The sequence below is a fragment of the Sorex araneus genome, chromosome 4 (assembly GCF_027595985.1).
Source record: "Sorex araneus isolate mSorAra2 chromosome 4, mSorAra2.pri, whole genome shotgun sequence".
NCBI lineage: Eukaryota > Metazoa > Chordata > Mammalia > Eulipotyphla > Soricidae > Sorex > Sorex araneus.
Window position 1 is genome coordinate 181,329,775 of NC_073305.1, and position 144,179 is coordinate 181,473,953.

The following is a 144,179-nucleotide window of genomic DNA, read 5'->3' on the forward strand; positions in this document are numbered from 1 at the left end:
TTTACTGTAACATTCAAGATACAGAACAGAACTTTTCCTAGAGAAATGTTTTTTTTTTTTTAAGTCATCCATGTTTGGGGCATCTGCAATTCATTGGTTGAACTATAAGAACTGTTTGGTTTGGTTTGGTTTTCTCTTTTGAAGGCCTTTAAAGTGGCAAAAGTCATAAATTCACCTTATAGTTCTTTCCAACAGAGGCAAACACACCAACTCAAGCAGGGAAAAGACAAAGAATTCATCATCAATTTGTTTCCCACCATGCCACCCCAACCCTGTGACACAAATACACGATCTCAACCCGTGGACATTCACAAAAGGATTGAACTCACAACCTTCCCTCTAGAAAAAACACGTACAGCTGCGGTGTCTGGATCAGCAAGGCCTCTGCTGCTCTGATGCTCAGAGCCCAACAGACAGCACTGACCAGAGCCAGAGGGACCAGAGGGGCCTGACCCAGGCACAATCCCGTCACCCAGAAGAAAGCCCAGCTCAGTGACCACTGCCCAGTGCCCTTTGCCTCTCATTTCTCTATCCCCACTTCTCCTTAGACCTAGTCACAGGAACAGATCTTCAAGGATAGTCCTTTGCGCTTCTATGCAATCTGTAATCTGTATTCTATACAATCTATAATTTGTATTGTTGTAAGAGCGTGCTTTCAAGCGAACCACTATATTATATGATCTACCATTAATTTTTATCAATATATGAAACACACGCAAAAAAAAAAAAAACTGGGAGGTACAACTCCCCGAAAGATTCAGAGGCAATCAATCATTCAGCAACCAAGGTGAAAAACAGTGGTTTTGTTATTGAAGCAAGCTGGGGATTAGAGAAGACAGGCTGATGGTAACTCAAGCCAATGTTAAACTCAACCCCTGCTCAGCGTGTTGCATCCTCGACAGACTTCTGTTTTCAGAAAGACTCGGTGGAAAGTTCTGAATAACAGACACCAGTGAAACCTGCCTGCCTGAAGTGAGAGCACAGAGCAGCCTTCAGACAGTGCCAATGGCTGCAGTCAATTATGGACAAAAGAATGAGCAATTCCCTGTGAACACACTCCACCTTGAGAAGCGGAGGTTACAATGGCATCAAGATTATCACTAGAATTTTCCACCGAGTCAACGTCGATTAAGTGCCCCGTGTTCGTCTTTTCTAAGGGCTTCATGAGCATTATCTCCTTTAATCTCCATAAGCCTAGGAAGTAGTCTATTATTATCCCCGTTTCCAAGATAACTTCGGGGTGCCAGAGATAAATAACTTGCTTGAAGTCTGAGAGCTTGTAAGTGGCAACACGGGACAGGATTATCTGACTTCCAAAGCCAAGCTCTAACTTCTCAATGCAAAGTTGTGGAGGTCAGAGGCATCTAAATCGGCCCTCATTCTCGATATCCATAGGGAGGAAGCCTCAGAATGACAGCAAGCGTACATGAATAAGAGAACCAGATGCCCACAAATTAGAAGAGCACTTTATTTCAGATATATTATTATGTTAAATATTTCTGAAGTTTTCCTGTGTCTTCACGTTAATTAAAATGTTCAGACTAAGAGATGTCAAAATAACAGTGAAGCAATATTCAGTCAGCATCGCCTCAGCAATGAAGCGGGAAACTCCTTTGAATGGATCCTCAGCATTAAGAAAAATGATACTTTCCTGATGTTCCTCTCCTTTGATGCATCCCTTCGTAAGCACACAGGGATGAACCATTCCCTGGGACGGGGGAGAGAAAATAGAGGATGACCCTGTTGTGGGACCCCTGAAATGGAGAGCAATGTCGCCTCCTCTGTCAAAGGCCTTTGAGATTTTTATTTGGGGGTGACACCTGACTGTGCTCAGGAATCCCTTCTGGCAGGACGGGGCACCAATAGGTGGGGCCAGCGGCCAAGTGCAGGTCAGCTTCATGCAATGCAAGCGCCTTTCCCACTGGACTATCTCTTGAGCCCTGAGGTTTATTTCTTCATGTTCTCTACAACTTGAGGGTCACAAATTTTCCAGCAAACAAGTGGCATGATGAAAGAGTGCATGTGTAATATTCAGCTGTAACTGTGACTTAAACACTCAAGTTGTCTGATTTTCTTCGGAGCCACAGCCTGATGTTCACAGGGATCCGGGGAAGAATGGAAGTCCCTGCTCTCCTGTGGTAGATACTGGCCTTAATCCCCAGGTCTCCGGCAAACTGGCACACAGGAATAGTTGATCGTATAGGATGCACTTCTTAAACACTGCTACCGAACTTTCACATATGCCCTGATTACGAGAAGAGTCTAAGTTCTGAATAACTAGATACCATGTACACTTCTAGGAAAGGGAACTAGAACAGATGCCCTGAAGATTCTTGAGTTGACAGCCTCTTAGATGAGTGACATTATTTTGATTATGAGCAAAACATCTCTAAATCATTGATTCAGAGACCAGCAGCAAACACTGTACACACACACACACACACACACACACACACACACACACACACACACACGGTTTCCAGGGTTTGGGATAGACCTCAACCCCTAAAATGAGAACAAAATGAGACCTTCTAACCTCTCTTAACTTTGATTACTGCTCTCTTTCACTCAACTTCACACTGACCAAAACAGCACACTTGTAGCAATAATTCAGGTCAGTAATAATTTAAACTCCACAAATCAAAGTTTAACAGTTGAGAAATTTTCAATCATAAGGTAATGAGATACGGTCCACAGAGCTGTGAGCGCTGGGGGCTGGAGGGAAGGGCTTGGGGCGGCAGTGGAGGGGTCTTCACACTGCGATAAGTCTGGTACGGCAGTGCTAAACATACAAAACACTAATATCGGGACGACTGTTGAAATAAAAACAGAAAAATTCTAGGGTACACTGCATAACAAGGTGACTTTTTTTCTAAATCCATATTCTGTGGGCTATAAAACGGATTTTTAAAAATACCATTCAGCATCACATGTGGCTGTGGTTCTGCTAGTGTGGACACATCATGAAAGCAAAGCCTTCCAAATATGTAGAGAAGCACCCACAAGTCAGTCTTATGTACTTCTAAAGTTTTTATTAAAAAAATATTTTAGTCACCCTCCAAGTATGAATTTAAGAAAAAAATAGAGCAGCTCCCAAAAATGAATAATTTCAAGTGTTACTGGCCAAGCTAAGAATGGCCTATCCCAAACCAGATCATTCTTTTGCAAGTTGCCCACCCTCTGTATCCTCATCAAGGGTACAGCGAGAAGTACTCTCGAAGTACTCATGTCCAAAGGAAGTGATGCTGGGACCATCGCTCAGGGTGGGAACCACATTCCTTTAAGATTATTCACAAATACAGAAGGTGGAAATGTCCAAATTAGGTCTCTTAGCACTATCATTTTTGTGCTCATGGTTGCAAAAAGGACAAAAAAATAACCAAAACAAAATATTTGCTGATACAATTCAAATGTCAAGCTCTGTGGAAGGATGAAAATAATTGTGTAAATACTTCTTAGGGTTTTCTGAAGGCTAACAAAATGAAGCTTGGGAAAAGGCATGGGCTTTGGGCCAGGCCAAACAATTAGTTTTCAAGGCAGTCAACACAGAAACAAAAGCATCTTCACTAAAATAGGTTTCAAACTTCAAGCTTAGAGGGAAAGAACTAAGAGAAAAGCAAAGGCAGAAAATGAACAAGCACACAGCAAACACTACCAGTGGATGCTACAGGACCTTGCTTTGAAATTACCAGTTCTCAGGGAAATGGTACCGCCCCCTAGAGGCATTTTAAGAAACTTCTGGGCAGGGCATTTGAGGGTTGGAGGTCATCTACCCTCAACTATGATGTAACAGGTAACAGGTAACAGGTACTGTGTTAACAGGTGGAGGCTCACTGTGTGATGTAACAGGTGGGGCTGGAGTGCTGGACAAGCCTCTCGTTTGACCCCTCACAAAACAGAGCTGTTTTCCATCAACAAAACTTTCAAGTGTCCACAAATATTCATGGAGTGGAAACCCCGTTTAGAAAGGTCTGAAGCTGTAATGTTCTTACATATGCATCTAAATACATGGGTAATTCTTTGCCCTGGTTTAATAAGATGAAAGGACATGTTAAGAATGAAACTCTGGGCTGGGGCAATAATAAAGCAGGTAGGGCACTTGCCTTGCACGCAGCCAACCGAGGTTTGATCTCAAGCATTCTTTATGGTACCCCAAATCCCACCAGGGGTCTTCAGACCAGTGGGTGTGACTCAAAAACAGAATCAAGAAGAATGCAATTCTTTGTATTGAGGAAAGTCTCCCAGCAGAGGATTAAGAGACACACTGTCAAGCTTTAAGCTTAATTCCAGTTCAGCCTTTATCAGCTGTGTCCCCCCTGGATAACTCCCTCAGATATAATAGGGCACCTACCTCATAAAGCTGTTATAAATTTAAGTCAGTACCAGGCATTGAGTCAGCATATAATGTGCATAGTGTATCTTTTATAGTCTTATATTTGGTCTAGAACTTTATCCCAAATGATCCTATTTTTAAAAAATCATTTTTCTGACATTAATCCCATTCCCCGTTGAGTTGCCAAGATAAGGTTGTATTTACCTGCACTGGTTTTTGCCAGCGTGTATGCTAATTTTGCCTGCTTTCATCGCATCTTGGAAAATAATCATGGTAGAGAATTTACACGGTAAGATTATTACTCCATTATGAAAGATCACATATTATTTGTATTTCACTTACAACACTAAATGGATGTGTATGTCGAGCTGGTTGCATTACCTTGTCATTTGGAAGTAGTATGTGGGTGCAATACTTTGAAATATGAAGTTTCATCATCTATGACTTACAACTGATGATGGCAGCAATGTGACCAATACTTACAGTAACAAGAGATGGGTATTGAATTGGGTCTGGTAAGGCTCAAAAAAAAAAAAAATCACCGTTTTAAAGTCCCCTGTCCAATAGTGTCATTAGCTAACACGTGGTTAAATTTGGGTTATCAATGAAGTTTAATTTCTCAGGAATCAGTGTCAAATGACTGATATCAGTAGAGATAGATGCAAGTATGTTTTAGCAGCAATCTCTCTCTCTCCAATACAGCCCAGCAGGAAACCATCAATAATGAGGCAGTGGAGGTTGACTGAAGGTCAGGGAAGCAAAGTCCCTCCAGAAACACTCAAGCCCCCTTGAGGCCTTCAGGAAGAGTCGAGAAAACACGTGCCTGGTTCCATCACTGGGCACTGCCAACCCTTAAGCCTGACTTCTTTTGAGTCGTGTCAAGGATGTTCATCCGACTCAGCTAAGACGTCCACGGCTAACTCAGTCCTCACCGAATACCAGCAAGGAGTCCTTCCCCAAACCCAGAGAGGGGAGCCAAGCTGTTACCCAGTGCTGGGCACAAAGCCAGCTAGAACAAACGGGCAAAGACTGGCTCCCCTGCTTGTCTATGACTTAGAACTGATGACAGCAGTGACGTTACCAGTACTTATGATGAAAAAAAAATCTCTGGGGCTGGAGAGATAGCACAGCGGATAGGGCGTTTGCCTTGCACGCGGCCAACCCGGGTTCGATTCCCAGCATCCCATATGGTCCCCTGAGCACCGCCAGAAGTAATTCCTGAGTGCAAAGCCAGGAGTAACCCCTGAGCATTGCTGGGTGTGACCCAAAAAAAAAAAATCTCTGAGTCACCAGGCCTCTCCCTTTCCCACCCACAGCACTTGACCTTGTACTAGACAATGAATCCCCCAATTTCACACACCACGATCTTTCATACCTTCTGTTGGCCCAATTCCACTTCCTGTGAAACTTCCAATTTCACTGCTCCTAAGGTGGACCTGAAACCCACCTGGCCAGATGCAACCCGGGGGGCTGGTATCCAAAGTGCCAATGTTCGCTAACCCCGGGAATCTCTAGTTCTTTGGATTTCAGATGGTTTAGCCGAGTGAGTAGTGCCAGGAAGGTGTGTGGAGTATGCTAGCCTGCTGAAGAGAGGAGATCAGCTTCATGGGAAGACACCGCAGAAAACTTCCCAGATGTCATTTTTCTTTGCATGCCCCCTGCTATCATGCCATAAAATCCCCAAATGCGCAAGAGGGTTTGTTTCATCTTTTAACCCTACCAGTGAATGGGAACATTCTCTCTCATTCACAAAACAGAGACAGTTCGACTACATGTGACTAAGAGTAAGAAAAATATACAACTATATTTAAAACACTTAAATTAACAAGATAGCACTTTTCCATTCTAACAAAATATCATACATTCTGTTTAAACAAGAGTTAATACCAGAGACACTTTTTCAAGATATCCGACGCTAAGTTGAAAATGGGCGACCGTGAGACATTTCAAGACAGTTCTAATTAGCAAACTGTGTACAGTTTTGGTAACTGTGAAAGAGAGGACTGCTCCTCTCTTTCCTAAAAGATGGACATTAAACAGATCGCAATGCAAACTGCATGTATCACTCAGAACTGTAAGTATTGTTGCTTCATTTTCCTAAATGAGACTTTGGCAGCCAGCAAATCTTAGAGCTTCTTTTTTCTTTAAAAGACAATAATGTAAAACAACAAGACCCCAGCTCCCCCCCCCACCTCCCCCCGCTGTCACCACTCACTTGTCCTAGTGTGGGTGGGTCCTCTAAATGTGTTTGCAAGGTCTGTATGGCTGACCTATCCAGAGTCTGGCAGGAAAGGGGAATTCACCAAGTGTAATGAGCTACACTTAAAACGTCTGTTTTGAATGAGCATCCGATACTCCGGCACGTACTCCCTCCACTCAAAGCCACTACACTTACAAACTCGGTCTCTGCAGCTGGAAGAAACGCCAAACAAGGCCGATTTCCCTGGGTTCTTTTTGCAGGTGAAGAAGTCGGAACAGAAACCAACCCTTCTAAGACACCAGGCCACTCATCTTTGTCCCACTCCCAGTGCAAACAATGCCCCCCCCCCAATTCTTCAGTTGACCGGCCAGGATCCACTGCACAGAATGGTGTGTCTGGGTCCTGCTGAAGAAAAGGCAAGCTCCATCCGTCCGTCCGTCCATCCATCCATCCATCCATCTCCTTCCGTCTCCACAAGCCAGCATTCCTAGATGCGCGGATTTGGTCCCATCCGAGGACATCAAAATCCCAAGAAGGGCAACAGATTGTTTTCCCAACAAGAGAGAGAGGGAAATGGGGGGAGGGGGCAAGGAATCGCACAAGGTCACTACGTAATACTGCGGCTGCAAATCAGAACCGGTGGCCAGCTGCGGACGCAAGGCACGGGTGGCAGGCGCCAGGAGGGCGCCGTTCAGTGAGTCAAGAGTTTCAGGCGGGTCAACCAGCTGACCAGCAGGGACGGTTCTGTGGAGGAGGCCTTGGCCCCCGGGGCGCCGGGCTTCTTTTTGGTCCCCTCCTCCTGGAAGGGCATAGTGGCACTGCTGTGCAGATCCGAGTTGATGTAGCACCGGCTGCCGCGGATGTAGTCTGCGCCGCGCACCAGCTGCCGCTCGCCCGCCGGCCTGGAGAAGCGGTAATGCGGGGAGACGCTCTCCTCGATGATGGGGGGGATCCGCTCGTTGCTGAAGTACCGGCAGAGGGCGTCCTCCCCTGTGACGGACAGAGCCCAAGTCAGAATCCGCACCCCCGCCCCACCCCTGCAGGGACCTCGAGGTGGTCCAGAGGGGGAGGTGCTTGTCTTGCACTCCGCTCAGTGCGGCACATCCGGTTCCATCCCCCGTCCCGTCCCCCAGCGAGGCCCTCCGAGACACCCAAGAGTGATCCCTAAGCACAGAACCCAGGATCGAGTCCTGAGCACCCCAAAACCAAACCAGAACTACCCCCGTGTTACGGGGACCTGGCTGGAGCTGGAGGATCCCGGGATAGGTGAGTGGGAAGGACAGACCCGAAGAGCACAGAATGACAATGGGAGGTACCGAAGATAGGCGACACGTGGGCTCTAGCCAAGGTGGCGAGGATGGAGGTAGATGGAAGAGGAGCAGGAAGCCCCACAGGGCCCAGCGCCAGGAGCCATGCGTGGGCTCAGAGAGGCCTGGAGGGTCTAAACCACGAGATCCAACATGGCTGCAAGCACTGGACCTGAGCCTCAAAGCTTCAATGTAAAAATGAGCTTGTCACGAAGCCAGGTGCCAGGTGGGGAGAGGGAACCGGGGGCTGCGGGTGGGAAGAGGAAATATTCTATGCCTCAGACCCTCTGGCAAACAACCTGGGAAATGACTGTCGAATACACTAAATGCATATATATATATATATATATATATATATATATATATACATATATATATATTTACCACTGCACAGTTCCCAGGTCTATCGCCCTCACTGCCCCCTTTCACGATGGGGCTCACCCCACTGGGTGTTGGAAGTGCAGAACTGCAGGCGCTCCCGTCCCCCTGGCTGCACCCACCCCTGGGGGCTCACACGGGTCCGAGGCTTCCACTATTCCTCTTTACTGGGGCACGGTGCATTGTTCTACTGGAATCAGAAACAAAGGGAGGAGACCAGAGAATTCTGTCACTCTGTCCATATCCGGCCTTGCACAGTGCCTGCCCCTAGGGATACTGGGTTCAAAAGCAGTGGATCCAAGGCCGGAGCACCCTCGAGGAGTGCTGAGAAAATGGGGAGCCTCTGGCTGTCAGTCTGAATGGAGCGCAGGCACGATGGCCTTTAATAGAGGGGATTCAATGATTTCACATTCTGCAGTATTTAGGGGTTCTGAACCTGGAAGAGGGACCCCACAGGATGGAAGAGGGCGTGTAGGAAACTGAACAGAAGATGAAATGTTGGGCTTTGGGTCAACATGTAGCATTCATCAGTTCCAGAACTTAAAAACCACTAACCACTCCGTGACACACTTTAAGAGAATTGTATTCTCTGCTCTGGGAGTTGTCTCCCGATGAAGTTATTCTTTTCCTTCCAAGGGGCCACTATGCAGAAATCTCTCTAACATGATCCCATGGAGCCCGGCAGGCTGGAGTGCATGCTCTGTGTGCAGGGGGCCCGGCTCAACCCCCCACATCACATGTGAGCAGTCCTGAGCACTTCCAGGAGTGACCCTTGAGCAATAAACTGTGGACGCAGCTCCCTGAGCACTGGCAGGCGTGGCTCCCAAATCAAATCAAATGATGATACAAGAACAATGTGGAAGGTGGGAGGCTGGAGCAATAGCACAGCAGGTAGGACGTTTGCCTTGCACGCGGCCAACCCGGGTTCGATTCCCAGCATCCCATATGGTCCCCCGAGCACCGCCAGGAGTAATTCCTGAGTGCAGAGCCAGGAGTAACCCCTGAGCATTGCCGGGTGTGACCCCCCCAAAAAAGAGAAAGAAACAAAAAGAAAAATGTGGAAGGTGTGAGTAAGGGGTCAGGTATTTTTCCCAGTTCCATTTTCGCACTCCCTACCCCCTTCTCTCGAGAGGAAAAGAAAAGCCCCCACGAGGGCTCAAGGACGGCCATGCGTGTGGAGACACCTGGAAAGACAAACAAGGCACAGGCCTGCCACCTGCTGACTGCTCCTCAGACTGCCACACGGCCACCAAAGGACCCTCCGGACCTTCGACGGGGGTCGCCCACCTGTTCAGGCGAAGCGAGGGTGAGCAGCTTTGCCAAGTCCCAGGAATGGGGGACCCAGTCACCTAGGGAGCTGCACCTCCCCGATTTTGTTTTGTTTTCCTTTTCCTATTTCAGACCCTAGGCACTTGAACTTTTCACCTGTTCTTAATTTCTGCACGACAAGAGCTACGTTCCAGCACCCTGTCAGCATGAAGAATCAAAGCCCCCTGTCCCCTCAGTGAGGGTATTCATAAAACATGTCACTCAACACTAGCACAGTGAGCAGGAATTTTGATTACAGGGGGAATCACATGCAAATTTCGTCTAAGGGGGTGGAGGAGTTGAGGGGTGGAAATCCATGTCTGTCCGTTAAAAACCCAAATACTTCAATAATAATAGTGGTAGAATTGATGACACGATTATTTAACGAGTAATAGACTTCTTAAGTATAATAAAAAAATCAGACCAGCGGGTTTAAGTTCAGCAGGTGAGTGCTTGAATTCAATGTGGCTGACCCGGGTTCGATCCCTGGCACCACATCTGATCCCCCTGTCCTGTCATAGAGCACAGAGCCAGGCTGAGCATCATATGGTATGACCTCAACATTTAAAAAATAGTAAAACATAAGATTTAGGCCACAAGTGGTGACAGCTGGTCAAAGCTCAAAATGCTAATTATGAGATCGACAAGCACCGATGGGATAGAATTTCACTTTTCTAGATACAAGCAGTCTTGAAAATCTTCCGGTGAGAAGCTGGGAATGAGAATGAAGAAATACTCCATACAAACTAGTGTTGGTTTGGAGTCCTGGGCGGAATTTGGAGCCCCCCCAGGAGTGTTCAGGAGGATGCCGATTTCTCCCAGCAATTCCCACCAGCTGGGCTGGCAGTTCAGTGTCAGGGTGTGAGGCACCTGCCCAAGGCGGGAGTCTACACAGCTTTCAAGGCACCTAGAGAAACACCACCAGCAGGATGACTGGCTCTTAGGATTCTCTCTGGTGCTTCCGAGTTCAGTGGCACTTACCTTTCCTCCCGTGGCCTCGAGGTTTGGCAAAAGGGTCAACGATCCCCATCCAGCTGCCATCGGCCGGCATGGACAGAGGCCGGGGTTTGCCTTCGGGAGGAAAAGAGGGGACAAGCCAGTGAGATGGGGGCAGAGAGACGCCAGCCCCGTCTCCGGGCTGAGCCCCGCCCCTCTTCTAAGACTCACTGCAGCAGAGGCAAGAGTAAGCCCGCAAGCATGTAAAGGATGCTGAAGCCGCGAAGGCAGAGCCAGGCCGGGGTCTGACATTCCGAGTTCAAGCCAACCCAGCCCTGAAGTTAAAACCGTAACATGATCTCACCCCGCCGGGCTCCGGAGCCAAGCGGCGTAAGGACTGGACAAGGCTCCGCTTGAGAGAGATGAATAAAGGCCTCATACTTAGAATTTCATTGAGGTTTATGTTTTCCTCAGATTACCCTGCAAGTCTGCCAAGTTCAGCCAAGGGCTCCAAATAAGGAAGGGGGCGGGGCAGGCCCAGAGCCACCCAGGCAGACTCACCGTAGGAGGGTTTTTTCTCTCTCATTTTTGCGGGCGGAATATTGGTCTCCACCGAATACCCAGGCAGCTGGTCGGAGTCGGCGATGGTGAATCTCCGTCTCCGGCTTTCTTGGTCCAGGAAGGAATTCGGGGACTCGGACCCCTTCCGGCCAGGCAACAGCTGTTTCGACTTACTGACTCCTCCATAAACAAAACTCCCGTTCTCGTCCCTGGAAGATGACGCGGAAGAGTGAGTGGCTGGCGGAGATGCTCTGCCATCAGCCAGGAAGAACATGCAGGAGACAGTGCAGCGGGGCTACTCCTGAGCTGAGTGCTCAGGGGACTAGCAGTGTTGGGGATTGAACCCGGGGCTCGATCCCCGGCACCTCAGACGGTGCCCCGAGACCCAGCAGGAATGATCCCTGAGTATGGAGACAGGAGTGAGCCCTGAGCACGGCCAGGTGTGGCTCAAAAACAAAAAGAAAGAAATAGTTCAGCTTTGGGGCCGGAGTAGTAGTACAGCAGGTAGGTGCTTGCCTTGCATGCGGTTGGCCCAGACTGAACCCGGGCACCACATGGTCCCCTGAGCCTGCCAGGAATGATCCCTGAGTGCAGAGTAAGCCCTGAGCACTGCTTGCTGTGGCACCAATAAATAAAAAAAATAATAAATAAAAGTTTTTTTTCCTTTCCACTGGAGAAACAAGCATTCCTTTATCAGTGCCCGTGACCCCTGAATTACACACGGATCGCCTTCCTTTCTCATGGGGTGGGAGTAGGGACAGGTGACTCTAAAGGGATGGAAAACGGCACTTAGTGGGTCCTACGGTCCCACGAGCACCGCCAGGAGTAATTCCTGAGTGCAGAACCAGGAGTAACGGCTGCGCATCACTGGCTGTGGCTCCCCACCCCCACAAAAAGACCACCCGGCTGACAGTACAGGGTTAAGGTGCTTGCCTGGCGTGAGGCTAACGCCAGTTCTATCACCAGCACGGCCTGGCTACTGAGCGCAGAGCTGGGCACAGCCCCTAAGCACTACCCAGGACAACTCAAACCTCCACTGTCCTCCTGAAAAAACAGACTGGAAACCATGATCCTATGAAAGAAAGTACATGGAATTTTCAAGCGTCTAAATGGTATTAAAATACCATTGAAAAAAAAAATAAGTAGCTTCCTGTATTCCTGGGCTATAAATGAAGCTCCTATTTGCTGCGGAGCTCACGAGTGAAGGTGGAGTCTAGCAAAGCGCCTTTCCCGTGCCAAGACACAGAAGAGACAGCACTTGGAGAGTGATGGATTAGCTGGATTGGAGAGGCACCTCCAAAACCACACAAGGGCCCTGAGTGTAGTGTAACCTACAGAGAGAGCTTGTTTCCTGAACCAACAGAAACCAGCCTGAGTGGGATCACGGATTCCAACTTAATTCCATCCAAGACTTCAGCTTGTAATAAAATAAAACAAACTTTTGTGGAGTCCAAGTTACCGGCTGCAGTGCTGCATTCAGTACATCGAGTGGGTGGTCATTCGGAAAACTAGTCGGGGGTGGGGGGGCGAGGAGAGGTAGGATGATGGTTAGGGTGCTTGCTTTGTACACGGTCAACCCAGGTTCGATCCCTGGCACCCCACACGGTGCCCCCAAGACCCACCAGGAGTGATCCCTGAGCACAGGGCCAGGAGTTAGCCCTGAGCATCACCAGGTGTGCACACCCCCATCCCCACAAAAACCTAGTAGGTAAATCAGATGAGTTCAGACCATCTTCAGCCCTGCCTTGCCCAAGTGGTATTTGCAGTGAGCCTGTGCAGAGCCAGACCCCACCGACTGTCTCCTCCTCGGACTTCAGAGCCAGCCCCCCACCCCCAGAGCCTGCAGCCTCAGTGCTACGGGACCAGCTGCACTTTCCACTCTCAGAACGGGTTCTTCAGTAATGGTGTGTGCATGTGACACACACATATGTATGTGGCATGTGCATGGGTGTGTTTATGTCCATCATGTATTATTGTGTGATGGGTCTGGTACGCATATGTTTATGTGGATAGGTGTGGGAAGTGCTTGTATGCATGTGTCTCCTGTGTGATAAGTATATGCATGGAATGGGTGGGTGTGTAGAGCATGTGTACATGATGTATGGTGTATGTTGTATGTATGTGTGATGTGTGCTGTATTTAAGTGGCATGTATGTGTGATGCATGCGTGCATGTGTATGATGTGTTTGTGGGTGATGGATGCATGCATGTGTGTGCATGTGTACGTGTGTGTGTGTGTGTGTGTGGGTGATGGGTGCATGCATGTGTGTGCATGTGTGTACGTGTGTGTGTGTGTGTGTGTGTGCATGCGTGTGTATCCCCAACCAAGTAGAGTCAAGGCTTCAAAGCCCAGGTTTCTTTTCTTCCTCTTTCCTTGTCTGTTTCCTGCTCGTGCTGCCTTGCACTGGGCCCCACACAGAGACACTCGATACGGGCGTTCCTCCTGCCATCTGCCCAGTGGGCCCGAGTGCTGCGCCCTCCGTGTAGAGAAGTGCCAACTGCCTATGGCTTTGAACAGCGTCCAGATCCCGGGGCAGATGGTTCTGGTCTCCGAACACGGGAAAGACTCTGCCTGCTATGGAAACTGCCCTGCCTACTGCAAAACGCTCCCTGCGAACCAAGAGGGAGAAGAGGGAGAGTTCTTTGTTCCAGGGGAGGACGCACAATAGGCCCACAGAGCTTCAATAGGACTCAGCTGAAAACACAGAGCGCCAATAAAGTGAAAAACGAACGTAAGCTCGGCCCAAACTTGGCCTCATGAAACAGGATAGCACCAGGGCGTGCTCCTCGGCTTACTCTCCGACAGCTGAGTGAGACATCACCCAGCCTCGGTTTATGGCAGAGAGCGACCAAGCCCAGAGCTCAGCAAACACTCTGAATCAATGAACCCGATCCTGAGTTTCACCGAAGTCCGTGACAGCTGTGCGGCTATAAATAGGCCTGCATTTCCCTGTCTAGAGCAGCCCTTCCTTATGCAATGTTTAAGGCCCTCCTGATTACACCCGGTAACAGCTAAGACAACCATTCAGAACACAATCATCAGGCATTTACAACAGACACACCCACACACATAAAACATGTGCCCAAGTAGGGACAGTCCACACCCACCTACACACGTCTCAGCAAACACAGCTCTCAGCCAAAGCAAGCTGCAATCTCACGAAAGTTATTCGCCACCTTCCCCCCTAGAGAAGAATCTAGTCTCAGCGACCCCCAAGCAGCTCCTTCTAAAGCCGGGGAGGAACCAGGAGGCGCTTTCCAGAGCACATCGGCTTCCGTCCAGGAGACCTGGACATCCCCTTCTCCAGGGGACCTGGCCCTTGCCGCCCCCTCCCCTGAAAGACCACCCCTTTCTCCTTGCAGCTGTGCCGACCTACACATGTCCTCGTGCGAAATAGCAACGCCAATTAGCCTCAGGGACAGAGTCCAGGTGAGTGCCAAGCTCACTCCACATTACAAATGACCCTGTCTCGGATGAGAACTCGCGAGCTCTCCCCCCTCGGCTAGTTCCCCATCCCCAGATACCCCGAGAGCACCAAGCCTGGATGGCTCATCACCCACTTTGCAGAAGAAAAGAGATCTCTCAGCACCCGCTGGACATCTGTCTTCCTCGTCACGAAAGGGGGTAGGGAGGGCTTCCAAGCAATGCTCAGGTCCGGGGGCGCACAGCAATTCTCAGCCAGCTGGGCCGGGGGTGGGGTGCTTGCTTGGACCCTGCGGTGCTGGGGAGACCTGGGCCACCTGGGCAGGGCTGCGGCATGCAGAGCTGCACCTGGCGATGCTCACTGGGCCAGGTGGTACAAAGAATGGACCCGGGGCTGGGCACAGGCTAGGCCTGCACCCCGACTATTAGGCCGTCCCCCAGTCCTACGGAAATCTACCTTCTTTAAGCAAATGAACAGAAAGGGCCCGTATGTTGTACTCAAGGCTGCGATGCCCCACTTCCTGCCCATGACCCAGGGCCTCCTGCAGGGGAACAGTGACATGAACAATGAGGACTGTCAACCATGGTCTCCACCCGGGCCAGTACTTCCCATGACTGATTTATGTTACAACTGGAAGTGGAAGCCTTCCCCTCTCACTGTTCCCCACCACCCCATTTCAGCTGCCAGGACCCCAAGTTTTAATGCAGGTTTGTTTTCATAAATTAAAAACTCATCGAGGGCGGCAGGGAGAAGAGAAAAAAAAATGGGGGTCCCTGGGGGGGTTCTCCTGAGCTGTGTGCTCAGGGGACTAGCAGTGTTGGGGATCGAACCCAGGGCTCCCCGGGGCCAAGCACACACACACGAGCACTTGGAGCCATCTCCCTGGAAGTTCAGTCACTTTCCCTCTCCAAGTCCTTCCTACACTCTGCCCCCATCCTACATCCCCCCCCCAACCCAGGACCTCCACCCGGGACGCACACCCCCTGAGGCCAGGCGTGGACGTACCGGGGCGAGTAGGGGATGGCGGGCGGCGGCGGGATGTAGAGGTCCAGGATGGCGGGCTTCTCCTTCTTCAGCGAGGCGTCCATGGTGCTCTCCGGGGACTGAGGGGCCTTGGGCGGAGGCGAGGTCTGCGGCAGGAGGGAGGACAGAGGGGCAGAGGGAGAGTCACCATCATCCGTGCCTCGAATCAACCAATGACTCCCAGGGAGCCTCAGGACACAGCGAGAAGGACGCGACTGCACAGCACCACGGGGGGGGGGGGCAGGGGGGTGCTAGCCTGGTGCAGACCACTCGCCCGCCCTGCCTCTACCTCCTCTTCTGAAAGCAGAGCTGATGGGGACCTCTGGCACAGGATGGGGGAGTCAGGGCAGGCTCGTGCCAATCACTAACCCCGTCACTAAAAGCAGGACACAGACTCCAGACTCGGATGGACTCTGAGGAACTTGGCTACGGCCCCAATTCAGTTGTGTCCCCCCCAGGCCTCATGACTCAGCATTTCCCCAAGGGGGGGATAGATAGATAGATAGATAGATAGATAGATAGATAGATAGATAGATAGATAGATAAGCAGAGTACAGTGAAACAGTGATAGAATCTCGGTCTCCCTCTGAATCCTGGCCTCTAGCTCTGCCCTCCTGCCCACTGCAGGAGATGTGAAGACCTCAGAGGTCCTGTCCAACCTCCTTTTCTCGGCCAGGGGTGCGGGCCTCCCCCGGGCCCCAATGTCCTTGGGAGAAGCCCCAGACTTGGCTTCCTGCCCCCCTGTCCAACTTCCAGGAAAGCAGCCTCCGGAGGGACCCGGCCTTCCCCTTCTTTCTGGAGGGGGCCTCCAGCCACTCCTACTCTTGGGGGCTGCTGGTTCGGTCTTCCTGTGACCTCAGACACAGTTCTTGTGGCTCCTGCTCTCGGAGCCGTATTTGGGGGGGGGGGGGAGAGCACACCAATGATGTCTACACTGCTGGCTCTACTCTCTCAGGCTCACTCACTCCCGGGAGGTTTCGGGGGACAGTAAGGGACGCCAGTGGGGAGGCTGTGCGCACAGCCAGCACCCACCACTCTCCTCTGGCCCGAGTGTCACTCAGCAGGGGTGTCACCAACAGCGGTGTCACCAGCAGCCCTTCTCTTCCGAGTCCCACACAGTGGCTGGGCCCCACCCTGGGCTAGCTGAGGGGGGGGCAGAGGTGTCCGGGAACTCTGAGGTCTAGCGCCTTGCTCATGTGGGGCCATCATTCAAAAGAGGCCGGAGGCCCCATGTGGGCAGGCCGCCTCCCTCGGCCCCAATAAATGGGCCGCGTCACTCATGTCCAGCAGCACAGTCCCCAGGCCCCGGACGCTGAGCACTCACATACACCGTCAGCTCTGCTGAGCACAAAGCCATGAGCAGGCTCAGGGGAGGCCTACAGTGGACCACAGGGGGCAGGAGTAGGGCCCCGCCCCTCCAAAGCAGAGCCAATGGCCCGTGTCCGCCCCCAAGAGTCCTCTCAAACCCGGACACTGGCTGCCGCCTCCGATCCAGCCACCCCCTGGCAAGGCCGGCACCCTTCGGGCATACCCAGGAGCCCCTCTTTGCTGATGACGGCCCCCAGCCCCAGCCCAGGACGGGGGCGCCCCGGGACGAGGCACCCTGGAGAGTGGGACGCAGAACCAAGCCTGGTCCTCCTCCTGCCTTTGGGACACACCCGCCCAGGACTCCCAAGCTGGAGTCCAGACCCCAGAGTGCTCCAGAAGTGCATCGTTTGGGGGGCGAGGGGGGGTGCACACAGTCAGCCATGGGGGTTACTCCCGCCAGGCTCAGGGGGTGACCCTAGCGGGCACTGGGGATCAAGTCTAGATCAGCCTCATGCAAGGCAAGTGCCCGCCCCGCTGCACCCTGGGTCTAGCCCAGAAAAGCGCCTTTAAGGAGATGATGTAGGAAACGGGGCGTCTCGGACCCGAACCCGATCTGCAGGTGCACGCGGCACCAGAGCTGGGCGGGGCGTGAACTGCCCAGAGCAAGGGCCCGGTAAGGACGCGGGAGAGGGGGCGAGGCGGGAAGGAGCCGCAGCGCCTTCACCCCTGCGCGGGAAGGGAGGAGCCCGGCTGTTGCCTCACTCCGCGGGGCTTGTTGGAGCCAGCGCCAGCTCGCAGACCAGGGCCAGGCCCCCAGGACCCGGGCCAGCCGCCCCCACAGCCCTGGCTTTCTCCCCTGCCCGCCGCCCCCGGACGCTGAGCTCATCCCCGGGACGGCCCCGTGCCAGCCCAGGGTAGGCTGTGTCGGCTTCGAGGGTTCAGCCTGTGCCCTCCTCCGAGAGCCGTCCTGGGGGCAGCCGCCTCCCCCCTGCAGGCTCCAGGGTCACCGCCCGGGAGCACGTCCTCAGAGCCTCTGGCAGAAACTCAGCCGGTTCCGGCCACCACCTTCCTGGCGTGGCGGTGAAGGGCCCCCGAGGGGTCCTCTCTGCCTCTCACCCTGACAGGCTCGCCCGCCCGCGGCCCAGTGAGCCCACGGGGACAGGCACCTCCCACTCCCTCTCGCTCCCCCTACCTCCCCTACTTCTCTGACCCCCTCAGCTTCTCCTTTCTCTCCATCCCCCTCTTAGCCCCCTGCTTCCCCATCCCCCATCACCTCCTCCTGCCTCCCCATCCCCCATCACCTCCTGCCTCCCCATCCCCCATCACTTCCTTCTGTCTCTCCATCCCCCATCACCTCCTCCTGCCTCTCCATCCCCCATCACCTCCTCCTGCCTCCCCATCCCCCATCACCTCCTGCCTCCCCATCCCCCATCACTTCCTTCTGTCTCTCCATCCCCCATCACCTCCCCCTGCCTCTCCATCCCCCATCACCTTCTGCCTCTCCATCCCCCATCACCTCCTCCTGTCTCTCCATCCCCCACACCTCCTCCTGCCCCATCACCTCCTGCCTCCCCATCCCCCATCACCTCCTCTTGTCTCTCCATCCCCCATCACCTCCTCCTGCCTCTCCATCCCCCATCACTTCCTGCCTCCCCATCCCCCATCACCTCCTCCTGCCTCTCCATCCCCCATCACCTCCTCCTGTCTCTCCATCCTCCATCACCTCCCCCTGCCTCCCCATCCCCCATCACCTCCTCCTGCCTCCCCATCCCCCATCACCTCCTCTTGTCTCTCCATCCCCCATCACCTCCTCCTGCCTTTCCATCCCCCATCACCTCCTCCCGCCTCCCCATCCCCCATCACCTCCTCCTGCCTCCCAATCCCCCATCACCTCCTCCTGTCTCTACATCTCCCCATAATACCCCTGCCTCTCCATCCCTCATCACCTCCCCCTGCCTCTCCGTCCCTCTGAGCACCCTGTTTCCAGAGGCCCCCTCTTGTCCTGCAGCCCGGTAGCTGGCCGAGCTGACATGCCCCGTGAGCACGGGCTGACCACCCCGCAGTGAGTCAGCAGCACCTGCTGAGAGCCCTCCCACGTGGACAGAGGCGACGCCTGTGGGGCGCACGGCCAGCAGAAGGGCCGGAGCGCCGGCCACACTGTTCCCGTGTCCACCCGCCCCAGTCACAGCCCATTCTTCGCTCCAGCCTCCACATCCTGTTGTTGACATGTAACATGTCCCGCACAGGACGCCTACGGGCACGGTGCCAGGGACACGGGCGGCTTCATGGTCCTCTGCTCCACAGTAGGACGGCGGGCACAGAGCCCCACCCAGAGGGCACTGCCACTCGCTCTACAAAGGGGTCACTTGCCGTGCATGTGGCTGACCTGGGTTCGAGCCTCAGCATCCCATACGGTCTCCCCTGAACCCCCCCAGGAGGGATCCCTGACTGTAGGGCCAGGAGTGAGCCCTGAGGACCACCTGGTGTAGGCCCAAACAGAAACAAGACACTGCTTCTCCTGGTGGTCTCAGAAGCACACAGGACACAAGGAGACAGAGCAGGTGCCAGCACGGGACCCCGAGAGGAGCCAATCAGGGGGCGCAGTGTTTAGAGAGAACCGAAATAACGGCCCTCGGGACACTGGCCTACTCGCTCAGCAGCTCTACAGAAGGCCTGTCTGGGCGGGGTCAAGGCTGTCGTCCCCGCACCCACACCCCTGCTCCCCTACACCAGGAGGCCCCTCTAGAGGTGGCCTCTCCTGGCCTTCGAGAGCCCGTGGGGTCTCTCTAAGGCCGTCGCCTCCCTGGAAGCGAGCAGGGAGTGGGGCCAGAGACTCTGTCTGCAGGGCTGACAGCACAGGCCCAAACCATGGCCACGAGAGGCTGAGGACAGCAATGGGCCACCCCTGGGTACCGGGGGGCGGGGGTGGGGCAGGCCCCTCCAACGCTCCAAGCAAGCCTAGATCCACTTGCTCATCCAAGTCAGATAACAGGGCCGTGATGCACACAGCAGCGGCCCCGAGACCCAGCCGAGTGAGGCAGCCAAGCAGACGCAGGGCGGGTGGGGGTGACCCGGGCCAGACCGGGCCAGCCGGGTTACCTGCACAAGGGGCGGCCGCCACCGCAGGTTTTTCAGGGGAGCAGGGGTGAAGTTGAAGGAGCCTGTGGGGCGTTTCTTGAGCAGGAGCACCACTCCCGTGGGGTCCTCTCGCAGTTTCCTCACCAGGTTCTTCAGCTGCCAGCCCACCTGGGAAGACAAGGGGGCGAGGGGGTGTGGGGGTCAGGGGCACGGAAGAAGAGGCCCGGCCAAGGGGGCAAATGTCCCCCATTCACTGTGACCCAGAGGCAGGTCACACGACGTTCATCTCAGCGGGCCTGAAGATGATGGATACACACTGCGGATTTGGTACCTCTAGGGGGGCACGCACAGGGCGCAGGGACCCCTGGGTGCAACCCCTAGCACCAGCCAGTCTCACACACACACACACACACACACACACACACACACACACAAATCCCCAAAGTTCAAGTAAAAGGGCTTTGGATTTAGTTCAGAGTCCTTGAGGACAGGACCAGAAGGATTCGTGGTGTGGTTGAAGCCTGCCTCAAGTGCCAGGGAGACGGCAATTGGGATAGAGAAGGGACCACTGTGACAAAGAGAGTGGGAAATGATCACTCTGGATAGGAGCTGTGTGCTGAAAGTAGGTAAAGGAACAAACATGATAACCTCTCAGCATCTATGTTGTAAGCCATAATGCCCAGAAAGGGCAGAGTTGAAAGAGGGGTGGACCAGGAAAGAGGGAGAGAGAAAGAGAGAAAGAGGGAAGAAGAAGAAAGAGGGAAGAAGGAAGAAGGAGGAAGGAGGAGGTAGGAGGAGGTAGGAGGAGGAGGAGGGAGGAGGAGGGAGGAGGAGGAGGAGGATAGGGAGAGGCGGAGGGAGAGGGAGAGAGAGAAGAAAGAGAGGGAAAGAGAGAAAGAGGAGGAAAGGAAGAGAAAGAGAAAGAGGAGGAGAGGGAGAGAGAAGAGAGAAAGAGAGAGGGAGATAGAAAAAGAGAGGAGAGGGAGAGAGAGAAAGAAAGAGAGGAGAGGGAGAGAGAAAGAGAAGGAGGAGAGGGAGAGAGGAGAGAGAAGAGAGAGGGAAAAGAGAGGAGAGGGAGAAGAGGAAAAAGAGGAAGAGAGAAAGAGAAAGAGGAGAGGGAGATAAGAGAGAGGAACAGAGAGAAGGAGGAGAGAAGGAGAGGGAGAGAGAGGGAAAGAGAGAAAGAGAGAGAAGGAGGAGAGAAGGAGAGGGAGAGAGAAGGAGAGAGAGCGAGAAGGAAAGTGCCTGCCACAAAGCCAGGCTGGGGGCTGGGGTGGCGGGAGGAAGACGGGTGGTCACTGGCGGTGGGAAGTGGACACTGGTACAGGGATGGGGTTGGGTCACTGTGTGAGTGAAACCTGACCACGAACAGCTTTGTAACTAAGTGTTTCACGGTGACTCGATTACAAAAGTAAAAATTATTTTTGAAATTATGAAGAAATGAAAGTTCTAGAGGGGCACTGAAATGTGAGTGTCAAGACTCAACTCACCACGGTCTGCCGGTTGACCTGGATGACCTCGTCCCCCGCGTGGATCTTCTGAGACCGGTCTGCAGGAGACTGTGAGAAACGGAGAGATGCCTGTGATGAAAGCCCTGTTCCACCTCCCCTCCCTAACTGCAGTGCAGGACTGATGCAAATGTAATTTTCTCAAGGAATTGGGGGCTGCAGAGACAGCAGAGCACATAGGACACTTGCCTTGCACGCAACCAACCCAGATTCAACCCCCAGAATCTCACACGGTCTCCTGAGCACTGCCAGGAGTGATTCCTGAGTGCAGAGCCAGGAGTGACCCCTGAGCAGCGCTGGGTAAGAATCAAAACCAAACACACGAAAAAAGAAAACAAAATACTAATGAGCACATGACAGAGCGTGGAGAACCAGACAGGACCGTGGCCCACTAGTGCGCTAAGGCCCAGTCGTCTGTTACAGAAAATCAGAGCAGCTGCTTCCAGGGCACCGACCAGGCTCAGGGATGCTCCTCTCGGAGTGGATGAAATCCAGAGATCCATTTAAAAAAAATGTTTTACCTGCGGCCAGGTAAAATGTCGTACAGCAGGTAGGGCACTTGCCTCATACACAACCCACCCCAGGTTATCCCCAGCACCACTTATGGTCCCCTGAGCATCGCCAGGGGCCATCCCTGAACAGAGAGCCAGGTGTACGTACCAAACACCTCCAGAGGTGGCCAAAACACAACAGAATCCTCACCTAGAATTGATCTCGTAAACATTGGCCAACCCTTTAACGTGGAAGGTCATCACCGTTTACTTGGAATGACTGAACACCCCATTCACTCAGCCTTGTTCTACATGTTATCAGGGAGTTCTCTAAAGAGAGGGAAGAGGGCGGGAGGAGGGAGGGAGGGAGGGAAGGAGGGAAGGAGGGAAGGAGGGAAGGGCAGAGAGAGAGGGGGGAGGGAGAGGGAGAGGGAGAGAACAGATGTAGGCTGGAGGGGATGGCAGGAGAGAAACTGCGGACGTTGGTGGTGGGAAATGTACACTGGTGAAGGGATGGGTGATGGAATATTATATGACTGAAACCCGATCATGAACAACTTTGTAACTGGGTATCTCACTATGACTCCGTAAAAAACAAATTTTAAAAAGAAAATGTGTTTCTTTAGGTAAAAATGAACTTGAATGTTTTCCAATGTCAGGCTGAATTCTAACCAAATTCCTGTTGTGCATCCAAACAAAACCTGGACTTTGCTCGCCACAAATAACAATCTGCCCCAGCCTGCGACACTCGGGCCTAGGGCCCCGCCTGTGTGGGCAGGCGCCTCATCCCTTGGCCAGAGATTCTGGTCATGGGATTCTTATCACTAAATCAAGCCAGAATTCTTCATGTTCAAGATTCTCAGATTCCCAGAGGCAAAAGAAAAGAAAAATCTTTGATTTCAAGTTAAAATCAAATGTTATCCAGGTCAGGGTATTTTATATGGCAGCTCACATAACTGATTCTCTTTTTAATTCTATCTATCCTGGAGCGATAGCACAGCGGGTAGGACATTTGCCTTGCACACAGCCGACGTGGGTTCGATTCCTCCATCCCTCTCAGAGAGCCCAGCAAGCTACCCGCCCGCACGGCAGAGCCTGGCAAGCTACCCGTGGCATATTCGATATGCCAAAAACAGTAACAACAATTCTCACAATGGAGACGTTACTGGTCCCCGCTCGAGCAAACAGATGAGCAACGGGATGACAGTGATACATTGATCTATCCTGTGGCCAGAGCAGCAGTACCGCGAGGAGGTCATTTGCCTTGCACATGGCTGATATGGGTTCGATCCCCAGCATCACATATGGCCCTGGAGCACTGCCAGGAGTAATTTCTGAGTGCAGAGCCAGGAGTAACCCCTGAGTATTGCTGGGTGTAACCAAAAAGCCAAAAAAAAAAAAAGAGGAAAGAGAAAAAGAGAGCAAACACATTGGGCTGAAGGCGCTTTTTCCACGGTGTATGCCAACGCAGAGGAGAGGAAACTGTGATCTTTCATTTTCAAAACATTCAACCAGCTGCCCTTGCCACAGTACAGCCTCTCGACACCCGACAGTGGGGCACGGGATAGCATGGGGGTTCTGCAGGAAGATGACTGTCTGCAATACTTTTCTCTTGCAGATCTTGAAAAGCATGTGTATTTGTACACACACACACACACACACACACAGGTTGCATCTGACATGGCGATAAGGTACCAATCCAGACCAGGTAGTCATCCTGGGCTAGAGATTTATTTAAAGTGAATTTCAGTAATCAAAGATGCCCCCTCCCCCCACCTACAACCAGGTCCAGCGTCTTTGGATAGAGACATGCCAGCTTCATCAAAAGCCCTGTGTCCTGACCTGACTTCCCTCCTGGAGGATCCTCATGCATTCACTTCTCAAATGTGCCAGCGAGTGATTAAGAGTTATGCTTGGCAGAACACAGGTAAGACAGAGCCTGACACCAAACTAATTCACCCCAGGCCAGAACCTCTTCCCTTGTCTCTCTCCTCTGTGACCTGGATGGCTGAAAAGTGATGCTTGTTCTCATGGGCTGGAGAAAGGTGAGGACCGGGAGAAGAATGAACCCAGTCTTCAGAGGTGAACTGAATCTCACTCTATCTCGGGGCTGGGCAGAGGAGAATGATGGGTCCCTGTCCAGACGCCTTGTCAAGGTCTCCAACAACATCAGGCCGAGAATCACGAGCAACTCTTAGTCTGACCTTGGAATAATCCAGGCTTCCCAAGCAATCGCCCCCGAAAATGAAATCCTGGGGAAGCGTGGAGACAACCCGCATGAGGATGCAAGGGGGGGAGTTGACCACTGCCCCCAACCCTGGGATTCTGAAGACACAGGGACCTGAAATGATGGCTGGACAGTTGTCCTGAAGGCTTAACTATTCAACGTTCCCTGTATCACTGTCACTGTAGCACTGTTATCCCGCTGCTCATCGATTTGCTCAAGCGGGCATCAGTAGCATCTCCATTTTAAGACTTGTTATTACTGATTTTGGTGTATCGAATATGGCACGGGTAGCTTGCCAGGCTCTCCGAGAGGCGTGGAGGAATCGAACCTGGGTTGGCTGTGTGCAAGGCAAATGCCCTACCTGCTGTGCTATCGCTCCAAACTTTCAAATTATTCAGATTCAGCTCCACAGACCTGGGCTCTTCTTTTTTTTGGAAGTAAAACAGATTTTATTTAGAGGGTTTTGAAGGTGTGAAGGGCAGGGTGGGGGAGAGAGAGAGAAAGAGAAAGAGAGAGAGTAACGGACTCAAGAGAGAACATGGGCTTCTCCAAGGGTGGAGAGACCCCTTACATACATCCCAGCATCAGATAGGAAAGCAGGAAAGTCCACATCTCAAGAGGGGAGATGCAGGCGACACGTGTGCTCAGGCACCACATGTGCTCAGCCATGTGGGCGCAAGCAGCACACGGGTTCAGGCAGTATACGCGCCAGACGTGGGCTCTTAACCTCACTTCTTAAACCTCATCCACAAGACCGAAAACGCTTATGGGCGCATTCCATGTAATCAACGAACCAGAGTTGAACTACTGAAAGAATGAGTGACATTTTCTGGTGAATCACTCAGTGGAATGACAAAGTTTCCCTTTTTCAAATGGGAAACAAGATGAAAACCTCCGGATGAGGGTTCAAAGACCAACCATGAACAACTACATCTCTCACTGGATCCAGGAGCCTGGTAAGAACCAGAGGGAGTTTTCCAGAACAGCTGACATTTTGCTGGACTGAAACACAGCTTCATTTATACTCTTCTTCAACGCATAGCCTTAAGGCAAATAGAAGGGAAAGGGACACTGACAAGAAGAAACTGGTCTGTTTTTTGGTAGTAATATTATAACGATCTTTTACCCAGGATTAAAATGGTTTTAGGAAGACCAGAGTCTGGAACAAGAAAGGCTTAGTATAAAACACCACAATCACCGAACTGCTTGCTGCAAACCTCAACCTTTTATAAACTGAAGCCATCCTTTCCAATCTAGCCAGTTCCAAACAAGGCACTGCGTAGAACCTGAGCAAAATCTTTGCCTGGTCGTCCTGAAAAATGCAAAGCTTCTGAGAGAGAGAAGCAGTGAACATGTCTTTCTTTTGTACCATTCCCAGCCTAAAAGCAGAACTTCCGGGGCTATTCTTACCCACCAGGTGCCACAGAAGGAAGAGGCCGAGTGGTTCTCAGTGAGTTCTCACTGTAGCTCAACAAAGAAAGCTTCCGGACACTATTATCTTCAACTCATCCATCTGCTGGACATTCACAAGTTATGATTCACTGATTGACTTGCCATCTTTTTTTCCTGATTATAAAAATCAAGTGTGGGGCGGGAGGGCTGATGCAAGCTTTGCTCCCAAGACTCTTGCTGGCTCTGATCTCTGGCCCCACAAGCTTCCCTGAATATTACCAAGAGTGACCCCAAACACAGAACTGCTTCTGATTGGGGCTGGAGCGATAGCACAGCGGGTAGGATGTTTGCCTTGCACGCAGCCGACCCGGGTTTGATTCCCAGCATCCCATATGGTCCCCCAAGCACCGCCAGGAGTAATTCCTGAGTGCATGAGCCAGGAGTGACCCCAGTGCATCTCGCCAAGTGTGACCCAAAAAGCAAAAAAAAAAAAAAAAAAAAACTATTTCTGATTCTGTTATAGCCCCCACCGACTCCAGAGTACAGGTGTGTCCCCAAACAACAACAAATCGAATGTGTCACAAACACTCATCAAAGATCATGACATTTCAACGAAGGACCTAGCAGCTGGCACACAAAATTCAACACACATTTCCACCTAACAGTCAGTAAAGGAGTTAGCAAATTTCTTCTATTTTTAGGAATTATTTCCTCCTGTCTTGGCTGATTAAATAGCAGATGCATTCCACAGATGCCGGTTTCTTTTACATAGATCCTGGGAAGCTAGTCAAATGCTTTTAGCCTCGTATCAGTGCTGATCAAAAACTAGCTATACCGTGGGTTGCAAGAAGAAAAGGTTCAACCAACGTGGGTTGCAAGAAAAAAATGTTCAACCAAGGTGGGTTGCAAGAAGAAAAGGTTCAACCAACGTTCTACATTTTTTACAAATCTGAAACATCTAAGGGCTTAAGGAAGAATGATATTATGTTGCAGGATTTACAGAGGAAGAGAGATGTGTACACAATCATAGCACAATTTTGCTTTTTCTTTTCAAAAGATGGAGGGGAGTAGAAAGAGTACTAAATTTCAATACAGTGACAAAGACTAGGAAATAAAGCTCTCCAAAAAGAACTGTGACATGCAAAATTCCACCACAGTTATTTTGGCAGCACATTTAAAAACAAACAAATAAACAAAAACCTACTGGGGCTGGAGAGGTAGGACAGAGGTGGAGGCACTTGCCTTGCAAGTGACCAACCTGGATCCAACCCCCGGCACCATCTAAGGTCCCCTGGGAATTGCCAGATATGACCCCAAAACAAAACCATTATTTTACACATATGGCTTCCTAGTCCAGATTTTGTACCCAGTGATTCTCGGCAACAAAGAGATCATTGTCCTTATATTTATGGATTGACACTTACAGGGAGTGAAAGGAATAATTAGCACAAGAGTGAGGGCAAAAGCTGGGGACAAGGGTGGAGGGAGAAACGGAGCAAGATAAATGAACACAAGCAATAAAAGGCAATTTAAATAATAAATTGACAGCAGCTGGCCATAAGCAGTAAGCTAGCAACAGCAGTAAACACTGGCACCTGCCCTCACCGATAACCAGGCAGCCTGCACGCAGACATGTCAGTGACAAGGACAGGGCGCCAGTGTCAACCTGGTTTAGGTCAATGTTGGTGCAACTCTTTTAAAGTTTCTCCCATGAACACTTACATTTTCTGTGGTTCCAGTGATCACGTGCAATCCATCATACGTAGATTTGATGTACATGCCCTGGAGAGAATCACACACACATTAATGTGGCACTTCAAAACTCAACGGGAAAAAGGAGCAGGGGCGACTCAAACTTACAAATCACGAAAGGCAGGCCCTCTAGAACAACAATCATTTTCAAGGGTCCTGAGGTACGGTGGTACCACATTCAAAAAGCAATGAAGGGAAAGGAAACCAACCAAGATGGAAGAGAAAGAAATCAGAAATGAGTTCTCTGGCTATTTCGCTCTGTTGGTCCTTAAAACACCACCCACATGCCTTGACCCTTGACCACTGTTGCGTCTCATCTGTCTCTTCTCCCCTCTGCCCATGTCTTTCCTTCTCTTCTCCATAATCTGGAACCAAGGGTGATCTAGCATCCCCCCTTTAAACCATTGTATTTCCTCATTCAGTCACTAAGCCACTGAATTGTTCACCTTAGAAAGAAAGAAAGAAAGAAAGAAAGAAAGAAAGAAAGAAAGAAAGAAAGAAAGAAAGAAAGAAAGAAAGAGAGAGAGAGAGGGAGAGAGAGAAAGAAAGAAAGAAAGAAAGAAAGAAAGAAAGAAAGAAAGAAAGAAAGAAAGAAAGAAAGAAAGAAAGAAAGAAAGAAAGAAAGAAAGAAAGAAAGAAAGAAAGAAAGGAGAAATGGTATCTCTTTGATCTGATGATGTATGTGCCAGATGCATGGCTTGCCTCTGGGCACACAGAATGAATGTAGTATCTCCAACATGCCCCGGGCTGTCCCCTCTCTTTGTCCACTCACACACTCACACCCCCCATCAGTTAAGCCTGAGCTCAGTGTCACAGTGGCAGGTGACCTGGAGGCCTGCCCCCAGGCCCCCACCACCAGGAGTGAGGAGCCAAGAGGATTAAGGATCAAATCACAGGACCCCTCAACAGAAACAGTTCCATCCTCGGAAGGGACAGCATCAAGATAAAGCCACTTCTCGGAGGGGGATGTCCTCTCTCCAAGACTCGTCCCCGATTCCGCGCATCATTCTCAAAAGCCTTTCATGACATGGGGGGGGAAAAAAAACATAAAGAAACAGGCAGGGCCAAAGGAAAAATAGTGGCTCGCCTTGCCCTCTCTGCAGTGGCCACATAACACCGACCCTCCCGGCACACGATCCTCCAGGCCCTGGCCGAGCCCTGTCTCTTACGCAAATCAGTAGATGTCACAGTGCTCCGGGGAGAAGCCTCAGCAGACGCACCTTTACGGCCTCCCCTTTCCAGCCCTGGTCACTGGCAAGCTTACTCCTGTGCCCTCCTCTTCCAGGGCATTTGCTGGTGCCAGGCCACCATCTGAAAGGCCAGTTTCATTTCTGCCCACTCCGGGTATTTCTCCCCTTCCATGCTGGGCAGTGAACACACCTGCCACACTTCCCCATCTAACGAGTATTATAACTAGCGTCATCGGGCACTGACCGGAGAGGAGCCAGTCTGACGCCTACCTCCACTGCCCAGTAAATGTGCGGGCCTTTGACTGACTCTTGTAATCGGATCTGACGGCTCCACAGACACTCACCTGTCACGTACACCTGCATCTCTCTGCCTCTGTCTCCCCCCCGCAACAGGAGCTGCGTCCCCCAGCCACCACAGCTGCCTCTCGTGGGGCTGTCACCTCATCTAACACTGTCCCCCACTGGTGAGGCAGAGTATCCTATTAGTCACCCCAGACAGGTAAGGAAATGAAGAGTGAAAAGGTGAGGTCCCCGGGGAGTGGAGTCCCAGGGCTTTTGGGTCTCCCGGTTTCTGGGCTTCACAGGTACCACCTCTACCTCCTACTGGAATGATTGTAGCGCCGGCCTGGATGTGTCCAGGACCAGCCGTGGAGTCGCAGCAGAAGTCGGCCAGGCCATTGAGTGCTGCCCGTTAGGACAGAGCTCACCCCTGCCTGACTCATGAAACGGTTCTAAACTTGTGGGAGGAATTGTCGCCTGGCCCCTAGCGCCCTCTCACGCTGCTCCCAGGGGCCAATGGAGACTTCCAGAACAGATGTTCTACTATACCGAGGGATCGTCCTTGCTTTGAGCAAAAGCTCTATGACCTGCTTTCTCCTTGCCTTGCTAAGGCCGAAAAATCACATTCAAAGACAAGTCCTTTGAACTACAGAAGTAGTTTGTTTTCACAGTCTGAAGACACGAAGCATATCCACAGAGAGCAAGTGCCTAACTTTCTAGAAGACGGTCTGAGTGGGCCATCCTAAGCGGGAGTCTCAGGAAAGACACAGGAACTGATTTTATGAATGAACGCCGGAAGGAGGGACGGCAGCTTATAACTCTTGAATGGAGCAAGGGGAGCCGGAGTTCTTACCAGGCCCTCCCCGGGCTTAATGTTGGGTAGATGCACCTCCTGCAGACACGCGCACTGGCTCATAACAGGATCGGTGGTTGAACGGATTGTTTTGTCACAAATGCTATTTAAAACCTTGACCTGGAGGGACAAAGAGGCAGGAATGGTTCAATCATTAACCACGCTGACCTCAAGCTGACTTTCAAAGAAATGCACTTCACCTCTCATCTTTAGCTCGGTGCCGCCATTACTCTGATAATATTGCTCAATGAACGCGGGGCATCTGGACCCCGTGTTTACCCTCTGTGGGAACGGGGCTCCTATTTCAGCGCTGCTTGAAGCAGGGCAGCTTTTCTATTAACTCTGTCGGGATCACTGCCGAGTACGGGGCCAGACTTGGATAAAAGTCCTTTCAGCAATTAGAATCATTCATTGCTAGGTCCCCACGTGGCACCTAAGTGATCCCTCCCCTGCTCGGCACCAAGATACACTTGGGGGAAAAAACATTTTCTTTTGCTCAACTGGAGAAACAAAACAAGAGTTAAGGCACTTGCCTCGCATGTGACCAACTCTGGTTGGATTCTCAGCGTCACATATGGCCCCCTGAGCCCTACCAGGAGTGGTCCCTGGGCCAGAGTCGGAGGTAGGCCCTGGGCACAGACAGGTGTGGCCCCAAACAAAAACTGCAGTTTTTTTTCTTTTTTTAATAACTATTACTTTAGAGCAATTTTTTTAGGTTTATGGAAAAGTCAACAGAATGTGAAAAATTCCTATAAACTGCCTCCCCCACCCTAGTGTCCAGTAGTTATCACTGTCACTGTCATCCCGTTGCTCATCGATTTGCTCAAGTGGGCACCAGTAATGTCTCCATTGTGAGACTTGTTGTTACTGTTTTTGGCATATCGAATATGCCACAGGGAGCTTGCCAGGCTCTGCTGTGTGAGCGGAATATTCTTGGTAGCTTGCCAGGCTCTCCGAGAGGGACAGAGGAATTGAACCCAGGTTGGCCGTGTGCAAGGCAAACGTCCTACCCGCTGTGCTACTTCTCCAGCACTGTAGTTATCATACACTTAAAAAACAAGATACAGTATCTTAAATCATACAGTGTACCTCTTGCAACTTAGAAACTTATTGAGATAGTAGTATTAATAGAATCTGGAGCTTATCGAGCTCATTGTTTTGTGGTCTCCAGTTCTATGAGTTTTGACAAATGCACAAGGTCACCTACCCACGAGTACTGTATGATATCCGAAAACTGTTCTTTCAGGGATCACACTGAGTTCAGTAAAATTCCCTAACCAATACTTCCACCACCCTAAAAATCTTCGGTGTTCTTCCTGTTCCTCTCTCTTTCTATCCCAACTACAAATCTTTGGAAACCACTCGGCCATTTTCACTTTCTCTCTGGCTTTATCCTGTCCAGACGATCAAAGAGAATTACACACCAAGCAGCTTCTCACACTGCCTTCTCCCTCAGAGCTATATGCCTTTAAGGTTCTTCCATATCTGTTTGTGGCTTGAGAACACAATTCTTTGCTGTGCCGAATAATATCCCATTACCTGGAGAGGCGAAGGAGGACCTTTGAGTTGTTCCAAATTTTTGGCCATTGTCAATAAGGCTGCTGTAATATTCTGAGCAAGTGATTTTGTGGAGACAAGTTTTCCATTTACTTGTATAAAGACTGTGGAGTCCAACTGCTACTTAGTCCCGTCTTATGGTAGGGTCAATTGTGCTGAGTTTAGTAAGATACAGCCCGTGGCGTCATCCCAGCGGCCGGGTCTATTTTGCCTGTGTGGGTTTCATTATTCTACATTCTCACTAGCATTGAGCAGCTCTGCATTGTAGATTGCAGATTCTAGCTGGTGTGTCACAATAGCTCGTCACTGTGTGACTTTGCAGCTCCCTAGGGAAATAAGATACTGAACATCTTTTCAAAAAAATTCTCTGTCAGCTGTGACTCTTCCTTGGTGCAATGTCTCTTCAGCTCTTTGGCCGACTTTAGAATTGGCTGATTTGTTTTCTCATCATTGAGTTCTAAAGAGTTTGGGGACATATATGTAAGATGAGGGATTTGGGGGCAAGTCCCTTCTCTGAGAGGTGTTTGGAAAATTTGCGGCCAGTCTGTGCCTTGTGTCTTTCACTCTCAAACAGTGTGTCTCATGAAGTATTATTATTTCCCTTTGTATGGAGTCTACCTAGCTGGTTTGTCGGTATAAATCTTTCCTCATGTCTGAAACCTCATTGCCAAGCTTAAGGTCAGCAAGATTTTCTCCTGTTAGCTTCTAATTTTAGAGAACTGCACTTAAAATGTCAGTCTCTGATCTCTTTAATGATGGTTCACATTCTCTAAACACCAAAGTCTGAAAAGGTAAAATATTGGAGACAGGAGCCGGAGAAATAGTACAGCGGGTAGAACGTTTGCCCTGGCACATGGCAGATACAGGTTCAATCCCCGACACACAAATGGCCCCCTAAGCACTGCCAGGAGGAAAGCCTGAGTGGGCAGAGCCAGGACTAAGCCCTGAGTACCACTGAGCCACTGAGTGTGGCCCAAAAACAAAAACAAAAACAAAAAAAAATACTGGAGACAAGTAAAGATCCTGTTAAGTGGTCTGCATGCAGAAATCACCACTAGATATACGTGGTTATTCACCCCATTCACATCCATCGACCTTCCCAAATTAAACCACCAACAAAATCAGGAAATTCCAGAGTGATATTGTTTTCCAAGGGGGAGAATCCAAGTTCTGACACTTTTTACATGCCTCCGATTTGTTTAGCCTCCCTATTTATGGCACATACATATTTATAGTTGTTTCATCACCGAACTCAACATGAGGAGGAGGAAGGCCTTATCAAAAGAGCTCAGACTGGCTTGTGTCAAAAGGAGGAAGTGATAACAAATAGTGACAAAACGCTCTTTAAACAGCCCCAGCCCTCCCTCCCCCTCATCGGGGTTCTGCTCAAAAGAAGTTTTCAAATCAAAATGATCCTAACGTGAAACTTGCAGATCAGTTTAACCCTGACAAAGAAACTGTGATTCAAGTACCCCGGTGCCAATGAAGTGTCCCAGCGGTGGGACTCAAACCAAAACACAGCGCCCCCACCTCGTTTTATAAACCTAAGAAAGCGCAGGAACGTCACCATAGTTGGTCTTGTTGCTAAGGGACTATAATTCTTCTCTTTCCATCTCACTGAAGAGACTCGGATCCCAGACATCAACATTTCAAAATATCTCCCGAAGAAATTGGTCCCACTGTGCAATGACCGTGGCTCATCGGATGCCCGGGGCCTCTTGGAAAAGCACTGAACAACTTTCAAAATGGATACTTACCACAGTTAAAACTTTATCCTCCATCTCTGCTACAGGGCAATCCTAAAGCAAAAAAGAGGGGGGAAAAAAAGGGAAGAAGGCAAATGAAAATGAAATGTAAGAGCAAACACCTCGGCGAGCACGGGCTGAGCCGTGTGGTCCCTGCCGTGCTCCATGTCCACTCTGTCCACTCCATGTGGAAGAGAGATGACGAAGAGGAGCTAACACTAAGAGAACAGGCCCTTCCTCTCCTGACCCAAGGAGCCTGTCGTGCCCAGACCCCACCAACCTGAAAACCCACAGAAATCCGTGAACTGAAATCTACCCACAATCCTGACTGTGCAGAGGGCAGCTGACCACAATGCCAGCCACCTGCCTATCGTTCCCCAAAGGTGACCCCCAGCACAGCCACCCGCCTCCACCCCAGCCCCCAGTAAGCCAAGACTCCTTAGCTCTGGGCCTCCTGGAAGAATAGTTTTTCAAATAAGGGCTTGAGTAAACTCCACCACCAACGTTTATTTTAGGCACCACCGCGATTAAATCAGATATTCCAATCCTTAAGAGATGAAAAAAAAAAAAGGTTCCACAAAACATTCATTAACATGCTGCCAAAAAAGTGGTCTTGAGGTATGCTATTGATGGCATTTGAACAAAGGGCTGGAATTCAGCGCATTGTTTCCTCAGCTTCAGAACAAAACATTCGGAACATCTGAGCCGGGTGGACTGTAAGACTCACCATTGTTCGTCCCACCGTTGCCAGAGTGAAAGCGCCAACATGAAGCTCTCACCACCCACCTTCCAGCCCCCGCCCCAGGCCCAGTTTAGTCCACGCTCCGAGGACATCAGCTGTACTCGCCAGTGTCTGTTCCACGCCCTTTGGGGTAACCCCGGCTGCACTGTCTTGCGGAAAATGTGAACTAGTCCGTGCATGAGAAAGACATTCGTCAACTCTGCTGCAGAGTCACGGAGTTTCACTTCAATCAGAAAGTTATTTCTGGGGTCAGAGAGGCAGCTCAGAGGACTGGAACACATCACCTGTGTGCTACCGGCCCAGGTTAGATGCCCGACAGCACCACGTGGTCCCCCCTGAGCACCGCCAAGAGCAGCCCCCACCCCAGGCTCTCTACCAAGAACAGCCTCTGTGCAATGCTGGCTGTGACCCCAAGACAACGTCTCCCAAAAAGAATTAAGCCACTTTTCACTACTGCTAGGATTTCTGAGGTGGAAATAGCTACCAAATTCCACCTTATATGACCTGAAACTCAGATTTGGGATATCTGCTTCTGGAAAAAAAAAAAAGCTCATTTTAACTAGACTTTTAAAAAAGTGAGAAATAGTAAGAGCTATTCTACTGCTCCCCAAGTTTTTCTCCTCTCGAGAAAAGAGTTGAGTGAGAAAACACTAGCAAAAACGACATTTGGAGATTCCATTTGCCATGTGTGGGTCTGATAGAAATGCAAATTACAAGGACGACTTCCATGGCAAGCAATGGTGGCTCAGAACTGTGCTCAAACTCCCCCAACGCATGCCCAGACCAAACCATCAGCTCCCAAGATGCTGATGCATCCTCAGGAACTCGCCGACCGAAGATCACAAGGACACAGCAAACGTGAGGGTTGGAGAGATAGTCCAGTCAGTCGACACTTGCCTCACACACAGTCGACCCCGGTTAGATCCCTGGCAGGGCATCCGATCCCCCAGCACCTCTAGGAGTTGGTCCTTGAGATACAGATCCAGGAGTAAGCCCTGAGCCCTCCCCTCTCCAATTCTGTTCAATAAAAAAAAATAATAATGAACTTGAATCTCAGAAAAAGAGAATCCTGCTGTGGTCAGGGGCTGAATCAGTCGCACTGATGCTGTTTCACGGAAGGTCCCCTCGTAGCAAGCAGGTTGTCCTTCCCCAGAGAAACCTGCTGCCCACAGAGGCGCTGACTCTCTCCAGACAGCCCAGGCTTCCAGGCAGATGTGGGGCCTCCTGGTACCCTTGTCTGATGCCCTGTCATGGACCCAAGCAACCACCGGATCCCCGGCGCCTAACAGAGCAGGAGCCAGTGGGCCAGAAACGCTCTTCCATCTCGTGGAACTGTCCGGGTCGGCGTGTGAAAGGGCTCCTTTGCTACCTTCCACGCCAGGAATGTGGGTTCCCACACCTGTTCCTACGGGAGGAAACAGCTGCAGTGACTTCATCTTGTTTGGCATGAAGGCAGTGGAGGGAGGAAAAGTGTTGGAACCAACTCTGGCCCTCGTGAGCCGCCCTGTCATATCCCTGTCACTTGGGTCTGTAGACAGACACGGGGCCGGACCCCTGAGCAGAGAGCCAGCCACCTGGCCAGCTCCCCGGCGTCCCCTCCGCCTGCTACTCTCCCCTGCCCTCTCTCCTCACAAGTCAAGTGGCCCCCGGACATTTCTGAGCCCGCACATGGCTCTGAGAGCAGGAATGACTCCATCCCTGCAAACAGGAATGACAGAAGAAAAAAGAAAGGAAAAAAATATACCCAGAGGACAGCTGAGAGTTCAATGTGACAACACAGGTCAAGGGTGTCGCATTCACCTGGAGACGGCCAGCACTTGCAGATCCCCTGGTGGTGCCTTCCTGCTGTGGGGTGGGCTTCCTCGAGGAGCTATAGTTCCCCCCGTTTCCCGATTCTTACAGTCTGGGCCTCACACCTGCCACTGTCGTTGCACGGCTCGCCACTGTGACAAGAGCTCTAAGGGAGGAGAGGTGGGAGATCACAGCCCCCCTCCCTGCTGCCTGCTTGCTTGCATCTAAAATGAAGCCTGGAAAAGGCTGAGCAGTCTCATTGCTGACTGGCTGTGGGACTATGGGGAGGGGTGCTCAAAAGTAGCCTGTGCAATCTCATACAGGGCGCCCCAGAGGGGGGCGGGTGAGCCCTCCACTTGCTTCTGGACACCTCACTGTCACTGTCACTGTCATCCCATTGCTCATCGATTGGTTCGAGCAGGCACCAGTAATGCCTCTCATTGAGAGACTTTTTGTTACTGTTTTTGGCATATCCAATACGCCACGGGTAGCTTGCCAGGCTCTGCCACATGCGCTCGATACTCTCGGTAGCTTGCCGGGCTCTCCGAGAGGGGCAAAGGAATCGAACACGGGTTGGCCGAGTGAAAGGCAAAAGCCCAACTGCTGTGCTATCGCTCCAGCCACTGGACACCTAAGTAAGACTTTTTCATCAAGACCCTGAATGAATGGTTTGAGGCTCTTCATGTTCCTGGAGCGAGCAGACACCATTGGGCTACACTTGCACATGACAAAGATAAATGGAGATGTTACTGGCGCCCACTCGGACAAATGGACGAACAATGGTATGACAAGTGATACATGTGATTTAAAAATTTAGACTTCCTGGAGCCACAGCTCATACTCTACACTACTGGTGTACTAGGAGGAGCACAGCCCACCGCTGGGATGTGAAGTAGAAGGCCCTCAATCTCGATTAAAAAAATATTAGCACACAACGCTCAACCTGCACCAACCTGTTAGTGATCTCTTAGGCAAGGGCTTAATGGCTCCAGGGTGAGATACAACAATCTTCACACACCTTCTAAGGAAACCTTTTATGCTCATTTGTAGAGAATTATTCATTACTCAACAAGCCACACAAAATAAGTTATTTAGGGTCTGCTGTTGGGGCAGACGTGGGTGGTGGTTAGGAAAATTCGAAATAATGGTGATGAGAAGGCATAATGGTGATGGGATTGGTGTTGGGATAGTGAATGTAATAAATTATTGTGAACAGCTTTATAAAAATAATTTCTAAAACAATAGCATCCTGTGATATCCAAACAGGAAAAAAATAAGCTACAACTCTGCAGGTCAGAAAGATAGCAGGGGGGGTCAAGACACTTGCCTCTGGGGCTAGAGCAACAGTCCAGTGAGTAGGGTGTTTGCCTTGCACGTAGCCGACCTGGGTTCAATTCCCAGCATCCCATATGGTCCCATGAGCACTGCCAGGAGTAATTCCTGAGTGCAAAGCCAGGAGTAACCCCTGTGCATCGCCCGCCAGGTGTGACCCAAAAAGCAAAAAAAAAAAAAAAAACACTTGCCTCACATGTGACTGACCCAGTTCAATCCCCTACAACACATAGGGTTCCCCAAGCAGAGAGACACCTGCCACAAAGACAGAAGGAAGCGCCAAGCACCAGATGGGAAGGCCTCTCCCCAAAACCCGAAAATATAAAACAAAAATATAGACCCGAGAAATTATACAGGGACTAAGGCTTTGCATGCCCTATCTTAGCCAGTCCTGGTTGGAACCCTCAGCATTACAAATGGTCCCCTGAGCACACCAGGGGTCACTCCTGAGCAGAGTGAGGAACAGCCCCAGGAGTGGGGATGGCCTAATCCAAGCCCCTCCCCTCTTCACTCTTGCCCCTGCAAAAAAAGGGCTGCAACAACAATGCATCTCTTAAACTGGGAAACTCATCACACGTTACCCTTATAGGGAAGGATGCAGACCAAGTGCCAAGGAAGAGGGAGAACGGACCCATGTGGAGAGGGAGAAATAGGGCAGGCAGAGGCCCCCCTTACAGTCGTGAAGGCCAGAGTCTCAGCAAAAACGCTGGAGAGAAAGACAGAAATTTTACTGCTTCAATTCCCCAGTGGAATAGGGAGAAATGGAAAAGCCAGATGTCTCTCCAAAGACGAGACAGATCTGCCAAGGCGTTGTGAGGCAACCATGCTTCACGCAGCTGTCGGAGGGAGATGCCTCCTGGCGCCCTTCTGCCATCACACACACCCCACTCTTCACCCAGGTCTGCTTCCTGTCTGGGTGAGCACCAACCCGCCAGCGGCCCAGGGCTCCCCCACCACCAGACAGACGCGTGTTCACTGGAAGCAAGCCGCGTGCCCGATCGGAACCCATGAAAGGAAAGCCCCGTGGCAATTATGTTCCATCCAGTGTAACCTTTAAAAGTACAGAGAGACCCACGTCCCCCAAAATCTTGGAAGCTACGGCAGCCATGGCCACCTGCCGCCACATCAGCTCACCCACGGAGGGCCCTTGGTCCTGCTGCCGGGGGGACGAGCGACAGGAGAGATCAACTATTCCACCAGACAGCAGAGTAGAGAGTCAAGAACGGGAGCTGCCCCACGCACGGGGAGACAATGCAGGAATAAGCTGCGGGATCTGGGGGGCTTTTTGTCTCTGCCCCATAACCCAGAGCACCCTCGCCAGTAGACCCGAGGGCAACACGGAAGAAAAAGATGATTAAGCAGGAGTCAGGGGGAGGCTGAGATTTCATGACTCCAGAATTTCCATTGACAAAGTAGACAGCACAGGGGTTCAGGCGCAGGCATGGCACACGCCATCCCCGTCTGTCCCCCACATCCCATAGGTCCCCCTTAAGACCTGAGAACTGCCGGGTGCGAGCCCCCGCCAAAAAAAAAATCAATAAAATTAAAAACAAAAACAAAAACGAATCAATGTGTGATGATCATTTGGAATAAAGTCCAATACGATTCACTCAATTATTTTCAAACATAAGGCCTTCACCTGTGACGTCAAGCTCACGGGGGGGTCCCTGCTCACAGAAACCTGAGGGGTGACCTAAAGCCCTTGATCTGCCCGGACACGATGGGGAGGGCGGCCAGGAAGGGGCTGCAGACCTTCAGGCGAATCCTCTGAACAAAGAGGCAAAGGCCCACGCGGGGGCAGCCCCAGGCGCTGCCCGGCTCTACCCACCTTCTGGACCGTGGTGGTCAGGTCCAGGCACAGCTGGATGATCTTGTTCTTCGTCACGGAGAAATCAGTGACCCCGGTGAAGGGAGTCCTAGGGAAAGACAAAAATGCTTTCAGAAAGAACCGTGGGGCAGAGCGAGGAGCCTGTGCTCACTCCCCCACTCCCCCGCTGCCGGGTCCCCAGCTTGGCAATCCCACAAGCTCCTCCACTGTCACTGTCACTGTCACTCCGCTGATCATCGATTTGCTCAAGCGGGCACCAGTAACATCTCCATTGTGAGACTTGTTACTGTTTTTGGCTCTTGCCAGGCTCTGCTGTGCGGGCAGGATACTCTCAGTAGCTTGCCGGGCTCTCCAAGAGGGGCGGAGGAACCGAACCCAGGTCGGCCGCATGCAAGGCAAACGCCCAACCACTGTGCTATTGCTCCATCCTGAGCTTCTCGGCCTTTTGGCTAAGATCAAGTGTAGTGTCAAGCTCCTCCAGGTGGCCTGTTAAATCACCACCACTTCCTCTTAGCTCCCACTCAGAAGAAGACTCAGACCAGGGGCAGGGAAAAACGGAATGGGGCAGCAGGCAGTTTCCTGGATGGGTACGGCACGTTCTGGGCCCACCCGGCACCATCCAAAGGGGCGCCCAAGGGGGCTGGAGCGATAGCACAGCGGGTAGGGCATTTGCCTTGCATCGCAGCATCCCACATGGTCCCCTGAGCACCGCCAGGAGTAATTCCTGAGTGCAGAGTCAGGAGGAACCCCTGTGCATAGCCAGGTGTGACCCAAAAAGCAAAAAAAAACAAAGGGGCACCCAAATAGACCACAGCTCGGGGATGAGAAGGGCGCCCCACGGGGTGAGAAGGGGCCCCCACCGGTCCAGGGTCCTGCCTTGAGGCTGCGCCCTTTCCCAGGAAGCCAAGCGTGCCCAGAACTTACCGGTCCAGCCACGCCAGCAAGGCCTTGGCCGCGCCAATGAGCTCGACCACGGAAGTGAGGAACTCGTTGGGGGGCTTGTGGGAGGTGCCCCCATCGTACGCGGGGCTTTTGCGCCGGCTACTTATGTAATTCTGCAAGTTGTGGGAAGAGGCTCGAAGCTTGAGGACCAAGTTCTTCATATTATCAGTCTCAAGGCCATAGTTCTGTGGGGGAACAATATCAAAGGGTCAAAAGTCAAAGCTCACCAATACAGCCCTTACCGGCCTGTGACTGAAACGCTCACAGAGTGACCTGAAGGACGCCTCTTGCAGCCACAAAGCCCTCCATGATTTACCCACAGTGTTCACTGCTACTACCTGCCAACGCTCTCTCGGCCGCTCCCGCAGCCTGCTCCTGGCCGAGTACTCTGTTTCTCTTTCTGAAACATTTCTCCCCACAGTCTGGGCAGGGACAGCTCGTTCTGATTCCTCACTTCCCGGCCTCCATGTCTCCCTCCCCTTGGAAGCTTCCAGAACTGTCAACTGTGGGTTCTCTATGGGGCCCTAGTGACATTTAAAGCCCATCAAGTTGGCGGGAGGGACACTGGGAACACTGGTGGTGGAGACTGGGCACTGGTGGAGGGATGGGTACTCGAACACCGTTTCACTGAAACGTCATCACAAAAGTTTATAAATCTGGACTGTCTCTCACGGTGATTCATTAAAATTTTTTAAAACTTAATCTTTTTAAAACGCTCATCATGGGGGGCTGGAGCAATAGCACAGCGGGTAGGGTGTTTGCCTTGCACGCGGCTGACCTGGGTTTGAATCCCAGCATCCCATATGGTCCCTTGAGCACCGCCAGGGATAATTCCTGAGCGCATGAGCCAGGAATGACTCCTGTGCATTGCCAGATGTAACCCAAAAAGAAAAAAAGAAAAAAAAAGTTCATCATGGGTCAGAGTAGGGGAATACAGAACGTCTGACAGCAACAGAAGCAACGAGCAGGAGAACTTAGTAGGACATTTGCCTCTTGGGGGCAAGAAGACGTGACGTGTATGACAGGCTGAGGAAGGAACCACAGTGACGATGGCACAGGGAAGTCCAGAAGGGGAATGGGCACTGAAAGGAGGTCACGTGACACACAGGAGACCCGATGAGTAACAGTGTTACAAACCACAGTGCCTAAAAGGCAAAAGGAAACGGAGCTTCAAAAAGGTGGGGGGAAATAGGGACACTGGTGCAGGGAAGTGGACACTGGTGGAGGGAAGTGGACACTGGTGGGGGGCTAGTGTCAGGGCAATGTATACCTGCAACTCAATCATGAGTCACTGTGGAACTTGGTCATTCACAACGATTCAAACTTAAAATTATGGGGTGGGTGTGGCAGGAGGGACACTGGGACACTGGTGGTGGAGGATGGAGGGGTGGGTGCTCGATCATTGTACGACTGAAATTTAATCACGGAAGTTTGTAAGTCTGTAACTGTATCTCACGGTGATTCGTTAAAAAATAAAAATAGGGGGCTGGAGAGATAGCGGGTAGGGCGTTTGCCTTGCATGCGGCCGACCCGGGTTCGATTCCCAGCATCCCATATGGGCCCCTGAGCACCACCAGGGGTAATTCCTGAGTGCAGAGCCAGGAGTAACCCCTGTGCATTGCTGGGTGTGACCCAAAAAAGCCAAAAATAAATAAATAAATAAATAAAAATAAAAATTTAAATTAAATTAAAATTAAATTAAAAATCACTGTCACTGTCATTCCATTGCTCATGGATTTGCTCGAGCGGGCACCAGTAACATCTCCATTGTGAGACTTGTTGCTACTGTTTTCTGGCATATCGAATACACCACGGGTAGGTTGCCAGGCTCTGCCATGGGAGCAAGATACTCTCGATAGCCTGCTGGGCTCTCTGAGAGGGGTGGAGGAATCAAACCCAGGTTGGCCTCGATAGCCTAGCGGCTAGGGCGTTTGTCTTACACGTGACTGAAATTAAAAGTAAATAAATCAAACCCATAGCTTGTTTGGGTAGGGGAAAAATTCCTATTCCTTGCAGGATGTTTCTCTGGCTTCTACTCGGTAGGCATCATACCACGTTCCCACTCCTGAGTTGTTACAGCTGAAAATGTGCCCGGACTTTGCCAAATGCCTGCCCGCAGCTGCCCGCACCGCTTACCACCAGCTTGTCCACGTTTCTCCTTCACTGGGGTGCGTGGCTGGTGAGAGCGGGCAGGGAGTGTGGGCCTGACACCAGCCCAGCTCAGCCGGTCAGTGACACAAGAAACCCGGCTGACACAGAACAGAGCAAGGCTGACTGCATGGCCTTCCCCGAAATGAGTTTCTCCCTATTGGGGTTTGGTTCTGGGTTCCTTCTAGACAATGGTGAGTGTAACTGTCGCTTTAATAAAATCAACTCCAAGTAGCAGTGAAGAACCCCAAACAACCTTTCTTTTTTTTTTTAACTTTATTTATATTTTCCGATTTTTCCCTTCCGCTTTATGTAAACACTGCGGTTTACCAAGTTTTTCATGATGTTTCATTACAGGCATTCAATAGTCCAACACCCATTCTGCCCCCGTGACACCTTCCCGCCACCAACTGTCTCCAGTTTTCCCATCCTCCCCTCAAACCTGCCCCCGTAGCAGGCCCTCAATAACTGATTTAATATTGCTTTATATCAGCAATTTGCTAAGAGAATGGTCCAAAAATGTTTCCTTAGAAGAAAGTTGGTGAAGATCATGGTAGCTCACCTTGAAGCCTTTAAGTCTTTGCCTAAGAGATCACTAAGATGCTGTTACAGGTGAAACCGGCTGTGTTTCTACTTTGTGCGTGGAGACTGGTTTGCATTTCACCAATCTAGAGTGTGGCTGCTGGTTTACAGCAGTGTGAGTGCAGACAGCCTTTCGGATAAACAGCAAATCTTGGGGCCAGGGGAAATGCTCCAAGGGCTGGAGTGCAGGTTTTGCAGGCCGGAGCACCAGGCTCCATCCCCCGTACCCCATGTTCTGCAACCCCCACAGGGAGTGAGCCCCAAAAACCAAGTCAGGTACAGCGAAACAAAACAAAATAACCAATCTCAGGAAACAACATGCAAGTGTTTTGGGGAAGGACTGGAGGCGTTTGTATATTCAGTTGCATGTACACACTCCAAGTCAATGTATTACTATTTTTCAACATGAAGATACTGGGAGAGGAGGTGTATTTTCCCATGTCAGCACACGGTGAGAATACACACCACTGAAAACTCAGGAATGGCGGCACTGACAACAGCTCTCTGCCAACAGCTCCTGGAAACAGTCTGTGCAGGCAGAAACGACACCTCCTCAGTTGACAGAGGACAATCAGACAAGAATCAAGACATCCTCGGAGTGGGAGAGGCTTCTGATGTGGTATACCCCCCAGCCCCCACCCCTTCACTAACAACAGCCTGAGAAAGGGAAAAGTGCTAAGGAGAGAGAGACAGAGACAGAGACAGAGAGAGACAGAGATAGAGAGACAGAGAGAGAAAGAGATAGAGAGACAGAGAGAGGAGGAAAGTGCCTGCCATAGAGCCATAGGGGCAGACAGGGGAGGGGGGTGGCGGGAGGGAACCTGGGCTTGTTGGTGGTGGGAAATGGACAAGGGTGGGGAGGGGTGTTGGATCCCGGGATGACTGAAACCAGATCAAGAACAGCTTTGTAACTGTGTATCTCACGGTGCCGCCATACAAAAGAGATTTAACTAATTAAAAACAGAAACATGCTAAGAAGACAGAACAGATGGCACCAGCGCTGACCACTGACGCTAGCACAACTCACCAGCCTGGCCACTGGCCCGCGTCCATCCTGACCTGCTGCGCCCTCGCAAGTACCAGACTGGCTCTTCCCCTGGCCGGCTTCCTCAGAGGGAAGTTTTGTTCTCTCTGAGTCCCCCACCACCCCCAAGCCCCAGCTCTAGCCTCTGGTGCTCCTGCCAGACCACAAAAACAGCTATAAAGACATAGACACAATGTACATATATTTAAACGTCTTTACAGCTTAACAGCCAGCCGCAAGTCGGTGGGAGTTTTATACTTTTAGCAAGATGGACGGTAAAAGCAACAATAAGGAAAGACTTAACACTAATGGAAACAATGCTGGCTTCAACTGGGTTTTATGCGAACCTTCAATTTATGCAGCTCCTTTGTAAAATAACTTTTTAACAACTTGCAGGCTCCAGGAGTTCAGCACAAATATTTTATAAAACCCTCCCCAGCTCCATTACCTAAAATCTGCCTTGCACAAGTTTAATAATAAAATAATCATGATAAAAATGAGCAGCTTGGATTAACAAGTATATGCCTTGAATTCTTTAGATTTTTTTTTTATTATTTGCTGGAAGCTAAGATAGGACATTTCCTTCAGTTGAGAAGACAAAATAAAGAGCTAGATTTTCAGCCCAGCTTTTTTAGTTTAGAGAATTAAAGACCCTCCCAATAAATCGATCAAGAGTCATGTGACACCACTTGTTTGGAAGAATTGGGGACTGTGATTAAAGAGAAATGTGCCCTCATTCAGTCAATTATCCAGTCTGCCAACTTCCATTAACAATCGTGAACTCAACCCAGGCGAGCCAGCTCTCCACAGTGGATTCCGCCATAAATCACCCCGAACTTTATTATGGCGTACAGCATTCACTTCTGGAACTCAAAGAAGATTAAATGCATGTTAGGGTTGCAAGATGTTTCAAACCTCGATTGTTTACAACCCTAGACCTTCCAGTCTTGAAATAAGTGGGGAAGGTGCCTGTGGTTTAATTTGTTTCCATCACCACTCAATTTGCTCTGCTTCTTCATTTTTCCCCCCTCAAAAACAAATCACAAAACTGGAAGGACTGGGCGGGTGAGCTACAACCGAGCATAATTCTTAAGAGGAGGAAAGAATGAACAAAGTTAGCAAGGAAAATGCTTTTCCCTTCACTCCTCTCCACAGTAAGGAAAGGACAAGAAGCTGATTATATTAGCTCCAAAGAGCCTCCCCTGCAGAAACATAATCAGGGAAGGGTTATTGACTTAAGTGCCTCCCAGGAAAGACAGAAAATGAGTAATTTCTAGGCAAGATTTGATTATTTTCACTAGCCTTTGCCCTAAAATGTGTCTCTGAGAAATTCTTTTAAGATAAAGTATCTGCAAGATACAAGCTGAGAAGTTAAAGTTGAGTTTCCAACAATCAACACAAGTACCAAAAAAAAAAAAAGACACAGAGACATGAGAGAGGAAAAGACGATTCTTACTCTGCTATCTTAGACTAGCATTCTTCAGCTTTTTCATGATTGAGGTACCTGTCATGAAAATGGGTTCATGGACTGACTGGGGGTTACAACCTCACGTGATTTCCAAGCTTTCCCAATCTGTGCACCAACACCTGTCTTCGGGCCAGTGGTTGAAGACCACTGCCTTAAATTACACATGGTTTCATTAGAAACAAATCACACACAGCTTGTTCTCTACTTCTCTCATTTCTATAGCTCTGTTCCTCATTCAACATGCATGACCAAGGAGTGTCCAGGACAACCAATCAAAGCCATCCTACTGACTGGGATTCATTCAGCTACAACCTCTTGGTGATCCATCAGTTTTCCTGAAAGGCATTTAATATATTTAAAAAAAAATCGGGGCCAGAGAGGTAGTCCAGCAGATAAGGCATTTGCCTTGCACATGGCCAAGCCAGGTTCAGTGCCCAGCAGCCCAGAGGGTCCCTCAAACACACCAGGAGTGATCCCTGAGTGCAGAGGCAGGAGTAAGGCCTGAGCGTCACCAGGCATGGCCCCAAAACCAAACCAAACCAAAAAAGATCAAGGAAAAGATCAACTTCTAGCCAAGACTCCTCTTCCTACATGATCTTCCCCACCCACCTCCAGTGAAAGGATGCCACTTGTTAAAGAGTCACCATAGATGGTACCTGATGAAGCACAAATTATGTCTGGGCAGAGGGCCCTCACAAGCACTTGAGTGCGGTGGTCTCACTAAACATATGAACATATTCAATGTGGCACACTCTCTCAGGCTGTTTCTGCTCTGAAATGAAATGAGGCCCTGTTTGCCTGGGCGAATGAAATGGTTTCTAACTATCCGTGGGTGCTCTCAGTCAAACCAAACCACTGTGAGTCCATATAACCCTGCAATCTGAGTTCTCTGTCCATACTACCCAACTAGGGTGGCCAGCAGCCACTAGCCGTATGCAATAAACCGAGCCCGATTTCCTACTTGAAATAACCACACATGGCTAGCAGCTCTTTTCATTAGAGGGAGGAAAATTAGGGCTCATGGGGTTGGAGTGATACTATGGCCACTGAAGGCCTTGCCAGTGGCTGCCCCAGGTCTGATCCCTGGAAGTTCAGGTGGTCCCCCATGCTCCACCAGGACTGACCCCTAAAAACTAAAACTGTGAGCACACCACTATGACCCCCCAAAAATGAGGTTCATATTCTCAGATATAATCATTGTATCACTGTCATCCCGTTGTTCATCGATTTACTTGAGTGGGCGCCAGTAACGTCTCCATTCGTCCCAGCCCTGAGATTTTAGCAGCCTCTCCTTAACGTGTCTTTCCCAATGATTGGAGGCTCTTTTCAGGATCAGGGGAAGAGACCTGTTATTGTTACTGTATCTGACATATTGAATACACCATAGGGAGCTTGCCAGGCTCTTCCATGCAGGCAGGATACTCTTGGTAGTTTGCTGGGCTCTCTGAGAGGCGCGCGTGCGTGCGCGCGCACACACACACACACACGTCCCTTTATGATGATGTGAGGAACATGTTCACTCATGCGTGAGGCTCGCCCTGAGCCTGTGGAAAGCAGCCTAGAGCGTGGTGGCGGTTGGGTAGTGGAGGTCGGCTGCCAGGGCTGGGTCCCTTGGGGCAGGGAGGGCTCTCACCCACCTCGCTCTGGGGCGCCCTGAGTGAAAACAGCCTGGCACAGAGTGGCATGGTTATGGATATAATATTGATTCTTTAGAACACAAGTCCTTTTCAGCCACCCAAATGGCCACGTTCAAGTGTTCACAGAGGAAGTGTCTCTCTCAGCCTGGATCCATGATATGTGGCTCATCTATCCATGTTCTGGGGATCATGGCCAACCACTTTTCCCAATTTTCGGTTCCTATCCATTCTACTTGCCCATGTTCTTTGAGAAACTTATTCATGGTTTTTCTTCTCTTCCTCCTCCTGCCTTCAAATTCTGTACTCTTCCTGCTGACCATAAAATAAACGTCCAACAAAACCTGAAGTTTACATTAAAAGGTCTTTTATAACACCAAGGCCAAATGCAAATAGCTTTTAACTGCCCTTGGGTCATTCAAGGCAAAAATCTGTTGCCTATTGATAAACAAAAAAAGATCTCACTGGTATCAATGAATAGATTATGTCATTAATAAAGGTGTGGCAAGACTATTTAAAAGGGAAATTCCACCAAAACTAAAGATACTTTATAAAAGTCTTGAATGCCCTTCCCAGCCCAGAAATGGCACCTGCGTCTGCTAGGCAACCCGTGACCCCGGAAAGTGCATTCACATGACCCTGGAAAGTGCATTCACATGACCCTGGATAGTGCATTCACATGACCCTGGAAAGAGCATTCACCAGCACAGAGCAAATGCAAAAGGAGTCTGGGGTCAGAATCTGTCTACCAAGGAAATTAGAAGGAAATTGTAGGAGATAAAACCCAGCCGTGGGTTCTGGCAGTGGTCCAGCTTTGTTCACTGCAGTCAAGTACTGCAGGAGGGACGGGGGGTGCAAAGAGAGGCAGCTGGACCTCTCCTCCCCATCCCTCACTCAGACTGCTGATTTCTAAACAGTTTACCTGACCTCCGAAGGAGCACAGAAAAGTGAGGCATGTCAAACAGAAACAGGAAAATCCAAAACTAAGCAGAGGGGGTCTCAGAAAGCAGAATCAGAGCAAACTCCAACACACGGGGCAATCCGGGACAGAACCAATGTGTGTGTGTTGGGACATGGGCACATCAGGGAAGTGTCGCCGCCAGACCCTGCAGGAGAGAGGCCTGGACATTCCTGCCTGCACCCAAACACCGAGAGCCCGCCTCTCAGCCCCAGCGTCTCCCGGATGGCAGCTCATTCATCAACCACCAGGAAGTTCACTGTCACTTGCCCAAACAAGAGCAGCACCTCTCCGAGCGGAAGACAGGCTCTGTCCGTTTTAAGGATACGCACAATGCGGCAAGTGTTATATAATCAACCAAAGGCCGCCCCGTAATGGCAAAATGAGCAGGAACACATTCTTTCCCACCATTCTCCCTGCTGTAACTGTATATACCCTCTGGCCCGGCTTCCCAGCATTACTAACCCAGCGTGAATGCTGGGGAGTTGATCCAAACCCTGACAGTTAACTGCATGCATCCTCTGCATAGCACTGGGATGAATGACCTGGCACCCACCCTCTGCCCACCAGTAGTTTGTCAAGTGCCCCAGGCAGCTGGTGGAGCGCCCTCCCCGCCAACAGGTGCTACCCATGCCATCACACGCGCTGGGCAAGAGGCAGGATTTAACTCCCATGCAAGCCAAAGCTCGATCACCTGCAAGAAGGATCTAAGCTCACATTCTTTCCCAGCTCACGTTTCACAGCTGGACTATGTCAGCGTGAACATCAGTTATTCCCATTTCACTGTGAAGCCCAAATGCTCTGCTAATAGTTAACAAGAGCAGATTCGTAAGTCAGAACCCACTTCTCATATGTCCGTTTCGAAGACGGCATTTTCTTTCACAACTGTCTTTTCATTCTTCATAGTAAGAAAGAAAATAATATATATGTGTGTGTGTGTATATATATATATATTATATACATATATATATATATATATATTCCTTCTAGGAAAGGCAAGCTGTGTAAACAGTAAGATAGTAAATATCGGCTCTTTTGAGGATTCCAATTGACACAAGTTTTCAGCTCCATCGCTATAGCCTAAGGGCAGCCTCAGAGGCTAACAAGAACAAGCATGCACGGCCCACGCGCCAATAAAACTTTATTTACAAAACTAGACAGTGGGCAGATTTAATGCCCAGGCCGTACTTTGATAACTCTTAGTTGGTGACTTTTTTTCTTCCCTTCTCAGCTTATCTTGAGTTCAGCCTTCCCTCTAGGGCCTCATGAAGGAAATGAAGATAAGGTAAACCCCAAGCCAGGACTTTAGAGAACAGGGCTCCCAATAAATATGCCCTTTTCCTGAACTAACCAGTGCACAGAGAAGGTCGACAGCCTCCAGCACAAGCTCCTGGTGTCCGATGCGGGTGACGCCCAGCTCCTCCAGGTCCTGATGGGAAATCTGTAGCAGCTGCTCGCCATTGATCTTCTCGCGTTCAAACTTGTGGACATACTGCTGCAGGCAATCATCCAACCCTACCAAGAAAGCACAAAGGTCCACGATTGTCACTGCGTCACCTTCACTCAAAAACACAGTTCCCAAGTACATCGATTTGTCTGTTTCATGAGTATCCCAGCTGATGGATACCTTTCAGGGATGGCCTCGTCTTAGCATCTCAGATCTTAAGTTTACAATTAATGACTCCTCCTGGACCAGCCCTGTTGTATGATAGTGACCTTCCTGCTCTCTTTCACTTCTTTACTCTGACCCCCAGTCCAAAAGGACTTGAAATGTGAGTTGTCCATCCCAACAGAGGTTTGTTCACTAAGCATCACTTCCTGTGAGATGCCATCCTTCTCCTTATCCTAGTAAGCCAGGTGTGTTTGCCAATAAAGATGCCACCAAGGTTGACCAGGAGAGTAGGATAGTCTATCCACTGACCAGTTACCTGCATAACTCCAACAGAACCAATGGAAATCTTCCCTGATTCTTGATATACGAACAAAGGTAACAGGCTACACCTTCCTTTCCAGCTGGAAGGCACACAGTCACACCTTAGGGATGCAGGTGGTCATTTATTTGATCTGTTTGCTGACAATAAATATTCAGATAATATCCTTCAGACCCTTGGACCTCCCCGAGGATTTGTCACTAAAATTGAGCTGACTCTCATTTTTTTAACTTAATCGTGCTTATGTTGAGCTCCTGAGTCAAATGAAAAGTTCTGATGAATATTGGAAACAATGAAGGCACCAGCAGTAGTACCAGAGAACGGGGATATCACACAGGTTATGTTGAATTGACGGAAATGTTTCCAGGTCCAATATCACTGTCAGCAATATTGAATCCTGGCGTTCTGGTATTGTGATTCAATGAAGTAAGCTAAATAAAGCTTTGACATCTTTATTCCTGGCAGAGAAGTCGCTGGTCAACTTGACTTGATGGCTTTATGATATTAAAAGCTTACCCTCAATCAATAGATCTACTTAAGCCTCACAATAAAAAACCAAGTTAATACTTTAAAAGAGTTCACTGATATCACTTCAGTCCCACCACAATGAAAATTTCATTTAACTAAAATGAAGTATGTAAAAGGTAAGTCCAGTTCCTAACACTGAGATTCTATCTCCCTCTCCCTTCTCTCTCTTCCCCTCCCCCCTTCCTCCTCTCTCTCTCTCTCTCTCTCTCTCTCTCTCTCTCTCTCTCTCTCTCTCTCTCTCTCTCTCTCTCTCTCTTTTGTGGGCACTCAGGATGAGAAAAAATGGCCCAAGAGCACTCCATTCTTTTATCAATAATAAATTCTGTGGTTCTTATGTGTGACATTCTGGGTTAAGCAACATCTCAGCAGACAAATTCCCCCCTGGTTCTCTCCTGAAAAGTCGTCTGAAGGAAAACAGCATCCCGAGGCTTATCTGGAACTCTCAAATACTATGGAGAAGCAGTAAGAAAAAAAAAAAATTACCACGATCGCCAACTAGAAGCAACACTGCCCCAAAGTGACATGTCTGGCAGAGAAGCTCCGTCACACGGAGCTGGATTAGGGCCCTGATGGCCCAACTCCACTTTGAGAGCCACAAGGGGCCCGTGTGCAGGTGAGTGGGGCAAGCGGGGGAGGTCACACAAGTCCACAGTATTGACATCACCTGGGCTGTAGGGACAGCGTCTCAGTACCGGCCACCCACAGAGACGCCATCTGCAGCCCGCAGCGTGACATGTGACAAGAGTCCAATAGGAACATCAAGTCACAACTCCAGGTGCATGTAATGGATGGAGAAATTAAGCTCACGGAAGACACACCAGCTGTCCCCAACAAAGCGAGTGAGGGGGCCAAGGAAAGTTTCTATTTTGTTTGCTCTGTTTCTGGGCCACATCCAGTGATGCTCAGGACGTACTCCTGGCTCTGTGCTCGGGTATCACTCCTGGTGACGCTCGACACACCACATGTGATCCCGGAGATAAAACTGAGGACAACCACATACAAGACAAGCGCCTTAACCCCTGTTCTACCTCTCTGGCCCATTTTCTTCAGTAAGATAGAGAAGAGCACAAACCCAAACAAGATCTGCTGGACAGAAGCCCTGTTCCACAGGAGTTGGGAAAATAGAAGTTTGGAAATAGTTAGAAGTCATCTCAAATCATACTGAGTTCACAGAACCAGGAGGGTGCAAGCAAGAGTAATCATGGGGATCTTTAGCCTAAATCACTTAACCATTTCTAAGCCAAATCCCCATCCAAGCCCGGCCTTTTCTTTCCTTCCGGAACCCTCTTCCCTTTCCTATTTTGAAGCTTGCACGGGGGTTATCTTTGCTTTAATCTGCCATGAAAGTTGAGGATAGCTACTCTACGTAATTAAACCTTGTGATGGCGGAACTGTATGTCGCCAAGATTCCTTTGTGGAAGTCATCAACCCCAGGAACTCAGCATGTGACTGTATTTGGAGATTACAACACTCAAGGGGTGATTAGATTAAAATGTTGAGGTCATAGGCACGAACCCTAATGCCACAGGCCTGTGTCCTTCTAAGAAGACACACAGAGGAAGGAAGCTGAGAAGAGAGGGAAAAGAAGGCCATGTCAGAAAGAGGGGCCCACCGAGAAACCCACCCAGTTGACCTGAACCCCAAATAAGGAGCTGGACTCAGCAGGACTGAAGCTCAGGTTGACGCTACCAGGCAAACTCATTGCTAAATTTCAGGCAAAAAGCAGATACTTCATTTTCATGGCCCAAACAGAAGAGTCCACAGGCCTGAACAATGATAGCACAAGGGGGATATCTGCCATGCACAGGGTCACTCTGGGGTCAAGCCCCTGTGTCCCAATAGTCTCCTGAGCACTGCCAGGAGTGATCCCTGAATGTAGAGCCAGGAGTAACCCCTGAGCATCACTGGATGTGTCCCAAACACACACACGCAAAAAAAGGAGTTCACTAAAATTAAAGACTATGACACTCTTGATTGCCTAAATTAAGAAATTAATAAAATTAATTTCTAAAATAATTTACAATTTAAAATAAGTATTTAAAATAAGTTATTTAAATAATAATTTAAAATAAAATAAATTACTAAATTAAGAAAAGCCTGTTTAGTTCTAGCTTGCTAAGGGATTTTATACTTTTCCAATAATGAGTTAATATTTCATTTCTATTGAATGTGCTATGTTTATTCAGGTGATTTTGCTCCATCTATAGAGATTGTTTATTGTAAGCCATTACTTATTAATGCAGAGGCTTAAGCACTATCTATAATAGGTTCTAACATAAAGGCAATGTTCCTCCTTTTAGGATTAAAATACACTTTATACCTTTACAGGCCTACAGTTATTTTCCCTTAAGTTTTTTTTTAAACTCTTCTCTCCTCACTATTACTAAATTGTACACCGACAAGATTTATCTACTTCATGTTAACCTTGAAATGTATTAGCATACAATTATTCATACTATTTTTAATTTCTATACATTCTAAAAGAGAAAGATATACATATCATTTTCGAAAAATAAGTTTCTTGATCAACTTCTCATTAACTCACAATGCAGAATTTCAGGACTTTGGCTTTATTCATCTATGTGTGTGTGTGTGTGTGTGTGTGTGTGTGTGTGTGTGTGTTACCACCTCCACAATAATTTTTTTTAACAAAGCTCTACAAAAATAAAAGTTATAATTAACTATGTACAATAGGGTCTCATTAGCCTTCATCCTCCCTGGACAAAAAGTAGACACTGAGATGAGGCCAGATTTCTCTTCTCCTTAGCTGGGGGACGTGCTGCTGAACAAACAGGTTCAGGAGCTGCTCCAGAATGTCACAACTATCGTGGCCGCCGGGAGAAGGAAGAGGAGGGAGACATGGTGAGAGCGCCAGGGAGGATGGTGGTCACAAGTGATCGGGGAGTGAGACTCTGAAGGCACAGAACCTTCCCCAGAAATGGGACCAGCCCCCCCTTGAGGATCCCGAGAAAGCGCTAACCTCCAATCATGCAGAGATCCTGAGATACAGGGAAATGATCAAGTCGCTACCCACCAAAGAGCACGACCCAGAGTGGCCTCACCCTCTCCACTCAGGGACTCCAGACACTCGAAATGCTTGTTTTCAAACAGCAATGTCCTTGGGCCTCAGCGAGAGTACAGCAGGTACGAGCCAACCCAGGTTCGATCCCCGGCACCCCACAGTGCTCCCTGAGCCTGCCTGGAGAGATCCCTAAATGCAGAGCCAGCAGTAAGCCCTGAGCATGGCCGAGAGTGGCCCAAGAAACTAAATAAACAGCAATGTCCTCAAGTTTTATTATTCGAATACAACATGGCCTATCGTTTCATTATCATAGTGTTCGGGATACAAGTAAACATCAACAGCCACCTTAAACTCTCACACCATACTAAAAAGGAAAAGAAAAATCCCCAATTTCAAGCAAACTGGTTTGGGAACTTGCCATAAATGCTACACAAAACCTATTTGTCCACCGTAGCCATTCACCACGTCCTTGCCTCAGGGAACTTATAGAAAGCCCAACTGGACAGTGGGAAAGACAGAATTAAATAAAATTAGATTAGGCATAGCCCACTGACACAAATTAAATTAAACACATAATTCCATGGGAAAGAATCATGGAGGCAAAGACAGAGCAGCACCAGAGACTGAAAGCTTCCGGAAGGGGCACAATTCAGCCCTCCTCCACTGGGTCCCAGTCTGGCCACAAATCTTTCAAAGATATTCCTGGGGGCTGGAGCGATAGCACAGCAGGTAGGGCATTTGCCCTGCACGCAACCGACTCGGGTTTGGTTCCCAGCATCCCATACGGTCCCTCGAGCACCGCCACGGGTAATTCCTGAGTGCAGAGCCAGGAATAACCCAGGAGCATTGCTGGGTATGACCCAAAAAGAAAAAAAAAAAAACAAAAAACGATATTCCTTCAAAGAGATTCCATGCAAGGCAGGAAGGAGGAAGGAAGAAAGCATCTCTCACTCCAGATGAGAACTAGTCAGAGCTTGAGACCCGTGAAATCCCACATGGTGAGAGCTGGGAGCAAAAGCAGGACACTCAGCTCCTCGCTGTAAAAGACAGAACATTACTGCAATGGCCACTGCTACTACCACTAACACATCCACCACCTACTACTACCACTACAACCACCACCACCGCCACATTCACCACCCTTCTACCACCACTGCTACTGTCATCGCCACATTCACCACCACAATTACCACGAGGACATTCACCAGTGCTACTGTTACCACGACCTCATTCACCACCTACCACGACTACCACCATGATCACGTTTATCACCACCCCTACGACTCCCATCACCACATTCACACACATCCACTACGACCATCAGCATGACTATCACGACCACGTTCACCACCACCGCTGGTACTGCCACGATCACACGAACCACCTCGACTTATTACCATCACCACTACCACCACCACGAACGCCATCATGTCCACCATCATCACCGGTACTTCTACTCCTCACTGGCCTGCAATGAAAACTCAATAACTTAGAATATAATGGACCATCATCTATTTCTTATTCTACAAAATTCATTAAAAAAATTTTAAGTGAGATGTATTCATATCGGGTTCTCCATATTTAGAATAAAAGTTGCAAGAGAGACACAGAAACAGCCCCATCTTAGGTCGCCCCCTGGAATGGAGGCACTGGGAAGAAAACACAATGTGAAGATGCTCCTGGAATACGGGCCCCCAGGAAGAGTTCTGCCAGCTGGAAGTTTCCCATCCTCACTGCTCCACCCAAATACGGTGATTTACATCAAATGTAAATGCCATGCAAGCTGACGCCTATTTCATTCCCAGCACAGTGCCAGAGTTCCACATTTGCGAGAGAAATAAATACATGAAGACAAAGGACTTCACAGAGATGTTGACATCACACCACTGCCTGAATCACCTGATTTTATTTTTCCATGCAAGCCAGGAAACAAAGCTAACTCCTGATTATGGGTATCAGTTCTACATATTGGCTATCACTTTCTATGTTTTGAGATTGAATGAGGCCATTACTACATGATGAGAAATACAAAATAAAGCCCCCAAAGAAAACTCCAACACTTAACCAAACTTTGTTTATTGAGTTTATTCTTACCATTTCATTTCTCCAAAGTGAGGAAAAGATCATATGTGTGTGTCTGTTTACATACATATACATATACGTGTGTGTGTGTGTGTGTGTGTGTGTGTGGTAACAAGTTAGAGCAAAGGCTCCAGTGCAAGAATTTAGAGCTAGCCCTTGTTTGCTTTTGCAAAACTAAAGTTAGATTATGAATTAGAATAGACTGATGAACCAGGGGTTAAAAACCTTTGGACAGGCTCCCCCCCTCTTCTGGCAGGTGAGAACAGAGGCCTCAGAATAGAACAGAAAATTCACAAAGCTCTGCCTATCAGCTCAAGCTGGCAAAGCTCTAATCCAGAGTGCTCTAATCGACAGCATTACACACGGAGTCCTTTTGATCACAAAGGCATGTTTTAGCCGAAGGGTTTTGTTTTCTTTTGTGTTTTTTTTTTAGGAAGTGTTTTGACTCAGGAATGGGTTTAGCTGGAGCATGTAGAGTCACATCTCATTCAGGACTTTTAAGGGCCACAAATCACAGACAGTGCAAACCGTGATTTGAGTTGGCAGCATTCTTGGACTATTAAAAAAAAATCAATGACAGATCACTCAAATCCAATTTAATTCTAATTAGCCCAGATTTACGGATTAGACAAAGCATCTCCTCTTGACAGACCACCACGAGAAAGATAAGGGCTGAGGAAGAAGTCATTCTCTGATTATTTATCTGAACCAGAGGACCACAGGCCAGGCTTTGGCTGGTGCACTTGGAGTTAACTGTAATATTCCCAGAATCCCCAGCACTTGTTCAAGCCTCCAACAGCCAAGACCTGTCATCCAAGCTCCGAAGCCTCCTCAACCCTCTGACGCTCCAGATCCAACAGATTATAACTTCTTCCAAACATGACACCTTGCTGAAAATCAACTTGAAATGGAAGCTCGCTGTGTTCTGGCGTCTGTATAACAAAAATCACTCGGGGAGCCGAAAGCCTCCAGAACCCAACTGCCGCCCTGCTCATGGCCGCTCTCCACAAGCTTGGACCGAGCCTCATCCATGAGTGAACCTTCTCCTGGACCACTCGGCCACATTCGCAGTCGCACAACACTCCATGAAACACACCCTACCCATACTCCGCACCACATGGGATGGGATTCAAAGTAGGAGGCAACCAACCTTAGAGGGAAGGAGTATTGTGTTGTATTAGTTGTATTAAATTATTAGTTGCAAACTATTGTATTAGTTCAGTTCTGCTTTGGGGCAGGGACTGGGGTCCAGATGGAAATACCGAAAATACGGTGGTGGGAAGGTGCAATGATGGTGGGATTGGTGTTTGAATATTAAATGTGATCAAATGCTGTGAACTACTTTATAAAATAAAAAAAAATTTTAAAGGGAAGGAAAAATAAAAGAAATGTACACCAGAAAAAAAAATGTACACCAAAAAAGCAAACAAAAAAACACAGGGTGGAAAGTGGGCTTCTGAGCCCACCAAGATTCAGGTCACAAAAGGACCCCAATTGCTCGTCAGTGAAACAAGTCACCCAAGCAGGTCTCCTCAGCAAGCTTCCCTGTCAGCTGGCTTGGCTGAGGTCTGCGGGCCCACCTTTCAAACCTCGCTGATGAAACTGGTTTGCTCAGCAATCTGAATTAGCCAACGACACCACAACTTGAAGCCAGAGAGTACTGATGAGCTGTAGCCGTATCCTTCTGAAGGACTGAGAAATTCTTCGGCCGTCCAGGAAATCTGTCCTGGTTGGACAGACCCTTGACTGACTGACCTCTCCAACTGAGTGGAAACTGCATCCAGGACTAAGAGATAGCACAGAGGCTAAGTACTGTGGTCTGGCACGTGGTCAACTCAGATTCCATCCACCGCACCACAGATGGTCCCCAAAAAACAGGGCCAGGAGAGGCCCCTCGTGAGCACCACCAGGTGTGGCCCCCAAATAAATACTTTAAATTAAAAAATCTGATTTTATGCAGCGTCTGTGGGCAAGGGGAGACAGAGAGATCCTCAGGGACTACATCTCGGGGCAGCCTGAGACAACAGTCAAAACCCACCTTCGCTTACGCTGAGGGGATGGAAGGAAGTGCCTCCCTCTGACACGGACAGACCGATCTCCTCAAAATCCCATCCTCTTTTTCTCCTGTCAGGGCACCCTCCCGCTACTCCAGGGGAGAAAACAGCCACAGAATTCACCAACTGCCCCCCCAGGTCTCAAGAGAACAAGAACTAGCGTGAAAAGCAACATGAACTGCAGCGAAGATAATACAGCACAAACTAAAATGGTAACATGTTGCCCCTTGGGAATGGGGCGATCAGGAGCAGGAGTGAAAGGACAGTTGGTAAGACACTTGCCCTGGACGTAGCCGGCCTGAGTTCACTCTTGGAGAAGCTCAGAGAACCAAATATGGTGCTGAAGACACGAAACCTGGGCCAGCTTCACGCAAGGCGAACACTATGCCCACTATGCTAGCTCTCCAGCCTTCTATGTGTGAAGCTTTACAGGAAATGAAACAAACTTAGAGCACATCTTGTCTCTCAGGCTGCTTTCTGGCCACCAGGATGAACAGGGTCAGTACCTGGTCCTCTGCAGAGCAAGTCTGCCAACTCTAGGTGTAACTAGCACTGGTCCCGAAAGGAAGTGAATCTGATTTGTAATTTGTGGAGGAATCACTTTATAGCGTATCATTACATTTAGGAGCAGAGAAATTGTTCACCCACCCTCTTCCCACAAAAGTCCAGACGATATTCTAGGAGTTCCTTCAAAACGTTTTTTCCCGTTTATTTCCTTTGGGTTTGTTCTTATGAGGCATGACTTATGTACACTAACACCCACCTCTTTTCAATGCAGAAAGGCGCGAATTTTGACAAATACCTAGTCATGTTAGGTATTTGTCAAAATTCATGTTGGGGCTGGAGTGATAGCACAGCGGGTAGGGCGTTTGCCTTGCACACGGCTGACCTAGGTTCGATTCCTCTGCCCCTCTCAGAGAGCCCGGCAAGCTACCGAGAGTATCCTGCCCATATGGCAGAGCCTGGCAAGCTACCCGTGACATATTCAATATGCCAAAAACAGCAACAACAAGTCTCACAATGGAGACGTTACTGGTGCCCACTCGAGCAAATCCATGAGCAACGGGATGACAGTGCTACAGTGCTTCCTAGTCATGTTAACATAACCTTCTAGCATTCTACAGAATTCTAGCATTCCATAGAATTCTGGCGTTCTAGCATTCTAGATATCTATCACTGCCGAAGTGGCCCTTTATGGTATCACCTCCACCCCACGCCTCTGAGCATCTACCTTTGTTTCTTCCCCCCTCAGAGGTGCTCAGGGCCCAGGGGACCAACCTGGATATTCTTTATTTGATGAGGCCACATCCAGCAATGCTCAGGAGTTACTCCTGACTCCGCACTCAGGAACTGCCCCAGTGGTGCACAGGGGACGATATGGGAAGCCTCGGAATGAAACATGTCGGCGGCATGCAAGGCAAGTGCCCTCCCCGCTGTACTATGGCTCCTGTCCCGCCTCCTGGATCATCTTGGCAAGGCGCTGAAGACATAGGGACGCTTGGGGAGGAAACCCAAGACACGGGGCACTGTCTCCCCAGCCCCACCCATCTGCTCTGTAATGAAGGGAGCCTGCTTTTTGGGGGGAAGTGCAGAGCTCCCACGTGTTGGGAAGGGGGGAACATGTCACAAATGATCCTAAGCCAACTGCACCCAGAGTTCAATGCCAAGGCCGAGGGATGCCGTGCTGTGTGGGCCCTGGGGTGTCTGTCGATGACCCAGCCTACCCCTGTGGCACGTGCACCTCCAGCTCCGCAGCTGGCAAAGCCCAGGGGACTACCTGGTGGAGGCATGGAACCAGGCTGGGTGTCTGCAAGGCATGAGCGCTAACCACTGTTCTTTCTCCCCAGTCTCTTCTGATATCTTATTGTGGTTCGAGTCCCGGTTCCTGCCAAGTGCTGGCCCACTTCCTGCTGCTGCCTGAGCAACTCCTGTGTAGAATGACAGACTCCCAGGAGGACACTTGGAGCTCTGAGTTTCGCAATCACCAGCCCGCTAGGCCTCGATGGTCCCATCTTGTCGGAGGAAAGGGTCACCCTGCTGAACCCGATGTGTGAAAGCCGAGTGAGGAGCGCTCTCCCAGTCTGAAGGGCCGTCTCTCTATTACGTCTGAGCCCGGATTTACAGCCGCCGCGTCTGAAAGAGGGAATTAAGCCCAGCCCAGAAACTGACCTCCCAGAGCTAAAAATTAATCTGCCGCGGCATGATCTGGGCCCGGAGAACGACTCCGTGTGGTTTTCTGCCCTCGGACGGCTGTGACCCCGAGAAGCCCAGGGCTGAGGCAGCGGTGGCTCTTGCCTTCCAATTAATGATTAAGTAACTGTGTGCTTGAATGAGGTCCAAGCACATCAAAGATCCAGCAGCAAGAAACCCAGGAGTCCAATTAAGAACCAGCCAGCCTCTTGCACAATATTTAGAGAAAGGAAGCCACCGGCGTGGAGGAGGAGGAGGGACACACTCGCTTCTTCAGCAGACAGAATCCGAACGCAGAAGACAAGAGACCCCAAGGAAGACACCTCCAATGAGACAGAACACCCCTCAGTGTCCACATCTCGCAGGAAGCAATGGGAGAGTAAGCAGACGGCAGCAGGCATTCTGTTTCCAAAGGGGGACAGTTCTCCAGTTAGGGGTCCGCTGCCCTCCGAGATCCAAGTCACTGGGAAGATGTCAGCAAGAGACTAACACCTCTGGGCCTTAGTATTTCAAGAAAAGTGAAAAAGAGCAAACAGGTCCATGCCAGAAAAATGGAAGGAGCATTTGAGGTCTAGGAGTCCACTGACCCCAACACCAGTGGGGGCTGGCCTCCTGGAACATCCTGAAGTAGTCAGTAACATGCAGCTGAGGAACTTAGCCAAGAAACAGGCTTTTGTGTTTTAGGTCCCACCATCCAACCCACCCCACCCCCGAAAAAGATGCAGCACAACCGTCTGCACTGGGGGAAGATCCCATTCGAAAATAGACTGGACACAACAGCAAGGAGAGAAGTGAATATGAACAGGAAGTTTCTCTTCCCTGACAAACTCATTCTGTTCACTAAATCACTAAAAATTTAAAAAAAAAAAAATACTTGGTCCAATTGACCAGAGAGGATCACACACATGACAGGGGCAAAAGAGACAGCACAGCAGGTAGGGTGCTTGCCTAACACACAGCCAACCCAGGTTCGACCCCCGGCATCCCATACACTCCCCTGAGCACCCCTGGGAGTTACCCTAAGTGCAGAGCCAGAAGGAAGCCCCTGAGTACCCCCGGGTGTGACCCAAAGAGCTAAAGCCAACGGAAAAAAAGCAATGACCATCCTGCACCTTCGGCCCTGGGTACTTCCCCCTTGGCCCTGCCCATCTGGGACATGAAAACTAGCCCTCAGGACAGGAGACAAATGCAAGGATGGCTTGGAGGTCAGAGGCCGCTTGTACGCATGTGCCAGCCCACAACAACGTCACCAGCACAGCAGGTACGAAACAAAAAAGGCAAAGCTGGGGCTCAGATCCTAAAACAAAAGTAGAACTGTGGAAATGAACGCAGAGGAGGTGACCGTGGTCAGGAAAAGGATGCACTTCCAAGGCTGGCTGCTATCAAATGGGCACCAAACCACGGTCACCAGTTCTGCAAGACTCGAGCCTAGTGGGCAGAAGCAAAGAGGGGGCGGCCACCTGGGAATGGGCGAAGAGGATCTAGCCCACCCAAAGGCCGAACCTCCCCCACTCCAGCACAGCTTCTTCTGCCAAAATTGTAAACTCGATTTAGTCTCACAGTCAAACTTCGGCCCAGTTGTCACGGGCAGGCTTTGCTGAAGAGAGGAAACAATGAAGCGGTTCTCTGAACTGTGGCCCTGGGAAGTCTGTGTGTGTGCCACACGGGAGGGAGGGCGACAGGTCCAGCCTCCAGAGGGGCAGCTCTGGCACCTGGTGCAAAGTTCCATCACCAGGGGGTAAGCGCTTCACCCACCACCCCGGCCCACCCGGCCCAAGGGGAAACTGCCAGGCCCGGGGGACTGGTACAAGGGAGAAGGCAGTTAACTCACCCAGGGTGCGGCTAACCCAGGTTTGATCCCCGGCATCCCTTCTGGTCCCTGGAGCCCTACCGGAAGTGATCCCTGAGCACAGAGCCAGGAATAAGCCCCGAGCACTGCTGGGCGTGGTCCCAAAAGCAGAAGGGGAAAAAAAACTGTCACACAGCTGACCTTTCAGCAGTGCCAAGGTCATTTCAAAGGGCAGAGACCAAAGAGCTGGATGGCATCTCCAATTAGGCCCCCGCCCTCCTGGGGGGGCTGCCGCCGCGGGGCGTCTCATTGATCCCAGCAGTGGCCCTGGGGAGGGATGCTGGGAGGGCTGTTATTAATCCCGCTTTATGGATGAAGAGACCCATGGTCCAGGACAGGCTTGCCTGGCTCCTGCCAGGGGGGAGGCAAACCGCAGCAGCACCCAGACCCCGGCTAAACCCCAGGACCTTGTGGGGTCTTGGGAGGTCCATGAAGAAATGAATGCCAAAAAAAGGGGGGGGGGTTGGAAATTTAGAGCAAATCCCAGAAAGTGCTATTACACTGCCTATTGGGGTTTATTGTTGCTGTTGTTGTTGTTGTGTTGTTGTTGTAGTGTTGTTGTTGTCAAGCTTAACAAACCGGCACCACCAGGGCTGAGCTTGATCCTGAGCTTCTGATTTCCCTCACGAGCAAGAACAGACGATGCGACAGCTCAAGAGCCTTCCGAGCTACTCGGAAAGATAAAATCCTGCATACAGAAACGCCCTCTCTGACAGCCAATACCCACCAGAGACTCTGAAACTCTGCGTTGGGGGGTCAGAGAGACAGCACAGTGAGTAGAGTGCTCTCCTTGCGTGCAGCTAATCTTGGGTCAGGCCTGGCACCTCCTAGGGTCCACTAGCTTTTCGGGAGTTATTCCTGAGTGCAGGGCCAGGAGTAAGCCCTGAGCATTGCCAGTGTGGTCCCCAACCAAAATAATAATGATAATAATAACATGGGGCTGGAGTGATAGCACAGCAGGTAGGGCATTTGCCTTGCACACGGCCGACCCGGGTTCGATTCCCAGCATCCCATATGGTCCCCCGAGCACTGCCAGGAGTAATTCCTGAGTTCATGAGCCTGGAGTAAGCCCTGTACAATGACGGGTGTGACCCAAAATATAATAATAATAACAAATATAACCTCATATTGAGGCGGGTCCTAGAGACGGCTCAAAGGCAGGGCTTCAACCAAAAATCTGTTGGTCTTTACCGTGAAACATGTGAGTGAAGATCAGGATCTCCCCAAAGAAGACAGAGTTTAAGAGGGAATGTGTCTGCCACAGAGGCAGGGTGGGAGGGGTGGGGGAAGCAGGAGGGACACTGGGAACACTGGTGGTGGAGAATGGGCACTGGTGGAGGGAAGCGTACTCGAACACTGTCTGATTGAAACGTAATCACGAAAATTTGTAAGTCTGTAACTGTACCTCACAGTGACTCATTAAAATAAAAATATATAAAATGAAAAAAAATTTTAATAATAAAAACAAGATCAGGATCTTAGGGTCTGAGCCGATGCTATAGGGAGAAGCATCAATGTTTCATGGTGGGAAATGGACACTGGTGGGGGGAGGGGTGTGGGATCATTGTATGACTGAAACCCGATCATGAACAGCTTTGCACCTGTGTATCTCACAGTCACTCAATAAAAAATAAAAATAAAATAAAAAAGATTATTTGAATAAGTGCTTATTTTCCATGACAAAAATTTAAAAATAAGAAGACAATGCTTCTGGGCTATCAAATGACAACGAAGAAACTCAGATCAGGAAAAGGAAAGATATTAAAAAGTTGCCCAGGGGGCTGGAGCAATAGCACAGCGGGTAGGGCATTTGTCTTGTACGCAGCTGACCCGGGTTCGATTCCCAGCATCCCATATGGTCCCCTGAGCACCACCAGGAGTAATCCCTGAGTGCAGAGCCAGGAATAAACCCTGTGCATCGCCAAGTATGACCCAAAAAGCCAAAAAAAAAAAAAAAGTTGCCCATAGAATCAGAGCAAACATGCCCACGTCCCTTAAGCCACGGCACCTTCCCCAAACTGAATGATCTCCCCCGCTGTCCCCACACGGGCCGCCCGGAGTATCCCACTTGGACGAGGAGGGGGTGAGGCACACGCAGGCAAGGGCTTTGCACGAGGTGACACCGAGTCAGGCTCCCCCGGGTCACTGACCTTCACCATCCTCGAACCGGACTCCACCCTCTAATGCCAAACATTCAACTCACAACCCCAGAGCCGAGCTCAGGACATGTGAGCACACAAATGACACCTGAGCAGACGTCATTTCCTGTCGTGGCTGCCATCGGGAAAGTGCATTACACACACAGACGCAAACCCGTTTCCCATCTAGAACGGGCAGGTGAGAACATTGTGAAACTCAGGAAGCCAATTCTTGCAGACAGCTGCTTGATAAAATAATGATAGCGGACAGCCATGCAGTCTGCAGCGGGGTGGGGGGCAGGGGGGTGGCTTCTCAGAAGACTAGAGAGTAAAGGTGAGGTGGATTCATCTGTTTTTCCTTAAAATGAAGATACAAACAAAATAACATGAGACGGCCAAGGACAGAAGAGACAAGGGCCAGGAGGATCGATCTGCAGTTGGCAGCCTGCCTCAGGTGCAGGGGGAGAAGGCAGCTGAGATGGGGAAGGGACCACTAAATCAACAGTGGCTGTAGGGGTCGCTCGGGATGGGAGCTGTGTGCTGCAAGTAGACCAAGGACCAAACACGATGGCCTCTCAGTATCTGTTTTGCAAACCATAATGCCCCAAAGGAGAGAGAAAGAAGGAAACTGACTGCCACAGAGGCACAGTGGGCTGGGGTGGGGTGGGGGTGGCAGGAGGGATACTGGGGACATGGGTGGTGGAGAATGTGCACTGGTGGAGGGATGGGTGTTTGATCATCGTATGATTGAAACTCAACCATGAAAGCTTTGCAACTGTATCTCATAGTGATTCAATCCAAAAAAAAAGATTTTTATGAATAAAGATCTCAATATACTTTTTAAAAAATGAAGACACAAGGGGCACAGAGCTAGAATAGGGTTAAGGAGCTTGTCTTGTGTGCAGCTCATCCCCAGCACTCCCACGGGGTCCCAAAATACCACCAGGAGTGCACCCCGAGCACAGAGCCAGCGGTGAGCCTGGAGCACCACAGGGTAGAACCCACAAGCCAATAAGAAAAGTACAATCCTTCTCTAGCTCGTCCACTCAGCCACTTCCCAGCACTCATCAAGGCCCTCCAGGCGAGTTCGTAAGACTGGTGTCTGACCACTGAGCCACATCCCTGGCCCCTTTTGTACGAGGCTCGAGAAAGCGACACTGCAGGGCTGGGCAGGGTGGGGAGAAGGTGACGGTGAACCCCACCTGCCTGCCTTTGAAAGATCAAACCTTTCCCTCACTTTACAACCATTTTAACTTACAAAAGGCCTCGTTCTCCTTCTCTGGGACCAAACGGAAAAGATGGAACCCGGGGCTGTGCTGCAAGTCCCCTGGGTGCCCTGAGCAGGGCAGAAAAATAACAAACACAATCAATCCAGACAATGGGACCCAAAGAGAAAACGCTAAGGAGCCGCCGCAGACACCTACGTCTCTCTCCCGAGGGCCAGAGAAAGACAAAGGAGAAAGCAAGAGCCAAGCTACCTGGCCGAGCTTCTAGAGCCCTGTGCGGACTTGCTTCTCGGAGCACAAACACAAACACAGGAGCGCCTGCCCCAGAGAAGCCCGAGGAGCAAGGGCAAGGCCATGGGCACCCTGCTCTTGGGCGCTGGGAGGTAGGTCAAACGGGAGGAGGTCGGGAGCCAGGCTGTGGCCCCAGGACAAGAAGGGAGAAGGCCGGGAAGTGGATGCTGCTTGGGAGGACAGAGAAGAAAGATGCCCAGGGTTCCTCCACTCCCCGCTCGCTTTCCCAGAGAAGGAAATGGGGAACCCCCCTCCCCACATCGAGGGGCAGTGTGAGGAACAGGGATGAAAACCAAGCGCGAAGAGGAAGCCACAGTAGGCAACTTTGTGCTTCCATAGAGCACCCCACGGCCCTGGGCAGTTCTGAGCAGACCAGGCCGACTCCACCTCTCCCATGAACGCTGCGCCCTCACTCTCCCCAAAGCCCAACCTTAAGCCTCAGAGAGAGTACAGAGGGGAAGGTGCTCACCGTGCCTGCAGCCAGCCCTGGTTCAGTCCCCTGCACCAAAGCCGGAGCACGGCCGGGAGCCATCCTTCAACACACAGCACGCTGCCCTGTGTGGCCCAGACCCTTCCGAAGAAAGAAAACACACCCAACTGCATCTCACCCCAGCCGCCTCGACGCTCGCAACTGACATGGCACCAACCAAGAAAACAACGGCTTTCTATTTGGGATTTCTGAAAGAAAGACATTCCTACCACACTCCAAATAACGGTCCGTGCCTGGGGCCGAAGAGATAATACAGCAGGGAAGGCACTTGCCTCGCACGCTGCTCACCCAGGTTGTATCCCTGGCACCCTAGATGGTCCCCCAAACACCGCCAAGAGTGATCCCTAAGCTCAGAGCCAGGAGTAAGCCCTGAGCACAGTCAGGTATGGCCCCACATACAATCAAGCAAAAAAAAAAAAAAAAGGGTCTATGCCTTCTAAACTAACTTAGTTCCCGAGACCCGCCAGGCCACTGTGCTCAGGAGCATTCAGTAGGAGGGCAGTCGGCAGCACGCAATAGTCCCCATGCAGTAGATGTTCAACAGGTGGTCCTCAAGGGGACCAACAGCTGGCTCGGCCTCCCTCTTATTCTGGCCACCACAACTCTCCGCTCTCCAGCAAGATGCACAAATCCTGTTGCTGAGATGCAACCCTAAAAAGTAATTCTGCATAAGCTCATGCTGGGATAAAAAAAAAAAAAAAGAGCCACACATCTTAAATGAGAGTTACCCACTGCAAAGGGAAGAGGTATCTGAAACTGACTTTGGCACCCACTCATATAGACTGTAAAGCGCATGTCTACATAGTGGAAGAGTGTGCGTGGGTTGAAAGGGGTAGAGACAGAGCAAGGGGAGAGGCAGGCAGACAGCTGCAGGTAGATAAACCCGGAGAAAATGACGCATCTCCATGGAGAAGACCAGAACAATGGCTGAAACTGGAATTCAGAATCTGATCTTAAAAGGTTCATGAGAAGTGCTGGGGGTCTATCCTACCCGAGATGCTCATCTTTCTAGAAGTCTTCTCTCGGGTCTCAGTCTGGCTTTCTTGGGTTCCCCTGGTGGCCACTCTGGTGTCTCCTCTCTGGGAGGTTCATCCAGCCTAGACAGAGCCCCCCGGGACCCCTGGCTCTGGCAGGGTCACGTCAGTCTACTGTCATTTTAATTTCTTATGCATCACTACTTACAAGATGAGGTTAACAGCGGCTGCCTTTGTACCTTCACCCTAAAAACTTCCTGTACCCCAATAATCAGGGTCTTATCCAAACTACGAAATTCACCAGTTTGGACCGAAAAGCCAGAGCTCAATCAGCCCCAAGTGCAGACTTAGCCTGCAGGAAGCCAGGTTCAATCTCTGACACCACCTGGTTACCTGAGCACTGCCAGGAGGAGACCCGGAGCACTGAGCGCAGAGCACCCACTGTGCATCAGAGAATATAACCTCCAAAATGGTTCACCCATTATGCAGTTCGTGCAGTGATTTTCAGTAAAGCCACAAGGCTGTGGACTAATCTGAGAACATGCCGTAACCCCCACCCCCTTCTACTCACCGTCCAGCTTCCCCTGCCACATACACACGCATACACACACCTGCCACTGCAGCCACGAACTCGCTTTCTCTTGGGGCTGGAGCGATAGCACAGCGGGAGGGTGTTTGCCTTGCACGCGGCCGACCCGGGTTCGATTCCCAGCATCCCATATGGTCCCCTGAGCACCGCCAGGAGTAATTCCTGAGTGCAGAGCCAGGAGTAACTCCTGTGCATCGCCAGGTGTGACGCAAAAAAAAAAAAAACAACTAACTCGCTTTCTCTGTGGATTTGCCTTTCTGAGCATTTCTGATAAGGGAATCACAGAATGATGGATCTTACGTATGTAGCTTCATTCATTTCGTATCGTCTCAAAGTTCACCCACGCGTAGTATGTGTAATACTTCACCTCTTTTCAGGCTGAGGAATAACCTACCGTATGGATACGTTGCATCGTGGAATTCACTCATCGGGTAAACTCTTGGGTTGTTTCTACTTTTCAGTTATTATACATCATACTTTATGAGCATTCATAAACTTTCTTGTCTGAGAATATGTCCTCAATTCTCAGAATCACATTCTGAATCTATGTTTTAATTTTAGAAGCTCCTGAAACATTACCCAAAGGGACCGTACCATTTTTCATTCCTACCAGCAATTTAGCAGAGCAAATTCTTCCAAATCTTCACCAATAATTGCTACTACCCATCTTTTTTTTTATTAATTTATTCTTTTATTGAATCACCAAGTGGAAAGTTACAAAGCTTTCAGGTCTAAATCTCAGTTATACAATGCTCGAACACCCATCCCTTCACCAGTGCACATATTCCACCACCAAGAATCACAGCATACCTCCCCCCCACCCCGCATGTGTAACTGGCTACTACCCATCTTTATGAACACCACCCTTGTGAGTGTGAAGTAATGTTTCCTGTGTTAAAGACTTTTAATGTTTAAATTTTAAGTAGCGGCACTGGAGTGACACTACAGCAGGTAGGGCATTTGTTTGCCTTGCACCTGGCCGACCAAGTTCAATCCCCGGCATCCCATATGGTCCCCCAGCACCATATGGAAGTTACTTCCTGAGTGCAGAACCAGGAATAACTCTTGAGCATCTCCGAGTGTGACCCCAAAAAGCAATAAATAAATAAATAAATTTTAAGTAGATCTTCCAGAATCTGCCACAAAGTAAGAGGAAAATCATACTAGAGCCAAGACGTATTTGTAAACATCAGTCATTCAAGAACTACCTTGATGATTTTTGTGAAGTCTGAGCATCATTTCTACCATCAACTACTAAATTATTTCATCGATTCACTCTGGTGGCCGAGGGCCATTAGGATCACCCCAAGTTGTGTCCAGGGCTTACTCCCAGCTCTGTGCTCAGAGGCCACTGCAGGTGGTGTTTGGAGGACCATATGAGGCAGGTGAACACTTGAACCCTGTACCCTCTCCCGTCCCCTGATCTATTTATTTTTAACATCATTATTAAAAGACATTAAATTGCTGCTGTAAATTAGGCTCTTTATTAGCCATAAAGAGAAGGTCTCGTAAAGCTAAATATAATGAAAACGAAGTCCAACGAGCTGGCCAGTGCCAGCCGCCAGAGCATTTCTCCATGATCAAAACAAAATTCTAAGTGTCAGGTCTTGAAGAGAGGCCAAGTCCACAGTACGTTCTTCCCTGAACTGGTCCACACCCTAAACTCCTGCCGTTGTGCTCCCTTGGCTCGCCTTAGAATACTCCACTGTCATATTTTAGGAAAGAAATATTTCTGAAAGAAGCAGCCAGAAGTGAGTTGTGGGTGACAGAGCAATAACACAATGGGTAGGGCATCTGCCTTCCCCCCCTCAGCCCACCTGGGTTTGACCCCCCAGAACCCAAGCATGCCAGGAGTGATCCCCGAGCACGCAGCCAAAGAAGAAATCGTGGGGCCGGAGCAATAGCACAGCAGGTAGGGCATTTGCCTTGCACATGGCCGACCAGGGTTCGATTCCCAGCATCCCATATGGTCCCCTGAGCACTGCCATGGGTGGTTCCTGAGTGCAGAGCCAAGAGTAAACCCTGTGCATTGCTGGGTGTGACCCAAAAAGCAGAAAAAAAAAAAAAGAAGAAGAAATCCTAAACACCACCGGGTGTGGCCACCGCCTGTCCCGGGGATGAGTAGACGGGGGTCAAAGGGCAGGTCTCTATCCACAGCTGGCATCTTTGGGCACCCCGTTCTCCTGGCTGAGCGGGGAGGGCGCCCCTCTCTCACGGCGCCCTGCGCAGCAACGTTCCAATACGTCGGCCCGGCAGCTGGTTCTTCAAGTTTCAATCAAAACCACTTTGAGAGCAAAATACACGAAGCACAAATTAAAACAAAAGAGCACCTGCCCTCGGTGAGACAAGCCCAGACAGCACTCGCCCGCGCGTGAGGAGGGCCCGGATGGGCTGGGGGGCAGCGCGGGGCTAAGAAGGGTCCAAAGCACACCTGTGTGTGCTCAGTCCGGCCCGCACGCCCCACACACTCGGCAGAGCTGAGTTAGAGGAAAACAGGGAGAGAGGGGCCGGGGTGGTGGCACAGTGGGCGGGGCGCTGGCCATGCACCCGGCAACCAGGTCTAATCCCCGGCATCCCGTAGGGCTCTCTAAACCAGGAGTGATCCCTGAGCACAAAGCCAGGAGTAAACCCTAAGCCCTGCCTGCTGTGCCCGCCCCCTCAAAAAATAATAAAACCCAGTGGCAGAACATTTCAAAGCCTCCAGATTCAAAGACTAATCACCATGCCACGGAGCCAACTTTATAAAGTACTAAACAGCATATCTTCTTCTGAGGAGAAGAGCAGGAGTCCACGTGGGGGCCGTCCCTCCGACCTCGGCTGTCCTTGTCCCTGCCACCGGCTCAAACACCCCTTCCACGGGGAGGAGCCCCCAGGTCTGCAGCCCCAAACTCCCCCGGCCCGAGCACTTGTGGCCGCCTCCTTCCCCCTGGGACACGCACTCTTGCGTAGCTGGGGCTGGCGCCCAGGCCTGGCTGCTTCTGTCCCTCCTCACTGTCCCTTCGTCGGAGAGGACGAATAGTTCTTGGCGCTGCACCGGCCCCCGAAGGAGCTGCTGGTGAGTTCTTTCAAAGGGCGCCAACGTTCCGTTCGCTGCTTTAGACGGTCCAGTTGGGGCCTGAATGACCCTTTCAGAACGGGCAAAGGGACCCGGCCAACCTTCTCTAGCTCTCCCTCTGCAGGGTCCACGTGCCTCTGGGGTCTCGGCTGCTCCAACCAGAGGGGTCTGGCACAGCCTCCGCTCCTGCTGCGGGGGCCCGGTCTGGTAAGCCCCTCTCTGCGCCCTGTCCTCTCCGCTGACCTCCAGGGCATCCTGGCCCGCACCGGGGAAGTTCCATGGCAGCTTCGGGGCTGGGACAATAGGGTGCAGCCAGAGGAGAGGGGGCACAGCCCGACTCCTAAGGTCGGTGGCAGAAGGAAGAGGCCCTGACGGCGGTCAGGGAGGGGGTCCTCCGTCCCTTTGGGCTGTTCCCCCAAGCCCACCGTGGCCCTCTCCAGGATGGAGCTTTGGGAGTGCCCATGGCAACTGCGGGGGACAGAGAGTCCAGACAGGGCCCAGGGCATGGGGTGGAGCAGCCAGAACACGGCTGAGTCCGGGAGGCCTTGGGCAGGCGCCCCCCCCAGGCTGCCTCGTGGGTTGCACGTGAGGCTCAATGCCCCCCCGCCCCGGCCTTGCTCCCCAGAGATGCTCGGGAGACAGGCTCCTTGCTCCGTGGCTCTAAGACAGAACAAATCTCAGCGCGGAGGAGGAGGAGATTAACGCATCACTTGCATGAACACCAAAGTTACCCGCCATCTCCCCACAAAGAAAGAGAAGAAAGGAAAGAAAAGGGAAGAAAAGAAAAGAAAAAGAAAAGAAAAAGAAAGAAAAGAAAAGAAAAGAAAAGAAAAGAAAAGAAAAGAAAAGAAAAGAAAAGAAAAGAAAAGAAAAGAAAAGAAAAGAAAAGAGGAAAAAAAGAAAAGAGGAGCTGGAGTGATAGCACAGCGGGTAGGGCGTTCGCCTTGCACGTGGCCAACTCGGGTTCAATTCCCAGCATCCTATATGGTCCCCTGAGCACCGCCAGGAGTAATTCCTGAGTGCAGAGCCCTGTGCATCGCCAGGTGTGACCCAAAAAGAAAAAAAAGAAAAGAGAAGAGAAGAAAAGAAAAAGAAAAAATGAAAGGAAAGGAAAGGGCCCAAGTACATGGGGCAGGAGGTGCGCTGCACACACTGATTTGCACCCTTTTTGTTCACCTCTGACCAGCAGGTACCAGGATCCACGGGGGAGGGAAGACCTCTCTATGCCTACTGGCTGTAGACTGTGATCCAGAAAGTTCTAGGCCACAGAAACCTCCCTCTCCCGTGTCGCTCCCAACAACCAGTGGAGAGCTTGGATCCATGGGGGAGTTTTTCATGTAGGAACAGCTGGGGACAAGCAAGAGAGGAAGGGTAAGAAGGGCCACATGTTCCAAACTTGAACCACAAAATCCCCTTCGTTCTCGAGACAAGTGACACGTGAGTCCCCTGCTGGCAGTCACGCAGGGCTCACAAGTGGCCCAGGACAAGCCAGGACTGGGCTCTGCCCCTTAAGGGAGTCCCACAAGTGCAACAGGGCCCGCTGGAGTTGAAACGAGTCTGAAAGAACAGCCAAGAAGCGGTCAGCGCAAAGGGGAGAGTCCCACAGGTCCAGGTCAGGAGAGGGCCAGGGACCCGTCCCCACAGAACCACGGCCCTGAGCACCAGGAGCGCCGAACTCATTGCGAACCCGTGAGGATGCGGTTCCTGGTCGGGTTCCAAAGGCAACTCTGGCCAGGTCAGGGGGTGTCTGAGGCCATCACCCCGGCCAGGTCAGAGGGTGCCTGAGGCCATCACCCCAGCCAGGTCAGAGGGTGCCTGAGGCTGTCACCCTGGCCAGGTCAGGGGGTGTCTGAGACCATCACCCCAGCCAGGTCAGAGGGTATCTGAGACCATCACCCCGGCCAGGTCAGTGGGTGTCTGAGGCCGTCACCCTGGCCAGGTCAGAGGGTGCCTGAGGCCGTCACCCTGGCCAGGTCAGGGGGTGTCTGAGACCATCACCCCAGCCAGGTCAGAGGGTATCTGAGACCATCACCCCAGCCAGGTCAGAGGGTATCTGAGACCATCACCCCAGCCAGGTCAGTGGGTGTCTGAGGCCGTCACCCCGGCCAGGTCAGAGGGTGCCTGAGGCCATCACCCTGGCCAGGTCAGGGGGTGTCTAAGACAGTCACCCCAGCCAGGTCAGGGGGTGGCTGAGAAAGGTGCAACTCTGTCTAGGAACATAGAGAGATGGGAGACCCTGGGGACAGGGCAGGTCCCCGGATTGCCCGGGGCTGCAGCCGGGTCCCCCTGAACCTGCATGAGCTGTGCCACCTGGAACAATCCCTCCCCTCCCTGGTCTTGACTTTGCCGCCATGCAGTGGCGGAGCTCACAATGTGACCTCACAGGCTATTAGACCAGGAAGCCAACAGACTAAAAGTCCTTCTGTTGTACAAACAGTCACAAGGACGATTACGAGTATAGAGCACCCTAAATGTGAAGCTCCTTGTGCCCTAGGGCCCAAGGCTACACAGCAGAGATGCCATCTGCACTCTATGTTCACTGCAGCATTATTCATGGTAGCCAGAATCTGGAAACAACCTAGGTGTCCGAGAATAGATGACTGGATAGAGAAACTACAGTATATCTACACGACGGAATACTACGCAGCCACAGGAAAAATGAAGCCATGGAATTCACTAGTGAATGGATGGACACGGAGAGCATCGTGCTGAGTGAAGTGAGTCAGAGGGAGAGGAACAGATATAGAATGACTGCACTCATTTGTGGGATATAAAAAACACACAGTATAAGACCAGCTGGAGCCATAGCACAGTGGGTAGGGCGTTTGCCTTGCATGCGGCCGAGCCGGGTTCGATTCCTCTGCCCCTCTCAGAGAGCCTGGCAAGCTACCGAGAGTATCTTGCCCACATGGCAGAGCCTGGCAAGCTACCCATGGCATATTCGATATGCCAAAAACAGTAACAACAAGTCTCACAGTGGAGATGTTACTGGTGCCCGCTCGAGCAAATCGATGAGCAATGGGATGATAGTGATACAGTGATACAGTATAAAACTAATATGCAAGGACAGTAGAAATGAGGACCAGAAGGACTGGTCCATAGTTGAAAACTTGCCACAAGGGGTGGGGAAGGGAGAGGGCAGTTAGGATAGAGAAAGGACCACTATGACAATGACAGTTAGAAATGCTCACTCTGGACAAGAACCGAGTGCTGAAAGGAGGTAGACATACATCCATGATAAACTTTCAGTGCCTGTATTGCAAACCATAATGCCCAAAAGGAGAAAGAAAGAGCGAGAGAGAGACAGTACCAGAGAGAGGGAGGGAGGGAGAGAGAATATGTGTGTGAGAGAGAGTGAGAGAAGGAGGGAATGAGGAAGGGAGGGAGTGAGAGAAGGAGGGAGGGGAAGAGAGAGAGAGAAGAAGAAGGGAGAGAGGGGGAGAGAGATAAGGAGGGAGGAGGAGAGAGAGAAAGAGGGAGGGGGAGAGAGAGGGTGAGGGAGGGAGTGAAGGAGGGGGAGAGAAAGAGAGAGGAAGAGAGAGGAGAGAGAGAGAGAGAGAGAGAGAGAGAGAGAGAGAGAGAGAAGTACCTGCCACAGAGACAGGCTGCAGGGGTAGGCAGGAGGGAAACTGGGGACACTGGTGTTAGGAAATACACACTGGTGGAGAGATGGGTTTTGGAACACTGTACAACTGAAACCCAATTGTGAACAACTTAGTAACTGTGTATCTGTGTGATTTAATTTTTTCTTAAAAAAAAGTTAGATTCCTGGCACATGGAATCATCAAGAAACATTGCCTCATCTAAAGCCCAGAACTGTGAGCGCAAGACGCGGCGGGAACAGGACGCCCCCATCAACGGGAGGACAGAGAAGTTCCGCGGAATCGGGGCCGAGGGAGACAGGTGAGGGCTGACTCAGAGACTTCCAGAAAAGCCCCAAGCCACACAGGTGTGAGGGGGTGTGGGCACAGCTCAGACAGGGCGAGGGCTTCACAGAGCAGGACCACGGGGGGCCTGAGGTGGACGGGAAACGCCCCCCACGCAAGGCAACCGTGACTGGACAACCTCAGCAACGATCGGAACCGGGCTGGCAGTGAGAATTCCAGCTGGGACCAGACGAAACATGGCACCAGGCGGAACCTGACAGAATGTGGGAAGATGAGGTGTGGCACTTCCTGCCGCCCCTGCTGAGGGGACGGTGCCGGGGGGTGACTCAGCCAGTGGGCACAGCCTGTGGGTGTCAGGAGGCTCCCTCAGGGCCCTGAGGAGGGGCGGCACTGGGAAATGCCCCCTGAGTGTGTGCCGGCCTGCTCCGTCTCTGTGGGGGTGACGAGGCCTCGCCTCCCTCGGACCCTCCTTTCCCCGCCGTGAGGAAGCTGACAGGAGGCCACCCCTGAGGAGACTCGAGTGCCACATGGTTACGGGCCCGAAGCCACAGTCTCCCCCATGGAGCCATGCGCCCCAGGCCTCCCGCCTACCCCCTTCGCTCACTGTGTCCACATCCAGACCCAACGAGAGTCCTGCCCTCTTCCCATTCGGAGCCCCGACCACACACCTCCTCCTTCCCGGGTGCCAGGGATCCCCTCCTTGGGACAGCTCCGCTCCCCCAACCCTCCCCGCCACGGCCCTCCTCTGGAGCCAGGACAGACAAGCGCCCTCTCAGGAACGCTGTGAAGCCACCAGCCAACAACAGGGCTGATGGCCAGGCCTTCCCCAGGCCTCTCCCTCCGGGCTCCACCTCGGTGACCGCAGGGCCCTCGAGGCCGGGGGTACACTCCCTGGGCCCTGGCACTCTGGAGTGGGCCCCTCCCCCTCCCCGGGGCCCTCTGACAACCCCCCAGATCTGCCACCCTCTGCCCTCTGCCCTCTTCTCCTTCCTCTCCCAGGGGAGCGTCTGTATGTCTGTGCAGACGTCAGGCCCTGGGCTTGCTCTCAGCAGTTCCCTGATGGAAAATGCCAGATAACTCATCGCTGCTGTGGCAGATGATGAAAACCCACATCGGGTGCAGGAACACCTCCGGGGCCGTGCACACACCTGCGGCTGCAGGTGACGACTCCAAGCAAGCAGGCTGAGGGACGTGGGAATTGTTTTCCACTCTAGAAAATGAACGGTGTTGCCAAGAGAATAATGAAACAAATAGTATCTGTTTGGGGCTAATATGACTGATTTCCTGTTAAGAAGGCCTGGAAACCATAAAGCCAGCCAGCCCTCTTCCTTCGAAAGGTTTGACACATGACTGGGCCACTGAGAGAGCACAGGGATTAAAGAGCTGACTGTGGGCTGGAGTGATAGGACAGCAGGTAGAGTATTGGCCTTGCACACGGCCAACGGGGGTTCGATTCCCAGCATCCCATATGAGTCCTCCGAAAACCACCAGGAGTAATTCCATCCCAAGTGTAAACGCCAGGAGTAACCCCTGAGCATTGCATCGCCAGATGTGACCAAAAAGCAAAATATAAAATAAAATAAAGTGTAGGCCGTGCACATAGCTGACCCCAGTCCAAACCCCAGCACAGCTTATGACCCCCTGGGCCTGGCCAGGACTGATCCCTGTGCTCAGAGCCAGGAGTAAGTCCTGAGCACCGCTGGGTGTGGCAAATAATAACAATTCTAAGATAACAGAGCAAACCCGATCCAGCGCCTCCGAATGAATGATCCAGAACAGGAGTGACATGCATCGTGCAGACAAGTTGTGTTTTTTGCCCCGCCCTCCCAAGAGACAAGGTGAGTGAATTCAGGAGAGCCCCCTCCGCGTGGGGACGGGGGTGAAAATGTCCATGACCTGAAAGTCAAAGGCAAGAACTTTGAAATCAGGGTGTTCTGGGGTCACCAGGCAAAGGCACTTGAAAGACATGACCATAGGAGCAAGTGCACACACCCACGCTGATGCCACACGCACAGGAATGTAAATAAATGTGCTTCAGGAAGACTCCAGAATGGAAGGGAGACGGGAAAACAGTCCAGGTCTCGACACAAAGATGGTCAGTAACCAGGAGAGCAGGTGATGGTGGAACCGTCCCCGTGCAGCCTGGACACCCAGGAAAGAGAGTGACACACCCTTCCACTCTCCCCCATCTGCTGGCCAGTGCTCACCTCCGCACCTTCAAGGCTGCAAACAGCCTCACTGCATGACACGCTGGCCACAAGCCCCGCTGTCTTGGTGCCTCTGAAAGCTCTCAGCCACGGAGAGGCCCCCAAGAGAGCAGAGCCTTGGAGGCGTTCCAGAGAGAGGGGCGGCAGCACGGGTCTCCACGCTCTCCTCCCGGAAGCACCGGTCAGTGATAAAAACGATGTCGTGGCATCTTTCAGGGTCCCTGGGAAGTTAGTGGTTTTGGTTTTGGGGGGTGGAGGGAGGTTCTCGGTGCTAACCTGGATATGCAAGGGGCGCCGAAGGTCCAAGGTAGGATGGGGCTGGCGCTCGCCATTGATAACTAGCAAGGTTGGCCAAGTCCGGGCCCATCCAAGGCCACTCTCGCACCTTGTTCTCTGCCCTTCAAGCCAGCCGAGGAGGAATCCCTGCTCAAACAGCTGTCATTACCATGGCATTACCATACCACTCTTCCGGAAACTCATCTGAGCAAGGAAAGGAAGAGACTGCCCTTTCCCCAGCCACAGCTCCCAGCATTCATACCCAAATGTCTAGCCTCATCAGCACCTGATACAGCTGGGAGCTCTGGGGATACCACCAGGTCCCCAAAGGGTCCCTGTTCCCACGGGGTTTCCATGCTAACGACTGCGCCAAGCAACCAACACGCCAAGCAACCAACATGCCAAGCAACCAACACGCCAAGCTTCTCAAGGGAGGGCACAAAGTCCCAGGGACATGGGCAACGGCAGGATGGACAAGCCTGAAGTCAGCCCCAGGCTTCCTGGCCACGCTCCTTGCCCAGCCTCCTCCCTTTTGCCTCTGACAGCTCCAGCCTCCAGGAGGCCCAGTTCTCCCTGGATTCGTTCTCCCAGCATGCCTTGCTGCTTCCCACTCCCCGGCCTCCTTGCCCACCTGATCCGGCATCTCTCTTGCTCCTCCTGATGCCACCCACATCCTCTCCTGCTTTCCCAGGTCCCGTGGGACCCCAGCCACACGTCACCTCCCCAAGTGTCGTTCTCCATTCTGCCACATGCACCCTGTTCTTTTACTCCCCTCCCGCCCCCCAGGGGGCCCCCCGTGTGACTCTCCCTGTGTCCCCAGCACCGGCTCCTTCGAGACCGCAGTCCCTTCAGGAAGCCCGTGAAAGAATGAAGGACAGGGGCCCCCTCTTACTCGCTCACATCTTCTCTGGAAAATTCTGTCCATAAAGGAAGCATCAACCCATGCGTATGGTCTGAACAGCCAAAACTCTGCTCCGTGGAGCTGGCTCTTTGTTTCCTGGAAAGCACCTGGGGATGCTTGCTTTTCTGACATCTTTAAGGTGGCTTCTCTCCAGAAGATTATCTGCCACCTCCGAGCCAGGCGCAGGACACCTGGACAGCTGGAGACACAAGTCTCGGGAGAAGGGAGAAAGCCCGCCAGGAGGAGATCGGAGGGACAGGCAGGAGGCACATGAAGGCCAGGAACAGTGACTCTGCTCTCAGGCATTGCTTCCAGAGCTTGCTTTGCTCTGGTTTGGTTTCAGGAGTCTAAGTTATGTCTAAGGAGGGAGGGACACAGTGCTCATTTTGGGCAGTTCTCTTCCTTCAGCCAAATTCTGCACCTTTGACAGTTCACCGCACCTTCTCCATCCTTGGGGAAGCATTAGGGCAGTGGGGAGGGAGCGGGAAAGCTGGGACCAGGAGCACACACGCGCGCGCGCGTGCACACACACACTCTCTCTCTCTCTCTCTCTCTCTCTCTCTCTCTCTCTCTCTCTCTCTCTCTCTCTCTCTCTCTCTCTCTCTCACACACACACACACACACAGTTCTCTCTTCTCCTCTCCTCTCCTCCCTCCCTCCCTCCCTCTCTCTCTCTCTCTGTATGTGTGCACGCACACACACACACACACACACACACACACACACACACACACACACACACAGAGTCCAGCTCAAATCCTCTTCCTTCCATGCCTGCTCTTCTACCAGGACAAGAGTTTCCAGGTGGCTTCCGGGGCTGGGCAAATCCAACAGGCCGAAGCCCATTTCAGAGTGAGGGTAGCAAGTCTCCCGGTTGGGTTCTGGCTGCAGAAGCCCCCGACAAGCCCCCCAGGGCCAGCTGTCCCTTCTCACGCCCCCAACTCCACGCTGGAACCGAAGACCCTCTCAAAATACCAGAGGCACCCCGCTCAGCTGCTCCAGGCCCAAAAGGCAAGGAGGCAGTTGCGGGGGGCGGGGGGGTTGGTCATTTCCATGTCTCGCATGAACACAGATCTCACTGCAAGGAGGAACGCGGGAGTCAAGAGGCTGACCAGGAGCCGAGCGTGGACCTCACCCCTGCTAAGACCTACTACGGAAACGTGCGGGGCCTCTCTGCAAACAGAACAGCAGCTCCCCAAAGAAACCAGCCTCCTTTTCCTCGGGGCTCTGTCCTGCTGGAGGGGGAGGGGAAGCACTGGATGAGGCCTTTAAACGCTCAACAGGTGCTGGAGCATCGGAGATTTCTCCACAGGCAGCGCGACCACCGGGGTGCTGCCCCCTCCCCCTGGCGCCTTCCCGCCACCCAGAGGATTAGTTCTGCTCCGGACCCAGGAGACCCCAACTGGCCACTGAGCAGCTGCTGATTCCGAGGGCTGTGGTGGGGGGGGGGGGCACCAGTGTCCTTTCTCAGTGGCAGGAAGTCAGGCCTGGTGAGCAGCGTTCAGCGTCCTAGGCCCTGAGCTCCGGAGGCCCTGGCTGTCTTGCCCCGTGATGAAGGGTCCCAGTCAAGGGCATCCGTCCCCCAGCCCCATGCATCCCCATCTGTAGGATAACACTGGCTTGTCCTCTCAGCCTTGCCACAGGGAGCTCAAGCTTATTGGGTAACTCCCATCAGTGCTCCCATTCCTCTGTGTTTATCTGTAACCTCTTTCTTTGTGCTCTGCTTCCCCAACCGGTCAATCATATGACCATAATCGGACTCTGTTGACTTGTAAATATTGCTTTTCCCTTCTCCTTAAGTCCTTCGCAAAGTTAATTCAGAACAAGGTCCTTTTTTATATGGACACAGGAAGACAGTTAATGCTATGTTTTTGTAACTTGGGAGTTAATTGACTCCGAATGATATTCACTCCTGGGCATCTGTTCTCCTGACTTAAGCCTCAGTTGCCCTCACTTCCTAGCACCCCAAAAGCAGGGTCCCAACGAGGGACTGGATGGGCCCAGGGCAGGCTATGAGCTACCCTGGCATGGAAATGGGCCAGGCCAAAGCGCCATAATACTTAACTCTAAGTTAAGAGCATGGTCATGGACAAATTTTGTCGTGATCCAAAAAGTAGCAACTGAATTAGGACACTGCTGGGGTTAGGAAAGATTAATCTGGCCTGAGCACTGTGATGGGAGTAATCCAATAAACCTCAGCTCCCTGTGGCAAGGCAGAAAGGACAAGCCAATGTTTTCCTATACCAATCCCTGCCTCTTTTCCATATTCCAGAAGCTGGATCATGTCCTGTGTGTCTGACGCTCACGGTAACCCACGGACCCGGGGGTGAAAGTGACTTTCTAGGGCTGGATTCCAGGCGGGGTTTTGTCTTTTTCAGATCTGGCAGACCCCAGTGCCAGGGACCAAACCCGCAGCTTCCCACATATGCGAGGCCTGAGCTCTAGCGCTCAGCCACAGCCCAGGCTCCCTGGCGGGAAGGCTGACCTACCTCAACAGCACAGCTCCACCCCCCCAGCCCCCCCCCAGAGGATGCTGCAGGGCTGGAAGGTGAGTTCCCCTCCCCCACAGGCCCCCACAGCAAACGAGGCCTCTGGGTTTGGGGAGAGACCCAGAGTCCCCTGCCTGTTCTGGGCCTGATCCAATCAAATCACAGATGAGGGGACTGGAGCGATAGCACAGCGGGTAGGGCGTTTGCCTTGCACGCGGCCAACCCGGGTTCATCCCATATGGTCCCCTGAGCACCGCCAGGGGTAATTCCTAAGTGTAGAGCCAGGAGTAACCCCTGAGCATTGCTGGGTGTGACCCAAAAAGCAAAAAAAAAATAATAATAATAATCACAGGTGAAAGTGCCAATGAACAGCCAGAGCATGTGACACACCCAAACAAGCTGCTGGGGAGGTGGGGGGGGGTGGCGGGGAGAGGGGGCTGCCATGGCAGAGGAGACGCCGCTCAACACTGAAATGACAAGTCCCGGTTTGCATGTTCTGACCACGATCCCGGCTCCCCGATCCACTGTCTCTCCCCTCCAGAGAAGACCATCTCTTCCTCAAGTCAGCTGATGTGCCCATCCTCAAGACCTTTGTTCTCTCTTTGGTCACTGGATGCGTTTCTCCCGCCCACAGATCTCAGTATCTGGACACCAAAGTTCACTGTTGTCCCGGAATTTCCCCAGGCAGGGGGGTCCCAATCTTTACTCATGAGGCCCCGGGACCCCTTCTGGTGACTCTGAGCCAATGGGACCAAAGGTTCAATGCAGGGGCCTAAGGATGTGTTACACAGGCCAGGGGTGACCCAGCCTATCCCAGTGGTACTCGAGGTCCACCAGTGCCACGGCCTACTCCAGGGGCCACCTGTTGCCAGGCAACAGACCAGGGTCCACAACATACGAGGTGTGTGTGCTCATCTGATACAATCTCTTGACCCTAGAGATTCCCTCTCTGACGCAGTCCCTGGCACTGTCATATCTCAGCAACCCAGATGCCCCTGAGACTAGATCAGGAAAGGAGGTGCCCGTTGTCATGTGTTCATCACCGTGACCTCAGCTCTGAAGAGCTCATGAGCTTCTGCCTGCCCGTGTTTGTGTTTTGTTATTTTTTTTTCATGATCTGATGGCCAGGTTCCGGTCCCTCTCGGAGCCCTGAAGATTATTACCAAATGGCTGGCAGCTTGTCGAGCCAAGAAGGAACCTCCCACTTCGTCTACAGAACAAGAACTGAGGTCACAGTGACTGAATCCCCACAGCAGCCGCTCCTGGGACCACCAGCCACGGATGTCCTCGGTCTGCTGGAGTCTGGCAAGCTCAAATGGACAATATCATCTTAGCAAGCGCTGCCAAGTGCTCCCCATGACATCAAAACGAATGTATTCGAACGGTGACTGACCCCATACCCCCATCCAAAGGGTCCCCCTGCCCGCCGCAAATCAATTCTGGGTTCCCCTAGCACTAAAATTCAAGATACTGCCTTGCCCTCTTCATTAAAAATGAACTAACCACTCCGAAACAGGCTCTGAAAATCCAGGCAGCCAGTTTTTTTGGGAAAAGACACAAGCCCCACACCTTTCAGGTCTCAGCCTGTGAATTCCATGATTGGAGATCAAGCGCTTTCCACTTTAAGATGGTCTTGGCATTAAAAGCAAAAAGCAAAAAAAAAAAAAAAAAACAGACGGCGCCACGGTTATAAACTTAAATCAAGTGATGGGCTCTCCCTCAGCAGACTGACCTAACGTATTTTGCCAGGTGCCTGCCAGACAGACTGCCATAAAACATCCTGAATCAGCACCCAGGTGGGTGGGCTCGGAGCCTATTCTGCCTCGGACAGGCACCCATATTTTCACAGACCCCTCCCCAAAGCCTCAAGCTTGAGCATGAAGAAATTACTTCTACAAACATTTGCAGCTTCTCCAACTTGGGCGTTCTGGAAGGATCACCAAGGCAGGGTTCCATGCGAAAGAAGGACCGGGGCAGACTCGGAGCCCAGGAGAACCCCCTGAGAAGCAGAAGTGATGGAGGCCGGACACAGAAGCCCCCGTGTGAAGGCCTCAGTAGGGATGCGAAGGTGGGAACTCAGAAACAAGCTAGCAGGTCACTCTTCTCTCCAGACCCGTTTTGCTTAAAGACTTTGACAATCAAGTATCGATGACCCACCCACCCCCAAACCTGCAGGCGGCTGAAAGTCACTGGGGAGGGGCCCATCTCTGGAAACAAATTCCATTCCACAGCTGCCCGGCACTGAATCAGAGAGGACTGACTTTCCACGAAAATCCCGGCCAGGACCACGCTGCTCCCTGCGGCTGCGTTTCCGCCCGCCGCGTCACGAGCAGCTGTTTCCTCTCCTTCCTTATCTGTTTCCTCCAAGGCCAGGAAAACTGAGAGGCGGTTCTGTGTCAACCTGCACCCACACCTCCACCCCCACGGCACTGGGAAGGAAGGGAGGGAAATGGAGCCGCTGCCTCTCCCTCTCTGAGTCAGAGGCGAGATGAAAGTTCAGCTCGGGCTTCGCAGAGGACACTGCTGCCGCCGAGTGTCGCAGCAGCTGGTGGCCGTGCCCACCGCGACCCCAGACCTCACACTTAAAGACAGTGGACATTCTTCCGCTGGAAGGAAAATAGTCGCTAATGAGTTTTCCACACCTTCCCATATGGGGACAGGCTGGACAAAACACAGCATCCACGAAGTGCCGAGTGATTCTGAGTGATTCCTGCACCTCGGCACGACCCTCCCCAGTTCCCTCTCCAAACTCTCCTTTACCCCTTCAAACCCTAGCAACTCTCTCTCCCTCTCCCTCTCTCTGCATTCAAACCTTCTAGCAACTCTCTCTCTCCCTCTCTCTGCATTCAAACCTTCTAGCAACTCTCTCTCCCTCTCCCTCTCCCTCTCTCTGCATTCAAACCTTCTAGCAACTCTCTCTCCCTCCCCTCTCCCTCTCTCTGCATTCAAACCCTCTAGCAACTCTCTCTCCCTCTCTCTGCATTCAAACCTAGCAACTCTCTCTCCCTCTCCCTCTCCCTCTCTCTGCATTCAAACCTTCTAGTAACTCTCTCTCCCTCTCCCTCTCTCTACATTCAAACCCTCTAGTAACTCTCTCTCCCTCTCCCTCTCTCTGCATTCAAACCTTCTAGCAATTCTCTCTCCCTCTCTCTGCATTCAATCCTTCTAGCAACTCTCTCTCTCTCCCTCTCCCTCTCCCTTCATTCTGTGCTCTTGGGAGGCTTCCAGAGCAATCAATATCCATGTACATACATATCAATCACCAAACAGACTTCTCTTTTCCTGGCTTCTTTTTTCCTCTGGGTTTTGAGGGCGCACCTGGCAGTACTCAGGGATGGCTCCTGGAAGGGTTCCAGAGAATATATGCGGTGGTGGGAATCCAGCTGGGGTTGGCCACACGCAAGGCAGATGCTCTGTCCACTGTGCTCCCTCTCTAGCCCCCAAGCCCATACTCCAATCATCAGTTCTGTCCTCCCCCTGCTAATCTGAAAGCTCCCCCACATCACTAGTCCTCAAAACTGAGTCAAGGACTTCACGACTGACTGGGACGGAAGTATAGAAAGAGAAAAAAGGAAAGTCAGACCCAAGAGGCAGATGATTGATTTCAAAGGGTCTGGGGACAGGAAGAGATTAGAACGGGGATGGGGAAAGCATGTGATTGGAAATACTGAGTCCAGGCACCCGAGTCTGGCCTGAAACTCTCTAGGCCACCTTGTCTCTAGAATGTGAAACTCGTCATCAACGTGTATTTAAACTGCATACCCCACAGTTATCCAAACCCTCAAAATTACCACCTGCAAAACCAAGAATCCTCGACGCCCCCCCAGAGCCAGCAGGGTGTTTCTCCCGTTGGAGTCCCTGTAAAAGTCCGGACGACTCCAGTTTTCCCCAAATACACAAGAACACTTCCAGTTCACCAACTGGAAAAGAGTGAGCATCGCAGGGCTGCCCAAGCGCCACTATTTCCTCACTCCGAGGATCCTGATCTCAAGCCTCATAAAAGGTTTCCCCACACCTTCCCCCAAATAAGACGTGAACATAAATATGAATCACTAAGACCGGGGTGGGGGCCAAGGATGCACAGTGAAACCGCAGAGGAACCGTGATGTGAATCCGGTCTTGGCTATTGTGGATCAGCCGCAAGACTACGGGGGCTGGTCCTGGCTGGCCCCGGGCCTCTGCAGGGCAACCCTGGCCTGCTTCAGGAATAAAAGCGCCAGTTCCAAAGGCAGTGATGCCCCCTCGCTTAGATTTTCACTCCGCTCATGGAGATTTTGCAGCACATTTTTGGTAACTTAAATTCCGTGTGCAGGGGCTGGAGAGACAGGATAGCAGGTGAGACGCTTGCCTTGCACGTGGCCGACCTGAGTTTGAGTCCCAGCATCCCCACAGCCCCCCCCCCACGTTCGCCAGGAGTGATGCCTGAGCACAGCTGGGCGTGGCCCCCAAACCGAAATAGGATGTAATAAATGAGTATGCAAGGGTGAAAAGTGCCAGCATCGCCGGTTCCCTCCCAGGAACGCATCAGTTAAGGATCAGCACCTCCCTACAGGGAGTCCTAAGGCTGGCAGGTCAGGAGACAGCTGTCTTCCAAGGGCTTAAGAAACGCTCCAGCATGAAATATTTTAGCAAGTGTTGAAACTGATCTAGAACAAAAAAAAAAAAAAATCTGTCCAGTTCTCAAGAGGAAAAAGTTTTCCCTCTCTGACTCAAGCAGACGCTACGGCCCTAAGACAACTTTTTCTATGATCATGTCCCTACCCCACTCCTGAGATTCAGTGGCCAGAGCAGGCTTACATGGAACAAAACTTTTTTTTTTTAACTTGCTCTTTTGGGGCCACACCTGGTGGGCGGTGCTCAGGGGTTACTCCTGGTTACTCAGGAATCACACACCTGTTAGGCTCAGGGGACCATACAGAATGCCGGCAATCAAACCCAGACCAGCCAGGTGCAAGGCAAGGCCTTACCTGCTGTCCTATCTTCCCAGCCCCCAAAACATCAAATTTTTTTTAAATGGGGCCAACCCCAGTAGTATCTGGGGACCAGGCGGTGTCAGCGATTGAACTCAGATCCTCACATGGGCTCTCCTGCTTAAATCACAGGCTTAAAAACGTTTCCCTGGGTTCAAATACCTCCCCCAAAAGTCCGCCCCATCTCGAGCTAAGCAAACCCCACAGCCTTCAGCTCTGTAGCTAACGCACACACACCCCACTCTGCCTCCTGAAAACTAAGGCGAACATCAGGTGTGAGTCTTATTTTGCAGCCCGGGTCTCCCCGTAGTCCCACTGGCAACTTCACGGCCCTCCAGCCCCCACACCTGGGGAGCTCATCTCTTCACCCCTTGCCCGCATCACCTCAGTGTCCCCTGAGAAATTGATGACTTAGTATGATTTTGAAATAGAGGGACGCAGCCACCCGGGTGACGGAGGAGCTGCCGTGATGGCCCCTCTGACAGCTTATTCCCACAGGGCTGAGCGCAGCACAGCTTATGAAATCACAGCTTGGCTCCCAGGAAAGAAACCAAGCTGGTTTCCTTAATTGGGCTTGGCGAGACGGAGCCATCCATGCGGGGCGCTGAGCCTGATGATGACAGCCAGCCATTACTCAGTGGACTCCACGCCTCACAGGGGACACGCCCAGAGGCTTGTCTAACCTGATGGTGCTCTACAGCCACCGTGAGCAGCAGGGAAGGTCATGAGTCACGAACGGTACCCGGGGAGAAGTCAGAAAACACACGTGTGAAAACCCTGCTCGCCACTGAGTCTCAACGAGCATGTTCAAGGGGCTGGAGCGATATGACAGCAAGTAGGGGACCCAGTCTGGTCCTCCAGCCCCACCAGGAGTGATTCCCGAGTGCAGAGCCAGGAGGAGGCCCTGAGCACAGCTGGGTGTGGCCCCCAGACCCACACCAAATGAACAAAGCATGCTCCACATTGCTTCTAGAGCAACTGATGAGGTTTCAGAGCACAAGGCTGATGGGATGACCTGGAAGAAAAATGGGAGCAACGGGCCACGCCAGCACATTTAAGACGCGTCACCAAATTCTCCTTCCACTACCGTTCTCCCCCTGCGCACTCCGCAGAGAATCTTGGCATCCAAGCTCGCCCTGCTTTCTCAGTGGCCTGCAATCGACCATGTGTCAATGGTTGGGTTATCTCGACTTAACGACAATGTCTCCCACTGGAAAGGTGAAACGTTTTATCCATGGAGTTGTATCCTGGTAGTCGGGAACGAACTCAACGAGAGTTTTTTGTTTTTTTTTCTTTTTAGATCACACCCGGCGATGCACAGGGGTTACTCCTGGCTCTGCACTCAGGAATTACCCCTGGCGGTGCTCAGGGGACCATATGGGATGCTGGGATTCGAACCCAGGTCGGCTGCATGCAAGGCAAGTGCCCTACCCGCTGTGCTATTGCTCCAGCCCCTCAACAAGAGTGTTTGTAAGCATCTACTATACATCTTTTCATTTTACCATGTGTTGTGGTGAATAACTTTGAATTCTCATTTAATCGTGAACAGAAATCCTGAGGGCGTGGCAGGAGAATGGCCCCAAAACTTCATGGATCCTCTAGTGGCGGATGGCCAAGATTCCCGATTTTAAAGTAGTGACTGGAAAACTGAGGCAGTTTGAGAATAAGGACTGGCTCACACAAACACACAGTTTATTTCCCGTGGGCGAGAAGGGGTGATGAAGAGGAGAAACAGCGGTGAGGAAGGATAACTAGCTATATTTTCTCTGGGAGCAAAATCAAGCCACAAATCCTCGCTGGCAGGGGATGAACCAGAGCAGGAGACCCTCCTTCACCCAAAACTGGTAACAACACGTGAGAGAGAGATGAAACCATTGCTTTACAGTGATGGTAGTGGTGTGGGGTGCTTGGCTTGGTTTAGATGGTTTTCGGGTGCCAGACATTGAAGCTAAGGCCTTAAGCATGCAAAGTATGTGTTCTAAATCCCTAGCCCCAGAGAGCATGGGTTTTTGAAAATGTGACTCTACTTGTCCCCAAGACCTCTGGGTTTGCCCTGTCTCTACAGATCTTCACGGTAGAGCCCGAATCTGAATAGATAAACACGCAATTCCTGACCATCCGATGCAAATACAAATCACATCACTTGGCTCTGGGGTCAAAATAATGCTTTTTACAGCTTTTTTTTTCCTTTTGGGGTTGCACCCAGTGATGCACAGGGGTCAATCCTGGCTCTGCACTCAGGAATTTCCCCTGGCGGTACTCAGTGGACCATATGGGATGCTGGGAATAGAACCCCAGTTAGGCTGCATGCAAGGCACATGCCCTACCCATTGTGCAATCGCTCCAGCCCCCTAAAATAATGCTTTTTAAAAGACACAAAGAATGTTAGTTGCATGGAACAAAAACAACTCTAGTACTTACTTATTGCGACATCACTTTCACTGTCACTGCAAAAAAGCAAACAGGACCAGCAACTAACTACATCAGTAAGACGTACACTATGCCACTTGCTTTTGCAAGAAAAAGTCTGATGTTTTTGGAACATTAGAGCTATCTAGTTATTCTGGAAGATGGTAATTATCTGCCTTCACCCACAAAATTGTTTTTGAGATCTTCTGATGACAATTAAGTCATTATAAAAGACTGACTTCACCCCAGGAATCACTTTCAGGAAATCTTCCATAATTGTGCTTAGTTAGAAATTTTTTTCCAGGGATGGAGCGATAGCACAGCAGATAGAGCATTTCCCTTGCATGCAGGTGACCCAGGTTAGATTCACAGCATCCTATATGGTTCCCCCGAGCACCACCAGGAGTGATTCCTGAGTGCAGAGCCAGGAGTAATCCCTGAGCATTGGCGGGTGGGACCCGAAAAGAAAAAAAAAAGAGAAAGAAATTTTTTTCCTAGATACTTCCATTTTCCCAGAACTCCTTGTAGACATTCCTGAATTACTTCTAGGCATTTATACCTTTTATCTTATTATTAGACTTAGAAAATGTTCCTTTTCTCCATGTCTTCATTAGACCATGACTGTGGAATTTCAACAATAAAACTGGAATATAGATTAGCTCAAAGGGGAAAGAAATTGTTTTTGAGGAGGGCGGTGCTGAGGCTCTGTTGGTAGTGCTCAAGATTGACTCCTGGCTCTGTGCTCACGGATCACTCCTGGTGGGGCTCAGGGCAGTGCAGAGTGTCAAACCCAATGTGTTAGGTGCAAGACAAACACCTTGATCTCTGTACTATCCCTCCAGTCCCAAAAGTTACTTTTTAACAGAAAATAGAATCCTTTTGTAATATCGATTCTAGGTTATTAAAGAAGAAAATAAAAACATCCTCAAGATAATGGGGATTAGGGTGGATGAAAATCAGTAATCCAAGTAAAGGTTCTGAAGTAGACTATCAGGGGCCAGAGCGATAGCACAGTCTCGTTAGGGCATTTGCCTTGCAGGTAGCTGACCTGGGTTTAATTAATCCCTAGCATCCCATATGGTCCCCCAAGCACTGCCAGGAATGATTCCTGAGTGTAGAGCCAGGAGTAACCTCTGAGCATCATCAGGTGTGACCCAAAAATAAATAAATAAATAAATAAATAAAAGACTGTCACTGTCGCTATATCACTGTCATCCCGTTGCTCACCGATTTGCTCGAGAGGGCACCAGTAACGTCTCCATTGTGAGACTTCTTGTTACTGTTTTTGGCATAACCGAATACGCCACAGGTAGCTTGTCAGGCTCTGCTATGCGGGCGAGATACTCTCGGTAGCTCTCCGAGAGGGGCAGAGGAATCAAACCCAGGTCAGCCACGTGCAAGGCAAGCGCCTTCCCTGTGATGCTATCGCTCCAGCCCCTGTCAAATCGCTAAAATATGCTGAAGAGCATGTTAATGAAATGATTAAAAGGAACAGATGTGCATGTCCTCCAAGGATCACGTGTGCAAAAAATCACAAAGGCTGGCGAGTAAGTGCAGGAAACGTGGCTGGCCGGTCATGGGTGGTAACTGTAAAAAACTAAAGTTTAACCTTGTTCAGATACTTTAAAAGGGCTGGGAGTGTAGTTCAAGGGTAAAGCATTTGCCCTGCACGCCTGAGACCTTCGGTTCGATCCCTGGTACCATACACAAAAATCTAAAGGACTGAAACCAGAGCTCTAAAGCACTTGCCTTTCACACAGCTGACCCAGGTTTCATCCCCAGCACCCCATTCGGTGCTCTGAGCTCACCAGAAACGATCCCTGAGCACAGAGTCAGGAGTAAGCCCTGAGCAGAGCCTGGAATGGCCTTCCAAAAGAGTCTCACACATAATGAGTCAGAAAGAGAGAGACAGACATAGAAAGATTGCACTCATCTATGGTATATAGAATAACAGAGTGGGAGACTAACACCCAAGAACTGTAGAAATAAGTACCAGGAGGTTGACTCCATGGCTTCGAGGCTGGCCCCACGTTCCGGGGAAAGGTCAACTCAGAGAAGGGATCACCAACTACATTGTAGTCGAAGGCCATGTGGGGGAAGGGAGTTGCGGGCTGAATGAGGGCTAGAGACTGAGCACAGCGGCCACTCAACACCTTTATTGCAAACCACAACAGCTAATTAGAGAGAGAAAACAGAAGGGAATGCCTTGCCACAGTGGCAGGGTGGGGTGGGGGGGAGATGGGATTGGGGAGGGTGGGAGGGACACTGGGTTTACGGGTGGTGGAGAATGGGCACTGGTGAAGGGATGGGTTCCCAAACTTTGTATGAGGGAAGTATAAGCACAAAAGTGTATAAATCTGTAACTGTACCCTCACGGTGATTCTCTAATTAAAAATAAATAAATTTTAAAAAAAAAAAAAAACTTTCACAAATTTTCTTCTACAGAAATATTTTTTAATTATACTGTTAACCAGTTAATGGTTATAATAAATATGAAATAAATTATTATGATCCTGTTTCAGGGATAGGCTTGAGGGGTGGTTGGGAAAAAGGAGAGGTTGGTGGAGGGAAGGTGACAGTGGTGATGGGATTGGTGTTGGAAATATGAATGCCTGAAATAAATCATCATGAACAACTTTGTAAAACCATGGTGTTTAAATAAAGTGAAGGAAAATTGAAAAAAAAAAAAAGAGTCTCACACACTTAAAAACAAACAAAAAAAAACTATTCCAGAATTATCATTGTGACAGGCAGGATAACTTTTTGAGGGGAGGAGGGGTGGAGGGCTGGCGTTAGGCTACACCCTGTGGGGTGCAGAATTCCTACTGTGGGTGCTGGAAACGGAAGCTTTCCCAGCACCGACGCGGCATCTAACCCTGGGGATGGGCTGACGGGTGAGCGACCTGGGGAAGATCCAAGCAGAGAGCCAGAGCCGGAGCCGAGCCCTCCTGCACGAAGTGGCTCTCCCTGGGTCCCCGTCACCCAACCTTCATCTAACCCATTCACTCCCACGTCTCCTGGGTGCCCTGCCCCAGCTGCGGACCTTCTCCATGAGCGCCTGGAGGCTGCCGCTGGAGCTGGTCTAGCAGGTCTGATTCACAGAGCCTGGGCCCGGGACAAGTTCCCAGAACAGGTATTCACCCTCTGGGGAGCCGCTGAGCACCACTGGGAGAGGGAAGAGAAAAGAAAAGGGAAGCGGGGCTGGAGGTAGCACCTCAGCCTTCGAACGAACTGCACATCACCACTTCCGGAGGAGAAATTCCCACAGAGAATGGGCGCTGTTCGCCTCACCCCGTCAGAATCAGGACTTGGGCTCACAAAGGCTACATTGTCTGCTGAGCCCCGATCATTAATCATTAATCAGCCTTGGCTGCAGATCGCAGGTGATAAGAGCGAACACCCACAGCTCCCTCCCGGGCGGGCGGGCAAGCTCCAGGCCAGACAACCCTCAGCTATCACTTCCCTGGGTGCCTGGGCTCCACAACCCCCCGCCCCAGCCCCAGGCCCCCTCTCCCGCCTCCCAGCTCACCCCCTCTACCTGGCAACCCCAATTCTCTTTTTAACCACAACCTGTGCACCAGCAGCTCCTTAGATGAGCATCTACGCTACACTGAAACCCTGGCTCTGTCACACTTCACGTGTCAAAGCAAACGATAAAACCAGAAAGTCAAGGTCGTTTTTGCACAGCGCCTTGAACTTACATTTCTCCTTGGGGTCTGCGGTTCTCCCCCACCCCCCCAGGTGACTCATTCGTTCTGGGTCTAACACCTCGTGTGATAGGATCGCTCCATCAAGGGAGGCCAAGTGCCTCCCCAGTGAGATTCTGAATCAAATAATCCCATGTGTAAGAGCCTTGGAAAACAATCACTTCTACTCTGCAAAGACAAAAGCCAGTCATTAAAAATATGCGTACCTCTGTTCGTGGGGGCACTTACTAAGAGAGCCGGGATATGGCACCCATGACAGGTGACTGGATCCAGACACCGCAGCATCTATTCCAAAATGGAATACTACGCATTCGTTAAAAGGGCTGAAACCTTACGGTTCACTGCGACCCAGGTGCAACTGGAGAGTGGCATGTGAAGCGAATGATGTTCGAGAGGGAAGGACAGATACTGAGTGAGCTCACTCATCTGTCGTGTGCGGAGACCCACGGGGAATGGACAGTAGAGAACAACGACAAACTCATAGCCTTGAGTTTACCTAAAGTGGGATTAGCAAGCAAGGGGCAGGGGAGGGAGAGAGAGGTGGACTAGAAGTGACCGTGGGAGGGTCTTGGGCACTCTGATGTGGGGGAGGGTTGGTGCCTGTCTGCTCCTATCAAAGTCCTCGACCAATGAAATTTTAAAAAGAAGACGCTGTCCAGCTCCCCAGACTCTCCCCACTGAAGCCAGGCGTCCGTGGTGTCCTCTCGTATTAGCCTACTGATGATTCCTCCTTCTGGGCACCTCAGCCACCAGCCCCAGAAACCCACTCGGGCTGCCTCCTGGCAACCAATCAGCAGCGATGGCTTTTGCTGGATGCTCATCTGCAGATTCTCAAGGCAGGACTACTCTCTGCACACCCTCTGCCAGGCATCTGGTCACCATCTGTGAACATCACAGAGCCCCCTGTGGTCCCTAACACCCTCCCCCCACAACTCACTCAGCCACACAAATGCCGTGACCCTCCTCCGTAAAACCCAGGCTCTCGGGGCCAGGAGAGAAGTCACCAGGTTCTGCCTTTTTTTTCTTGCTTTTTTTGGGGGGTCACACCCGGCAATGCTCAGGGGTGACTCCTAGATCTTCACTCAGGAATTACTCCTGGCGGTGCTCAGGGGACCATATGGGATGCTGGGAATCGAACCCGGGTCGGCCACATGCAAGGCAAACGCCCTCCCCCGCTGTGCTATTGCTCCAGCCCGGTTCTGCCTCTTTTTTAAAAAATAATAATAATAATAATAGTTTTTAAAAATGGAAAGAAGTGAATGTGAAAAACATCTGCCTTATTCCATAGGACTCATCCAAGAAGAGAAAAGAAATACGGATTTCCTTCTACCCGACTCCTGTCCTGCCCTCAGGACTCTCTCCCTGCCACTCGCAGGCCAGTGGGAAGCCTCTCGTGCCTGTGCGGGGTCTCTCGGTAACCCCCACTGAAGCCGAAATCCCAGCCCGTGTCATACTTTGCATGGCCAGGGAAGCACGGAGCCAGGAAGTCAAGGCCGTTTCTAGGGCCAGAGCGACAATACAGTGGGGAGGGCATTTGCCTTGCACACGGCCAACCCCCCAAGAACCCCAGGAGCAATTTCTGAGTCAAAGCTAGGAGGAACCCCTGAGCATCACCAGATGTGAGCCAAAAAGCAAAAAAAGAAAAAAGTCACTTCTGTACAGGGTGTTGCATTTACATTTCTCCTTGAGGCTAGGGGGTTCTCCCCACAGGAGAGGAAGTCTTCAGGGCAGACAGTGCGGGGGACCCTCTCCTCACCGCAAGCATCATCCTCCTCCACATGATTATCATACCTCAACTGATGTCCCTCACTCCCTTCAATCTCTGCTACACAGCCAATGCCATTTCTATTTTGGGGGTCCGGACCACCCCGGGACCTCCAGCATGCAAAACTCAAGCTCTTCCAAGGAGCTTCAGCCACTGAAACCCCACCCAGGGCCTAGGAAAGTCCGATGCCCTCCTGGGCAAACTCCCCGAAGCCCCCGTCACATACATACACACACACAGAGCCCAAGACCAGAGCAAGACCCCTCAGACCTCGTTCCGTCTCCAACTCCTTCCCGCTCCGCTCCCCCCACCTGACACTCCCTCAACATGTCAGCCTCGCACCCGTCTTGGGTCTTGGGGGCACGGATCCTAGAATATTTTTCCACCTGTCAGCAGCCCCTCTCAGAAATCTGTCTTGGCCTCCCCACCCTCCCTGGCTGCAGCCACCTACAGCCCCTCCCCATCACGTCTGGCTGGTCCCGTATCACTTCCTGTCTGCCCAGCCCCCTGAGATACAGGCTCCCTCTGGACGGATAAGATCTGCTGTCTGCATTTCTGTCTGGATCAGCTAGGGGACCAGTAAGCACCAGCTGACAGGCACCCGGTAAGCACGGGAGGCCCAGCAACCCTGGCCTGACTCTGTTAGAAAGTGTCCGTTAGCAGGCCGCTCCTGTTTCAGGACTAAGGCGACAGAGTTCCGGTTCTCCTCACAGGGCCCGGGAAACGGGTCTCCTCATTTCCAGGGCTATATTTAGTGTAAGAGACATAGGGTACCACTTCCAAATACCGGGTGGATGGAGGATTAAACACACACACACACACACACACACACACACACACACATGAGAAACGAGAAAGTTTCAAGAGAAAAATACCACTTCCAAATACCAGGTGGATGGAGGATTAAACACACACACACACACACACACACACACACACACACACACACACACACACATACACACACACACAAGAAACTAGAAAGTTTCAAGAGAAAAATTAGCCAGGGGCAGAGAAACAAGTACAGGCATTCAAACGCTTGTCTTGCATGCAGCCCATCCTGGATCTGTCCCCGGCACCCCATATGGTTCCCTAAGCACTGCCAGGAGTGATCCCTGAGCACAGAGCCAGAAGTAAGCCCTGAGCAGCACCGGGTGTGGCCTAAACCAACCTACCCTCGGCAAAAAAAAAAAAAAAAGCAAGAAAGCAAGCAAGAAAGCAAGCAAGAAAGGAAAGAAAGAAAGAAAGAAAGAAAGAAAGAAAGAAAGAAAGAAAGAAAGAAAGAAAGAAAGAAAGAAAGAAAGAAAGAAAGAAAGAAAGAAAGAAAGAAAGAAAGAAAGAAAGAAAGAAAGAAAGAAAGAAAGAAAGAAAGAAAGAAAGAAAGAAAGAAAGAAAGAAAGAAAGAAAGAAAGAAAGAAAGAAAGAAAGAAAGAAAGAAAGAAAGAAAGAAAGAAAAATGTCCACCAGGAGGAAGGCTGGGAAAGATGTTTGGAGAAAAACAACCTGTCACTTCATAGCTAATTCTAGTAAAGAATCTCCAGAAAGTGCAGCTACTTGGAAGAACGATAGTGAGAACGATGATGAATAAGCAAAGGGTCCCATCGGGCACCTGGAGGAAGGACCTCACCACCTCCTCCCTCGGGTGCCAGCCCTCACACACCCTTAGGTGAGCCTTACACACCCCTGGCCCCCATCTTACTTGATCCTTCTATTCACCCACTGGCTTTGGCAACACCGAGGCAGCGCTGAACTCCGGGCACACCTCTCCGCCCACACAGGCTGAGCGGCCAAGCGTGTCAGCCAGAACTGCTTCTCTCATGCAGCGCTGGACGGGGCTGGAGGGATTACGCCACCACCAACGCCTGCCGCATTTATCAGGCCTGATTTTATATCTCCCTTGACACACGGCTCTGGAGGACTCTAACCGTCTCCTTTCCTTTATGGTCTATGACTTAGAAGGAGCTGTACAGGAATAATTCCGGGTGTCAAATTCATGTATATGGCATCATTTCACACTCACGTTTGAAGACCTGGGTCTCGGCAAACACGCTGCTATTTTAGCACGTCCCGTGTGCCAAGTTGCAGGATATTTACGCTTCATTAAAACATGAGACAATTATAGCCATGAGAAGGCACTGTGTTTTCTTAAGCGCTTGGATCATGCACTGTGTGCTGTCTGTAAACAGGAACAGCTTCGGGAGTGGGTATCCGCATGGGAGGCTCACTCTTAAACCCACCAAGCCGCTCCCCTTAGAATCCAACGACACACCTTAGTGGCACTGCCATGGAAAGCCACAGAGGCACAAATTTGGGCCATTAAAATCCCCTCCCACCATCTCCACGTCCAAATGCTGCCAGAGCTGCCCGACCACGCCTGGGCCCCGCCTCCCTGGCACGGCCCTTCCCTCCCACCCAGCTCTAGCTCCGGCCTCTGCAGCGTCACCAAGACACTAGGCCAAATCCTTCCCAGAGCTGTCAAACGCCAACACTCCTCCCACCCCACCCTGCCTTCTTCCCACAGTTGCGTCAGCTCCCACTCTCCTTCCCAACCCCTGCGATATTTCCTTATCATCCAGAGAGTTCAGAACCAACTTCCTGTAAGTCAGTAGGGCTCAGAGTGTGGTGTGCAAAGCCAGAAATGTGACTCAGCATTCGAGCACCTTCTTGCATGTTTGGGGTCCCAGGTTTGATCTCACACACACACACACACACACACACACACACACACACACACACACTCACACACTCACACACACTCACATTTGGGGTCCCAGGTTTGAACACACACATACACATTTGGGGTCCCAGGTTTGAACACACACACACACACACACAAACACACATTTGGGGGTCCCAGGTTTGAACAAACACACACACATTTGGGGTCCCAGGTTTGAACACACACACATTTGGGGTCCCAGGTTTGAACACACACATTTGGGGTCCCAGGTTTGAACACACACATTTGGGGTCCCAGGTTTGAACACACACACACCCCACACCTGGTTCTCAGACTACCCGAAGAAGAATTAACTGACCGTGGGCTTAAACACCCAGTCCCAGTACTCAGGGCACTGCCATGCACCTGCCCCACCAACACTCTAGAGCCAACTACCATGTGATCTGTACTAGTGCCTCTTAGGACACCCCAAGACCTGTATTCCAGCAATACAGCAGCGCACATCTGGCTATGCTAACACATACCAAACCAACCCAGCGCATATGGGACAAAGAATGCAAAAGATGAGCTAGCTGCTAGAAGGTGACAGGGCTATTGATGCAATCAGTAGCTGAGGAGTCAAAATCCCGGAGAGGAAGATGGGACAGGAAGTCAAGTAGTGTTACCCACACAATCCTCTGGGCTCCTCTGGTTCCCCAACAATCTCAGAACGAGGAACTCCACAAACCCCAATCCCAAAGAATCCAGGATTCTGAACACAGAGGGGGAAAAAAATCATTTGATGGTCTTCATCTGCACAAACCTGTGAAGAGAAGTTGTCCGTTCCATTTCTAGTATTCAAAAATAACCATGGCGGGTATCTCAGTCTTTTAAAATACAGATTCATACATATAAAGTACAGCAGATAGGGCACTTGCTTGCCTTACATACAGCCGCCCCGGATTTGGTGTCCAGCACCCCAAATGGCCCCTAAGTCCGCTCAGGATTTAGAGTCACAAATAAGCGCTAAGCGTCACCAGGTGTGGCCCTCAAACAAAGCAATATATATTCATACTATCTCTTGATGTTAGCTTATGAGAGAACTAGAACCTTGAAAATTTGATTACCCTAAGGGTATATAATCCCTATTAAAATATATTTTAGTCCACCTTTTTCTGTGTGTAATAACCCAATCAAACATTTTTTAAAAAAAAAATAGAGTCCTACACCTTCTCCAGATGGAGCCCTGGCGACACTGAGCAGCAACTAACACGGCTCCAGGATTCAGGACTGGGACACATCCGAGCCGCGGGGGGGCACTGGAGTGGGGCGGCGCCAGCCCAAAACTCCAAGTGGTCCCAGCCGTTGGAAGTCACGCCCTTGACCCACCCTCGGCGCCATCTTGCCACAATCCACAGAGAAGCAGCAGGCATTCTGGTGAGCAATGCGGCCCGGACAATGCTCCGGACCTGAATCGGGGCCAGCAACACCGGGGGGCCGGAAGGAGGAGGTGCCGCCAGCACACCTTCTCCAGATGGAGCCCTGGCGACACTGAGCAGCAACTAACACGGCTCCAAGATTCGGGACTGGGACACATCCGAGCCGCGCGGCCACGTTAGCGGCCGCGCAACTTTTTCTAAAACCTGAAAACATACAATCTTTTAATGGAAAACTAATTATCAAATGCCTCCTTATTAGGGTTATCTTGTTTGGGGATATAACTCCCACAACAATAGTGAGTTTTGTGTTGAAATATGGAGCATAATCAAGGTGAAGAGAAAATGAAGTGAAATTCATCAGTTATACAGTTGGGGTGGGGAGCGGGGGGTATACCGGGGATTTTGGTGGTGGAATATGGGCACTGGTGAAGGGATGGTGTTTGAATACGGTATAACTGAGACATAAACCTGAGAACTCTGTAACTTTCCACATGGTGATAAAATTTAAAAAAAAAAAAAAGAAAATAAATAAATAAAAATAAACAAATATTTTTAAAAAAAATAGAGTCCTCTCTAGGATTTTCTAAGTGGTAAAATTACAGGTTAAACTTGGATCTATTCAAATTATACTGTTAATAATACAAACCCTCCCCCCTTGCCCTCAAAATTCACTTTCAGGCTAAACTTCACACATTGACTGTGGCACTGCAATCTGTGTTAATTAAACCACATCAGTGTGAGCTGCCAGAGGCGCATGCCAGCATGTTGTTTCTGCCTAGCCCAAAACAGCTCGGTGAGAGCTCATACTCTGGAATAAAGTATTTCCTGACGCCTCAGTTGCTAGCTACAGAGGGCAGGGACTCGGTCTCCTGACGGCTAAAGACAGCCACACCCCGCCATCTATGCAGCGTGGTGAGGCCTACGGAAGAGGACTCACGAGAAGGCCCATCCCGGCCCAGCCCGAAGGGCCTGCAGTGAGTGTGCCCTGCAAACCTCTGTGTCCCAGCAGCGGGGACCTCCCTCCTGTACTGCGCGCTTCCTGCAGACCTAACATGCCCTCACCTAAGGCACAGCAAACAGAACAGAGAGCGACTCTGTCTCACCTGAAGCACTCAGAATTGATTGCCAAACTGAAAACCGTGAGATCCAAACTACAACAACTGAACTTAAAAATGTCCCTCTCAGGGCGGAGCAATAGCACAGCGGGGAGGGTGTTTGCCTTGCATGCAGCCAACCCGGATTCGATTCCCAGCATCCCATATGGTTCCCCGAGCACCACCAGGAGTAATTCCTGAGTGCAGAGCCAGGAGTAACCCCTGTGCATCGCCAGGTGTGACCCAAAAAATATATTTTTTTTAAAAGTGCCTGTCAAGGATGCAAGCTGGGGGGCAGGGGAAGGGGGAGGGGAGGAACCTGGGGACACTGGTGGAGGGAAGTGGACTCTAGTGATGAGACTGAACGTGGCTGGAACATAGTATGTCTGAAGCTCAACTATGAGTAACCTTGTAAATCATGATGCTTCAATAAAGTAAAACTTAAAGAGAAATTACAGTCCAAAATTAATGATGGTTTAACAAGAACTTCTATAATGAACGTGTACCTGTTCATGTGTATGCACATATATGTGCACTATTAGTATAAAAAATTCATGCACATGTGTGTACCATCAGTACACAAATACATGTATGTGATATGTCTGTGTGTGTAGATGTCTATATACGTATTTAGGCTGTATAAAGGTACGTGTCTATGTGTACATCTCATTGTATACTGAGTGTATTTACATGTGCAAAGTCTATGTACATATAAACGCAGTCAGCATATATGTGTGTATAGTCTATATGTCTGTGTGTATATTTGGAACGTGCACATATATAAGCATATGTGTGCACGGGAGTATATTTGTATATGGGTGTGTGGATGAGTACATGGGGAGGGAAGGAGAGAGAGAAACATCTCACAAACAAATGAAAACTGAAAGGTGAAAACTTCCCATAATTTTTACTGGGTTTTGTAGACTGTATTTCACTCCAGTTAGAAGACTCCAGCTAGTGCTTTGTTCTGTTTCTATCTCCCAGAAAAGACCTTGAGCCCCCGATAACTTACGGAGAACTCCACAAAGCTGCAGAGGAGTCTGGGGGAGGCTCCCTGTTGGAAGCTGGGCCTAAACTCCTGCAAAGGTCAAGGCCGTCCAGCCAGGGGCAAAGAAGCCCCACCGGGAGAAGCCGGAGCCCCCGTTTCCATCCTGCGGAGAAAGGCCACAGCAGCTTGCTGGGCCCAGCGCGCATCGAGCAGCGGTGTTTCTGGTCAGTCACAGCAGGCGGAATTACAAACAGTGACTTGTGAAAGGACGGCAAAGAGATCGGCAACATGGCTGATGAAATGCTAGGGCTTAGGGGTATGCTTCTGACGAGGACAATTCACATCTGTGTGGCTATCCACAGGGGGAAGGCAAACCACCCACAAGTAAGTTTTACTGTGGCCCAGGCTAAGCGACCGACTGTTCCCAAGAGCAGAGAATCAGCACGTGAAGTTCCAGATTCCCAGATTCCCAGCAAAGCAACAAAAGAGAAACGCCGAACTCAGATCTGGAAACTGCGTGTTTCAGAGTCAGCAAAAACTCAGCAGTAGATGCTTTGGGGGGGGGGGCCCTCTTTCCAGCACTCCCTATTGATAGCACTCCCTATCCACCCCCATTTCATTTCTAATCCCAGCCACCCCCCACCCCCAGGCTTCTGACTTTGCAACTCTTGTTGCAAGAGCTGGTGGGCCCAGGCTCCCAGTGTCCTCTCCTATAGCATCGTCTCCGCCGCCTTCTCCAGGGCCCTCCGTGCTGATCCAACACCCACGAACCAAGACGGGAGAGCGTCTGGCCCTCACCCTGAAAGCCCATCTCTCCTGCTTCCCCTGTCCCTCACATTAGTGTCCTGGCTTCTGCCCGCCCAGGCCAGAGCCACGGCTGTGTGCTAAGTGAGACGGAACCGGCCCCCGCGCTCCAAGCAGGAGCGAGCAGAGGGCATTCGGTTCCTCCTGGTACGGCGGCAAGGCCTGGGGGCTCCTAGAGAGCCCCCCCCACTCCCGACCGCTGTATTCTGGGATGGTTCAGAGAATAAGGATGGCCGCATCTGGAGGGGCAGCGGGCTAAGAGCCTCCCTGCTCTCCCTCTTCCCTGCCCACTGCGAGGGCAGGGGGCCGAGCGGAGTGGGATACCCGGCCCCACCTGCTGGAACCTTGAGCTATGCCCAAGCAGCCGGCCCATTCCCTGCCTCCTGCTCGGCCCTCCCGTCTCCGCTCACAGCCAACCACACGCAGCAAAGCGGGGAGAGCCCAACTGACGCCACGGAAGTGGGACCCGCCACCTGACCAGCGCAGACCAGCACCCCCCAAAGCAGCAGGGATCAGGTTCCACCAGGAGGCAATTCAAGCACAGTTGTCGGGACCCCAGGCTGAGTATTCAACTCCCTGGGTCTGAAGTGAGTCGGACAACTGGTGGGTGTAGGGTCCGGCAGATGGGGAAGCTGAAAACGCGGGCTGAAGAAAAATCTTCCGATACGAGACTGGGGAAAGGCTGGCTTGAAAACTCTCAGCGTGTCAATGGCCATCATGTTCGGACTCTGGGAACACGGGTGGTGGAGAACGGGCACCGGTGGAGGGAGGGGCACTGGGTCATTGTATGACTGAAACGGAATCACAAAAGTTTGTGAGTCTGTAACCGCATCTCACGGTGACTCATTAAAAAAAAGAAAAAAAAGATGGGCACTGGTGAAAGGACGGGTGTTTGAGCATTGTATAACTGAGACATAAGCCTGAGAACTTTGTAACTTTCCACATTGTGATTCGATAAAAGAAATTTTAAAAAATTAAAAGAAAAAATAAAAATAAATGCTTTGAGAAAAAAAAGAAGAAGAAAAGAAAAATCTCAGCTTCAGAGATCAGGAGACGAGCAAGTGGGCCCAGCACCAGGGAACCCCAGCACCCCACAGAAGCAACCACCACGGCTGCTTCCTGCGCACAAAGCCAGGAATCGTCTGTGAGCACCACCAGGTACAGACCACCCCCACCCCCACCACACACACACACACACACACACACACCACACACACCACACACACCACACACACCTCACACACCACTACCACACACCACACACACCACACATCACCATCACACACACACCACACACACACCACACACACACACCCACCACACACACCACACACCACACACACACCACCACCACACACCACACACACACACACACACCACCACCAGTGTCAAGAAGCAGATCGAAGGGCCTTGCCCTCACAGAGCTCTTCAAGTTCCCTCACGGGGGGCGAATAAGAACCAAGGGTTTCTCCACACACACCCTCCCCAGGGTCTCTTCCTTCAGCAATGCTTTATAGAAGCGCTTCAACATGGCCGACAGGTGCGTAGGCCCAAACCTCTCAGGCCACACGTGTCTCGATATGTCAGAAGCCAAGAGGTTTACGTTCTTGGAATACTCATCACCAAGCACTGCGGCTTCGCGGGAGCGTTTCCATACGCGCTGCACGCAGCCGTCTGTCTGCTCACAGTTAGTTTAAGACTCCGGCTGGAATCCACATTAAGGCCCTGCTGACAACTTCAACAGGTGCGACAAGAGTCTGGGCCGCCCGGCGCCCCCAGCTGCTGGCCTCCGGTTCAAAGATCATATTCCAGGTCGCTTTTTGACTCCTCGAGACACTGTGATATGAAATTACTGAGAACACGGGAAGCTGCTCTGCAACGGGTCAGAGCTAAGATGGATGTGTGCGTGCATGCGCACGCGCGCACACACACACACACACACACACACACACACACACAAACACACACACACTCTCTCCCTAAAATCTAAAGGCACTCAATTTCCCTTGTGCTGCAATTCTCTGAAAATAGGAAATAGAAAGTTTCCTTTCTCTAAAAGGCTTTCCTCAGGAAAGCCTGATTCAGACGATCATAATCATAACCTTCCCTCAGAGATAACCAGAGGGGGTTTCCTCTCAGGGAGTCGCCGATATTTTCATTTGAGGCATGTTATGTGTGTGAGGTCGGGAGATGGGGAGAGGACCACGTGATGACCGAGTGTAAACCTCCAGATGATTCTAACAAGAGCCTACCACCTCATTCCCCCAGCCTCCCACCCCCGGGTTCAACTCTCAGCTGTTGAGCATCTCAAAGCATCACCTGGTCAACCCCGAGACAGAAGCTCTGTTTCCTCAGGCTAAGCGAGGAGGCTTTCTGGGAAGCACAAGTGAAACTACTTGGAAAACCACCTACCAGTTCCTTTGATTCAAAAGCGTTTTAACTTTTCCTCCAAAGCATTCCAGTGTTGACAACCTACCGGTCTGCGTGCTAAGTAAGGGCCATCTTTGGCTCTCTACAGATTCAATGGCATCTGCCCTGCTGAGCCCAGGTTAAAAACTCTTCCATCAGTCATTGGACGTCCAAGAAAACAAACTAGGCTAAGTTCACTTTCACAAAAACCCTATTCATAGATGAATCAGCAGCTTCAGAAACTGTAGCTCCCAGCAAAACCTGCCAGAGAGAACAATCACGTGAACAAAGCTGGTGGGTGCCAGAGTCAGCCCCACTCTGGCTCTCGTTTACATGACAAGAGGGGAACGGGATGAGGGGAGGGAGCGCCAGGAGCTCCTGGGGATGAAAACAAAGCAAAACACACACACACACACACACACACACACACACACACACATACACACTTACACTTTCACTTGGAAGGTTTAATCTCCTGGATGTAGAGCAATGAGTGGACCGGCTGGATGGAGAAGGTGGCTTCTCCCATACTGGAGCCAAGCACAGCTGAGCTGAGGAGCCCTGAGCGCCAGGTGCTGCCTCCCTGCACTGCCTTCTGCCCCCGGAACCCATACCAGCTCCCATCCAGGGCACCCATACCAACTCCCATCCAGGGCACCCATACCAGCTCCCACCCATCCCGCTTTCTATAGAACTAGAAAGTAGGTGGATGCCTGCAGCTGGAATGATAGTACAGCGGGTAGGGCGTTTGCCTTGCACGCGGCCAACCCAGTTTGATTCCCAGCATCCCCTATGGTCCCCCAAGCACCACCAGGAATAATTCCTGAGTGCAGAGCCAGGAGGAACCCCTGAGCATTGCTGTGTGTGAACAAAAAGAAGCAAACAAACAAACAAACAAAAAGCGGATGCCTGGCCAGCATAAGCCCCTCCAGGACTCAGCCTGAGCGTGCCTCTCCCACCCACCCACGGGCCTTGCTTTTTTGTGACCCACCATGATGACTTTCCTCCATTACCCCAAGCCCAGGCACTCCTCAGCTATTCCCTCTGGCCACAATGCTCTTTGCTGTGCAGTTCGATGGGGGTGCCCTCCCGCCCTTCACGCCTGATGGCATCTTCCCTGGGACTCCATCCAAAGGAGGACCCCCCACCTATCACCTTCCTGCTCCCCACTTCCTCCTGGGAGTGAATGAGGAGAGGTCACTCTCCTGTCGTCTGTTCTATTGCTCCTGATGCTGCTGTTTGTCGTCCCTCATCTACTAAAGCAGGTCCCGGCGGGAACGCCACACCTAGAACACAGCCGCATTTTGAATTGGTCATCAAGATCAGAGCCTGAAGAGCCCCCAAAAGCTCTTCGGAAAAGGCATCTGCATTCCTTGTTCATGGCAGCAGTGTTGACAAAAACCTGGAAAGAACCCAAGCGTCCCAGAACAGACAGCTGGATAAAGAAAATTCTGGTACGATGGAATACAACTCAGTTGTCAGAAAGGACCAAAGCATGAAATTCCGCCTCTGCGTTAGTTGGTGGATCTGGAGAGGATCATATTGGGGGAAGATAGAAAGAGAACGGCAGGGCCAGAGCGATAGTATAATGGGTAAGGAGCCTGCCTTGCATGTAGCTGACCAGGGTTCAATCCCCGGCATTCCATATGGTCCCCTGAGCACAGAGCCAGGAGGAACCCCTGAGCATTGCCAGGTGTGGCCCAAAAACAAAAAAGGAGAGAGGCACACACAGAATGAGCCCTCTCACAGGGGGAGATAAAGAAACCTAGTAGGGAAGAACAAATAAATGCCCAAAGGCAATAGAAACCAAGAACTGGTCTTTGGTAGGAAGCTTATAGCAGGGGGGATGGGGGGGATTTGGTTGGGGGAGAGAAAACAGGGACAATGGCAGAAGAATGTGGACACTCTGGGGGAGGGGTGTGGGGGGTAGGGGAGGCTGTGTATGCAAGGACCCAGGTTCTTAACAGAACTGTAAACCACCCATGGTGCCTAAAATAAAATAAAGGGAAAATAAGGTAAGGGTCTCCCCAGAAAGCTATAGGAGACCACCTTTCCCCAGGGCCCACCAGATCCCGAGAGAAGCGAGACAAGAGCCCAAGGGAGAAGGAAGGACAGCACTAGAGCGGCCCGAGCTCCCCCGCTGGCCACAGTAACAGAGATGCAAGACTCATAAAGCGAGCACGGGAAGGTGACTGTTGGCCACAAGCCGTTAGACTATTTAAACAACAACAATGCAATGACACTCCGCAGGAACTTTGAGTATTATGGATCAGCCGTTAACAACAAGAGTGTGTCCCAAGAGTAGTAGAGCCAAGGACCAGGAGGTCTGCTCCACAGCCTGGAAACTGGTGTCACACGCTGGGGGAAAAGGCAGCTCTGATAGAGAAGGGAACACCAAGTAAAGGATGTTGGGAGGACCCGTTTGGGTTCAAAGATGCATGTCGAAAGTACTACAGACCGAACACCATGGCCACTCAATACCTCTATTGCAAACCACAACACCCAAAAGGAGAGAGAACAAAAGGGAATGCCCAGCTGCAGAGATGGGGTGGGGTGGTGGGGGATGGGGTGGGGGTGGTGGGAGGGAATCTGGGAACGCTGGTGGAGGAGAATGGGCACTGATGGAGGGATGGGCACTCGATCATTGTATGACTGAAATGCAAGCACGAAATTTTGTAAGCCTGTAACTGTATCTCACGGTGATTCACTGTAGCACTATCTGTAGCACTGTAGCACTGTTGTCCCATTGTTCATCGATTTGCTCAAGCGGGCACCAGTAATGTCTCTATTGTGAGACTTGTTGTTACTGTTTTTGGCATATCAAATACTCCATGGGGAGCTTGCCAGACCCTGCCTTGTGGGGTGGGATACTCTTGGTAGCTTGCCGGGCTCTCCGAGAAGGACAGAGGAATTGAACCTGGGTCAGCTACATATAAGGCAAACGCCCTACCCGCTGTGCTATTGTTTCACTAATAAAAAATAATAAATAAATAAAAATAATAGTAATAAGAGTGTGAGCATTCATACATGGTGTATTGGGCCAACTGCCTTCCCTCTAGGACTCTTTGGGTCTAAAACCCGGCAAGTTAGTTACCAGGCCCATTCCGCAGAGGAGAAACTAAGGCAGGCTTGGAGAAGACAAGGTCCTTCTTCAAACTTGCAAACCCATCCGTGTCAGGCAGACAGTCTGAACCCAGAATGACTTTACTTCCAAGTCTAGGTACTTCTGTGCTACAGCTGCCTGAGCTCCTCTCCCAAAGGCATTCAAGAGCAAAGGCTTTTAAGATGCAAAGGCGAGACAAAATGAGGCCACAAAGGTTGCAGCTGTTGTTGAAGAAAGCTGAGAATGTGTATATATGACTGTGCCAACAACGTCTGACCAAACCACAGCCATATGACACTCAAGATAAAAATAAAGGACTGAGGGGCTGGAGAGATACTACAACGAGGAGGGCACTTGCCTTGCACGCGGCTGACCCGAGTTCCATCCTTGGCATCCCATATGGTCCCCCAAGCACCGCCAGGAGTAATTCCTGAGTGCAGAGCCAGGAGTAAGCTCTGAGCATCACTGTGGTCCCCAAACCAAAAATCAATAAAAGATCAAGAGCTAAAAAGAGAAATATTCCATGCCATTAATGAACTGCCTTATGAAACAAAACAGTCAGCAAAGTGCAATAAAAGAAATGGGGAGTTGGGGCTGGAGCGATAGCACAGCGGGTAGGGTGTTTGCCTTGCATGCAGCCGACCCGGGTTCGATTCCCAGCATCCCATATGGTCCCCTGAGCACCGCCAGGAGTAATTCCTGAATGCAGAGCCAGGAGTAACCCCTGTGCATTGTCAGGTGTGACCCAAAAAGAAAAAAAAAAGAGAAGAAACGGGGAGCAAGCAGAACAGATGCTTAAAGGGAAGCTCAGCACTAGTAAACTGGGGCTCACTTGGGAGAGAAGGGCAGGAGGGGGAGGGGAAGGAAGGAAAGAGAGGAGAGGTGGAGGGATGCAGTCAGGAAAGAACCACAAAGGAAGCATGCTGGTCGGAGCAGGAAGGAGCAATTGGCAGAGCAGAGAGAGAGGTGGGCTTGCACACCTGGCCCCGGCCCCTGCCCTCTGAGCCCTGGAAAGCTCACTCAGTGCTCGGAAGTCTCAACTCCCTCCTCTCCACGGAGATGCTCGCCTGTGCTCCCATAGTGGAGACAGCTGAAGAGCTGCCTGGTGAGCACAGAAATGGAGCGTGGCGTGTGCATGGAATGAAAACACCAACCATCACCCGGAGGAGAGTACAGAGGGGAGGAAGAAGAGGCGAAGGCCATAGGCCAACACCTACTCCTGAACGCCCAGCCCTACCCGGTGACTGAACAGAGAAGATTATTTGGGTCTTTTTCCATCACCGACACAAACCTCCCTCAAGCCCAGTTAAGTGTCGTGATCCCCAAGTTGTGGCCGTGCAAGCAATAACAGGGGGCTCAGAATGATTTGGGGGGCAGGAGTAGGACCCTCAGTGCCAATGGGGAGGTGCTCTCTTCATGTAACATGTTGACAGCAGGCATGCCATGAGTGACTCATATTTGCATACGGCTTAAGGAATACAAATTGCAACATCAGCATCAACAGAAAGTAGAGGTTGGGGGAGCTGAGTTTGTTTTTTGTTCTGTTTTCTGAAAAGGGAGGAGTAGGCAACAGAAGTCTGGGGGTTCCGGGTTATAAGATAGCGTGATGGCAAAAGTCTTACCTTAAGAAGTCCGCTGAGGCCTCTGAGGCCAACCTTTAATCTGACGGACCCTTGGGCCACCCCCTCCCGCCCTCAATACACATCTCCTTTAGATAAAAGGGGAGTCATTGTGAGAATTCTTTTAGACCCTGACCATATGCATGAGATCACAGGGAAATGTCTCATTTCATTCGCTGCGAATTACCTGACGCTGTTGCTAGGTGGTTCTTATTATAAATATTAGCACACCCCCTCCGTTGCCTTATTTTGCTCTAATTAGTGGCCGAGTCAACATTCTCAAATTAAGAGTCGTCACCCCAGATGGCAAATACAACAAGAGCGTGTGTCAGATTAGATAGTGCGGAAATGCGTTTGCAGCTCTGGGCTCAGTCACGTGTGCGCCGTCCCAGGGACCTCTCGAGCACGTGCCAACTCGGGGCCAGCAGGCGGGCAGCTTGTCCAGGGATGGGCCTGGGCCACGCACCGGCCAAGGGTCAGCAGACAACCACAGGGGCCAGTCCTCACGCCATGCTCACTCAAGTCTAGTGAGGCTGATAAGAAGCCAGATTAGAGACCGATTCTGAACTTGTGATCCTGGCCAAACACGACCCAGCAGGCCAGGAACCCAACTGACTCGAGGCATGTCCTGTCCCCTGGCTGGCTGACAAAGGGCAAAGAAATCTCCAAAATCTCTGGACCCTGGAATAGTTAGAATGAACCTGAAGACACACCCCACCACACACAAACCACACAAACCTATGTCCTGGAGCTATCGGATGCAAGAGCAGAGGAAGAGATAAAGGCAGGAAGCAGACGTTTACCTAGCGTTTACCTGATGGTGCTTACAATCTCTCAGTCTGGGGGTGGAACCCGGGTCTAAGCCCTGAAACCCTGGGGCCGGAGAGACAGCACAGTGGGTAGGGCATCTGCCTTGCACACAGCCGACCCAGGTTCAATCCTTGGCATCCCATAGGGTCCCCCACACCACACCACCAGGAGCAATTCCTGAGTGCAGAGCCAGGAGCAACCCCCAAGCATCGCTGGGCATGACCCAAAAAGCAAAAATAAATAAACCCTGAAACCCAGTCGTGGGCGGACCCTCTCCCCAGGAGCCTGCCGCATCAGGCCTGGGGAAGGCAGGCGGGCGGCCAGGCAAAGCACACCGTGACGCCGGAGTTCTGAGCCCAGACAGCCTCTGCCTCCCCGTCTTCATCCTAACAGAACAGCATTGACAAGGCCTGAGGTTTCTCTGAGGAGCGAGTGCGGGGATCTAAGTCAAACAACTGGCAGTGTCTGCCACATCATAAACACTTGGAGGTATGAGGGAGAAAACGTGCCCCCCTCCCCCCCCGAGAGCGAGGGTGAGCGGCTCTGTGGCTCTGTGCTCTGCTTTGCTCCCAGGGCTCAGGTTCAATCCCCAGCCCAGCCTGCAGGGACCGCAGAGCCACTGGGAAACCGGGAAAGTCTTAAACAAAGGGAAGCGTTTTCTAACAGCCCTGAGGAAGGGCTGGCCCTCTGCCTTGGGCGAGAGGCTGCAGGCAGAAGCCGAGCAGGCCCGGGGGCAGCGTTCCAGATGGAACTGGCAGGGCAGGACGGAAGTGCGGGACACGTGGCCCACAGCCCACAGCACACGGGGCTCCAACACTAACAGAAAAAGGCCCCAAATGGGAGGTCCCCTAAGGCTGGCCAGGCTGCAAAGAGGCGCCCACAGCTAATCACTGTGGAGCCAGGGCAAGGCACCCACAAATCCCACAGACTCGGACCTCAGGCAGGAAAGCCCCCTTGACTTGGAGCGGGAGTGGGAGGGGGGTCAGGGGGGTGGGTGTCCATGCGCACGACACAAAGCTGCCCAGAGTGACCGTGCAGGGCCCACGGCTGATCTGATGCTCATTCAGTGTCCTCCGGGACCCACTGGGGCAACAGCACAGCAGGAAGGCGGCAGTCTACTTCATCCCACTTCAAGACACCCCAGAGGCCTCCGGGAAGGGCCCCCACCTGCCCAGGGGCATCTGGCAACACAGCGAGCAACCCTCAGCTCGAGCTGAAGCCAAGATCTCCCATCTGCCCAGGCTGAGCCTGGGAAACGGTCGCAGGAATGAAAAGCAACGCTTTCTACACGGGCGGTCGCCGAGGGCACGGAAGCTGGGAATCCTGGAGCATCTTACGGAAAAATCCATTGAGGATAAGCAATACCTGGGCCGGAGAGATGGTACTGGGGGTTAAAGCTCTTCCTGGCACCGCCTCTGGCCCCTCAAACACGCGCGTGCGCACTCGCACACACATACGCACACACACATACAGAGAAAATCAGTACCTGAAAATCAACAACTGTGTCAGATACTAGTGGCACTAACCAGCTCCTAGTTTCTTCCTCCTGGCTGACCAAACTCAAAGTGTAACTTGTTGAGGGGCTGAGAAAGCACCTGACCTTAACAAACAAGCAGAAGGCTCTCAACCCAGCCGCCCTTGCAGCCTGAAGGCACCAGATCACGTTTCTGACAAGCCAGGATATCTTCTGACAGATATTCCAGGGGAACTCTCAACGGGAGGGACTAGCGAATCCCCAGGGTTTGTCCACTGAGACCCTGACACAGAGCCACCACCTTGCATCCGGGGGAGAACGGCGCATACGACATTGCCGGGCGCAGACAGGAGAAGGCTGAGCAGGTCTGATGAGGGACGGGCCTGCTCTGCTCCCCCTGCCCAACTCCCCTCCCCCAGAGATGACCCAAATTCCCATACGTTTACTCTGCTGTGAATTACCTCTCCTCATTCTTAACTTTGGAAGGCATCCTTTGCTTTGCGAAAACTGGTATGGGAAGGCAAGGTGCCAAGAACCATGACTTCATTTGATTTACAAATAACTTTCTTGACAGAGACGGGGTATGTAAAATAAGGCACTGCCTAGGCCGAGGAACAGATATTAGTAACCTGCGTCATGAGAAACTGCAAGATCGACTCTACCAAGAGGAGTAAAGAGTTTCTGGGGCCCCGTCTGGGAAGAAGGCGGGCTGGGGCAGAGCGCTGACCACCAGACTGCCACTTCCCAGCTCCGTGATACTAAGTGCTAAGCCCAGGCTTAGTTCTTCTGTGCCTCAGTTTCTTCAAACACAAAACGGAAAGAACAGTTCGTACTGCAAAAGGCAGTCGTGCCTATTAAATGATTCATCCTTGCCCGAAGCTCAGCCTTGTGGATGGCCCACTGCTAAGCCACTAAGGTGATGGTAAAATTGGTCACCACGCAAACTCAGGTTAATATAAAAAAAAAAAATTGGAAAGAAAACTAGGTAAAATAAGTAGATTTTAGGATTTTAGGGGTCGGAGCAAGAGTACAGCACATAAGGCGTTTTCCTTGCACGTGGCCAACCCAAGCTTGATTCCCCCGCATTCCACATGCTCACCCATGTACCGCTAGGGATAATTTCTGAGTGGAGAGCCAGGAGTAAGCCCTGAGCATCACCAGGTGTGACCCAAAAAAGCTTAAAAGAAATTTTTACAAAAGGTTTTACAAATAATGAAAGTCATTCATTCTGTTCCCATCCACCTTTTCCCGAACGCACACATGTCTGCCGAAACATTCCAACAGGAGTACAAACTCAGGTTTTAAATCTAAGACTTCCTACAGCGCACAAAACCACAAGCTCAGGCACTGTTCAAGACTGGCACAGTCTACCCAAAGAGCTGCTTATCAGTAGCATGTATCTGTAAAGTGAAGAAAAGGTTAGCAAAGATAGCCAAAAACAGTCCTACAAGCAAACAAGTTTGCATTAAGTCAATAGTTCATTCAAAAAGCGATACTTTCACTTCATTAGCAGGAGAAATATTCCAGCCACGGCGCCACCCAATTTGGAAAAAGATCATCCACCAGTTAGCTACACGCTGGCTCTTCTCAATCTTTTGCAAATTTTACAACATAGGCATTATCCAGGTCATTCTATGAGGCTGTACTTAGGGTCCCCCCAGAGGCACACGCGTTCCGTATAAAGTTGCCGAGTGCCAGCCACAGGTATGTAATCGAATCAGTCTCCAGTGCTCCTTGGCACCGGAGCCACCCATTAATTGCTCTCTGGGGTCAGTAGGAAATTTTCCCCAGATGAAAGGCGATCTCAACCGAGTCAGAACGTCACAGCCCCTGGACAACGCCCACATTTTCAACTGTTCTTCCTTTGACATGCCAAACAAACAGAACAGGATGTAAATTTACACTTCCCCTCTCCCCATCCCAAAAGGGACCTGAAACAACAACAACAACAAAATTTTTTTCAAGACACAAATCATGAGGGTGTGAAGATCACACCCCATAATCTTCCTGTGTGCCTGTTACCAGTTTTCTGCTTGTGCGTTATCAAGTGTGCTGGCAGAGGCCCAGGAAAGCCGGCATGATAAACTGTAACCCCTTCTTGGCAGCGGCCAAGGCCAACAGAAATACAATGCCAGGCCCAGATGGGGGCCAGGTGTGGGACTTTTGAAGGGTAGGAGCCGCATTTGAGAAGGAAAAGCGAAGAGAAAACGGGCACAGTTCACTTCGGTAAGAAAATGGAGTCTGCCCAATGGATCCCAACACTTTCAACATGTAATGCACACTCTTCATTCCCACGGTGTCTACCTCACTGTCGTGGACCACTAACAACCAGTCCCCTTTCTAGAGCTACAGGCCCTCGGGGTGGACGGAGCGGCTCTCCACATCCAAAGCTGCTGAGATCACCCGCTGACGTTGCTCTGCAATGGACATACCAGCGGAACAGATCAACACCCCAGATCTGGGCAAGGGTCCAGAGAGGCAACGCAAGCCCGTTTCAAAACTGGGTCTGGGCATGGAGTTTCTAACGCGTGTGTTCTGTGCCAAGCACTGACAATGCAATTTAGCCAGGCACCCCTCATGTCCATCGGAGTGCATCCCGGAGCACGGCTTGGGTCTTCACTGTGGCAAATTCCACTCCCAGGACAGCGGGCATCTCCACCCACCCCACCCCTTCCCTCCTCCCAGAGGTGAGGGCATCGTGGGGCATGCCCCTGACACTTTCGCCCCCTCACCCCCCCCCGCCCCACATGGTCCATGGGTCCTGCCCCCAGCATGAGATGAGATGGAGACATGCTGCCCAGCCATGGGTGACAGGTTGGAAGATGGCCTGATCTTACCCGCGTTACCTACCTCGCAGGTCTACTGTTGATGACCAAGGGCCATAACAGAGAGCGAGTTTCTTAGCAAACTGTAAAGCGCTACACAATTCTACTTATTAATATTGGGCAAGGCCACCATTCCTCACCTGGAAGAGCAGATAGAAGAGAAAACAACAGTAATTTGACAGACACTGCGCTAGCTGGGAGGGGGTGAGGAGTGCGGGCCAACGGGCCTGTCCTTCGGGGGTCCCCGGGGAAACGGTCCCTGCCCCGTCCACGGGAAGCTGGGACACACTCACAGACTGGTGAGAGGCTGGAGAAGCAGCTCAAAGACCCCAAGACACCCCACTCCCCCAGAGCTTTCCGGCGTCCCAAACACAGCTGAAGGGCATGACAGTGGCTCCAAAGACTTAGTTCTCCTTCCCAGGACTTAAACGTGGCCTGTTATCTGTGGCGTCCACGGGGGTCCCCATGCCTCCTGAGCCCGGGGCTTGTGGCTCCAGGCGGCCGGGCCTCCGGATTGGTCCTGGGGGTACCGTCTCGCCTTCTCACCCACCCCCCAAAATAAGAAAGGTTGGGCGGCTCTCCGGGACTCCCCTGCGCGCTGTTCCCGGCCCGCGGCACTTGGGAGGTCCAAGCACGGTGACCCACACAAAGGCAGCTTGTGCCTCTGCGCCCCGGGACGCGAGGCAGAGCTGGGGGGGAGGTGGGGAAGAGAGGGGGGGCGTCCCGCCACGCAGGGACCTCCCGGGTTCCGAAATGGGCCTGCCCGGCCCGCGCCCGCGGCACCGAGGGCTGGAAAGCCAAGGCTCCAGCCCCTTCGGCTTGTCACCGCGCACCCCGAGAGCGAGAAGAGGCAGCGGGCGAGGGGCGTCCCAGCCACTCCGAGGACGCGTGCACGGTCACCGCGCGGCGCTACACGGCAAGGGGGGGTACCGGCACCCCGGCGACGTCAGGGCACCCCGACCCCCGCTGCCCAGGCCCCCCCTCTCTTACCTCGGGTCCAGTCCACCACTTGCTTGGGGCTCCACTTGGTCACGGGGTCCATGGTGGCTGGAGTCGCCCGGGACGCGGCTGGGGTCGGCGAGAGGTGGTGGTCGCTGACCGGGGCCCGCGGCCGGGTCACCGCTGCATGGCCGCGCTCAGCCTCCCCGGGCCCGCTCGGCCTCCAGCTGCTGCCACCGGCCGGCCGCGGCTCCTCCTCCGGCGCGGGGACGCGGGACCCCCCACCCCCGCCGCCGTCCCCGCCCGGCTCCTCCTTCCCGGGGGTCCCCCGCTCGGCCGGCGCCCCGAGCTTCCCGCCCGCGGCTCCCACCTCGCCGCCCGCGCCGCCCGGGGGCAGGGAGGAGGCGCGCGCTCGGGTTACAAAGTTTCAGCTCCGGCCCCGGCCGCGGAATAAAAAACGGGGGGCGGGGCCCAGCGCCCGGGGAAGCTCGTGGGAGGGGGTGGGGCCGCCCCAAGCGGCCGAGGCCGCTGACTTGCCCTCTCCCAGCCCCGCCGGGCTGCAGCAAAACCCAGAGAACCCGTGCGCCCCCCCGACAGCCGCTGGGGCCCCTGCAAGCTCGCGACGTGCGCCCCCGGATAGCCACTGAGGCCTCCGCAAGCACATGACGTGCACCCCCCCCCGACAGCAGCTGGGGGCCCCGCAGGCAGGCGACGTGCGCCCCCCGACAGTCGCTGGGGCCCTCGCAAGCTCGCGACGTGCGCCCCCCACCGACAGCCGCTGGGGCCCCCCCCCCCGCAAGCTCGCGCGCTCGTGGAAGCAAAACAGTTGCGTCTCCGCGGCAACCACGCGCGGTCCACCCGGGATGGGAAGGGGCGATCCAGCCCTGCTGGGCGGCTCGCTGCGGCGGGAGGCTAGGTGGGCATCGCTCTCGCGCTCCGTGGGAGCCCTCCTGCGTGGAAAGACCTTCCAGGGAGATTCGGGTTTCTGTGGGGGACAGGGTGGGAGTGGGGGTGGCATGGGCAACAATATGACAAAATGCGGCCCTGAAAAGGATCAGGATTAGAATCAGGGTTGGGTTGGTGTTTGGTTGGGGGCGCGGGGTGCACACCTGGTGCTGGTGGTAGGTTGGGATTTGTTTGCAAAGGCGCCCACACCTGGTGGGGGCCCAGCGGGGGTCCCCTTGCGGTGGGGGGACTCGAACCCGGGCGGCCAAGGGCAAGGCTAGCGCCTTACCTGGCGCCCTGAAGCTCTCCGGCCCCCCAGAACGGGTTTTGAGTGTTAGTGTTTTGTTTTGTTTTGTTTTGTTTTTCTTTTTTTCCCTCGTTATCTCTCGCCAGATTCTAACAGCCCCGTCGGCTAAGTGAGCGAAGGCGCTTTCGGATCAGCCAGAAACGGTGCAGGGAAAGTTGGGAGAACGCCAGAGCCGTGCGCAGTTTCGGACGGACGCGGGCAGCGGGTTCCGTGTGGGCCGGAGTTAACCCTGCGCGGCCCGGCGGGCAACCCTCGGCCGGTCCCCGCTGGGCCCCAGGAAGCTCCACCTTCCTCCACGCACCCGGGCCCTCTCGCCAGAGCCGGGGCACTTAATGATCCCGACCTTCTTTTATGGGCATTTATTGACGCCGTCCCCCTGGAGACTGTTAACCCCTTGCGGGCAGAGCCTACTCGATACTACGGAGAACTTTACTCCCCTTTCTCCCTCCTCCGCCCCCAAGCGCCCTGAGGTGTGGCCGGTATTTGTTCATTGAATAAAGTTCAGCGAGTGCCTCCTCGCTGCCAGCCACTAGATTCGTTAAATATTTGTTGAATCCGAGCGATAACGCGCTGCTTTTGCAGGCCTCTTTGGGCGCACGTGCGGGAAAGCCGGCGAGCAGCAGGGCGCAGCATCTGTCCTCTGGAGCCTGTTGAGCTGTCCGAACTGAAAAAGGAAACTTTTTTTTTTTAAGTTGGAGTATCAAATCCACCTTCCCTGCAGCTGAACTCCGGCTGAGGAACCACAGCAAGAGATCAATTGTTCCTTTTTTTTTTTCTTTCTCTTCCTCCCTTCCTTCCTTTTTGGGGGGGCGGGGGGGGCTTGTTTGTCTTTTGTTTTTGTTTTTGTTTTTGGACCACTCCCAGTGATGCTCAAGGCTTACCCCTGGCTCTGCACTCAGGAGTAGCTCCTGGCGAGACTAGGGGAACCATGCCCAGGATCAAACCCCTGTTGAGGTCAAAGAGAAGAGCCTTACCCGCTGGACTATTGTCCAGGCCCCTCAGTTTATTTTCTGAGAGCAAGAGAAGCAGACCAGGGTGCCGTGCAAAGTTGGCAAAGTCAAAGATAATGACTTCGGGGCTGGAGAGATAGCACAGCGGGTAGGGCGTTTGCCTTGCACGCAGCCGACACGGGGTTCAAATCCCAGCATCCCGTATGGTCCCCTGAGCAAGGCCAGGGGTAATTCCTGAGTGCAGAGCCAGGAGTAACCCCTGTGTATCGCCAGGTGTGACCCAAAAAGAAAAAAAAAAAAGATAATGACTTCATTTCTGCCAGAGTGATTGTTCCCCTATCTTTATGGCATTGATAGGGACAAGGACCTTGACGTTTGTCATTGGAGTCACTGAAAAAATATAATTAGTCTTCTCTACACCGCTAGTTACAGCAATCACTAGCTACGTCCTCTCCATTATGATAAGGGCAACCACACAATTTATCTCCAGACCAAGTTAGTCCCAAGCATGATAGGAGAGAGCGCTCCGAAGTTACATGGGAATAGGAAGGATCAGGATGGTCCCTGTAATTACCGAGAAAGTCAGGTGTTAACGATTTCACCACACAAGTTTACTTGATGTTTTCACAGTCTCCACATTCATTTGTGTTAAGAGTTCAAAACAAAAACACAAAACCAACATTCTGGAAGCCAAGCAAGAGTTTGCAGAATGTCAGCCCCCTTAAATCAACAGCCTGGACCGGTGCATAAACACTTAGCGCAAGAGGAGGGCCATGCTCAGATCTCTAACCCAGAAGACCAATTATCTATCTAAATGAATTAGCATTCTGTTTACACTTCAAGTCCTGAAGGCTAATTACTATTTAAATAAGGCCTTCCACCTTAATTACAGCTGTAAGCATGTGAAAGTTTTAGGGAGGCCTGCCTTCCTGTCTGAAATGCAAATTTAAAGACATCCAAACGGCATCACTAATGGTCTATAATAAGGCCAGAATCTAAGGTAAATAGCTTGGGAACATTAAGTATATACAAAATGATTGTTTATAAATGTGCTCATTTTTCTTCCCTGACGACTATTCATCCGGAGCCTTGCTATTACATTGTCTCTGATGCATCAAACCAAAATGCCACTCTGCCACCTTCCCAGAAACACAGTTCCTCACTGGCACCTGGCTGTTTTGCCACAGTTCCTGGCATCTGACAAGCAACTGCCCAAGTCCTTTCTACTATTGAATGACATTTGCAGACGAATTGAAAGCAGTGCCAGGTTACCTAGACTTCCCTTTCATCTTTTCTGATTTTGAGTCTCACTGAAGTCACATATTAAATCAAGAAGATATTTATTCAGTACTTGCACCACCGTAAAGAGGGCATAGAGGGTTCAGAAACACACGCCTAGGAGCTTTTACAGATCAAAGGCATTATTCTGTGTTCCCGGGTGCAGGAAGGGGGATTCTGCTATGAATTTATTAGAGAAAAATACCCTGGTAGATCCAGAGAAGGGAGAAGAGAGTTTTAGGGATCCCCTTGATAGTTCAAGTTTGTCCATATTAATTTTTTTAGAACAATGGAGCACTCACATTCCTGAGTACTACTGTAACTGGTTTAATAAAGGCAAGAAAAACATGTAAAATTTTTATTAATCTGCAAACTCTCGGTCTCTTTCCCCAGCCCCAAAGAGTGTTTTCTAGGGTAAAAGATTTCATACAGACAGATTGACATAAGGGGCTGCAGATATTTAAATTTATCTCACAATCTAAAATCCTCCTTATCTGTCATCCCATCACATTTTTTTCCCAGGACACTCAAGATTTCTTCTTTTAATTTATTTGCCGTGAAAAGCTTTTGAGATTATTTAATGATGCTTTCCGCTGTTTCTCGTGTGTGATCTCTTATCTTGAGGGATGGCAAACAGTCCTTCGCAATGCAGCCTGGGAAATACCCCACAGTTAGAGCCAAGCCTTATCTATGACATGAGCTCATTGCAAGTCACCGGCTAACAGAATTATTCAAGTTGCTGATGATCTTGTCTTTCAGTTCCACCAAGCATCTGAATTCCTCACCCCATCCCACCCCAGGAAATGTAGCTATCTTCCTGAATTGTCCATTGTCCCAGTGGGTCGTTTGTGTAGGAGTCCTCAGATGCTTTTTGGTTAATCTTCCAAGTGTTATCCTATCTTACTTTATTGGATCACTGTTATGGTAATTAACCCACCTTGAGGTAAGAAAGCTGGTGTTTGGAGTTCTTTTGCTGAACCCTCTCTAACTTGACATCCTTGTCAATTGTGACCTCAAAACCTCATCCATTTCTAATCAGACTTGGAGAAGTTGATGAAACACTTTTTTTGTTTTTGTTTTGGGGTCCCATCCCGTACTGCTCAGGACTTCCTCCAAGTGCAGCAACAGGACTTCCCTTCTGACAGGGCTCAGAAAGTCACATGGGGTCAATGAGGATTGAACTGAATTTGGCTGCGTGCAAGGCAAGCATCCTACTAACTGTTTTATCACTCTGATCTTGATTTGGTTGGTTGGTTGGTGGTTGGTTGGTTGGTTGGTTGGTTGGTTGGTTGGTTGGTTGGTTGGTTTGGGGGCCATACCAGTCAGTGTTCAGAGCTTACTCCTGGCTCTGCACTCAGGGGTCACTCCCGGATAATCCAGGTATAAACTGGGGTTGGCTACCTGCTGTACTATGGCTCTTGCCCTATGGATGAGACTTTTTAAAGAAAGCAGACAAGTAAACATTCGCAGTGTTGAGCCCGGTTCCTGGCTGTATTTGAGAGAAGCTGGTAACCGAGGCAGTACCCAGCAGAAGAGCTGAATTTCCTGATCTTCACAAGCTAAAAAGTAATGACAAAAGACCATGCTATGGACAAAGAAGGAACAATCAATCCTCCATTGTGTCTCATGGACTTATGCTACTTTTTGTTCCAATATCAGGTTGCGATGTCGTAAAGAACAGAATGTCATTTGTATCAGTTGCTCTTTGCTTTGTGAGACTCATAACCTTTGAACAAAAGAACAAAACACCAAGAATTGCAGGTTGGGTGATTTTTTTTTGTTTCAAACATAAATTGCCTATTGACAATGGTAAAAAGGAAAAGAGTAAGATAAGTCATTCTATAACCAAAACTATCATTTCATTGAGCCATGTAAACTTCACATTAGAAATAAAATACAGAGTTGAATACCCTAAGAACTACAGTAAATTTTCCCAAATTCCCTGCCCTGAGCATGTTTACTATTTTGTATCTTGCTAATTTGAGCTTGGCAAAATAAGAAATATTTGGGGGTTTTTTTGGTTTGTTTTTTTTTTTTTTTTTTTGCTTTTTGGGTCACACCTGCACAGGGGTCACTCCTGGCTCATGCACTCAGGAATTACTCCTGGCGGTGCTCGGGGGACCATATGGGATGCTGGGATTCGAACCCGGGTCGGCCGCGTGCAAGGCAAATACCCACCCCCATGCTATCACTCCAGCCCCAACTTTCTCCTACTTTTAAAGATTCTGCAGCAAGCATTAATCAGCACATCCAGATCCTCAGTGGAAGCACATTTATACTTCCCGTTTGGGAATCCTTAGACCTCTGAACCCGTTACAAGACCCAATCCCTTAATTTTCCATAACTGGCCCCTTGTATATTGAAATACTATAATCATTTGGGATGGGGGGAAAGGTGGAAAGAAAGAAAATATTTTAGAAAAGCAGGAAATGGTTCTGTCTACTTTGACATCAAAAAGGAAAGGAGGAAAATTAATACCAATCAGTGCTTTCCTGTGGCGAGTCAGATGATTCCATAGGATTTTAAGTACATTCCCCAAGGTCTAATTGAACAGGAAAACTCACACTTACTGCCAAAAAGTCAGCAAAATGGTTATTAAAACCCACAAGCAGCTCACAAATGATAGCAACAGTAATTGTTGAACATGAATAGTTTTACAGCATGCATTCCATTCTGGAAAAAAATCAAGTTCCCAGATCAAATCTTTTTTCCATGAGTCCCGTATAAGTTTTGCTCTTTAGTTCCAGACTTGGGGCTTTATATCATTTTCATTTCCACTTTTTTTCTTTTTGTCTTCGTCTCCTGAACTTAGTCCCAGAGGAACAGCCCTGGAGTGGGGGTGGACAGAAGCAAAAGGAGATTCCAGGATCTGGAGGAAACGTGGCTGAGAATGCCACCGGGGACCCCTGATATCTGAATCTCAGGAAATCCACGCCGTGGGGTGGAATAAAACTCAGGGTAAATGAGTGAGCCCCAGAGAGGCTAAATGCTCTGGCCTCACCGATTCAAACAATGTTCCTTGTGGCCATCACATCGGGACTAGTCCCTGGATCAAGGACTGGAAGGGTACCAAGGGGTTAGGGATGTGGCTTGCGTTGCCTGGATGGGGCCGCTGCTTCACTCCCTGACACCATCAACAATTCAAATAAAACAGAATTTGGAAAAATCCCACAAAAGGCCAAGGCGGGACCTTGATTAAAATCTCCAGCGCCTCATGTGGTCCCCTGAGCACCACTAGGGGGCACTCCTGAGCACAGAGCCAGAAGTGACGGGGGAATGCAGTCAGAACTAAGCACCCCCTGTCAGGGCCTGGGCAACACAGGCCAGAGTCGGTCAGGCTTCCCTTTCCTGCCATTGCCGCTCTGCTACGTTCCTGGCCCGAAGATGCTCCTTTTTCCTCAAAGAATTTGTATTTAGGAAAAGAAGACTTCGAGGTCCCAACTCACTTCATTTTCCCAGCCTCTGCAACAGCCTTCAATGTAACTCTGAGTCTGACCACTTCAGGCCGTAAGTGGAGGGTTCAGGTCCAAAGCCCCTTAAGGCTGCTTTCACTTTAGACACCTCCTGAGAGCCATGTATGCTTCGGAGGACGAGGGGTGCAGGTTCCTTCCTGTCTGAGCCCGGGGTCTTCTCAAGCAGAAATGCATTTGCTACGGAGACATTCGACCTGAAAAAGTAAGAAATGCAACGGCCATCGGGCACAAAGGAGATGTGGGACTCTGTATGTTGCTTGTAGACTTTTCACATGGAATGAAGATACATCGTTAAAGCGCAGAATAATCTAATAATATATATATATAAAAAAAAAAAACTCTGGTTGCCCAGCTGAGGAGGGGTCAGTTCTGTCAGTGTTAAAACCAAGTTAGCAATGTAAATAGCACTGTCATCCCATTGTTCGTCGATTTGCTTGAGCACCAGTAACGTCTCCATTGTGAGACTGTTGTTAGTGTTTTTGACATATCGAGTACGCCTCGGGGAGCTTGCCAGGCTTTGCTGTACAGACAGGATACTTTCGGTAGTATTCAATATGCCAAAAACAGTAACAACAAGTCTCACAATGGAGACGTTAGTGGTGCCCACTCGAGCAAATCAATGAGCAACTGGATGACAGTGATACAGTGACAGTGTAATATGATTGGGAACAATTAAAAAATGACGAGATTCTCAGTTACTAATTGATCTACTAGTAAACTTAAAGTCATTAAGTAATGACTTAAAGTCATTCCTTTAGGCTAAAGAGAGTGCAGTGGGTAGAGCAAGTGGGTAAGGCACTTGCCTTGCATGTGGCTGACCCCAGCTCCATCCCTGGCATAACATACGGTCCCCCAAGACCCTGCCAGAATACCATAATCTTGGTATTCATCATCAGGATTACACCTAGCCACATATCCATTTTATAATAGTAGTTTGGAATTTTTAGGAAGATCAAAGGATTCACTGAGTATAAAATGAGAAATTGGGAGGGGGTGTAGGGGCTACATACTGTGTTGCTTGGGGCAGGAAGCGTTCTTGGCAATGGCCAGCCAGTCTCAAAGGGGATGTTGGGGAAATGGTACCAGGGATCAAACTTGGACCCTCACACATACCCAACATCTGTTCTTTCACTTGAGGTACCCCCCTGACCCAGAAACAGATGCCCTTTTCTATGGATCTATGGGAAAAAGTACTAATGGATTTAGGATGGTTCCAGGTACCCATCTTCAGGTCCTCTCCAATAGGGAATTGGGATAAACCCAAGGAAATAGCTAAGAAAAGAGCCTCTGCTGTCATCTTGTTCATCTTCTCCACCAGCTCGCCATAGGCACTTGAGTGCATAGTTCATTCTCAGTTGTGGGGCATGTCCTGGGCACTGCAAGGGCTTACCAGTTCCATGCTAGCGGCACTCCTTAGTCATAATATCACAAAAGTCTCCAGACTTTGATAAGTGACCTCTTGGGTAGTGGATTCACATCCCACCTTAAAAATCACTGGTCGAGAGAGAAAGAGAAAGAGAGACAGATACAGAGACAGAGGCAGAGAGACAGAGAGAGAGAGTAAAAGGGAATATGCCTTTCTGGAGCGATAGCACAGCGGGTAGGGTGTTTGCCTTGCACTCGAACGACCCAGGTTCGATTCCCAGCATCCCATATGGTCCCCCGAGCACGGCCAGGAGTAATTTCTGAGTGCAAAGCCAGGAGTAACCCCTGTGCATCGCCAGGTGTGACCTGAAAAGCAAAAAAAAAAGGGGGGGGGGAATATGCCTGCTACAGAGGTGGCAAGGGGTGGTGGGAGGGATACTGGGAACATTGGTGGTGGAGAATGGGCACTGTGGAGGGATGGGTACTCAATTATTGTATGACTGAAACGTAAGCACAAAAGCTTGTAAGTCTATAACTGTACCTCACGGTGATTCACTAAAAAAAAAAGAAAAAAATTTAAAAAACGGAATCACTGCTCTATGGATCTCAATCTAAAAACATGTATATATATTAGCACATAAGGCTCAATCTGTAACAACATGTAAGTAATTTCTTATACAATGGCTTATATAATGACTCCAGGGTGAGATACAACAATCTTCACACACTTTTCTCTAAGGAAACATTTTTGGACATTTTAAGCAGATTATTCATAACTAATAATACAAAATGAATGATTTAGGGCCTGCTATTGGGGCAAGCTTGGGTGGTGGTTGGGAAAATTTGAAATAATGGTGGTGGGAAGGTGTAATGGTGGTGGGATTGGTGTTGGAATATTGAGTGTAAATAAATTATTGTGAACAACTTTATAAAAATAAAATAAAATTAAGTTATAAAAAATCACTAGTCTAGTTTTTAAGGTTTATAATAGGGTAGTCTAAATTTTTATTTGTTAGCAAAATGGGCACAATACTAGATTTTATTTCCTTCTTTATGTTTTCATTTCCGTGAAAAAATATTTATAATGGCAACTTGGATTTTCTTACATTCATTTTTGTTCCCCTTTCCAGACTATTAAGTAATTATCTTAGCTATGTCTTCTTATGGAGTAGATTTATAATTATTATTAGCATTATTAATTCCTATCTGTTACATAGATTTTAGGCAAGCAACGTGAAGAGAAAAACTTTTTCTAGACCTGTCTATCTGCTTGTCAATAAAGCAAATCTGGGGGCAGGAAGAACCCGAGGACATTGGTGGAGGGAAGTTGACATTGGTAATGGGACTGTAATTAGGACATTGTACTCCCGAAACCCAGCTACACAGCTATGTAAATCATGGTGCCACAACATCTAACAACAACCAAAAAATTAAAGACCAAAGCAATAGTATATGTCGGACAATTGTCTTGCATGTGGCCAACCCGGGTTTGATCCGCAGCATCCCATATGGTCCCCGAGCACTGCCAGGAGTGATCCCTGAGTGTAGAGTCAGAAGTAACCTCTGAGCATTGCCAGGATGCTGGGGACCGAATTCAGGTCAGCCGCTGTACGAGGGAAGTGTCCTCCCTGCATCTGGCCCCCAAAAGCTATTTTTCTTAATCTTGACACAGAATTATTTCTCTCCAAACATTAAGTTTTTCTGTTGGCACAAAATACCCACAGAATATCCCCCAGCAGGGCTGATAGCCTGGTCAGGAAGCACAGTCTGCAATGCTGCTGGCCGAGAGTCAACATTTCCACGTGATTCAGGGGTGACCCTGCTGTGGGTAGGAAATCGATTTCCTTCAAACCTTAAACAACGGTTCAGTGTAGTGAGTCTCAGTGTGGCTTAAGGACACGTCCTGGGCCCAGAAACCCTCTTAGGCACTCCATAAGGTCAAATTATTTTCAAAATATTTCCAGGATATTGTTTTTCTCACAGTGGAGTTTTCCAGGGGCTCCGTGATGTGTGAGAACAAACAACAGAATGCAGAAAGAGGGAACTCAGCTGTCTTCCATTAAGCCAGACATTGGCAAAAATGTAAAACAATGTCATTCTTTACATAAATTATATTTTGGTTTGGCACTGCTATTTTTATGAAAAGAATATGTGATTCCATTATGGCCCATTTTAAATTATAAAATGTTTTCACAATTTTCCTTGTTTTCATTTCTGTTATGAATAAACATTAGTAGTTGTAACTAGCAGAAATCCACTTTAGAACTCTCTGGGGTTCTTGATCATTTGGGTGAGTGAGGGTGGGGGTGTTCAGCAGTGCTCAGGAACTACTCCTTGCTCTTGGCCTGGGGGACCATATGAGATGCCAGTGATGGAACCAGGGTTCACCAATTGCAAGGCAAAAAACTTAACCTCTCTGCTATCTCCCCAGATCCATTTAGAGCCTAAAGAGATCTTAAGACTAAAGTCTGGTACTGCTGATTGGTCATTTAGAAGCACACTTAAGCACTGTAAGTCTCAGTAACTTGCTCTATGTATAGGAAAGTGAGCCGAATGGAAAATGGAGAAGAAAGTATGAGAAGGGTAAAGTCCCCAAGAATAACTGCTCCCAAACCACAAAGAATGGCCCATGACTTTACTGTCATCTGGTATGACAGATTGAGTTTTTAAATGTATCACCATGAGATACACAGCTACAGAGTCGTCCTTGATTGGGTTTTATTCATACAATGTTCCAATACCAATCCCTTCACCAGTGTACATTTTCCACCACCGATGTCCCCAGTTTCCTTCCTTCCACCCCCAACCCCCAGTCTGCCTCTACAGTGGCACGCACTTTTCTTCTGTCTCTGTCTCTTTGTCTCTGTCTCTGTGTGTCTCTGTCTCTCTGTTCCTCTGTCTTTCTCCACTCTCTCCATCTCTCTCCATCTCTCTCTATCTCTCTCTATCCCTGCCTCTGTCTCTGTCTCTCACTTTCTCTCTCTCTCTCTCTCTCTCTCTCTCTCTCTCTCTCTCTCTCTCTTTTAGGTACTTTGGTTTGCATACAGGTACTGAAAGGTTATTAAAAGTATTCCTTTACCTCCTTTCAGCACTCAGTTCCTATCCAGATTGATCATTTCCAACTATCATTGTCATAGTGGTCTCTTCTCTGTCCCGACTGTCCTGCCCCTACCATGTGGTAATCCTGCTATGGACCATGGACCCCCTGGCCCTTGTTTCTACTATCCTAGGGTATTAGATTCATACTATATTTTTATATCCCACAAATGAGTGTAATCATTCTATGTCTGTTCCTCTCCCTCTGACTCATTTCACTCAGCATGAAACACTCCATGTCCATCCATTTATAAGCAAATTGTATGACTTCATTTTTCCTGGTGGCTACGTAGTATTCCATTGTGTAGATGTGCCATAGTTTCTTTAACCAGTCGTCTGTTCTCAGACACTCAGGTTTTTTTTTTCCAGATTCTGGCTGTTGTGAACAGTGCACAGTGAACAGAGGAGTGCAGATGGCATTTCTGCTCTGTGTTTCTGTCCCAGCACTGCGTGTTCCCCAGGGCACCTCCAGATGTCCCCTCACAATGCCACAACTCCAAGAAGCTAAGCTTATTAGAGAAACAAGTCAACTCAAGGCATGCAGTGAAGGATTCCTGCTTTCACTAGAACATAATAGTTTCAAGAAATTGATTTCAAAACACCTCCTCATGTACACTGTGGAACTGAATTGAGCTGGTTCATTAGTTCTGGTGTTTGGCTGTTGTGGTGTGTGCACTGGGGGCCTTTCCTCCATTTTTCTAGGTCTCTTCCCTCAGAGAGAGAAGGATCCATCTATCTGGAAGCCAGTGACCACATCTCATTCGGCTAAAGTGCTGATACCTGTACCACGTGCTACAAAGTGGTATTCTGTCCGTTCTGACAACATTTTCTTACATGAAGTGTGTCTTTAGTGTTTGTGAGTGACAAGCTCTTACTCCCCCATGTCAAAGAGGATGAAATTGAGGCTCATAGCAATGGGGTAACATTGTAAGTTCCCACAGTAAGAGCTAGGCTAGAATTCAGAAGAAAGCGAGGGAATTCCAGAAACTGGAACCCTCATATCATCACTATATGCCACTGACTCACTGGTTTATTCAATTTCAAATCATTTGAGGGGGCTGGAGAGAGAGAGAGAGAGAGAGAGAGAGAGAGAGAGAGAGAGCAGAGGTTAAAGCACTTGCCTTGCATGTAGCCAACCTAGTTTCAATATCCAGCACTGTGTAAGGTGCCCTGAGCACTGACAAGATTCAGCCTTGAGCACAGAGTTGGGAGTAACCCCTGAGCACTGCCAGGTATGCTCCCTCCCAATAATATAATAAAACAGGTTGAGGGCTTGGCCGCTCTCCACAGACTCGGATGAGCCTCATCCATGAGTGAACCTGCAGAAAAACCCAGGTATGTGAGACCCGTGACTGAAATCTCCAAGCTTGCTGGGAGCAGAACTGGGCCTCCTCCCCCCAGCTCCCAGTAGCTTGGCAGTCACACCCACAAACTGCCCCTGGCACCATGTAATCTCATCAACAGCCATGATCCAGAAACTCAGAAATAAAGCTCTCAAAAGAGAGTGACATAGGCCTCACCCATGAGTGATCTGCCCTATAATTGTATTCTAAACTTCAGAACTCCTGGACCTCTCATACTCTACACAACTGCTGTACCAAGAGTAGAACACAACATTTGATTGGGTTAAACAAATACATTAGTAATCTCTAACACAAGGGCTTAATGGCTCCTGGATGAAATGCAACAATTTTCACACTCCTCTAAGGAAACTTTACCGGACCATTTTCAGCAGATTATTCATAACAAGCAATACAAAATTAATTGTTTCGGTTCTGTTCTGGGGAGCATGGTTTGGGATTTGGGGTGGAAACATTCAAAATATGGTGGTGAAAAGGTGCATTGGTGGTGGGATTGGTGCTTGAATATTAAATGTAATGTATTATTGTGAACAACTTTGTCAAAATATCAACATTTAAAAATTTTAAAGTTTGAGGAGATAATGCAATGGGTTGGAACACAGGCTGTGCTTATGTTATGGCATCATCTCCTGATTTTTTCCCTCCACCCTCCACACGACCCCAGCACCACTGGGTGTGACCCCCAAAATCCAAATATTTCAGGAGAGAAATGAATTAAAATAAGTCGAGCACCTGCTATACCCAACCTCGATTCGATATGTTGGAGCCGGGTGCAGCCACCAGACACTCAGGTCTCTCACGGAGCTAGTGCTTTGTTTTAGGGAGAGGGAAGAAGAGGAAGAAGGAGGAGGAGGAGGGGGAAACTGCCCCCTCGTGTGGGAAGTCTCACTTTAACGGCTTAAGGGAGCCAGCTGTTGGGCAAAACTGTGTGCCATTTTTTTGTACCATTTGTTTGTACCATTGAGGCGTTCCACTAACAGAATGTGGTCCGCAATTTCTCTCCAGCCATGACACCATTTGCTGTTTGTGGTTGGAAATGGTTTCTCATGGCCAGGCTGAGCCTCGTTGGCAGTTTCTGGCATAGCTGCTCCTCAGGCACCACCGTGGCCAACGTCACAAATCAATCAGATTAAGGCGGAAAGGAAGCCCTAATTTGGCGAGACCTAGTTAAACCCTCACAGTTCGTGGCAAAGCCTCTCTGTTTTCCAGGGATGGCGTTTGACCGGGAGCAAGGGGTGTGGCCCCCCCAGTTGCCATTTGGAGACATTTCCCAGATGGTCTGTAAATAATCTGTCAGCCTGGTTGTCACTGCAAGCCCTTATGTCCCCAAACATGCTTCTTGCTGAGTCTGGAGAAAACAGGGACAATGCAAACCCTGCTCAATAGATTACACAAAGCCCGCTGAGAGTTATGTGTCCATTAATTTTCTTTATTTTCTATGCATGTATTTTTGACATGGTTATATTTCGTTATTCACTAGCATGTTAGATGTCAGCCAGAAAGAGGTCCCTCTGTTGGGACTGCACTCATTTGTGGAGTGTAGGGTAGCATCATATGAGGCTGACACCCAAGGACAGTAGATACAAGGGCCAGGGGGATTGCCCCATAGCTGGAAGACTGCTTCATGAGCAGAGGGGAGAAGGCAGATGAATAGAGAAGGGATCACTAAGAAAATGATGGCTGGAGGAACTACTTGGGATGGGAGATGCATGCCAAAAGTAGATAATGGACCAAACATGATGACCTCTCCGTGTCTGTATTGCAAGCCATAATGCCCAAAAGTAGAGAGAGAGTATGGGGAATACTGTCTGCCATAAAGGCAGGGGGAGAGTGGGAAAGGGGGGGTATACCTGGGATATTGGTGGTGGGGAATGTGCACTGGTGGAAGGATGGGTGATTGATCACTGTGAGATTGTAACCCAAACATGAAAGCTTGTAACTATTTCATGGTGATTCAATAAATTTTTTTTAAAAAAAGAAAGAGGCCCCTCTGAGTGTTTTAAATCAGATTTGGGGTAATTTTTTAAATTAATATAAAAGAATAAGGGGCTGAAGTGATAGCACAGTGGGTAGGGTGTTTGTCTTGCACATAGTCGACCCGGGTTCAAATCCCAGCATCCCATATGGTCCCCTGAGCACTGCCAGGGGTGATTCCCTGAGTGCATGAGCCAGGAGTGACCCCTGTGCATTGCTGGGTGTGACCCAAAAAGCAAAAAAAAAAAAGAATAAGGTTGAACTCTACAAGAAAAAAATACATCCAATCTCATAAAAAAAATGGGGTGATATAATGAACACAATCTTTCTCAAAGAAGAAATTCGAATGGCCAAAAGGCACATGAAAAAAATGCTTTTCATCACTAAACATCAGAGAGATGCATATCAAAACAGCAATGAGATATCATTTCACACTACAGAGATTGGCACACATCCAAAAGAACAAAAGCAACTGGTGTTGGCGTGGATTGGGGAGAAAGGGACTCTCCTTCATTGTTGGTGGGAATGCTGACTGGTCCAATCTTTTTGGAAAACAATGTGGATGCTTCTCAAAAAACTAAAAATTGAGCTGCCACTTAATCCAGCAATACCACTTCTGGGAATATACACTGGGGCCCCAAAAACACACAGCAGAAACACCATCTGAATTCCTATGTTCATTGCAGCACTATTCACTGTAGCAAGAATCTGGAAACAAATGAGTGCCCAATAACAGGCAAATGGTTAAAGAAACTATGGCACATACACAATGGAATACTCTGTAGCTGTAAGGAAAATGAAGTCATGAAATTTGCTATAAACGGATGGACATGGAGAGTATCTGAGTGAAATGAGTCAGAAGGAGGGTATAGATATAGAATGACTGGTATTTATACCATCATTTGTGGTATATATATATATATATATATATATATATATATATATATATACCACAGGTCAATGATTGGATCTAATCATAGGTGTGTGTGGGACTGAGGGTAAGTTAGATAGAGAAGAGACCAGTATGACAATAATAGCTGGGAGTGATCATGCTGGATAAGAACTGAGTGCTAAAAGATGGTACAAGGATATTCTTGATAACCTTTTAGTATCAATACTGCAAACCACAATGCCAAAATAGAGAGAGAAAGATGGAAAGAGGAGAGAGAGAGAAAGAGGGGGAGAGAGAGGGAGAGAAGAAGAAGAAGAGGAAGAGGAAGAAAAGGAAGAAGAAGAAGAAAAGAAGAAGAAGAAGAAGAGGAAGAAGAGAAGGAAGAAGAAGAAGAGGAAGAGGAAGAAAAGGAAGAAGAAGAAGAAGAAGAAGAAAAGAAGAAGAAGAAGAAGAAGAGGAAGAAGAAGAGAAGGAAGAAGAAGAAGAAGAAGAAGAAGAAGAAGAAGAAGAAGAAGAAGAGGAAGAAGAAGAGGAAGAAGAAGACGAAGAAGAGGAAGAAGAAGAAGAACAAGAAGAACAAGAACAAGAACAAGAAGAAGAGAAAGAGGAAGAAGAAGAAGAAGAGGAAGAAGAGGAGGAGCACTTGCCTTAGTGCCTTAGAGTCAGGAAAGGGATAGGGAGTGGGACACTGGTGCTAGGAAAATACTGTTTGATTGAAATCCAATCATGAACATCTTTGTAAGGATGTATCTCACAGTGATTCAATAAAAAAGTTAAAATGTATACATAAAAGAATAAAACATTTTATACAAAGGTATTATTTTACATATCAAATACAATTCCCCCCCCCCCAAAGCTGTGTTTCAACTATTGGGGATTTAAACTACAACAACAACAACAACGACAAGCCACACTGGCCTTTAATGTTGTATAAAAAGTGGTGGGCCAGAGCAGAAGCACAGCAGGTAGGCCACACACTCGGCTGACCCAGGGTCAATCCCCTGTCCCTACATGGTCCCCTGAGCCAACCAGGAGCCAGCCGTCTCTGAGCACAGACCAAGAATAAGCAGCTCTGACCACCACTTGGTGTGGCCTCTCCCCCGCAAAAAAAATTAAAAGTGATGGATCCCTTTAGCGGTTAAGTGGTAAAATGTGTACCTGTAACATCTAAAATGCCAGGCCCCGGCGCGCCTTCCGCCCAGAGATGAACCGAGAGCCGCGGCACGAGAAGCAGAGCCTCCGCGCCTATTGACTGTGATCCTGAGGTCTCCTAACCCATTTTGGCACCAGAGCGGATGCTTGAGCCATGCATTTTGACTGTGAACTGAGCTACAACCTGTGCAGCCCGGGGAGGGATTTTTTTCCCTCTCCACCCCATTTTTCTGAGCGAAAATGGCGGCAGCGGCAGCAGCCACGCGGTGAGAGCCACCCTCTAAGACCCCTCCACCAGGAGGTAGGACTTTCTTTAGTGACGTAGCCTGTAGGTGGTCCTGGGAGGGGGGGTGTTCCCGGCGCGCCTTCCGCCCAGAGATGAACCGAGAGCCGCGGCACGAGAAGCAGAGCCTCCGCGCCTATTGACTGTGATCCTGAGGTCTCCTAACCCATTTTGGCACCAGAGCAGATTCTTGCAGCCATCCATTTTGACTGTGAACTGAGCTAAAATATTAGAAACCCAAAACCGCGCGGCCGCTATCGTGGCCGAGCGGACTCAAAGTCTTCACTCTTACCAATGAAGAGAAATTATTAGATGATGCCTATTCGGCAGGCCTGATTGTTGGGGAAAATTTCCAATCAATAATAGTGAGTTCTGTATGGAAATATGAAATGTACTCAATATATATAGATAATAATGGGAATATCATTAGCTACTTAGATGGGGGGTGGGGTGGGAGGGGGGGTGTATTGGGGTTCTTGGTGGTGGAACGGGTGCGCTGGTGAAGGGATGGTGGTTTAATCAGTATTTGACTGTGACTTAAACCTGAAAGCTTTGTATTTTTTTCTTGTTTTCACGGTGGTTCAATAAAATATTTATTTAAAAAAATAAAATAAAATAAAATAAAATAAAACGCCAGGTCAGGGGCTGCAGCAACAGTATAGGGCATTTGCCTTGCATGTGGCTGACCCCAGTTTGATTCCCGGCACCCCCTATGGTCCACGGAGCCCACTGGGAAGATCCTTTAGTGCAGAGCCAGGAGTAAGTCCTGAGAACCACTGGATGTGGCCCCAACTCCCCTCCCCAAATAAAATAAATACTTTTTTTTTATTTTAAATTTTCTTTAAAAAATGCCGGGTCAGCAACCTCAGCAGAAATCTAGAGAATGATTTCTACAAGCAAAAAGGTGGCTCTGTTGTGGATTAAAGAACAGATTCCCTTTCTCTTTGTTATGATGAAAGCATCCCCTTTAATACAATAATGCAGGGGAGAAAATGTAGAGTAAAGGTTAAGAAAGCCATTAAGCCCATGGCTTCAGGCCATTTAAACTAGAAAAAAAACCCACCAATAAAATAGAACTGAAAAATTCTTGCTTGAAGAATTCCTTAGATAGTAATTATTCTTGTTTTAATTTTTTTTTTCCACTAAGGCCTTTGATCTTAACTTTTTTTTTCTCTCATTGGGAACTCCCACTGATTCCAATTTAAATAAAGGCTGCCTGTTTTCTGATTGTGGGAAAGAAAATATGGAGTTTCCTCAAGAAACTCTAAGTAGAATTGCCCTGAGTCAGCTACCGCACTTTGGGTATTTATATGAATACTATAAAAATATTAATTAAAAATTATATATGTATATATATACACATATACCCCTATATTTATTGCAGTGTTATTCACAATTCCAAGATTGGGAGACAACCTCAGTGGCCAAAGACAGATGAACTGATAATGCTAATAAATGGAGAATAAATAGCAAAAAACTATATGCCACATATAAACACTGCTCAGTTATTGAAAGAGAAGATCAAATATTGCCATTTGTGGCAACATGAAAAGACCTGGAGGGTATTATGCTAAGTGAAATAAGACAGATGGGGAAAACATACCATATGACTTCACTCATATGTGGAAGTTAAAGAGATAGTCAAACAAAATACAAAGCAGACTCTTAGATCATGAAAACAAACAGTTGTTACCACGAAGGAGAGAAATGGATAAGTCTGGTAAAACAGGGTTGATTGCAAGGTGGTGGATAGAAATTAGATTTCTGGTGATGAATAGGATATAGCATATGTAGAAGTTAAAATAGAGCAACGTATATCTGAAACTTACATAATGCCCTAAACCAATGTTTAGTGATTTAAAAACCAAAAAATCTTCTAAAAGAAGGTAGGCTGACTGCCTGATTCTTGTCGGGTCGTGTATCCTGAATGAATTTTTCACTCGGTTTAAGGAGACTGTAATACGTTCAGATTAGTCCTGCAGTTCTGCACTTTCTTTTTGCCACAGACACACAATATTTCATATTCCTCTTCCAACATTTGTAGCTTGTGATACAATATTATTAAATTCATACTTACTACAAGGTGTGTCTTTCATTTGCAGAGCTTTGTTTATGCCAACCAGCTTTGCCATTCTTTCCTAGCGCATTGAAGGTTTAAACCATTGACTACCATTTGAAAAGATGAAAAATTTGGCAGCAGAAGACTTTTGAGATGGTGTCCTGGCTCTGAGGTCTCAAAATGTGGTCCTCTGACTGCCTGTACACTTAGAAACGCAAATTCTCAGACTCCTCCTGAACCCAAACTCAGAGATTGGGCCCAGATAGGTAGTTGTTTTTATTTTGCTTTGTTCGGAGGCTGTACCCAGCAGTGCTCAGGGCTTACAACTGTCTCTGAGCTCAGTGATCACTCTTAACGATGCTCGGGGGACCAGATGCGTGTCAGGGATCAAACCTGGACCAGTCCTGAATAAGGTAAAGCACCGTAAGCCCTGGACTATCTCTCTGGTCCCAGTTTTATTTTTTAAATAGATGTCTAAATTATAGTGATTTATTAGTTTCAAAACTTGAATTGACATCAATCAATCACAATATCCCGTTAATCACCAATTTCTCGGGCGGGCTCAGTAACATCTCATTTCGTCCTTTCCCTGAAATCTTAGAAGTCTATCTCGACTCGGCTCTCCTAATGATGTTGCACTGGGAGCTCTTCAGGGTCAGGGGAATGAGATCCAGCTTGTTACTGGATTTAGCATATGGATACACCATGGGAAGCTTGCAAGGCTTGTGGGCAGGAAGCTCTCAGAAGCTTGCCAGTTTCTCCCAGAGGGAGAATTGACATACTTGAATTTTTAAAAAAAGATTACAATCTTTTGCCATGGGGTTACAATAATTTTTATTGTAATCAGAATTTTTAAAATCAACTTTTGTTCCTTTATTTGGCGGGGGAGGGGGCATACCTGGTGGTGCTGGGGGTTACTCCTGGCTCTGCACTCAGGAATTACTCCTGACAGTATTCAGGGGACCATATGAGACGCCTGCCATCAAATTTCGGGGTCAGCTGCTTGCAAGGTAAACACCCTCCTGTGTATAGCTACACTATTGCTTTGGCCCGTACAATTACTTTTTAACAAACTCTCCCAGTGAATCTGACAAGTTGTTTGAGAATTACCAATTGCAATCAAGCATTAATTTTATAACGGCTGCATCTATCTATACCTAAAATTATTCATGTCAAAGGCAGGGTTCCAATCCTTTAGCAAATTCCTTTTCATTTTCAGACTTCAAAGGTGTGGAACTGTCCCACCATGCTCGTGTCAGCATCTCAGATCCCAGCAAGGTTGAGCAGAGACATTGTTTGCAAAATCCCGTTCGACCCTATTCATTTCCCCTACATCAACTTTTGTAATTGGTGGAATGATAAGGAATGTACTGAATTTGGACACTAGAGAGTTCAGTTCTATTTTTTTTAACAAAAAAAAAATTTTAATCACATTATTATGCTGCATGGGTTTCAATGTACTATACCTTAATTTACCTGTATTTTTTATTAACAAACTTAAGCTTGGACTGGAGCAATAGCACAGGGAGTAGGGCGTTTGCCTTGCACTCGGTCGACCCGAGTTCGATTCCTCTGCCCCTCTCGGAGAGTCCAGCAAGCTACTGAGAGTATCCTGCCCACACGGCAGAGCCTGGCAAGCTTCCCGTGGCATATTCTCCCTCCTCCCTCTCTTTCTCTCTCTCTCTCTCTCTCTCTCTCTCTCTCTCTCTCTCTCTCTCTCTCTCTCTCTCTCTCTCTATCTATCTATCTCTGTCTCCTCTCTTCCCTTTTTCTCCCCCTTTTGGGCATTATCCTTTGGGCGTTATGGTTTGCAATACAGGTACTGAAAGGCTATCATGCATACCCTTTTACCTATTTTCAACATTCAGTTCTTGTCCAGAGTGATGAAGATTTACATGTAAATATATGAACTTTTACCAAACCTAGAAAAATAGTTTTAAATCAACAATTTCTATCATCACCCTAGTCCCATCTTTCCTAACCACTAATGGCCCTTCTCTTCTGTGTACCTTGATAAAAATAAGAGCATCAGGGGCTGGAGTGATAGCACAGTGAGTGGGTAGGGCGTTTGCCGTGCACACGGCCGACCCGGGTTTGATTCCCAGCATCCCATATGGTCCCCTGAGCACTGCCAGGAGTAACTCCTGAGTGCAGAGCCAGGAGTGACCCCTGTGCATCTCCAGCTGTGACCCAGAAAGCAAAAAAAAAATAAAATAAAATAAGAGCATCAAACCCTCAAGCACAGCTAGGGGTGGCCCGAAAACAAAGCAAAGAAGAAAAGAAAGGAGAGAGTTGTACTGGAATATGTTCCAATTCAAATTCAAATCCCCTAGAGTTCAGATGTTCCTGGATTCTGAGGCCCAGGGGTGGCTCAGTAGCTGACAGAGTCTGCCTTGGGGAGAGAGAGACTCCTCCAAGGGAACAAAGGCCATGGAAGAATAACAAAAGACCTACACCTGCTCCAAACTCTCTCCCTTGGCAACCACCTTAGCAATGGACTGGCAGGGGTGCAGTTTGGGAAAACTGTCTAAACTAACTGGGCAGAGGAAGAGATGCGGGAAGCATTTCCCTAACCCAGGGACGCAGACGGCCCGTACACCCGTGCCTGGGCTGTGACTTCCTACTTGGAGAGGCCCATGCTCTCTCCCAAGCAGGTATCTGAATTCGTCTTTCTTTCTTTTTTTCTCCTTCCCTCCTTTTCTTTCCCCAATAAACTTGTTTTCCGTCACAAAGAAGAATGAACATAGTAAATAAATACAAGTGCCTTGAAAGTTTGAAGCGACGAGTGTGATACCCTTTTGCCACCACATTCTGCCATCTGGGACACTCAAGTGCCATGCCCAGGGCACCACCAGAGGTGCGTATGAGCACTGCAGCTAAAGTGTGCAAGTTCTGGTGAGCACTGTGGCCAGAGTATCATCCCTCCTGAGGAACATGTGTATGAGCACAGAGATACCCCCCAAAGAGAATGTGTGGAAGCACCACAAACTGCGTGGGTGGGGTCCCCCAAAGCTGTGTGCCAGCAGAACAGCTAACGAGGGCGACCCTGAAGGCATCTCTGCCAAAGGGGTGCTGGCCACAGTCCACTCATGAGAGGAAGAGAGGCGCAGCAAAAGACATGGACACGTGATTGAATGAAAGAGTGGGTGGATGGATAAAACTAAAATGATTATCTTATGTATGGAAGAATTTCTTGATTCTCTGATGCTGGTTTCTAAACAACTGTTTCCACTGTCACTGAGCCATAGGAGAAACAAAAACTTGTTCCCCGGTCACCCAAAACACAGTGCTTTGACTTCACATCTTCGCCCATCTCAGTGCTCTCAAGAGGTTAATGTGCTGCCTTTTGGTTTTCTTTCTGAAAGCAGAATTTAAAGCAACTCGAACACTAATCAAGAGAAAAGACTTGGCCAAAATGAATTGGCTACTTTAGCTTTTCCAAGAATATAAATTTAGGGTGTTTGCCTTGCAGACGGCCAACCCGGGTTCGATTCCCAGCATCCCATATGGTCTCCTGAGCATCGCCAGGAGTAATTCCTGAGTGCAGAGCCAGGAATAACCCCTGAGCATTGCTGGGTGTGACCCAAAAAGCAAAATAAATATATATATATAATATAAATTTAGCATGCACCCATGTTCAGATCTAAATTAACACCCAGAGTTTACTTTGTGGATTTGGCCATGGTTCCAAAATAGCAAGAGAAAAATTCCCAAACAGACAAAGCAAATAGCGTGTCATACAGGTGGAAACATGGGCAGTTGGCAAAAACCAGCTCTGTGTTGCTTGCTAACCACCTTGTTGACCATTATTCACAATCCCAGTTCGTTATTCCCCTCCACAGACAATTTCCGACTTCCCTTCCACTGCGGAAGAACAGTTTTGATTACTCAAGACAGTTCGGATTACTCAAGACCATCACAGGCGCCGGGAGCATGCAGGCTGCAGAGTCCAGGAACTGCACGCCGTGGCCTCTGAGCACAGCTGCAAGCCAGAGTCAGTGAAAGACACCCGCACCTCACATCCGGAGCATTGATGTGTTAAATCAGGGAGAGAAGATCATTGATATCCTAATATTAATATTAATATCCTAATATTAAAGAGTCTTTGCAACTCTTTGGTTTCTCCTAACAATGGCTCTCCCAAGCGAAAGGATACTTTCCAAGAAAGGCCCATGGGAGTTGCCGTGGCGAAGATGTTCTTCATTTATTGGCTCCACAAAGATGCTTTTGCCTTGAGATACTGCTCCCTGAGTTCGAGGCATGTCAACAGTCCGAAGTCCATTCTGGATGTATAAGAAAGTGGCTCCGGGTTAAGAAAAAGTTTGTTGTTGTTTTCTTAAGGATAAGAACCTTACTAATTAAGATACAGAAGTAAGAATGTTGTGAGCTTCTGAAATTAAATTTGAAAGTATGTGAGAAGAAAAAATAACAGTACTTGAGGAAAATTCACAAGCAGTTTCATTAGAACAAGCCACAGTAATTTATTGACAGGAAGAACTGTGAAAACAGCATCACCAAAGATGAAAATTTTTATCCTTTGTTAAAAGCTAGCTGAAAATATTTGCTGGTTTTATTAGCTAAAGAAAAGAAGTATAAAAACTTAACTCACACACAAAACATGAATTCACTTTCTCCATCAAAAGATAGTGTGGGTATTCAAAAGCAGAGAGAGAGTAAGAAGAAAAGTACTTGCCAAAGAGGCTGGAAGTGGGGGGGAGGGGTAAAGGTGGGGTGAGGGTGTCAGGAGGGGTACTGGGGACATTGGTGGTGGGAAATGTACACTGGTGGAGGGATGGGCGTTGAAACATTGTATGACTGAAACCTGATCATGAAATCTTTGTAACTGTGTATCTTATGGTCATTCAATAAAAAAAATTTAAGACAGTGGTTATTGAGAAAACATAAGTACAATATTTCAACAATGCCGTATATGTATTAGTTTTTAAAAAGTATTGGGAAGCTATTAAGAAAATAGCCAAAACTTTAGTACTTCTTTAGGTTGGGAATATTATAAGTATAATATATACTTTCAAATTTCTTTTTGCTTTTTGTGTCACACCTGGCGATGCACAGGGGTTACTCCTGGCTCTGCACTCAGGAATCACCCCTGGCAGTGCTCAGGGGACCATATGGAATGCTGGGAATAGAACCCGGGTTGGCGCGTGCAGGGCAAACGCCCTACCCTCTGTGTTATTGCTCCAGCCCCTCAAAATTGTTTTTAAATGGGGGAAAGATAGAACCAGATATTAAAATTCATCCGCATATACTTCAATTGAACTCTGTGGCATCTCAGTGACGTGCCTTCTAATGACATGATACAGTGCCATGAACTCTGGGTGCACCTTGTTAGACATGGAACAGGTTAGTGGAGTAAGTAGCAAATTTCTGAGCCTCTCAGAGCCTCTTCTGAACAGCCAGAATCATCTTTGGGATAAAATCTTGTGGGTGCCAAAGGACATTGTCTGTCTATCTTAGTACAGGAGGCAAGGCAGGTTTGAATCCCAGGCACCATGTATGGTCCCCGTAATGCCAGGAGTCACTCCTAAGCACTCAATCAGGAATGGCTCTTGATTATTCCTGGTGTGGCCCAAACCTACCCCTATTCACACACACACTCACACACACACACACACACACACACACTAAAAAATATCTTAGTACATTGTCCATTTTTTATGCAGATGTAACCAAATGTCATAGCTTTCTACAAAGAAAGTACAGGCATTGGACTGGAAGCCTATCATCACCACTGTGCCAACCCCTGAGAAATAACGTTGATTCCGTCTTCTGCTAGACTCAGGTCAGTTCTGGAGACTGAGTCGAGAAGGATGGCATCCCTGCAGAGAGCCCAGGAATGACCCTCTGGCTTCCACTTTTCTGTCTTGTCTTCTCTTTGTAGGGACTTTCCGATATTCTTGAGCTCAGCAAAAGGAGACTTTAGATTGGAATGAAACCATTGGCTTAATAAAAATTGAGGCAAGTAGGGCACTGGCCTTGCATGTGGCTGACCTGAGTTCTATTCTTAATACTCCACACGGTCCCCTGAACCCTTCAGGAGTGGTTCTGAGTGCAGAGCCAGGAGTGAGCTCTGAGCACCGCCAGGTCTGACCCCAGACCCAAATCAAGTATTTTGATGTCAGAAGGCTATCACTGGCCCACAGAGCTCATTAGAAACGTTTCTTCTTGACCCCCTCGACCTTCTCAGGGACTTCTGCATCCTCCTTGCTGCAGAATTTTCTCTCTCAGTTTACCAAAGAAAAGAAGAAGTATAAAAATTTAACTCACACACAAAAAATGAATTCACCTTCTCCATCAAAAGATAGTGGGTATGATGCTGTCCTTATGGAGGGAAACTATTAAACTTCTCCACTGCAATTTCAAAAGCTGCCTCTCTTCTCACACGTACAATCTTCCCAGTGCCTGCAATGGAGCCCTGCATTATTCGGAGCCCTTGGCACCCACGAGATTTAGTCCCAAAGATGATTCTGGCTGTACAGATAGGGCTCGGAGAGTCTCGGGAATTTGCTGCTTAATCCATTTATCTGTCCCATGGCTGCATCTGCCAAGGAGCTCCATAGTTCATGACATTGTATTATATCATTAAAATATGCTGAATGTTCTCACCAATAATAATAAAGTAACTTTGTGAGGTGGCGAATACTCAAGAGCTCAATGCGGGGATTTTTTTCACAATAGATACATTATCCAAGCATGATTTGGGACTCTTTCAATGCTGTCAGTCAGAGTTCACGGCTCTTCTTCTTTTTTTTTTCTTTTTGGGTCACACCCGGCGATGCACAGGGGTTACTCCTGGTTCTACACTCAGGAATTACTCCTGGCGGTGCTCAGGGGACCATATGGGATGCTGGGATTCAAACCCGGGTCGGCCACGTGCAAGGCAAATGCCCTACCCGCTGTGCTATCGCTCCAGCCCCTCTTCTTGAACAATTGTACCGATGATCCTACCCTCCTGAGAGTGCTCTTTCATTCCAATCTCTTCTTTAGGGTGGGTCATTTGATGTGTGGACTCAATTGGGCTAAAAAGACACCCAGATGATGGCTGTGAAAGTGCTCCTGGAAGAGGGAGCATCTGAGTTGGTAAACTGAGTCAAAACTTCTGTGCTCCACAATGTAGGCAAACCCAGATGAGCAGGCAAATCCTCTGGGAGCTCAAATGGAACCAGACGGAGAAGGGACCCCTGCTTTCTCGGGGGATAGAACAGTCATCAGTTGCTTTGGGACTTTGAGTCCTTGGTTCTCCAGTCCGGGTAAAATTTAAGCCAGCTAACCTGGATTTCCCATCTGGCTGGTAAACTGGCACTGACCTCCACCACCTACCTGCCAGGTTGTCCAGCTTGCAGAGAACAAGGCAACCATAGAATTCCTTCTCCTCTGTCACCACACAAGCAGACTCCTCTTCCAAATCTCCATACAGAGACTTGGCTCATTGCATTTTTTCTATTTCTTATCTATAACCTAAATATTCTATCACTATCACTGTCATCCTGTTGTTCATCAATTTGCTCGAGCGGGCACCAGTAATGTCTTCATTGTGAGACTTGTTACTGTTTTTGGCATATCTAATATGCCATAGGTCGCTTATCAGGCTCTGCTGTGCGGGCAATATACTCTGGGTAGCGTGCCAGGCTCTCTGAGAGGGACAGAGGAATCGAACCCAGGACAGCCAAGTGCAAAGCAAACACCCTACCCGCTATGCTATCAATCCAGCCCAACCTAAATATTATAAATATAAAATATGTATGACATGTATTTAAATATCATGGTGTGTATTTAGATATATTTAAATATTTATATACCAATATATATTTAAATATTATATGTGTAAATATATTATCTATAATCTGTGGGCAGGGGCATCACTCAGGTTGATACTTAGAGATTACACTTAGTTCTGCACTCAGGAATTACTCCTGGCAGGGTTTGAGGGTCTATATGGGATGCCGGGGGTCAAACCCAGGTCGACCACATGCAAGGCAGATGCCCTAGGTGCAGTAGTATCACTCCAGCCCCCTATCTGTAATAAGTCTTATATACAAGACTCCACAGAGAGACTGCCCCCACTAACAGTCAGCTCCAGAGAAGTCAGTTCCCTCTGGAAAGCCTCCAACTGCATTCCACTGTGATGGGGAGAAAGCAAGACCCCAGCTGTGCCAGTACAGCCCGGTACTGGCTCCTGGGGTCCTGTCCCCAGCCTCCCCTTCTCCCAGCTCCCAGGCTCCTTCTGCTCCTTCACATGGGAGCACTACACACCAGGGTAGATAGATAGGGGCAGGTTCCCTTGCCTCTCCATGGAGGACACGGAGGTCCTGGCCTCCTAGAGAAGTGGGTGGCTCACTTACCCAACGGGTAGGTGGTTGGTGACATTGTCCATCAGGGAGCATTTTTTTTTGGTTTTTGGGTCACACCTGGCGATGCACAGGGGTTACTCCTGGCTCTGCACTCAGGAAATTACTCCTGGCGGTGCTCAGGGGACCATATGGGATGCTGGGATTTGAACCCGGGTCGGCCGAGTGCAAGGCAAACGCCCTACCCGCTATGCTATCACTCCAGCCCCCCATCAGGGAGCATTTTAATGTACGTTCTGAGTGGATGTCTGTTCCAATGTTCAAACTTGGCTCACTGCCCCTCTCCCTAGCACAGAATGGCTCTGAGATGAATCTGTGCTGAAAGAGTCTTTTATCCTTGTGTTTATTCCTCATGGCTTACACACATGCCTGTGTTTGTCTCCCTACCGCTCATCTTCTTTCCAAGATGAATTCCCCTGAGCCCCACCACTTTCCTGCCGGACACCCCAGATTGTCTTGGAAAAAGCTCCTTTGTCCCCCGTGGCTTAATGAAAACCACACCACACCTTCTTGGGGCACACGTTTAAGAGGCCATTTTCCAACCACAGCCGCCCCAACTGCCAGGTGGTTTTTGTCCTTTTAGCTTTGTATCACTGGAACCTAAAAAAAAAAAAAAAGCCAGGTGCAGTAAAAAAGGACTTGATATTGGTTGAATGAGCTAATAATGAGCTGATTTGGCGCAGGTCATCTATCAGTCTCCCCTGAAACTTTACTTTTGTCTTCTACGACATTGTCTTGCTCTTTCCCAGTTGATCATTTTTCTAACAACTTTCTTCTTCCTCAGCCTTCTTCTCCAATCTCCTTCTCCACCATCCATGTTCCCCTGTCATCCAGAGAGAGTCTGTTTTTTCCCACAAGCCTCTCGGGTTCCCCCATCTGTGGGAGACTGTCCCATCTAACCTCCTTTCCCAAACTCTTCCTTAAACTCCCGATGAATCTCCCCAACTCCCCGTGTACCCTCCTGACACCGATCACGCAAAGTGACACCCAAACTCAGTCCTTGATCCTGTTCCAAACGCACGCCAACATCCCGGGCGCGTGCAGAGGATCAGACTTCCACCAGTTGTCCAGCCTGCTGTGCCCACACATTGCTTTCCACCCTCCAAGGACTCTGGGAATCATTAGAAGCAGGAGGGAGGGGTTGGTGGGGGCTTAGGCGGGGGAGAGTAGGACACCTGGCCCTCCTGGGAGCTTTCCACAGACGGCAGGTCTGCAAAATGTGCTGCCCCTGCCAGCGTAAGGAAGGAAGATGCAGTGTCTTTGCTTGGTTCTCTCTCTGAAATCTGGTTAATAGAAAAGCAAGTGAAGTTAATGTTCAAGTCTGTTCAAAGGGGAGTCGTCAAAAGGGCTGTGTAAGGAATGCAAAGTCTCTCGGGGAAATGCTCCAACACCCCCATCTGTTTCTTTCTTGGATCATTCTCTGGGTAGTGCGGAGCAGGGGTGTGGGGGAAGGTGTGCTTTGAGGTTTGGGGGACGCTGGGGCTCTCCGAGTCACGTGACTCCACAGTCCCTTAGCATCCCCCACGCCAGGGGAATGTGCGTTTGGTTCTCTTGGCGTGTCCACGACCTTAGGGACTCCGTGGCTAGCTGCCCCCTCACTTGGGAGCTGGTCTCCTGTTTCCCTGAGCTTAGGTCCCTCGTTTCCTCCCCACACAGAGACTTTCAGGACCCTCAGTGAACTCAGGGTCTTGAGGTCCTCCCACCCTCAGAAGGCAACTCCCAGACATTCTCTGAAGCTAGGCCCTTGCCCGGCTCTTCTACTCTGCTTCCTGCCTGTGGTGTAAGCCACCGGGTTTTGGGGGTGGCTAAGCTCTAAGCCATCTCTCAGAGTCTCAGGGGTTTTCTCCGACTGCCTCCCCTTGGCACAAACATTCTCTATGTGTCTTTTCCTTATCATCCCCAGGTCCAAAAGGAGGTGGATTTTGGAGTTCAGACACCCGCCAGTCCTGACGTCCTTTAAACTGTATCTATAATAGGGGGCAGGAGTGTTACCTCTATAGCATAGAAGCATCCTATCAGCGCCCTTCTCCAAGTTAGGTTGAGGGATGGGAAAGGAAGGAAGGAAAGGGAAGGAAACCCAGGTTCGATTCCCAGCATCCCATATGGTCCCCCAAGCACTTCCAGGAGTAACTTCTGAGTGCAGATCCAGGAGTGACCCCTGAGCATTACTAAGTGCGACCCAAAAAGCAAAGAAAGAGAAAGAAAAGAAGGGAGGGACGAAAGAAGGAAGGAAAGAAGGGAGGAAGGAAGGAAGGAAGGAAGGAAGGAAGGAAGGAAGGAAGGAAGGAAGGAAGGAAGGAAGGAAGGAAGGAAGGAAGGAAGGAAGGAAGGAAGGAAGGAAGGAGGGAGGGAGGGAGGGAGAGAGGGAGGGAGGGAGGGAGGGAGGGAGGGAGGGAGGGAGGGAGGGAGGGAAGGAAGAGAGGAAGGAAGGAAGAGAGGAGGGTAAGAGAGAGGGAGGGCAGGAGGGAGAAGGGAGGGGGAGGGGAGAGGATAAAAGAAGAAAACAAAATTTTGATGCTGGAAAAAATATATGAAAATATAATTTAAAACTTTTTAAAAGAATTTTGAGGCTGGAGGGGCCGGAGCGATAGCACAGCGGGTAAGGCGTTTGCCTTGCACTCGGCTGACCTGGGTTCGATCCCCGGCATCCCATATGGTCCCCCAAGCACCGCCAGGAGTAATTCCTGAGTGCAAAGCCAGGAGTAACCCCTGAGCATCGCTGGGTGTGACCCAAAAAGCAAAAAATTAAAAAAATTTAAAAAAAAGAATTTTGAGGCTGGAGACAATTCAAAGGCCTGAGTTCCCGGCATTGAATGCACCCCACACCCACCCTAGTACTGCTGAGTATGAAGGGAGAGTGGGAAAAGGAAACGAAAATAAATTTTAAAATAATAAATTAAATTTTTTTTAAATTTAAAAATTAAAAAGGGGAGAAGAACTTGGAAAATATTTTCTCAAGAGAAGCTGGCAAGTCTGATATAAATTCAAGAGAACATTATCAATCAGGCTAAGGAATGTTGATTGCCTCTAAAGATAATCCGAGAAGCTACTGAGTGTTATGAACAGGGTGATGCCTTTCTTTCCAAGCTCACTTTGGCTGAACCACATAGATTAGACACTCGTGCTTCCCAGGTTTTGCACCCACAAGACACATGGAAAATGACAATACCCTGTGGCACCAATGGGAGCAGGAAGAGTTGGCCCCAGATTCTGCCCCTGGTTGAGAGGCAGGACGGAGGAACGGGCCAGAATCCACTGTGGTTTCCCATCTGTGAAAAGGGGCAAGTTGGACACAGTAAGTCAGTTAAAAGACAACTAATCCGTCCATGCAGCAGGTGGTCACGGTGCAAACCACTGGCTCTCAGCCACGGGCCAAAAAGCCTCCTGTGAGTGCCCAGGTGAAAATCAAATAAATAGAGGTGCACAGGCTGAGGCTGTGGGACTAACCAGTAGGACGGGCAGGATGGGAGGCGCCTAGGGAAGAAACACGGTTAAAAAGGAGCCCAACTCAGAAAAAGATGGAGAGAGACTGGTCTGAACTATGGTTCTTTATGACAGCAGATACGGGGAGAAATGATGGGTTTGAGGGATCGTGTGTGTGATTGGACACCTGAGTAAAAGCGATGCTAAGTCACACAGATCTGAGGGGGGGGGGGGGGGTCCCAAGGCAGCAAGGAAGAGGTTGGTGTTTTGCAAAGTCCAAAGTGAGCAGGATAGTACCAGGAGGCAGGGGCAAAGAGGTCACTGATATATTACTTAGAATTTTCTGTGTGTTAGGTAAGACCCACGAGGGAGTGTTTCCCAACCGGCCATCACAGATAACCGTCATTTTTGCAACCTATGGCACTCTTCTGCCTCTTAGCAATGATCTAATGGCACAACAAATTCCATTTCATTCATTCACATGTACCTGTAGCTGTAGCTATAGCTCAGGGCGGAGAACATGGGATTCCTCAGCGATACGTAACTTGTTTGAACAACTCAGAAATTCAGATGCAGAGCCAAGATGCAGATCATGACCTCTCTTGCCAAAAACCAGCTCTTCCCTCGCAATCTTTTATCTCTCTCTGGTAAATACCGCATATTTTTAGAAGTTGCAAATTTTGTGTGTGTATTCCCATTCCCAAAATGCTTCCACTTGCTGTGTAAAGTTATAGAGCCAGTTAAGCACAGGCCAAGATTCGA

General features: G+C 50.0%; 1 protein-coding gene across 3 annotated transcripts; it reads right to left on the reverse strand.

The window, feature by feature from the left end:
* Positions 1-6,112: 6,112 nt before the first annotated feature.
* On the reverse strand, positions 6,113-112,943 carry CNKSR3 (CNKSR family member 3). Of its 3 annotated transcripts, XM_055134494.1 has the most exons (14): positions 112,545-112,935; positions 111,580-111,694; positions 48,652-48,815; positions 39,469-39,671; positions 38,545-38,632; positions 32,864-32,905; positions 29,550-29,669; positions 27,198-27,257; positions 21,348-21,416; positions 19,879-20,025; positions 15,454-15,578; positions 11,024-11,232; positions 10,508-10,597; positions 6,113-7,523 (listed from the first exon to the last, which is right to left on the reverse strand). In XM_055134494.1, the coding sequence occupies exons 4-14, from the start codon at positions 39,645-39,647 to the stop codon at positions 7,225-7,227; spliced, it is 1,428 nt and encodes a 475-aa protein (XP_054990469.1). In that variant the 5' UTR covers positions 39,648-39,671; positions 48,652-48,815; positions 111,580-111,694; positions 112,545-112,935; the 3' UTR covers positions 6,113-7,224. The 3 variants fall into 3 exon arrangements, with proteins under 3 accessions (XP_054990469.1, XP_012788042.2, XP_054990470.1); XM_012932588.2 differs by lacking the exon at positions 111,580-111,694 and having other exon boundaries at positions 112,545-112,936; XM_055134495.1 differs by lacking the exon at positions 111,580-111,694 and having other exon boundaries at positions 7,251-7,435; positions 112,545-112,943.
* Between the last annotated feature and the right edge of the window lie 31,236 nt (positions 112,944-144,179).

Coding starts and splice junctions, on each gene's coding strand:
- CNKSR3 (XM_012932588.2), bottom strand. CDS start 112,596: ATGGACCCCGTGACCAAGTGGAGCCCCAAGCAAGTGGTGGACTGGACC. Junction 39,672..48,651: donor TCGACCTTCTCTGTGCACTG/GTTAGTTCAGGA, acceptor GTTCCCCCACAG/AACTATGGCCTTGAGACTGA. Junction 21,417..27,197: donor TCACTGGAACCACAGAAAAT/GTAAGTGTTCAT, acceptor CGTTTCTCACAG/TCTCCTGCAGACCGGTCTCA.